This window comes from Pantherophis guttatus, chromosome 4 (assembly GCF_059756535.1).
Source record: "Pantherophis guttatus breed Tessera chromosome 4, ASM5975653v1, whole genome shotgun sequence".
NCBI lineage: Eukaryota > Metazoa > Chordata > Lepidosauria > Squamata > Colubridae > Pantherophis > Pantherophis guttatus.
The window spans coordinates 155321237-155443132 of record NC_142066.1 but is presented as its reverse complement, the minus strand read 5'-3'; the positions used below and the strand labels follow the sequence as shown (position 1 = coordinate 155443132).

At 42.2% G+C, this 121896-nt stretch overlaps 3 protein-coding genes across 21 annotated transcripts in view; 1 reads left to right on the top strand and 2 right to left on the bottom strand.

The window, feature by feature from the left end:
* Positions 1 to 3378: 3378 nt before the first annotated feature.
* Positions 3379 to 41696, bottom strand: ZBTB47 (zinc finger and BTB domain containing 47). Of its 3 annotated transcripts, none has more exons than XM_060684476.2 (7): positions 41366 to 41696; positions 34917 to 35048; positions 26299 to 27780; positions 22926 to 23073; positions 20200 to 20315; positions 7999 to 8143; positions 3379 to 6061 (listed from the first exon to the last, which is right to left on the bottom strand). In XM_060684476.2, exons 2-7 carry the CDS (start codon positions 34998 to 35000, stop codon positions 5655 to 5657), a joined length of 2382 nt encoding a protein of 793 aa, XP_060540459.1. In that variant the 5' UTR covers positions 35001 to 35048; positions 41366 to 41696; the 3' UTR covers positions 3379 to 5654. The 3 variants fall into 3 exon arrangements, with proteins under 3 accessions (XP_060540459.1, XP_087750392.1, XP_060540460.1); XM_087894266.1 differs by lacking the exon at positions 41366 to 41696 and adding an exon at positions 40075 to 40960; XM_060684477.2 differs by lacking the exon at positions 34917 to 35048 and having other exon boundaries at positions 41366 to 41683.
* Positions 41697 to 44366: 2670 nt separating this feature from the next.
* On the bottom strand, positions 44367 to 91823 carry NKTR (natural killer cell triggering receptor). 16 transcript variants are annotated; one of them, XM_087894263.1, is made up of 18 exons: positions 91565 to 91784; positions 89514 to 89607; positions 87033 to 87107; positions 84283 to 84390; positions 80431 to 80475; positions 80102 to 80129; positions 78241 to 78328; positions 68830 to 68859; positions 66707 to 66852; positions 64995 to 65205; positions 62856 to 63053; positions 59618 to 59702; positions 57313 to 57458; positions 52352 to 55201; positions 50362 to 50487; positions 48690 to 48752; positions 47646 to 47750; positions 44367 to 45839 (listed from the first exon to the last, which is right to left on the bottom strand). In XM_087894263.1, the coding sequence occupies exons 7-18, from the start codon at positions 78282 to 78284 to the stop codon at positions 45761 to 45763; spliced, it is 4083 nt and encodes a 1360-aa protein (XP_087750389.1). In that variant the 5' UTR covers positions 78285 to 78328; positions 80102 to 80129; positions 80431 to 80475; positions 84283 to 84390; positions 87033 to 87107; positions 89514 to 89607; positions 91565 to 91784; the 3' UTR covers positions 44367 to 45760. The 16 variants fall into 16 exon arrangements, with proteins under 16 accessions (XP_087750389.1, XP_087750381.1, XP_087750386.1 ...); XM_087894255.1 differs by lacking the exon at positions 80102 to 80129 and adding an exon at positions 90643 to 90783 and having other exon boundaries at positions 91617 to 91784; XM_087894260.1 differs by lacking the exon at positions 80102 to 80129 and adding an exon at positions 90643 to 90783 and having other exon boundaries at positions 47646 to 47747; positions 50362 to 50457; positions 91617 to 91784.
* A 7380-nt stretch (positions 91824 to 99203) lies between these two features.
* The window catches only part of SEC22C (SEC22 homolog C, vesicle trafficking protein), a 36153-nt gene continuing 13460 nt past the window's right edge, over positions 99204 to 121896 (top strand). The window contains exons 1-4 of one of the 2 annotated variants that reach the window (XM_087893130.1): positions 99204 to 99303; positions 102911 to 103120; positions 109180 to 109343; positions 111855 to 112034. In XM_087893130.1, the coding sequence (XP_087749256.1) occupies positions 102939 to 103120; positions 109180 to 109343; positions 111855 to 112034 (526 nt within the window). In that variant the 5' untranslated portion in view covers positions 99204 to 99303; positions 102911 to 102938. The remainder of the gene's footprint in view (positions 99304 to 102910; positions 103121 to 109179; positions 109344 to 111854; positions 112035 to 121896) is intronic. The other variant, XM_087893131.1, reaches the window with a different exon arrangement.

Sequence of the window (121896 nt, the reverse complement as noted above, 5' to 3'; positions counted from 1 at the left end):
CTTTCAAGTCCAAAATTTTTTTTCTTTAAAGTTGAGTTGCTGGGGTGGTCGCGACGTCTAGTTCTGCTTGAAGCAGAAACGTCCCAGGTCCGGAGCAATGACGGGCTTCCCGGGGAGCTCTCACCCTTTAAGCCCCAGATTTAAGAAGAAACCTGGGGCTCTTGGGGAGCTCTACCCACACCCTTCGGCTCTCTTTCCCCCCTTCTCCCAGGGGGAAAGTTTTCAAGCCGCTAAACAGCTGATTTTCGCTATTCTAGCGGCTCTAACGGAAACCTGGGGCTGGCGCTCACAAATGAGCGTCTTTCGGCGTCGGCGGAGCCACCGGAAGTCCTAAAAGCAATGCTTTTAAAAGTAAAAAAAGAGATTGCGTTCCACAGCTGATCACTGCCCCCTCGCGCTGTACTACTTACCGCATGCCTTCTCTTTGCGTGCACTGCACATGTGCACCTTGCATTTGGTGCGTGGTACGCACTGCGCATACGCAGCCAGCGAACCGGTAGTAAACTGGTTCAGATTTCACCACTGTTACGACCCCAAAATTTCTGTTGCTAAGCGAGACAGCGGTTAGGTGAATTTTGTCCCATTTTTATGACTTTTCCTGCCACAGTTGTTGAGTGAATCAGTGCAGTTGTTACCTCAGTAACACGGTTGTTAAGTGAGTCGGGCTTTCCCCACGGACTTTGCTTGTCAGGTCACTGCAAACGTCGGGGACACTGCGAACGTTGTAAATATGAACCTCTTGGCAAGCGTCTGGATTTTGATCATGTGACCATGGAGATGCTGCAACGGTCGTGTGATAGTCTTCAGTGCTGCTGTAACTTTGGGTGGTCACGAAATAATCTGTTCTAAATTGGGGACTGCCCGTACTTAAGTTAATGGGGAAGCCAGATTCAATCAATCAAAGTAGAGCTGGAAGGGACCTTGAAGGTCTTCTACCATTTTAGACAAGTGACTGTCCAGACTCTTCTTAAAAGCCTCCAGTGATAGAGCACCCACAACTTCTGGTGGCAAGGAGTTCCACTGGTTAATTTGTTCTCACTGTTAGGAAGTTTCTCCTTAATTCCAGGTTGCTTCTCTCCTTGATTAGTTTCCATCCGTTGTTTCTTGTCCTGCCTTCAGGTGCTTTGGAGAATAGCTTGACTCCCTCTTCTTTGGGGCAGCCCCTGAGATATTGGAAGACTGCTCTCATGTCTCCCCTAATTTTTCTCTTCATTAGACTATCCATACCCAAATCCTGCAGCCGTTCTTCGTATGCTTTTGTCTCCAGTTGCTCTTTTCTGCACTTGTATAAGTTGAGGACTCTCTGTATTGCTAGGATGAAAAGGTAATTATTATTTTTAACAAAAATCCTTCACCTTTTTAATGATAACCCTTCGCAAGAAAGCTGTGGAACAGAAGACAGAAAAACATTTTTGGCTGACTGTAAAACACAGCAGGAACGAGTTAAGAGAAGCAAGGAAAAAGAAAACACCCTTATTAAAATATGAAAACTTTTTTTTATTGAAAGCAATCTCAGGTTTAGTTCTGGCCAAAGAGATTTTCCCAACCTGATAATAACCCTCCAGGCATGCTGAAAGAATTCCTGAATTCCTTAAAAAAAAAAAAAATGCTTACTGTAATGTGAACATATCTGGAGGTGGGCAGTTAGGTTTCACACAATAATTTAAAAGAGGCTCCACGTGGACTTCCAACTCACAGAATTCCTCAATCGGCCTATTTGGACTATTAAGTCCCAGAATCCTCTAGCCAGAATGGCTGATTGGGGAATTCTGGGAGTTGAAGTCCATGTGTCTTAAAGTTGCCAACGTTGAGAAACACTGCAGTAAAGGCGCTCCTCAACTTATGACTGGTCACTTAATGACTGTTCGAAGTTACCACGTACCCAGAAAAAGAGAGTTACGACCGAGTTCCAAAGCTGTGACAGTCGCCCCCCCCCCCTCCGGTTCATGTGGCCGTGATTTGAGTGCTTGGCAACATGGCTGCACTTATTAGCATCCTGCAATCACGTGATCACGCTGTTGGTTTTACAACCGCTGCATTCACTTAACGGCCGCTGCAAATAAGGCCTTGCAAGACTGACTTGATTTATAGCCGTCACAACATAATGACTGTAATGGGAAGGCCCCTTTACCGTCGTTTGTTGAGAACTACCTGCCTTTTCCCAATGGGCTCACAATTACAGTCTTTGCAAAAATGAGGAATTATCATCTTATTCTAGATTTAAAAGTGGGTTTCCGAGTTACACGTAAGCTTTGGGCTACTTACAAATTAGCTTTCCAATGACCTGGGGTCCTTAATCCCATTCCCAATCAGAAATCAGGGTGGGGTGGCAGGTGCTGAACCCATTTTCAGGAAGGGAACATAGACTATGACTCTCGTGAAATCTTATCCCTAGTTAAAAAAACCTCCTCCCTTCGGCACCTGCAGAGAGGCATATACACGTGCCACAAACAGAGTCATACCGAGTCATACCGAGTGGTAACACAGATCAAAACTCGGCTAGCACGAGAGTCCTCAAGAGGACTAGCAGCTTGGCAGGAATTTCAAACACTTAATTTCATCCATTTGGAGAAGGGCATTGAGAACCATGGGCCACGGGAACGGGAAGCGGCCTGAAACATGTTTAGATAGGCAGCTTTCCTCCCCTGCCATTGAAGGGGTATTCTGGTCCGCGGAAAAGGATCACGTGCGAATCTAGCACTTTTAGAGAGAAGGATTTCTGCGGAACAGAGATTAATGATCCCACTGTGAGCATACTGATTCAGATCTATTCCTAAACATTTCTCCTGATGCTGCTTGCTTCTGAAATGAAAGCCCTCGAAAGTACAGGTAGTCCTCGGGTTATGACTAATCACTTAGTGACCATCTGAAGTTACGACCCCAAAAAAGGGGATTAAGACTCAGTTCCAACAGTTGAGACCTCTCTTAAGGTCACGTGACTGAATTTCGGGCATTCGACAATGTCCGGTGGGTACAAGACCATGTTTTAAACAACGATTTTTTAAAGCAGCACTTAAAGCTGAAAAAATGTCCTACATTGGGACAGCTCCGTTCTGGTTTTAACTTGAGGGCTAACCTGTATGTTTTCCACCTGTTTGAAAATGGACACCTGCCAGCATTGAAAGATAACCAGGACTGTGGAAAAATCTTTCCCCAGCAGCTAGAAAATATATATATATATATATATATATATATATATAAAATATTATATATATATATATAACATATATATATATATATATATGGAGATTTTATAGAAGACGTTTAAAAGGAACACTGCAATGTTTTTTTCCAACAGGAATTTTTAAGATGCATTAAAAAAAAAGGGACTCAGACTCCCTTAGATCTATACAGAATAAAGTGCTTTGTTATAAAGTATTTTTGTTTCCAATACTAAGAGTTATTGGTGAACGTTATTTTTTCCTTTTCTGGATAATTTGGCAGTAGATACCAAATGCCATAAAAATATTATTAGGTGATCAAATGGTAAGCATTCATAAAATCAGTTTGACTTCCTTCCTTTCCTAATATACTATAGATATTCCGCAGCTTACGGCCTTTCTTTACCACTGGACAATTATGTCAGTGCTAAAAAAATAGTTACAATCGGTCCTCGTACTTATGACTGTCACTGCGTCCCAGTCACGTGATCAAAATTTGTGCACTTGGCAACCGGCATGTACTTATGATGGTTGCAGGATTCCGGCATCACGTGTTCACCATATGCGACCTTCCCCGCCGGATACTGACAACAAGGCCGCCAATGGAGCAAGCCAGACTTGCTTAACGACCATGCGATTCATTTAAAGACCGGCTGCTTTGTGACAAAAAAAAAAAAATCAATTTGGACATGACTCAATGACTGCATCGCTCAGAGTTCAGGTCCCAATTGTGGCCGTAAGTTGAGGACTACCTGTAGCAAAGTTCCAAAGGATCTTAAGAGTCTCTCTCTCTTTCTAAGCTTAAACACCACTTTTTAAGAGTTTGATCAGGAAGGACTAGATGAGACAATCAACCACAATCAATGCGTGTCTTTTGTTCACCAGTTCATTGTTATTGCACATTTGCTGACTCCACAGCCTTTCCCTCATCCATTTGTGCATTGTGGTGGTTCCAAGGGGCCAGCCCTGCTCGTATGGACGTACAAACCAACAATCAAAAATCCTGGATCTTCTAGTCAAACAAGATCCACCAAACTTTGCCAAAGATGCAAATATCGATTCAAGGAACACCTTTCTCCTGTGAAACACCCTTGGTGTGCATCTCGACAACAGAATGGGTCAATCTTTGAAACATGGCCCATTTTGACTTGGGGGTCTTTGCCTTGGAAGTGAAAGACGACTCAGGCAATGACGCCCCCAAGTTCTGCTCCTCTGGAAGAATTCATAAAGGTCCTATTGCGAAAGAGCTCTTAGGATTAGATAAAGTGCAAAAAAAGTTAAAAGAACCAACGCTTCATGTTAAAAATGTCCTTAAAGGCTCAATGTCTTCCTCCAAAGAGCTTTGTGAAGAAGAGAATGTTGGTTTTAGAAGAAGTTCCTCAGGAAGTGCATTCTCCTTAGGAATAGTAGGCGTAGAGTAAAAATCAAGGACTTGTAGACTTAGTTATGGTGTCTAGGCTGCATGAGAATTCCATAATATGTAAAGATGCTGGATTTAAGCCTTGATGGTAATCAAGGAAAAGGGTCCTGCAGTTCTACTGTTTTCAAGGGACTATTAGTAAGGGGAGAGCTTCATCTCTAGCGTTATCATCTTCAGAGAAGGCCACCTGAGCTTCAAGCTACAGAAGCTGAGAAATGGACAGTTGTAATAAAGGATAGGCAAGAACGACAGAGTGAATGAATGAGAAGCTGACCTTGGAAGAAGGTGCTACAAGGTGACAAACTCAATGATCCACTTTCTCACACCAAGGACAATTTTGCCGCCCACATCTTGCCGTTTCCTTTCAGTTCCACAGAGTAAAGGGAATATACATCCTTCCATACCCCACTATCCAGTTAGAGCTGAAGAAGCTTCTTGGATGATAAGCGAAACTTTTTCAAAGGAAAAACAAGAAAAGTCCAGTCACCTCCTGAAAAAAAGCACCTTTGGGACTTCCATGGAGCAAGGTTTCCATATTTCTCCATTCCCATTCAGAGGACCATGAAAAACTGGAGTGCTCCCTTCCAACCTTCTTGCCTTGAGTGAAGGCATCTTCCATTTCAACCTCCAAGAGAAACCCATCTGCTTCGGACTCCTCCAAACCCATATCTGACCAGATAGGTTCGGAAAGTCGTTGCCTGTGTCTTTCTACCTTGCAAGCTCTATCATCTTCTCAAGATCTTCAGAGTCAATAAATAACATCTTTTGTTTCTTCTACGCCATCCATTCAGATGTAGGAGCTGAAGTCCAACACATCTAAGAAGAGCAGGTCAAGCAAAACTAGTCTGCCTCCTTCGTTGAGCAAACAGATCAACAATGTTATCTCTGTGGCTTGAGTAGCAACCATGATCTCAAGGTTCTAGATGCTCCTATTGAAGAACCAAGAACTTCAGGTCCCTCAAACTAAAACCCAAACGTGATGCCCGCTAACCACAAACCCATAACAGTCAACGGCATCGGAGATATCTTCAGAATTACGAGCCAAGTTTGACACACCAGAGGTTGAACAGGGTCTAGTTGTCCATGTTCACTCTGCTACCAGGGAAGAGAGCTGGTGTTGGGGGTAGGAGAGGAGGAGGAGGCATGGGGTGTGCATGAGGATGTCCAAGCGGCAAAGGAAGTGCCTGGGAAGGAGAGGACGAATGGAGAGGAACGCCGGTGGTCAAAAGAGTTGAGTTGGCGTTTGGAGAAACGAGGAGACCAAGAGAGTTTGTATCTCGGTTGGGAACTGCACCTGTTGGATTGCTGACCCGGAAACACTTCTCCTTGTGAGCCTTGAGCATGTTGGAGAACCGGAAGCGTTGACCGCAGATGTCACAAGGGTAGGGCTTCTCACCCGTGTGCGTCCGTCGGTGGCGTTTCATGTTGGGGCGACTGGTGAAGCTCTTCCCACAGATCTCACAAATGTATGGTTTCTCACCTGGAGAAGTAGGACACAGAAGAGAGAGAGTGAAAAGGTGTTTTCTGAAAATGGTCAGCTGAGGTCTCTTTGGGGCCAGAACCAATTTTCAAGGTGGGAAACTGAGTTAGAGATGATTTAGAATAGGACCTGGGATGAAGTTGGCATGAGAAGTCTTCCAATATCTCAGGGGCTGCCAAGAGGGAGTCAAGCTATTCTCCAAAGCACCTGAGGGCAGGACCAAAAGCAATGGATGGAAACTAATCTAGGAGAGAAGCAACCTGGAACCAATGAGAAATTTCCTGACAGTGAGGACAATTAACCAGTGGAACAACTTGCCTCCAGAAATTGTGAATGCTCCATCACTGGAGGTTTTTAAGAAGAGATCGGACAACCGGAATGGTATATGGTCTCCTCTTCGAGCAGGGGTTGGACTAGAAGACCTCCAAAGCCCCTTATTCTGTCATTCTGAGTGAATCAATGGGGTGTACAGATAGTCCTCAACTTAACGACAATTGAGCCCCAAATTTAGGTTGCTAATTATGTTTTGATTCATTTTATGACCTTTTTTTGGCCACAGTTATTAAGTGTGATCCCCTTTTGCGACCTTCTGATGAGCAAAGTCAACGGGGAAGCCAGATTCACTTAACAACTGTGTCACTGACATAAACAACTGCAGTGGTTCATTTAACAGCTGTGGCAAAATTCACTCAACAAACTGTCTTGCTTAGCAACAGAAATCTGGGGCTCAGTTGAATTGAATTGAATTGAATTGATTAAATTTTTTTACCCGCCCTTCTCCCAGAGGGACTCAGGGCGGTGAACAGCCAGGATTAAAATACATACAATATGAAAATTAAAATAATTTAAAACATAATTAAATCCATTTGGCTTCCCCAATTTAAAACCCCTTTCCCATAAAACAATTAAAAATTTTAAGCCAGCCCGGCTTGCTGAAAGAAGAAGCCCGGCGAAAGGTCCGGAGGTCCGGGATCAGTCGTATTCCTGGGGGTAGCTCATTCCAGAGGGCGGGTGCCTCCACAGAGAAGGCTCTTCCCCTGGGGGTCGCCAGCCGACATTGCCTGACCGACGGCACCCTGAGGAGACCCTCTCTGTGGGAGCGTGTTGGCCGGTGGGAGGTTATCGGTGGCAGAAGGTGGTCTCGTAGGTACCCAGGCCCTAAGCCATGGAGCGCTTTAAAGATGAGAATCAATAACTTGAATCGCACCCGGAAGACCACCGGAAGCCAGTGCAGCTCGCGCAGGAGAGGTGTTACATGGGAGCGCCATGTCGCCTCCATAATCACCCGCGCGGCCGCATTCTGGACCAGTTGGAGCCTCCGGGTGCTCCTCAAGGGGAGCCCCATGTAGAGAGCATTACAGTAGTCCAGGCGGGAAGTGACGAGGGCATGAGTGACCGTGCATAAGGAGTCCCGATCCAGAAAGGGGTGCAACTGGCGAATCAGGCGAACCTGATAAAAAGCCCCCCTGGCCACGGCCGTCATATGCTCTTCTAAAGACAGCCGTGCGTCCAGGAGGACGCCCAAGTTACGAGTCCTCTCCGTGGGGGCCAATGACTCGCCCCCAATAGCCAGCGATGGCACCAGCTGACTATATCGGGATGCCGGCAGCCACAGCCACTCGGTCTTGGAGGGGTTGAGTCGGAGCCTGTTCCTCCCCATCCAGACCCGCACGGCCTCCAGGCACCGGGACATCACTTCAAGGGCATCGTTGGGGTGGTCTGGGGTGGAGATGTACAGCTGAGTATCATTGGTTGTAAGTCAAGTACAGCCTGTTTGATTGACTGGTGTGAATTTAAACTGAGTTTGCCTGGAGGCCGACATTTGTCTTGCCTGGCTGAATGTGAGCATTCACAACGGCAACAAACGAGTTGCCAGCTCTTCAAGGTAAACAGGAAAACTGAACTAGCTTAAGAATGCGGGGAAGACCTGGTCTCACCTGTGTGCGTTTTCATGTGCTCGTCAAAATACTGCTTCATGTTGAAGTCCTTCCCACACCACTGGCACATGAACTGTTTGTGTCCAATGTGGATACTCATGTGCGAACGCAGCTGGTATTTGTACTGGAATCGCTCATTGCAATTCTGGATGGATTCACAAAATAGAAAGATTAGAGAAAAAGAAAGGAAAGGAAAGGAAAGGAAAGGAAAGGAAAGGAAAGGAAAGGAAAGGAAAGGAAAGGAAAGGAAAGGAAAGGAAAGGAAAGGAAAGGAAAGATGGTGGGAGAAAAGGAAAGGAGGGAGGAAGGAGAGGGAAGGGAAGGGAAGGAAAAAGAAGGAAAGGAAAGGAGGGAGGAAGGAGAGGGAAGGGGATGAAAAGAAAAAGTTGGAAAGGAAGGAAAGAAGGGAGTGAGGGAGGAAAGCAAGCAAGCAAGAGGAAGGAGTAAGAGAGAAAGAGAGAGAAAGAAAGTGAAAAAGAAAGAAAGAAAGAAAATAAAGAGGGGAGTAAGGAAGGAAAGAAAGAAAGAAGTGAGAAAGAGAGAGAGAAAGGAAGGAAGAAAGGAAGGAGGGGAGTGAGGGAGGAAAGCAAGCAAGCAAGCAAAAAAGAAAGAAGAAGGAGTGAGTGAGAAAGAGAGAGAGAGAGAGAAAGTAAGGAAGAAAGAAAAAGTAAAGAGGAGAGGGAGGGAGGAAAGCAAGCAAGCAAGAAAGAAAGGAGTGAGAAAGAGAGAAAGAGAAAGAAAGAGTAAAGAGGAGTGAGGGAGGAAAGCAAGCAAGCAAAAAAGAAAGAGGAAGGAGTGAGTGAGAAAGAGAGACAGAGAAAGAGAAAGTAAGGAAGAAAGAAAGAAAGAAAAAGTAAAGAGGAGAGGGAGGGAAGAAAGAAAGAAAGAAAGAAAGAGGAAGGAGTGAGTGAGAAAGAGAGAGAGAGAGAGAGAGAGAGAGAAAGAGAAAGAGAAAGAGAAAGAGAAAGAGAAAGAGAGAGAGAGAAAGAAAGAAAGAAAGAAAGAAAGAAAGAAAGAAAGAAAGAAAGAAAGAAAGAAAGAAGCTTAAGAGAAACTACATTATGGATAGAAAAAGCTCACCTTTTACATCTGAATTTCCAGGTAAGGTGCAAAGATTTTTTTTTATGTAGGCTTAAGTACTTTTGATAGGTCATTCCTGTTTAGCCCAACAATTGGCAGTTGTTAAGTGAACCCCGTTAAGTGAATCATAGGGTCACTAAGCAAAACGTGGCTTCCCCCATTAATTTTTCTTGTCTAAAACCACCTGCGAAGGCTGCAACCATCAGAAATACATATCAGTTGCCAAGGGTCCAAATTCTGACCAAGTGACCACGTAGGATGTTGCAATAGTGATAAGCATGAGAAGTCACATTTTTCCTGGATGATTATTTTGTATGTAGTGTGACAGACATTAGGATATAAAGGTAAAGGTAAAGATTCCCCTCGGACATATGTGCTAGGTGTTCCTGACTCTAGAGGGCGCTGCTCATCTCCGTTTCAAAACCAAAGAGCCAGTGCTGTCCGAAGACGTCTCCGTGGTCATGTGGCCGGCATGACTAAATACCAAAGGCGCACAGAACGCTGTTACCTTCCCACCAAAGGTGGTCCCTGTTTTTCTACTTGCATTTTTTACCTGCTTTCGAACTGCTAGGTTGGCAGAAGCTGGGACAAGTCACGGGAGCTCACCCTGTTACGCGGCACTAGGGATTCGAACCGCGGAACTGCCGACCTTTCGATCGACAAGCTCAGCGTCTTAGCCACTGAGCCACTGCATTCCTATTAGGATAATATTTTAATATAAATAGATATAAAGAGTGAAATATGGGAATTATGAATAAGAATTAAGTGTTAATTGGACAATTAGAGATTGAATGATGGTATTATTAAATATGCATAAAATATTATGACTAGCAGTGAAATGATAAAATTAAACAATGGGTGATTAGTTAATGAAATAATATGTATTAATGTGTATTATTTAGTAGAATCACACAGATTGGATGATTGGAAAGAACATGAATAGATTTACTCTATACGTTTAAATCAGTGTTTCTCAACCTTGGAAGCTTGAAGATGGGTGGACTTCAACTCCCAGAATCCCCCAGCCAGCACTGCTGGCTGGGGGATTCTGGAAGTTGAAGTCCACCCATCTTCAAGCTACTAAGGTTGAGAAACACTGGTTTAAATGATTGTGATGGGTACTAGAAGTGTACACTGAAACACTGAATAATGAAAGAATGAAGGATGAAACTTTAATTATAAATAGACATGAAGAGCTAAATAAGGGAAATATGAATAACAAAGCTGGTGAAATATGGAAAATAGAAAAGAAACGTCTTTGAATATTATGGTGGCAAGGAAAAAAAAGTTAAAGTAGAGATAGAAATAAGAGGGGAATAATAGCATATATATATATATATGCTATTATATATATGCTATTTATATATATGCTATTATATATATGCTATTTATATATATATGCTATTTAGCATATATATATATGCTATATATATGCTAAACCTGGCTAGAAGAAAAACATATATATAGTTTATTATATCTTAGTTTACGTAGGTAAAACCTGGCTAGAAAGAATATGCATATGTATATAACAAGATATATGAACAAGAGGGAGGTTTAGAAATTGAAGGGCGGTAGTATTACCCTGTTTTCCCCAAAATAAGACATCCCCCGATAATAAGCCCAATTGGGCTTTTGAGCACATGGCAATAAGGCCAAGTCCTTATTTCAGGGTTCAAAAAAAAAAACATAAGACAGGGTCTTATTTTCAGGGAAACACGGTAGATAGGTAGATAGAAAGAAGATAGATAAGATAGATAGATAGATAGATAGACAGACAGACAGACAGATATAGATAGGAGAGAGATAGAAGATAGAGATAGATAGATAGAAGATAGATAGATATAGATAGGAGAGATAGAAGATAGATAGGTAGGTAGGTAGGTAGGTAGGTAGGTAGATAGTTAGATAGATAGATAGATAGATAGATAGATAGATAGATAGATAGATAGATAGATGGATGGATAGATAGAAAGATACAGATAGGAGATAGATAGATAGATAGATAGATAGATAGATAGATAGATAGATAGACAGACAGACAGACAGACAGACAGACAGACAGACAGACACAGATAGACAGACAGATAAATGGATAGATGATAGGTAGATGGATGGTTAAATAGATTGATAAATAGATAGATGAGAGATAGATAGATACCATGTTTTCCCCAAAATAAGACATAAGCCCAATGGGGTTTATTTCAGGGTTCAAAGAAATATAAGACAGGGTCTTATTTTCGGGGAAACACGGTAAGTATGCTTAAACAATATGAAACAATGAAAATGAAATGTAACAACTATGAGTAATAATATTATATCTATTTGTATCAAAATGTATGCTACCCAGGTATCATACTATTCACACATTGATATGTATAAATAATATAAAATAAAAAACCTGGGGGGAAAAAAGAGAAGTCACATTTTTCCAAATGGTTTTAAGTCAAGGACTATTCCCCCCCTCCCTTTCCCCAGGCCATTCCTGTTCTCTCTCAACACACACAATATTTTAGAAGTGAAATTCCGAAAAGAATGGATCAGATACTATCGGAACCCGTGTATAAATGACAAAACACTTCCTACGCCTTATGCTGGGGTTTGACATACAGATGGTCCTTCAATTACGACCACAACTGAGCCCAACATTTCTGTTGCTAAGCAAGACCGTTTTCAAGTGAGTTTTGCCCCAGTTTACGACCTTTCTTGCCACAGTTGTTAAGCGAATCACCGCAGTCGTTAAGTTAGTCACACAGTTGTTAAATGAATCTGGCTTCCCCATCGACTTTGCTCGTCAGAAGGTCGCAAAAGGAGGGGGGGGGGTCACGTGACCCCGGAAACACTGCGATCGTCATAAATACGAGTCAGTTGTCAAGCGGCTGAATTTTGATCACCGGACTCTGGGAGTGCTGCCATGGTCTTAAGTGTGAAAAACGGTCCTAATTCCCTTTTTCAGTGCCATCGTTAAATGGACGGTTGTAAGTTGAGGACTATCTGTAAAGTTGGGTTTACGAATCATATCAAGGATGTTTTCCCAAATTTCAGAAAATGGGCCGGGTTTTATAGAGCCAATGCCACAAATGGTCAATGGGATCATCTTCTTTTAACAACCTCATAATCCCTTGCAGGAAGAGTCTGGGCAATTGAATGGAGCTGACTATTACTGGCCAGATGCCCTTCCTGTCTCCAATACGGAGTTTGTTTGGTTTTTTTAAATAGATTTTTTTTATTTTTAAATATACATCTATATCAATACAAGAACATTGTGGCCCCTCGGTATAATTCATTTTGATATAAACATCAATAATGATAATCATAATAATTGTTATATTAATCAAACTTATATAATCCTAGAATTGATATACACAATCTTTTAAAGATAATTATTCAATATTCCATTTTATTTATTTATTTATTATTTATTATTTAAATTTATATACCGCCCTTCTCCCGAAGGACTCAGGGCGGTGTACAGCCAAAAATAAAAACATAAAAATATAAAATTTAAAACAATTTAAAAGTATATTAAACAAATTTGGCCCACATTGATTAAAAAACCCCTTTTTTAAAAAAACGAATTAAAAACAATTAAAAGAGTTATGCCAGCCAATGTCATTGCCATTTTAATGCCAATGACATGGTAATACCACTTTCACCCTGTAGTCTTTCCCATCAAATTGTTACTTATATTCTATTATATAAAAAGGAGGAAAAAAATTACCAGTTTGTGGGGGCAATAAGCTGACTTTGTATAGACTTCCGGTTGGTGACTCATGGTGTCATGGCGTGGTGAGAGTGATCGCTCTCTCCCACTGCTACTTAACGCAATGTTTTGGGGACCGTTCGAGGCGTGGAAGCCTGGAGGGTTTCGCGGACAATAGTGGGGCTTCGGTGAGTCGAGTGGTGGAGCGCAAACCCACCCGGCGCGACCGATTTCCACTGTCAAGCTAATGGGGCGCGTCTGCCTCTTAATGGCAGACTCGAAGCCACGATAGCCAACAAGAGGGGAAGCAAAGATTCCGGGAAAGAGAGGCGAGCGCACTCGTAACCACTTTCTCCAGAGCGCACCTGAGATCGGCAAAGCTTCGCTGGCTGGGTCGGAGTGGAAGGGCTCATAAGAGGAAAAAAGCGGCGACTGAAAGAGAGGAGGAGGATTGACAACTAAAAAGATTGCAGACAGGCCGGCAAGAAAGAAGGAGGAAAGATCGACAAGCGGAACAGCGGCACTACCTTTTTGGATTTAATTTGCTGTATAGATCGAGCGCTGAGGTGGTGGGGAAGAGATTCTGCTGACTGGAGAGGAGAACGACCGGAAATTTAGGACCGGAAGTGCAACCATACTTAATACCAACGAGAAGAACAATGAAGAGCTAGAGAGGAAAGAAGGAGCACCAGGAAGAGATAAATGGAACAATCAAACTTACTTTTACAAGGTGTTGGAGATCCTGAAGAAGCGAGAAGTAGAAGGGTGATATTAAATTAATGTACCTTCCTGCATAGACTCTAACAAGTGTGGTACTTGAAGGGACTAAGGAGAACTGAATTTAAATTTATATTAATACATATTGTTATTAGTTTAAAAATAGTCTAAAATTATAATATATACATATTTATTCTTCTTTTTTTTGTTTCTCTATACATTTAAAGTATTTAAAATATTTATATAAGTATTCAAAATATTTAAAGCACCTATATATTTAAAGTATTAAAAGTAGTAATACAATATAGCTAATTAATATATTTAAATATCTGTATAGACATATTAGAATCTACTCTATTCTATTTATTTATTTATCTATATACCTACTTATTTATAATATTTACTTAACTATCTATCTAACTATTTATATATCACTTATTTATTAGATACCTTTTTGTCTTGTTTTTCTATTTCCCATTGCATAGAGTGGCTATTGACTGATTACTGTGTTTAATATTACCAAGGATTAATTTTTATAAAATAGTGATTTATTCTATAACATCAATTAATTAAGTGCTTACTGATTGGACACTGAGTATTAATTTATTGATTATATATATTTGTATTGAAAGGATTTATCATTATTATTTTTTCTGTTGAAGAATTGAGAATCTAATTAATTAATAATCAGGAGTTAAACTAAATGAGAAACACAGTTCCTAAATATTGATTAGTCAACAAAGCTAAGTAGTGGGCAGCATAGTGGAGAAAAGGTCGACTGTATTATTACTACCTGTCTTGTAAATCGGGAATACCCCCCCCCCCCAAAAAATTCTTTTCTTAGTCTTGGTAAATTAAGCAAGGGAAGTCAATTAGTGGATGACCATTTGGAGTAACATAGAAAGGATAGTCAAAGAACAGGCGAAAGTACTGAAGGAGATGACAAGTTTTGCATCCACTGTGGCAAAAACAGGAAAGAAAGTAACTCCCAGCGTATCAAGTCCCACAATTATAATGTCGTCCCCTGCAACCCAAAAATCGATAGAGGGGCTACCAAAAATCGAGAAATCATCAGTGATTCCAACAATGCAAGCGATGCAGTCATCATTAGCAATGATTCAAGAGACAATGCTCTTAATGCAAGAGAAAATGTCTAATAATCATCAGGAAATGAAAACAGACATACAAGGCATTGACCAAAAAATGAGTGACATACAACAAGCCATACAAAAGAACGAACAGAGAATACAAAAAATAGAATCCAAGGTGGAACAACAAGAGAAAGATCTAGAGACAGTAGATCAAAAATTAATGGCCCAGAACAGAGAATTGGAGGATTCGATTACGCAGTTGGAAATGGATAGGGCTTCTTTCTATCTGCGTTTCCAAAATGTTACAGAAGACAAGGACGAAAATTTAGGCCAAGTAATGGCTGAATTAATAGCAGAGGTGCTCCAACAGGATACAGACGATATAATAAAAGAATTGGACGAGGTGTACAGAGTACAGACGAACTACGCTAGACGGAATAAACTACCCAGAGAGGTACATATAAGGTTCGCAAGAAAGAAAGTGAAGGATATTTTTTATAAAATGGTAAAAGAAGAACCGATCAATTATAAGGAAAAGGAGGTGGTTGTCCTGAAGCAAGTGCCGAGGAGGGTGAGAGAACAACGAAGAGACTACAGATTCCTTGCCACACAACTGAACAAAAGGAATATACTTTTCAGATGGACCTTGCCGGAGGGCATGCTGATCACTTGGCAAGGGAGGAGAATTAAAATAAACAGTTTGGTGGAGGCTCAAGAATTCCTTGACCAACTGAGAGGGTCAGAAGATGAACAAAGTAGCAAAGAGGAATTGGAAGCTGTGATCACAGAAGAAGAACTCACCCAAAGAAGATCCCAAGAAGAGGTCCCGACGGGGAAAGAGAGCTCAGAGGAGAAAGAAAAGGAAGAGAAAGAAAGTAGAGAAGCAGGGAAGAAACAAAGACCTCAAAGAGCAGTTCGAGCAAACACCAACTTCAAATTTAAGTAAATTAATACAAGGCAAAAAGGATGGGTGATTGGAAAATCCTATCGATTAATGTAAATGGACTTAATGATCACAAAAAAAGAAAAACCTTCCTTAACAAATTAGTCATACAAAATGCAGACATAGTCTGTCTTCAGGAGGTACACATTAAACAAGAACACAAAAAATATTTGGAATATAAAAAATTGGGGAATCTTTACACCTCCTTAGCCATGAAGAAAAAGAGAGGGGTGGCATTATATATTAAAAAAGAAATGAAGACAGAACTGAAATATGCAGACCCCAAAGGTAGATTACTAATTGTTGAAATTGAGAGGGGCAATTCGGCAATATTAATAACAGCGATTTATGCACCAAATAAAAATCTGAAAGAGTTTTTTAATAAAACACGAGAAATAATAAGAGGATTAGATAACAATAATATTTGCATCATTGGGGATTTCAATGGAGTGGTCGATGCGAACAAAGATCACAAAAGACCCAGAGGTCAAAAGAAAAAAAGGAAAAATTTACCAAAAACCTTCTTCGAATTAGTGGATGAACTAAATCTTGTAGATATCTGGCGAACACTACACCCCAATAAAAGACAATACACCTTTTATTCTAACCCCAATAAATCATGGTCTAGAATAGACATGATGTGGGTAAGCAGGAACTTGGGCATGGACATTGCGTCAGCGGAAATCTTACCCAATACCTGGGCAGACCACAATCCACTGGAAATCAGATGGAAAAGTAGATATAAGAGAAAAAACACAAGATGGAGAATGAATACATAATTTTTGCGAGATAAAAAAAATATTGATAAAGTCAAGAGGGAGTTAGAAATCTTTTTTGAAGAAAATGAAAAAGAACCAATGGACCGGGGGATAATCTGGGATACGATGAAGGCCTATTTAAGAGGCCTAATGATATCATATGGAGCATATAGAAATAAAGAGAGGAGAGAAGTTCAAAGAACATTGCTAGAAGAACTGGCAAATGCAGAGAAAGAGGCGCAACAAAACCCCGACAATGAAATAACAAAAGAAAATTGGATGAATATTCGTCATAAATTAAATATAATAGATCAAGAAAAATTAGCATATAATATTAAGAGAACAAAACAATATTACTTCGAGAACGCCAATAAGCCAGGAAGGTGGTTATCCTACAGAATTAAAAAAGAGAGAGAGAGAAAGGAATTATTCTCCAATTAGAAGACACCGAAGGCCATATCACAACTAAGGAAGAAGAAAAACAGGAAATAGCACGCGAATTTTATGCGTCTTTATATAAAGAAGAAGATATACCCAAAGAGAAAGTAAAACAATATTTATTGGAGGAGGAAATGCCACAGATCGGAGAGGAGGAAAAAGAGATGTTGAACAAAGAGATCACATTAACAGAGTTAAAGACTGCAATTGCCAAATTGAAAAAGAATAAATCTCCGGGCCCGGACGGATTCCCAGGAGAATTATACAAAAATTTAGAATTAGAAGACATTTTACTCCCAAGAATGCTTCAAATTTTTAATGAGGCCTTAATGAAAAATAAAATACCAGAATCTTGGAGAGAGGCCTATATTACACTCTTACCAAAAGAAGGATTGGATACCAAATTGATACAGAATTACAGGCCAAATTCCCTTCTTAATATTGATTATAAAATATACATGAACATATTAGCGGAAAGACTAAAAAGAATCCTCAATAAGATAATACATAGCGATCAGAATGGATTCCTCCCAGGGAGGCAAATTAGGAATAACACAAGGACAATTCTGGATGTGATAGAATATTACGAGGAACACCCGGAAAAAGAGGTGGCATTAGTTTTTTTAGACGCACAGAAGGCCTTCGACAATTTGAATTGGGAGTTTATAAAGCAACAATTGAATATAATGGGATTTGGACAAAATTTTACAAATACAATAAATACGATCTATGAGAAGCAAAGGGCCAATATTTTAGTAAACGGTGAACTCACCAAAACATTTCAGATCAGCAAAGGAGTAAGACAGGGATGCCCAATGTCACCACTTTTGTACATACTGGCACTAGAAGTGCTATTGAAGAAGATTAGAGAGAGTGATCAAATCAAAGGGCTTAAAATTAGGAAGGAAACATATAAAGTTCAAGCGTTTGCGGACGATGTTGTTTTAATTATGGAAGAACCGGTGGAAACAGGTATACAAATATTGGAAACACTCGATAAATATGGAGAAGTAGCAGGACTCAAATTAAATAAATCTAAAACTAAAATGCTCACCAAAAATATGACGAAAAACCAGAAAGAAGCCCTGGAGGAATCTATGGGAATCCAAATTGTGAAAAAAGTTAAATATCTGGGAGTATGGATCTCAACAAAGTATCTGGCCCTCAAAGAGGACAACTATGTCCCCTTGGTAAAAAGCATAAAACAAGATTTAGAGAAGTGGGGGAAGTTGCAAATTTCCTTCCTTGGGAGGATAGCGACAATTAAAATGAGCATCCTACCCAAATTGTTGTACCTGTTCCAAACAGCGCCAATTAAATTAGATAAAAAATTCTTTAGCGAACTTAATGCCACTATTAGGAAGTTTATTTGGGGAGGAAAAAAACCAAGAATAGCAATTAGGAGTTTACAAGATAAAAAAAATAGAGGGGGGCTCGGATTACCTATATGGGAAACATATTATAAAGCAGCAGTTCTTGTTTGGCTAAAAGAATGGGCGACTTTAGCGAACAAAAGAATTCTAACGCTAGAAGGGCATGATCTCCAGATGGGCTGGCATGCCTATTTATGGGAAACAGGGAAAAAAACCAAAACACATTTCAACAAACATAAATTGAGGGACATATTGAAGTCAACGTGGGAAGAAATAAGACGAAAACACTACACTAAAATTCCCAGCTGGCTCTCAACCATGGAGGCGATAATTTACCCAAACGTCTTAGATCATGGTAAAACCGTAAAATATAAAGAAATCCTAGATGAGGCAGGGAACCTCAAAACAATAGAACAATTAAAAGAACAAGGCACTTTTGTTGAATGGTGGACATACGCACAGATAAAATCAAGATATAAAAAAGATAAAGAACAATATGGTATAGAAATGGGTAGCAAAGATTTTGATAAGATTTGGATGAGTACAGATAATAAATTATTAGCTAAATTGTACAACTATTTAGTAGAATATGACCTGATGGAAGAAGTGGTTAAAGACCCAATGCTAGCATGGGCCAAAAATATTGGGAAAAATATAAATCTGGAAGAATGGGATCAAATATGGAACAACAATATAAAACTTACCAAGGCAACCACTTACAAGGAGAACCAGTACAAGATGATTTATAGGTGGCACCTAGCACCAGCTAGGATTGCCAAGATTTACCCTAACTCAAACCCAAAGTGCTGGAAGTGTGGACACCAGCAAGGTACTTTTTACCACTGCTGGTGGACCTGCTCTCAAGCAAAAAAATATTGGAAGATGATTTGCAATTGGCTTTCAGAAATAATAGGTGAAACCTTTGAATTAGATCCTGAAATACTTCTCCTGGGAATTCTTAAGACGGAAATGGCAAAAAAGAAGAAATACTTGGCAGTGCATATAATAACAGCAGCAAGAATCGCTTTCGCTCAACAATGGAAAGAGAAAAAAATACCAACTAAGGAACAAGTAATTGGCAAAATAATGGAATGTGCCGAGATGAATAAATTAACATTAGAAATTAATGACAGAGAAGATTCTGATTATTACAGCGTATGGGACAAGTGGTACGGGTGGTTAGAGAAGAGGAAATTGAAATAAAAAAGTAAGAGACCAGAGCAAGTACAAGAAATAGTAAAATGAAATAGAAAGAGAAGATGTACTGTGGATGGTAGGAAATATAATAAGGCAAGGAAAGGTTACATGGGTAAGCAAAAGACATGACTTATGTATTTACTAATCTATCGTTAAAGATTATTATATATATATACACACTAAGAATGATATGAGAACACAATTTTTTATACCATGTAACTGGTTTGCAAAGATTATCTATATATGTACAATATGTAAATTGTATTTATTTCTTTTTCCATACTATGTAACCGGATGGACAAAAATTGTATTATTATAATTTCTTAATAATAAAACATTAAAAAAAAAAAAGCTGACTTTGTATAAATATAGAAAAGTATGAAGGCTATTGCTTAACGCATTGTAAGCCGCCCTGAGTCTCTGGAGAAGGGCGGCATATAAATCAAATTTAAAAATAAATTAAAAAAAAATCTGCTAATATTCTCCCTAAATCAGGTCACTATCACTAATCCTAATATATAAATGTGTATATTCTTATTTCTTCCTCTATAAATTTCTAATCAGGCGATCATTATATTAGAAAAAAAGAACAAAAAACATATAATAATTTATTTCTATCCATCATCCCTCGCCCGTTTTAATACTTCCATTCTTATTCGGTTTTTTTGGCTTGCCTCCCATATTCCTGTCTTGGATCTTTATCTCTATCAACCTCTGTATCTTCAACATTCAGTTTTGTTCAGCAGATACCTTCTCATCGTGCCCAGAGAGAGAGAAATATCTGCCTCTACCTAGGATCGAACTCACAGCCTCCTGATTGTGAGGCGAGACCTCCCCCGCTAGGCCACCGCATGCACTACTCCATGAATGGTCAATGGGATAGTGCCCCAAAATGGATTCTCACCTCACATTTGAACGGCTTCTCGCCCGAGTGCTGGAGAGAGTGGACTTTCAGAGACATGCTTCGCTTGAAGGACTTCCCACACGTCTCGCAGGTGAACGGCATATCCTTGGTGTGAGCTACAAAGCAAAGAAGAATCGGGGTTGTCTTCTAAAGCAGGGGTCCCCAACCTTGGTAACTTTAAGACTTGTGGACTTCAACTCCCAGAACTCCTCAGCCAGTTTTGCTGGCTGAGGAGTTCTGGGAGTTGAAGTCCATAAGTCTTAAAGTTCCCAAGGTTGGAGATCCCTGTTCTAAAGCCTTCAAGGTAGGGCTGAGGTCACAAAAAGATGGACATCCCAGAGATAAAACCAACAGCCAACTCTGTTTGGCAAAGTACACAACCCAGAATAACAGAGTTGGAAGGGGCTTTGAAGGTCTTCTAGTCCAACCTATTGCTCGAGTGGGAGATCTAAGTTGCATTAACAGAGGGATACAATCAAGATCAAGGGAGGTATTAATTCCACTCTGTAAAGCCTTAATAAGACCACACCTAGAATTCTGCATCCAGTTTTGGTCACCACAGTATAAAAAAGATGTTGAGACTCTAGGAAAAGTGCAGAGAAGAGCAACCAGGTTGATTAGGGGACTGGAGGCTAAAATGTATGAAGAAGGGTTACAAGAACTGGGCATCATGGCTAGTCTAGTGAAGAGAAGGACCAGGGGAGACATGACAGCAGTCTTCTAATATTTGAGGGGCTGCCATAGAGAGGAAGGGGTCAAGCTATTTTCTAAGGCACCTGTAGGCCAGACAAGGAATAGTGGATGGAAACTGACCAAGGAGACATTTAACTTGGAAATAAGGATAAATTTTCTGACAATAAGAGCAATCAACCAATGGAACAGAAGATGCCTTCAGAAGTTGTGGGAGCTTCATCACTGGAGACTTTCTAGAAGAGATTGGACTGCCATCTGTCAGAAATGGTGTAGGGTCTGCTTGGACTAGATGACCTACAAGGTCCCTTCCAACTCTGTTAATCTGTTAAATCTTATACCAGTTCAGACAAATAGCTGCATCTTTCTCTTCTTAAAATTCTCCAGTGATGGACCGCCCATGATTTCTGAAGGGAAGCCATCTTGACTTCTGATTTTTTAAAAATGGAAGTTTTCATTTCCACGTGGATAAGAGTCCTTATTCTGGAGCCTGAAAGGGAAACAACCTAGCAAGATTTAATCAGGTGGCCCAACTCAACGAAATGCAGGGTGGAGATTGGGGTTCATGTTTTCCTGACTGAATATTTGTCGCTCAGGGTTGAAATGAGGAGGAGGAAGAAGGAGGAGGACAACTGGGGTCCTTGGTGCTTTCTGAGAGTAGTTGTTTTCTTATTGATGTTTCATGACCCAACTAGGGAACATCATCAGTGATAGAAGGCAGGGAAGCATGGCAGGGCTGCGGACCATGGTCCGGTTCGGGGATGTGGCCAGCCAGCAATTGCTACTGGTACGGCGACCTAGCCCCAATCTCCACTACTGGTCCTCCTGAACCAGTAGCATTTCACCCCTGACGCAGATGTTTTCAACCTGACATCTACCGAAGTTTTGGAAGGACAACCATCACTAGACCAGTGATGATGAACCTTTGGCCCACGTGCCAGAGATGGCACTCAAAGCCGTCTCTGCGGGCATGCGGGCCATTGCCAGCTGCCCTTCTGGTTTCCAACTGGTCTTTGCGGCACCGGAAAATGGCCCGAAAACCAGGCAGTTTTTCGGGCCAAAACTGCCCTGAAACCAGCCCCCAAAGCCAAAAAATAGGCATGTGCATGCCAGCCAGCTGGTCTTTGGGTTTCCAGTGTGGCACGTGCGAAGACCAGCTGGCCAGCACACATGTACATGCCAGAAATCCAAAGACCAGCCAGCCGGAGTTGAAGTCCAACATGGCTGCTCAGGAATTCTGGGAGTTAAATTCCAACATGGCTGCTCAGGAATTCTGGGAGCTGAAGTTCAACATGGCTACTCAGGAATTCTGGGAGTTGAAGTCTAACATGGCTACTCAGGAATTCTGGGAGTTGAATTCCAACATGGCTGCTCAGGAATTCCGGGAGTTGAATTCCAACATGGCTGCTCAGGAATTCTGGGAGTTGAAGTTCAACATGGCTACTCAGGAATTCTGAGAGTTGAAGTCCAACATGGCTACTCAGGAATTCTGGGAGTTAAATTCCAACATGGCTGTTCAGAAATTCTGGGAGTTAAATTCCAACATGGCTGCTCAGGAATTCTGGGAGCTGAAGTTCAACATGGCTACTCAGGAATTCTGGGAGTTGAAGTTCAACATGGCTGGCTCAGGAATTCTGGGAGTTGAAGTCCAACATGGCTACTCAGGAATTCTGGGAGTTGAATTCCAACATGGCTGCTCAGGAATTCTGGGAGTTGAAGTCCAACATGGCTACTCAGGAATTCTGGGAGTTGAATTCCAAATGGCTGGCTCAGGAATTCTGGGAGTTGAAGTCTAACATGGCTACTCAAGAATTCCGGGAGTTGAATTCCAACATGGCTGCTCAGGAATTCCTGGAGTTGAAGTCCAACATGGCTGGCTCAGGAATTCTGGGAGTTGAAGTCCAACATGGCTACTCAGGAATTCTGGGAGTTGAAGTCCACAAGTCATGAAAGGTTCCATGGTTCCCCACCCCTGTTCTAGATGGTCCTTAGGTCTCCGTTCCTTCCCTTCTCCATGCGTTCCCCACCCTACTCACCAACCATGTGTTTCCGCACGTGTGCCATGGTGTAAAACCTCTTCTCGCAGATCTCACAGGAGAATTTCTTCTCGGCGTAACTGTGGACAATTTTGTTGTGCTCATGGAGCGACCAGAGCTTCTTAAAAACCTTCCCACAAGTAATGCACTGCAAGGAAGAAGACGACCCAGGAAGTCACCTCGGAGGCTGTAAATCTATTGACTGATTTCCAGTTTTAATGTAAGAATAACATTAAGTCTCTTTCAAACTTATGCAGGTAGTCCTTGACTTACGGCGAAAATTGAGCCCAACAACTCTGTTGCTGAGCGAGACACATGCTGTGAGTTTTGCCCCATTTTACGACCTTGTTAAGTGACTCGCTGTAGTCGTTAAGTGAGGAATATGGTTGTTAAGTGAATCTGGCTCCCCTCCTTGACTTTGCTCGTCAGACGGTCGCCAAAGGGGATCACATGACTCTGCAACTGTCGTAAGTACAAGCCAGTTGCCAAGCATCTGAATTTTGATCAGCGGCTGCAATGGTTTTAAGTGTGAACAAACTTTTGTCAACGCCGTTGTAACTTTGAGCAGCCTCTAAACAAATGGTTATAAGTCGAGGACTGCTTGTACAGGATTACACTTTCTTGTCCAATCAGACTTATTCCTATCCGTGTTGGACTATCAATTGATTGCCAATATTAGATCAATGACCCTGATTATTTTGAGCTTGTCCCCTTTAAGAAGAGATGGACTTCAACTCCCAGAATTCCCCAGCTAGCAACCTACTTGACTGGGGAATTCTGGGAGTTGAAGTCCACCTCTCTTAAAATTCTCAAGGTTGAGAATTACTGTTCTAGCTTCTCCATCTATAGGTAGTCCTCGATTTACGTCACTACTTTAGTGACTGTAGAACAACACTGAAAAAAGTGACTTGCAACCTCACACTTACGACGTTTGCAGCGTCCCCTGGGTCATGTGATCAGAATTCAGGAGCTTGGCAACGGGCAGGCATTTATAAGGGTTACAGACAGTGTCCAGGGGGGGTCATGTGATTGGCCATTTGTGACCTTCCAACAAGCAAAGTCAGTGGGAGAATCTAGATTCACTTAGTGACTGTCAGACTCACACAACAGCGATTTGCTTAAAGGCTACAGAACAATGTTTCTCAAGATGGGTGAAGTCCACCCATCTTCAAGCTTCCAAGGTTGAGAAACACTGCTATAGAAGAAAATATGGCTTTTCTTATTACTGATCCAGAGTCAATTTTATAAAAATTCTTCCCTTTTCTCCTTGCAATTTTGCTTTCGAACACTTGCTGGCGCTGCAGGCTTACAAACACACATAGACACAAAAACACACAAAAACACCACACAGGGATGGACACACAAACAATAGAAAAGCATCCCTTTCCAAGGAATTCAATCTGAAATGGAAGATTGCATAACCTGGATCACAACTCTGAATTGCACACATTGTGACCCGCAACGCACACGGATTTACTGGGAATTGACTCAGAGACTGGGAAGCCACGGCTAAACTTGATCCCAGATCCTTCATACAGATCATTCGTGGCCTAAAAGTGAAATTTTTCTAGATACCACATCTCCCGGTTGTGTATTCAGGGAAAATTAAAGCAGCTACAAGAAAGATAAGACAACAATTGTTCTGAGTGACAAAATACAGTTAGTCCTCAATTTACAACAGTTCATTCAGTGACCGTTTGAAGTTACAACATCACCGAAAAAAGTGACTTAGGACCATTGCAGCATCAAAATTCAGATGCTTCACAACTGACTCATATTTATGACGGTGCCCTGGGGTCATATGATTTCTATTTTGCGACTTTCTGGCAAGCAAAGTCGACGGGGAAGCCAGATTCATTTAACCACCGTGTGACTAACTTAACAACTGCAGTGATTCGCTTAACAGCGGTGGCAAGGAAGATTGTAAAATGGGACAGAAGTCACTTAACCAATGTCTCACTTAAGTTAACAAACAGGAATTTTGGGCTCCATTGTGGTCATATGTCAAGGACTACCTTGTTGTCTAATTTTTAATAAAATTAAAAGATAGATAAATGTATTAATAGAGAAGTAAGAAAAGTGGGGGAAATGTCATAATAAAGGAAATGATAATATTAAGATATGATAAATATTGGAGCAGTAAAAAGAAGACACAAAAGATGTATTCAGAAGATATATTGAATGATTATGTATTGTTTGTTTGTTTGTTTATAAAATAAAAAAACTTTTTAAATTAAAAAAAAAGGACTACCTATATTCTTTCCTCTTATACAAATACTGCTTGAACTTACAACCATTTGTTTAGTGAGTGCTCAAAGTTACAACGGCACTGAAAAAAATGACTTATGACCGTTTTTCACACTTACGACCATTACAGCATTCCCCCCCGTGATCATGTGATCAAAATTCAGATGCTTGGCAGCTGACTTATACTTATGACGGTTGCCGTATCCCGGGATCCCCTTTTGCAACCTTCTGACAAGCAAATCAATAGGGAAGTTACTCACTTAACGACCATGTTACTAACTTAACAATTCCACTGATTCACTTAACAACTCTGGCAAGGTCGTCAAATGGGAAAAGCTCACTTCACTGCTATCTCGCTTAGCGACGGAAATTTGGGGCTTAATGGTGGTTGAAAGTCGAAGACGCCTGCATGTCTCAGGTTGCTGAGCTGGATCTGCCTTGAGGCTGGCCTCCAACCTGCCAGGCTGAACAGGAGCGTTTGCAACTGTGCCAGTAGTCCTCGACTTACGACCGTAATAGAGCCCCAAATTTCCGTTGTTAAGTGAGACATTTGTTAAATGAGTTTTGCCTCGTTTTACGACCTTTCTGGCCACAGAAAGTGAACCTCTGCAGTTGTTACTCACCTGGTTGTTAAGCGAATCTGGCTTTCCCCATTGAATTTGCTCATTAGTAGGTCGCCACACAACCCCGGGATGCTGTGACCGTCATAAATATGAATCCGTGGCCAAGGGTCAGAATTTTAATGACATGGCCATGGGAAATGCTGCCACAGTCATAATGCTGAAACACGGTCGTAAGTCCGATTTTTCAGTGCTTCCCCATTGATTTTGCTTGTCAGAAGCAAAAGGGGAACACCTGACCCCAGGACACTGCGACCGTCATAAATATGGGAACGTTGCCAAGCAAGAGTTCAAAAATCAAGAGTTTTGATCACGTAACCACCGGAATGCTGCAACGGTTGTGTGAGAAACGGCACCTGAGGGCGACTTCTTTTACTTTGAGCGGTCATTAAATGAACTGTGGTAAGTGGAGGACTGCCTGTTCAGCCATCCTCGTCGGAGTTCCCACCACAAGACCTCGAGGGCGCCTGGCTGAAGGAGAAAGGAAGGGCTAAGGAAGTCCTCACCTGAATGTTCTTCTCACAGTCCGTCTGATGGTGCAAGAGCAGCTCACTCTCCAGCAGGAACCTCTTGCCACACTTCTCGCAAATCTGCATGCGTGTGTGCGTGACATTCATGTGCTTCTCCAGGTACCAGCGGTTGTTGAACACTCGTGGACACTTCTTACACGGGTAATGTTGCTTCTCCTCCAGCTTGACCTTCTGGCCAGGAGGATCCTGTTCCTTCTTCTGCCTCTTGGCTTTCTGATCCCCATCGTCCTCCTCAGCGACTTCGTCTTCATCTTGTCCCTCCTCCTCCTCCTCCTCCTCTTCTCCTTCTCCTTCCATCATGGTGGCAACTTCACCCGTTCTGAGGGACGTGGATGAGTTGGTGGCCTTGGCAAGCGGCCTAGTCCTCTGAAGGGCTCTGGTCTTCTCCCCTCTAATCTCGGCCACATTGCTGTCGTTGTCCCCTCTGTCCTCCTCTTCCTCATCCTCCTCTTCTTCTTCTTCATCCTCATCCTCCTCTTCTTCTTCCTCTTCTGAGGTGTCCTCCTCTTCCAGGTCCTCCTCTTCCGAGCGCTCATCCTCATCATCCATATCTGCATCGTCAACTTCATCTTGCTTACTGCCATTTTCTTGTTCTCGATCCACCCCTGAGGAATGTTGTTCTCCTTCTGTCCGTCCAGCTTCTGAAGCCACTTGGTTGGCCACGGAAGGCTGTCCCTCTGCACCTTTAGAGACGTTGAGGGTCTGGTTGTTAAGGTTGACCTCCACAATGATCTGCTCACCACGGCTGTAGGAACCTCGGTTGCCCAGAGGAGCCTCAGACGCGTCCCCTTCCATCTTGCAGACAGGTGGACCACCATGTTTATCTTCCTTGTAGAACGTCTTGTTGGCCACGGTAGGCTGGTTCTGGTTGCCATCCTCTACCTGCACAGAATATGGGATGTTCCCTTCTCGGGCGAAGATCTTAGGATGTGGAGGGTCCACCTCTTGCTTGATCTCACAGAAGAACTGAGGTGGTGGGATGGCTTTGCTAGAGTTGTCCGAAGTCAATGCCATATTGTTGGTCATGGCCAAGCTGAGAGCTCGCGTGGCGAGGAGTTCCTGACAGGAGGAAGCGATGTCGGTCATCTGCAAGACCGAGGCCGCATTCAGGACATCCTGAACGTTGTCGGCGTTGACTAAGAGCTTCGAGGTGTAGATGAAGTTCAAAATCTGTTGAAGACCAAGGGAAGTCAAGGCCTCCAGAGTTAGCTCTACCTTCTGGAGCTGCTTGTTCTGGGTGAAGAGAGAGTGGAAAAACTGGCTGTAGGCTGCCAGGACCCCCTTGTGGGCTGGGAAGACGGACTTTTGCTGCACCAGGACAATGTCCACGTCACACAGGTCGGGCTGGAAGAGGCGCTGCTCGTTCAGCCTGTCCATCAAACACGTGGAGTGGAGGGTGGCATCTTCTACCAGGGAGTATTCGGGAGCAGGCTGGTCGGCTGTCTTTTCAACTATCAGCTGGAGGGAAAGAGGGAAGGAAGGAAGAGAAGTAAGACGGATAGATGGAAGGAATGATGGAAAGGAAAAAGGAAATAAGGAGAAGGGAGGGATGATGGAAGAAGGAAATAAGGAGGGAGGGGTGATGGAAGGGAGGGAAGGAGGGACGGGAGAGAGAGAAGTAAGATGGATGGAAGGAGGGAAGGAAGGAAGGAGAAAGGGAAGGATGATGGAAAGGAAAAAGGAAATAAGGAGGGAGGGAGGGATGATGGAAGGGAAGAAGGAAATAATGAGGGAGGGGTGATGGAAAGGCGGGAAGGAGGGATGGGAGAGAGAGAAGTAAGATGGATGGAAGGAGGGAAGGAAGGAAGGAGAAAGGGAAGGATGATGGAAGGAATGATGGAAAGGAAAAAGGAAATAAGGAGGGCGGATGATGGAAGAGCGGGAAGGAGGGAAGGGAGAGAGAAGTAAGATGGATGGAAGGAGGGAAGGAAGGAGAAAGGGAAGGATGATGGAAGGGATGATGGAAAGGAAGAAGGAGATAAGGGAGGAAGGGTAAGAGGGGTGGGAGGGAGGGAGGGAGGGAAGATGAAAAGGAAGAAGGAAATAAGGGAGGGAGGGTAAGAGAGATGGGAGGGAGGAAAGATGGAAGGAAGGAAGTAGGGAGAGAGGGAAGGAAGGAAAGAAAGGAAAAGAGAGGGGGTATAAAGAATAAAGGATGTGAGGAAGGAAAGGAAAAGAGGGGAGAAAAGGAATGAAAGAGGATGGGAGAGAGGGAAGAGAGAAGGAGGATGGGGAAGGAAGGAAGGAGGGAGGCAAGGAGGGAAGGAAGGAAGGAGAAAGGGACAGAAGGGATGATGGAAAGGAAGAAGGAAATAAGGAAGAGAAGGTAAGAGAGGTGGGAGGGAGGATAGATGGAAGGAGGGAGGGAGAAAGGGAAGGAAGGAAGGAAGGAGGAAAGAAAGAAAGAAAAAGAGAGGGGGTATAAAGAATAAAGGATGTGAGGAAGGAAAGGAAAAGAGGGGAGAAAAAGAATGAAAGAGGATGGGAGAGAGGAAAAAGAGAAGGCGGATGGGGAAGGAAGGAAGGAAGGAAGGAGAGAGGGAGGGAAGAAGGAGAAAGGGAAGGAAGGGATGATGGAGAGGAAGAAGCAAATAAGGGAGGGAGGGTAAGAGGGGTGGGAGGGAGGGAAGATGGAAGGAAGGAAGGAAAAAAGGAAGGAAGAAAAGAAGGAAGGAGGGAATGAAAAAGAGAAGAGGAAGAAAGGGAGGGAGGGCAAATGGGAGGGAAGGAAGGAATAGAAACAGAGGGAAAAAAGAAAGATGGTTAGAGGGAGGGAAGGAGGAAGAAAGGAAAGGAAGAGAGAAAGAAAGCAAGTTAAAGCACAATTGGAGATCATCCCAACCCTCCTTGGAAACAGTCTGAGCCCACCCAACATCAGATGCTGCTTAGTAACCAATGCCCAAGTCTCCATGTGCAGGTAGTCCTCAATTTACAACCATTTAAAGATGCAACGGCACTGAAAAAATGTTGACTTCACTTACAACTGTTGCAGGAATCCCCATGCTCCCCTATGTTATAATTTGGGCACCCATCTTGGAACGGCCAAGACTGAGAAACATCAGCAGAGCCATTTCTAATCTTATTTCAGGTAGTTCTCGACTTATGACCCCAACTGAGCTCCAAATTTCTGTTGCTAAGCGGGGCAGTTGTTAAGTGAGTTTTGCCCCATTTTATGACATTTCTTGCCACCGTTGTTAAGTGAGCCACTGCGGTTGTTAAGTTAGTCACTTAACAACCGGTTGTTCAGTGAACCTGGCTTTGCTTATCAGTAGGTCGCAAAGGGGATCATTAGGAGCCTTGGTAGTACAGTGGTCTAAAGCACCCTGTTATTAAGACCAGCTGCCTGCAATTACTGCAGGTTCAAATCTCGCCAGGCTCAAGGTCGACTCAGCCTTCCATCCTTTCTAAGGTAGGTAAAATGAGGACCCAGTTTGTGGGGGCAATAAGCTGACTTTGTATAAATATAGAAAAGTATGAAGGTTATTGCTTAGCGCATTGTAAGCCGCCCTGAGTCTCCGGAGAAGGGCGGCATATAAATCATTTTTTTTTTTAAAAAAAATGTGACCCCAGGAAGTCGTCATAAATACGGAACCAAAAGGGATCTTTTTGCCTGTATTTACTTCTGATTTCATTTTTCTTTTTGCAAAAAAAAAAAATTATTTCTGATCTCTATTTCCAATTTCCCTTTTCTTTCTGATTTCATTTCTCTTTTGCAAACATGTATTTCTGATCGCCTTGCAAAAATATATTTCCAGTTTCTCTTTCTGAAAAATTTACTTCTGATCTCTCTCTCTCCCTCTCTCCCTTCCTCTCTCTCTTTTGCAGATATTTATTTCTGATTTCATTTCTCTTTTCGCAGAGGTGTATTATTCCTTGTTTCATTCCTGGGGTTTTTTGGGAAATATTTGTCTAGGTCTCTATCCGCCTCATCCCCCCTTCCAATTTTCTGATTTGTATTCGAAGCCGAGGCTTGTGGGTTGGCTGAAAAAAAACCAGGAAAACTTTATGGCCTTGGATTGAACAAACAGAATTGTTAAATCTTTTTGGAATTTCTGGTGGGGAAGGGAACTGCGAAAGACATCTGTTGAAAACATAAATGGCTGCCAACACACATTATGCAAGCAAATCCATTAATTGCACAAGAGAGGACAGCAGATGGCATAACATGTGAAAAAAGGACTAATGTTAAAGATATAAAAATAAAGCTAATGACAGATAGTCCTCAATTTACAACAGTCCTGAGTCAATGGGGAAGCCAGATGCCACTGAACAACTGTGTGATTATCTTAAAAACTGGAGGGATTAATTTGAGAACTATGCCAAGAAAGGTCGTAAAACAGAGCCAAATTTACTTAACAACGGTCTTGCTGAGCAACAGAAATTTGGGGAAGGAAAGAGGGAAGGAAGGAAGGAGAAAAGAATAAAGTAAGTGAGGAAGGAAAGAAAAAAGAAGGGAGAGAGGAAGAATGAGAGAGGAAGGAAGGAAGGAGAAAGGAAGATTGACAGAGAGAGGGAAGGAGAGAGGGGGGAGGAGGAGGAAGGAAGGAGAAAAAAGATTGAGAGAGAAAGAAAGGGAGAGGGAAAGAGAGGGGGAGGGAGGAAAGAAGGAGGGAGAGAAGGAGGGAAGGAGAAAGAAAGATTGACAGGGGAGGGGGAAGGAAAGAGGGAGGGAGGGAGGGAAGGAACGAGAAAGGAAGATTGACAGAGAGACAGAGAAAGGGAAAAAGGGAGAGAGGGAGGGAGGGAGGGAAGGAAGGAAGGAGAAGATTGATAGAGTGACAGAAAAAGGGAGAGAGAGGGGGGAGGGAGGGAGGGAAGGAAGAAGAAAGATTGACAGAGAGAGAGAAAGGAAGAGTGGAGGGAGGGAAGGAAGGAAGATCTCATGGCCCGTGTAGCAAAGCATGCCGTCCATCTTGGAGCAGGTTTTCAACTTTAGACAAATAACAAAACTCCCACTGTCTTGTGTGTGCAGCTATGCTAGGAATGTCAGCTTGGTAGAAGCTTGCAAGGAGATGCAAGCAGGAAGATCTGAAATGCAAAGTTTCTACAAAACTGTGTTTTGTTTTGTTTTGTTTTGTTTTGTTTTGTTTTAAATCTGGATAGAAAGCCACCAAAACAACTGTGGTTGTGGAAAAAGGCAAAAACTCTCATTTCTTCATACTAGATGGACTATGGGATTTCATCCCTCCCTTCCCTCTCTTTCTTTCTTTCTTTCTTTCTTTCTTTCTTTCTTTCTTTCTTTCTTTCTTTTCCTTCCTCCCTCCCTCCCTCTGAAAACAAAGGTGGAGGCTCACTTTTAGGATGCTCTCCCAAATAGATAAAAGCACCATTGAATCCTACGGCTGGAAAGAATCTTGGAGATCATCTAGTCCAACCCACTGATCAAAAGCTCTGGTGGCTCAGCAGACTGATAGCATTGTGATTAACACCAGCTGTCTGTAATTACTGTAAGTTCGAATCTCGCCAGGCTCAAGGTCGACTCAGCCTTCCATCCTTTCTAAGGTAGGTAAATTGAGGACCCAGATTGTGGGGGCAATAAGCTGACTTTGTATAAATATACAAAAGGATGAAGGCTATTGCTGAGCACATTGTAAGCCGCCCTGAGTCTCCGGAGAAGGGAGGCATATAAAGCAAATTAAAAAAAAAAAAGCAAGAGATGGCCTGAAAAGGTCCATTCATTGGACTGTGAGTGTGAAGGAGACACTCAGAATAAAGGCAGTTCCTGATTTACAGCCAGTTCTTTTACAACCATCTGAAGTAACCCCCGTCCTGCAGCCGAATATCAGGCAGATCCGCTTTACGACTAGACCTCACATTCCACAGTCATACGACCAGGATCTACGATGTTCATTGCCAGTTTCCAGGAAAAGATTAATATCATGTATAGATAGTCCTCGGCTTATAGATAGTCCTCAATTTACAACCAGTTGGTGTAACTACTTGGGGTGAGCCTTGGTGGCACAGCAGACTAAAGTGCTGTTAAGTAGCACCAGCTGCCTGCAATTATTGCGAGTTCGAATCTCACCAGGCTCAAGGTTGACTCAGCCTTCCATCTTTTTGAGGTAGGTAAAATGAGGACCCGGATTGTGGGGGGCAATAAGCTGACTTTGTATAAAAAAGAACACCACTTAGGAGGGGGGCCGAAAGCCCTACTAAGCAGGTATATACAAAAGTATGAAGGCTGTTGCTTAACGCATTGTAAGCCGCCCTGAGTCTCCGGAGAAGGGCGGCATATAAAGCAAACCAATAAAAATAAACCAAAATTTTGAGTTCAAAATCTTCGTTGTTAAGTAAGACAGTTGAGTTTTGCCCCATTTTGTGACCTTTCTGGCCACAGGGGTTAAGTGAATTGCTGCAATTGCTCAGCTAATCATACGGTTGTTAAGTGAATCGGGCTTCCCCCTTAACTTGGCTTGTCGGAAGGTCGCAAAAGTGGATCACATGACCCTGGGACACCGCAACCGTCGTAAATACGAGTCAGTTGCTCAGCGTCTGAATTTTGATCACGTGACCCACGGGGGGATGCTGCAATGGTTGCAAGTGTGAAAAATGGTCATAAATCACCCTTTTCAATGCCGTTGTAACTTTGAACTGCCACTAAACGAAACGTTGTAAGTCAAGGACTACCTGTGCTCATTATCCCTTATCCAAGGTTACTAAGTTGATCTCAATCATAATGTTAAGTTAAAGAGCCATAACTAAAGTATCAATTTATGCAGTCCATAAAAATGACACAGCACCTCAGCCCAGATGCGAGAAGAAACACCAGTACTATATAGTCAAGAGGAACCCTGGAGGTCATCTATCCAACCCCCGAGCCTGCAAGTGGTTCAATTACACTGTAGTACGATCAAGCAGCTAAACCTAAATTGTAGTATGGGAAAAAAAATGTACTTATCTGATTGGGCAACTATGCAATTTTTCAGCCTGGAAGAACCTTTTAGATGTGCGGACTTCAACTCCCAGATTTCTCCATCATGCCCAGGGTGGCTGTGGAATTCTGGGAACTGAAGCCAACGTATTTCCCTTTTTCTAAGCATTTCCCTTTTCTAAGTATTTCCAATCTATTTCCCTTTTCTATATAACTGAAGATGTTATATATATAGGCCAGAGGTGAAATGCTCCCGGTTCGGACCGGATTGCCCCATCCGGTAGCGATGGAGGCAGGTGGTTCGGAGAACCGGTAGCAAAAATCCCTGCCCCCCCATATGCCCAGCTGAGCCGCGCAATCATCAGAGGCTTTTTTTAAAAAAAAATTAAAAGCATTTTTTCTACAACCTCTTCAGAGGTTGTAGAAAAAATGCTTTTAAAAGCCTCTGATGATCCAAGCTGAGTTGCCTGATCGTCAGAGGCTTTTTTTCTTTTAAATGCCTCTGACGATCAGGCAACTCAGCTTGGATCGTCAGAGGCATTTAAAAGAAAAAAGTCTCTGCCGATCAGGCAACTCAGCTTGGATCGTCAGAGGCATTTAAAAGAAAAAAGTCTCTGCCGATCAGGCAACTCAGCTTGGATCGTCAGAGGCTTTTAAAAGAAAAAAAAAGATTTTTTTTCTTTTAAATGCCTCTGACGATCCAAGCTGAGTTGCCTGATCGGCAGAGGCATTTAAAAGAAAAAAAATCTCTGCCGATCAGGCAACTCAGCTTGGATCGTCAGAGGCATTTAAAAGAAAAAAGTCTCTGCCGATCAGGCAACTCAGCTTGGATCGTCAGAGGCATTTAAAAGAAAAAAGTCTCTGCCAATCAGGCAACTCAGCTTGGATCGTCAGAGACATTTAAAAGAAAAAAAAGATTTTTTTTCTTTTAAATGCCTCTGACGATCCAAGCTGAGTTGCCTGATCGTCAGAGGCATTTAAAAGAAAAAAGTCTCTGCCGATCAGGCAACTCAGCTTGGATCGTCAGAGGCTTTTAAAAGAAAAAAGTCTCTGCCGATCAGGCAACTCAGCTTGGATCGTCAGAGACATTTAAAAGAAAAAAAAGATTTTTTTTCTTTTAAATGCCTCTGATGATCCCAGCTGAGTTGCCTGATTGCCAGAGGCATTTAAAAGAAAAAAAGCCTCTGCTGATCAGGCAACTCAGCTGGGATTGTCAGAGCCTTTTGAAAGCATTTTTTAACAACCTCTTCGCCAAAGAGGTTGTAGAAAAAATGGTTTTAAAAGTAAAAAAAAAAAAAAAAAATTGGCCACGCCCACCCAGTCACATTACCCCCACCCCCACCAAGCCACGCCCACAGAACCGGTAGTAACAAATTTTAGATTTCACCACTGATATAGGCTGTCTTTGCAAAAGGTGGGTGCAAAATTTTTAATTTGTTTTCGGTGAGTTTGGGGGAGTGTTTTAAACGAGGAAACAGGAAGAGGAGATCTCAATGGGAGACCCAATGCTGCGAGCACAATATTCACATTTGAAAAACATGCTGAAACTGCATTGAAATTGGATTTAGTAACGAAGTACGGTTGGTCCTCAACATACGACCACAACGGAGCGCCCAAATTTTCCATTTCTACGTCAGACAGTTGTTAAGCGAGTGTTGCCCCATTTTACCACCTTTCCTGCCACAGTTGTTAAGTGAGTCAGTGCAGTCGTTAAGTTACTTACACGGTTGTTAAGTGAATCTGGCTTCCTACTTCTCAGAAAGTCGCAAAAGGGGATCACGTGACCCCAGGATGCTGAAACCATCATAAATATGAGTCAGTTGTGCCAGGTGTCCGAATTTTGACCACGAGGAGGCTGCAACGATTTTAAGTGCGAAAAACCGTCATGTCGCTTTTTTCAGTGCTGTTGCAACTTCGAACGGTCGCTAAACAAAATGGTTGTTAAGTCGAGGACTAACTGTAGCAAATTTCCAGCGATTTTTCACGGAGAGGGTTTAATCCTTCGGAAAGAGGACTTGGCTTCTCAATTAAGGGAAGGAATGCAGCAGGACAGAGTCACAAAATTAAATTCAGTTTATCGCTAAAAACAACTACAGGCAGTCCTTGAATTACAACCGATCACTTACCAACTGTTCCAAGTTATGACGGAAACAGAAATGGGGCCTATGGCCCAGTTTCGAAGTTCTGACCATGGCATTGCTTACCATACTTTTCGGAGTATAAGATGCACTCCCCACCCCCTCTAAAAGAGGGTGGAGATCTTGGTGTGTCTTATACACCGAATACTGAAGCCTGTTTTTTGCAAAAATAGGGTGCGCAGAGCAGTGTTGAAATGCAAAATTTATTACTTTGGGTAACAAATGTGGGGATGGCTTAGTGGGGGGGGGGTAATATGAGTGGGCGTGGCCAACTTTTTTTTTTTACTTTTAAAACCATTTTTTCTACAATCTCTTCAGCCGAAGAGGTTGTAGAAAAAATGCTTTTAAAAGCCTCTGACGATCCCAGCTGAGTTGCCTAATCGGCAGAGGCTTTTTTTTTTTTACTTTTAAAAGCATTTTTTCAGCCGAAGAGGTTGTAGAAAAATGCTTTTAAAAATAAAATAAAAAGCCTCTGGTGATTGCGCATGGGGGTGGGGGAGGGATTTTGGCATGGGGGTGGGCATGGGGGTGGGGAGGGATTTTTGCTACCGGTTCTCCGAACCACCCCCCTCCATCGCTACCGGATCGGGCGATCCGGTTCGAACCGGAAGCATTTCACCCCTGGCACAGAGGCTTTGGGAGGCCTGCAGAGTGCTCCTAGGGGCTGGGGAGGACAATTTTTTTTTTCCCTTGCTTACCGCTTCGAAATCTTGGTGCATCTTATACACTGGTGCATATTATAGTCCGAAAAATAGGGTAATGACCACTACCACTAGGTTTCTGGCGTGCATGCGTGCGTGAAGATCAGCTGTCCCTCACGCGTGCGGCAGTGCTGAAAACCGGTGTGCACATGCGCGCTGGCCAGCTGATTAATGGGTGTGCATGCATGCCAGAACCCGGAAGTTCACCTTTTCCGGAGCGCAATCCCTTTGCGTGCATGGCAGTGCCAAAAAACAGTGTGCGCATCGGACAGCTAATCATTAGGTGCACATTCGTGCTAGAACCCTGAAGTTCGGCTTTTCAGGAGCACGGCCCTGATGAGCATGTGCGTGCCATTTCTGGCACTCGGTGCCGAAAAGGTTCGCCATCCCTGGTATATGTGGTACCTTGCTCAATAGTAGTAACTGTGAGCGGGATATTGGAGTCCTAGTGGACAGCCACTTAAAAGACGAGGCAGCCGTGTGCAGCAGCTGCCAAAAAAGCCAACACAGTTCTAGGCTGCATCAAGAGAGGGAGATAATCAAGATCACGTGAAGTGTTAATACCACTTTATAAGGCCTTGGTAATAAAGCCACACTTGGAATACGGCATCCAGTTTTGGTCACCACAATGTAAAAAAAGATGTGGAGACTCTAGAAAGAGGGCAGAGAAGAGCAACAAAGAGGATTAGGGACCGGAGGCTAAAACATATGAAGAACAGTTACAGGAACTGGGTATGTCTAGTTTAATGAAAAGAAGGACCAGGGGAGACATGAGAGCAGTCTTCCGATATCTCAGGGGCTGCCCCAAAGAAGAGGGAGTCAAGCTATTCTCCAAAGCACCTGAAGGCCAGAAGAAGGAATAATGGATGGAAACTAATCAAGGAGAGAAGCAATTTAGAACTAAGGAGGAATTTCCTGACAGTGAGAACAATTAACCAGTAGAACAACTTGCCACCAGAAGTTGTGAATGCTCCAACACTGGAAGTTTTTAAGATGTTGGATAACCATTTGTCTGAAGTGATGTAGGGTTTCCTGCCTAAGCAGAGGGTTGGACTAGAAGACCTCCAAGGTCCCTTCCAACTCTGTTATTCTATTCTGTTCTGTTCATGGTGGATGGGGGATTCTGGGAACTGAAGTCCACACATTTTAAGACTGCTGAGTTTGATACACACTATTTTAGGCCAACCCAATGACTTATCTTTTTTTACTTTCACATCGATTCAACAGAAAGAAAGATTTTCTGTTCATTATTTGGTTCTGCTTTTTGCTGTTTGGGAGGTTTTGGTTTCTAAATCCACCCAACCTGGTCAAGGAAGATGGAAGTTGTAGTCCTAAACTTCCAGAAGCCAGGGGAGGGGCCACTGCCTATCATAATGGCGGGCAGGTTCTCCATGGTGCCCAAGAATGAGGTGGAATAAAGAGGGTCAAAGCAGCTGCATTTGTGAGGGAAAGTGCACCACACAGCATACCACATCTGGACCAGGGTGGATAAAAAATCAATGATTTTTTTAAAAAAATCAAAAAAATCAGATTTTTTTTAATTAAATCAGATTTTTTTGATTTTTATCGAATTTATTTTAATAAAAAACTTTTGGGGTAAAAATCTATCGTAAGATAGTTTTCTATTTAAGATACATAAATAATTTAGTTTATTCAGCATGAAACGGAGCTTAGTTCTGTAGCATGGATATTCTGCAACACTGGGACTATCGGTGAGTCAACAGCGGGTCAAAGGAGTAGCAGAGATGACAGTTGCTCTTTAAAAATTATGATTTAAATCGAGTTGATTTAAACCAAGCCTTTTTACTAGTGATTTAAATCATGATTGAAATTGTGATTTAAATCAACTTGATTGAAATCAAATCCACCCTGATCTGGACAAAGCTTTTGCAGTAACAACGGCACTGAAAACAGTGACCGAGTACCATTTTTCACACTTACAACCGTTGAAGCATCCCCATGGTTACATGATCAGAATTCAGCCACTTCGCAACTGGTTCATATTTATGACGGTTGCAAAATCCTGGGGTTACGTGATCATTTTCTGTGACCGTCTGCCAAACCAAGTCAACAGGAAAGCCAGATTCACTTAACAACCGTGTTGCTACCTGAACAGCTGCAGTGTTTCATTTAACAACCGTGGCAAGAAAAGGTCGTAAAACGGGCCAAAACTCACTTAACAACTTTCTCGCTGAACAGAAATTTTAGGCTCAATTGTGGTCGTAACTCAAGGACTACCTGTAAAATTGTCAACACAGAGGTTTCCAGGCTGTCATGCCTGCAAGCGAATTTGCTCCTTTGCTGATCTATTGTATATTTGCACAAACACACACACACACACACACACGCATTCTATTCCTCACGGCTGCTAAAAACAGAACAAACTTCTATTGTGTTTGAGGTGACACTGGGAGACACCAGCCCTCAATGAGAAGAGGAGTTGTACATTACAGGAACAACCCGACCTTCCAAAACTCAAAAGTTTGGACAGATTATTCTCCAACCACCACCAACCCAACCCACCCATTTACAAAGTTGTTAAGTGAATCACTGCAGTTGTTAGTAACACAGCTTTAAGTGAACATGGCTACCCCACTGACTTTGCTTGTTAGAAGGTCACAAAAATTGATTTTTGCATGATCCCGGGACACTGCACACGTCATAAACATGTGTTTGGTTGCCAAGCATCCTAATTTTGATCATGTGACCATGGGGACACAGCGGTCACTAAATGCAATGTCGCTAAATCAATGGTTGTTAAGTCAAGGACTACATCTGTCTGTCCATCTTCTTATTAATCTATTATCCATCTTCTGTCTTTGTTAGCTATATTGCTTTAGTGACCTGTCTTCTATCTTAATTATCTATATGGTGTTACCTATCCTTCTATCATCTATCTCCATCCATCGTCCATTATTATCTAGATTCTTATTGATCTATTATCAATCATGAATCTTTAACTATATTGTCTTATTGATCTGTCATCTATCTTTATTATCTATATTTGCTTATCTACATCTAACTATCTATCCTATCTACCTTCCTGTCTATCATCTACCGTGCCTACCAGTCTGTCACCCCTCCCTCCCTCCCTCCATATATCTATCTATCTGTCTGTCTGTCCATCTTATTAATCTATTATCAATCATCTCTTTGTTAACTATATTGCTTTAGTGACCTGTCGTCTATCTTAATTATCTATATTGTGTTATCTATTCTTCTATCATCTATCTCCATCCATTGTCCATTATTATCTAGATTCTTATTGATCTATTATCAATCATGAATCTTTGTTAACTATATTCTTATTGATCTGTCATCTACCTACCTTCATTAATTATCTATATTCACATCTATCTACATCTAATTATCTATCCTATCTACCTACCTGTCTATCATCTATCTACCATACCTACCGGTCTGTCATCCCTCCCTCCCTCCCTCCATGTCTGTCCGTCCATCTGTCTGTCCGTCCATCTTCTTATTAATCTATTATCAATCATCTATCTTTGTTAACTATATTACTTTAGTGACCTGTCATCCATCTTAATTATCTATATTGTGTTATCCTTCTATCATTTATCTCCATCCATCATCCATTATTAGATTCCTATTGATCTATTATAAATCATGAATCTTTGTTAACGTTATTGTCTTATTGATCTGTCATCTATCTACCTTTATTAATTATCTATATTTGCTAATCTATCGACATCTAACTCTCTATCCTATCTACCTATCTGTCCATCATCTATCTACCGTACCTACCGGTCTGTCATCCCTCCCTCCCATCTATCTATCTATCTATCTATCTATCTATCTATCTATCTATCTATCTGCCATCTGCCTGCCTGCCTGTCTATCTATCTATCACTTGAACTAGACTCCTACCTGGTCATACCTGCATATCAGCTCCGATAATGAATCAATGAAGAATTTTGTAAATAAATCTCTGACAAAGCCCAGAAGACAGGGGTCCTTCTAACCTCTCTCTTGGGGGCATTTGCAATCGCCAGCCCCTGACTCCCCATAAAACACATACCAATACTCTGCATTCTGGATGATAGGAGTTGAAGTCCAGCACCTCTCTAAAAAAAATTTCGCCGCTAGGATTGCGTTAAGACTCCTTGGGCATTTGCAGGTAGGAGCTGACCTATTTGCCCAGCTGCTGCATAAGCACTGTAAAAAAACAAAAACAAAAAGAACCCGAAAACAATAGAGGGAGGGGGGGTTTGTCCTGTGGTCTTTCAAAGGAGAGGGTCATCCTACTTTCCCAAACCCCCCAATATTTTTTTTAAAAATCCAACACATGCAAACTTAAGCAGACCACGTGACTTCACCCCTGTCCCCCCCCCTTCAAAAAAAGAAGTGACAGAATTGAGTGGTGGGGGGGAAGAGGGTTGCAAAGCTGCCACCGGTTCTTTTTCCAACTCCCACTCCCCATTCCCCCCGTTTGTGTAGCTCAACACACACACATACAGAAAGTCAGGTTGTCAAGCTGCTTGGAAGGACCTTAAATGCACCGAATTGCAACTGTCACTCAGGCGCGCAAGGAAGCGGATTAAGTCCTTAAAGCCCGGAGGGTTTGCGGCGGGGAGGGAGAAGAGAGGCGAAAGAAAAGGGAAGAAATTACAGCGCGAGCCAACTTGTCTGGGTGAGCTCATTTGTCGCAACGGGATCGGGTCTGGCTAGGGGAAGGAGGAAGGGAGGTTAACTCCTTGCAAGCCATGATCTGGGCAAGAGGGAGGGAGGGGGGAATGGTGGGCATCTCCTGGGCCGTCCCCCTCCTTTGCAAAAAAAGAAAGAAAGAAAGAAAAAGAAAAAAAAGGCAAGGGAACAGGACTGAAACCCCAGCAGGCGTGCAAATTCAGGATCCTCTTCTCCTCCTACCAGCTCCTGTCTTATTTTCCTCCCCCCTCTCCACCCCCGCCTCTGATTGCAACGTGTGCATGGTGCAGGACAAAACCCGGACGTCGGAAGGATCGGAAGGAAGGAAGAAGGGAGAAGGAAATGGGACGAAGGGAGGAAGGAAAGAAGGAAGAAAAGGAAATTAGGAAGGAAGGAAAAAAAGGCAGCAGGAGAGAGGGCGTAAGGCATTGCAAAATTGCAAATTTGACACCGTAAAACTGCACCGCAGCGTAAATTGCATTGCAAAGCGGCATTGCGCTGCAAAGCAACTTCCGACCCTCCCTTCCTCTCTGCCCCCCCCTCCCCATATATTCCCATTGGCCTTAGCCTACCAGCCTCCACCCCCCCCCAAAGTCCTGGAGGTTTATAAAAAAAAAAAAAAAAAGAGGAAACAAGATTTTTTGGGGGGGTGGGGGGCGCTCTACCATTTTGCTGCCGGGCTGCCCGATCCAGGGAGCCCCGCTGCTCCTCTGCTCGCGGTGGGGTTGCGCTCTCCATCAAAAGATCCAGGGGTGGAGCGAGGGAGGTGGATTCGGGGTGGGGGGTGGGTGGGTGGGTGGGAGAGGAGGGAATCTTCTGGCTTCTTCCGTCTAAAGAGGGGTGTATATATATTGCTTCTCTGGCTGACAAGCCCCCCCCCCCCTCCTCCCTCTTCTTCTTCCTCCTCCTCCTCCTCCTCTGCAGCGGCCGATGCTCGGCGCTTTGCAAAGCTTCCCCGGCCGATGCTCCGCCTCCTCCTCCTCTGTCCCCGCCCCTTTCTGTCCTTCTCCTACCCTCCTCCTCCTCCTCCCGAGTTCCAGGCGGGTGACGGAGGCGTTTGGCTTCGCTTGGCCTTAATGCGCCTGCGCGACAGGGTTTGCACGCTTTGCTAGCGCTGCAGATAGAGATTGGATTTATTTACCGTCTAATACAGAGGTTTCCAACCTTGGCCGCTTTAAGCCTGGAGGACTTCAACTCCCAGAATTCCCCAGCCAGCTTTGCTGGCTGGGGAATTCTGGGAGTTGAAGTCCTCCAGGCTTAAAGCGGCCAAGGTTGGAGACCCCTGGTCTAATAAGCAGAACTGGGATGGTTTGTTTTTTTTGTTTTTATTATTTATTATTCTACCTTAATTGCTTTATAAGCAATGAGCCACTTCCTTCCTTCTATTCTATTCCTTCTATTTCACTCCCCACCCCCAAACAATGATCCTGATAGGTGGAGTGGGCTAAGAGAGGGATTGGCCCAAAGCCACCCAGAAAACTGTCCTTACCTACGGTGGGACTAGAACTCACAGCCTCCCAGTGATTGGCCCAGAGTCAACCACTCGGCTTTCGTGCCTGGTGCCGCACTAGAACTCACAACTCCTGGTGATCGGCCCAAAGTCACCCAGCTGGCTTTCGTGCCAAAGGCAGGATTAGAACTCGTCGTCTCCTGTGATTGGCCAAGTCATCCAGCCTCGCCTTTGTGCCTATGGTGGAACTATAACTCCCCGTCTCCCGGTTTCTGGGTCAGCACCTTAACCACCGACACCAAACAAGGTCTCCTGCTTCCCTTTGCAGAAAGTGAGAATTGAAGTTCTTAAAAGGAACTTCAGCAGCAGTCCTTGAGTTTTGGACCTTCAGATAAACGTGCATCTAGGCCAGCTTAGCTAACATCCATCAAGTCGGTCTGAATCTGCTGCAATGGGTTAGGCTGGGGAACCAGGTTATTTGAAGAACTACCTATCCCTTGTTACATTCATCCACTCCACCAGGATGGGAAAGCTAGGCATGTTACGGATCCCATCTATCAGGGTTGCCTATCCCACACAAAAGGGCCCTCTTGGTGGCGGCCAATTTTCTATGGACCATCATTGCCCACAAGGAAGAGGGGGGGGGTCAACCTATTCCCCGAAGCACCTGAAGACAGGACAAGGAATAATGGATGGAAACTAATCAAGGAGAGAAGCAACCTTGGACGAAGGAGGAATTTCCTGACAGCGAGGACAATTAACCAGCGGAATGGATTCCCTCCAAAAATTGTGGGTGCTCCATCAGTGGAGGTTTTTAAAGAAGAGACTGGACAGCCATCTGTCTGGAATGCGTAGGCTCTCCTTCTCGAGCAGCGGGTTGGGGTAGATGACCTCCCAAGGTCCCTTCCAACTCTGTTGTTCTGTTATTCTGATTGTCCCTCCCAACCCCACCCTGTGGCTTTTTGTGAAAGGCCCTAAAAAGGTGGTTTCTATCAGTAGGCCTGGGTAACCCAAATTGCTATTTATTTATTTATTTATTTCTATACCACCCTTCTCCAAATAGGACTCAGGGCGGTGCACAGCCAAGGTAAAAGCATACAAAATTTAAAAAAGTATTAAAATAATTAAATATTTGGCCGTAAATTAAAACAACCCAATTTAAAATCAATTTAAAATTTAACTCAAGCCAGCCCAGCTAGTTGAAATAAATAGGTTTTCAGGGCCCGACGAAAAATCCGGAGGTCTGTTATTGTATGTATCTCTGGGGGGAGGTTGTTCCAGAGGGTGGACGCCGTCACAGAGAAGGCTCTCCCCCTGGGGGTCGCCAGCCGGCATTGTCTGGCGGACGGCACCCTGAGGAGGCCCACTCTGTGCGAGCGTACTGGCCGGTGGGAGGCTATTGGTGGCAGAAGGCGGTCTCGTAAGCTATGGACCTGATCCAGTGGCTGGTTTGATTGTATAGTTGCTGCCATGGGATGAGGACTTTCTGTGCTGTGTAAGAAGTTAACCATCTTGAATAAAATAAAATAAAAATGTGCAAAGTCCCTTAAGATGGGCTCCTGGGGCATGCCCCCCTCCCTTTTTTTTGGCCTTTTTTCCATGTCGTTTTTCAGATAGACCTGTGGGACTCTGATTTCTTGAAGGCTCGCCATTCAAGCATTGAAATCAAAACCCTGATTAGGCATTCATTATAAAAAAAATGTTGCTTTTCTCTACAGCTACAGGATTTGTAAAACGTGTGTTTTAGGAACATAGGTAGCCCTTGACTTACGACCACAATTGAGGCCAACATTTCCACTGCTAAGTGAGACAGTTGTCAAGTGCATTTTGCCCCATTTTACGACCTTTTTTGCCACAGATGCTAAGTGAATTGCTATGGTTGTTAAGTGAGTAACACGGTTGTTGAGTGACTCTGCTTGTCAGAAGGCCACAATAATGGGATCACGTCACTCTGAGGATACTGTAACCACTCCTAACTATGAGCCAGTTGCTAAGTATACAAATTTTGAACATGTGATCACGGGGATACCACAACAGTCATTAAGTGTGAGAAACAGTCGCAAGTCACTTTTTTTCAGTGTCGTCGTTAACATTGAGCTGACAGTAAACAAATGGTTGCAAGTCGAGCACTACACCTGTTAAAAATTCTTACCTACAAGACAATTGCTTTTTAAATGAAGATCAGGCAATTCGTATCTAAAAATCAACAACTGATACTTAAATATTCCTATTTTTAATTGCATTTAAGGAGGGAGGAAAAATCATTTCAACATATTTTGTTTCCTAACAAAAAAATTATTTAAACTGATAAAACGAGGAGTGTAGGAAATCCTTCAAACTCTTTTGACAATAAAATGGGCTGCTTTGAAAATCTGCGAGGGGAAAGTCTTGAATTCAAAATGGCAACCTCATATTCGAGTCACAAATTTGGGGGCTGAAGCAGTTCCCAAAGAAAATGCTCTGCAGCACCCCGTTATGAAATATGCAGCATATCGGCGTCGTAGAAATTTTAACAAATTCAGGACCGGCATTAACAGATAAAGCGTCGACGTTTGCCTGGACCACTAAATAATAAAGAGTGTTATTTCGGCCGTTTTTTAAAAAAGAAAAGTTAACTATCCGATACAAAAACTTGTGTATATCCCGACATTTCAATTTCAAAATGGATTTTTGTCTGCTGAATTCAAACCGAAGAACAGAATTCCATTGCTCCAGAAAGTTAGTTTTCTGAAATAAATTTACAGCTTGCTATCTTTGCTGATGCTCATCCACAGACTTGCAAATCTGACAAGAGATAGTAAAAAATTAGAATGCTAGCACATTCAGACATGATGAAAATCAGAAGACCATGGGAGGACGCAACAGAGGCAAGGAGAACATGGTTCTTGCTTCTTCACTCGAAAGAGAACGGAGACTCAAGTGTGGTCTAAGCATCATTTGGAGTTCAAACTTCAAAGTTAGCTTTGAAGTTAGCTGGATAACTTCTGCAAGGGAGCATTAGGCAAAACTGATCAAGAAACAGGATAGTAACTAGCTTTTAACTCATGGGATCCAAATATATGCGACATTTTCCAGGCAAGTGATGAATCTAACTCCCAGAATTCATAACTCTGGTGGTGAATGACTGTTTAGCCAGGATCTTCTGGGATTCTTCCTGAACACTACAGATCTAAGATCTACCTGGATCTGTAGTGTCAACGTTATTGGTGTGTCAAGGTATCAGTGAACCATTAGTTCAGCACTTAAAGGCAATGTGTGAAGCAGGTAGACCGCAGGTGAGATTCCTATAATAAGATTCTTCACAGTTTCATGGTTATCAAGCGAATTTCCTTCGGAGAAACAACTTAAGAGGCTTAATTGAAAATTCGATTGCACGTCAACTGTATCATCTAGTTTGAAACGAAACTCTGGGCAACACAAAATGATTGCCATAGCAGAGTGTACAAAAAATAAGGTTGTGCTGAGTTTAAATAAGGCTCCACTTCTGTTGGCAGCAGTTACTTTCACCTAGACACTGAGAAGAAAAAGAAAAACGAAACAAAACGTTGATCCAAGCTACAGACATAAAAACTTTCTGTTATGCATAATTGCTATGGTCAACCGTAGGATCTCAGCTGTATCTGCTGCTTTCACTGGGACTTCGGCAATTGGAATAGCTGCGGTCACTTTCACTGTCGGACCCGTAAGATCTACAAGGAAAGACAAAATATACATCAATATAGCACACCAGGCGCTCACTTCCACTTTAAATAAAGTTAGTTCTCGACTTACAACAGTTTATTTAGTGACCAAAGTTACAAGGGCACTGAAAAAAATGGCTTAGGACCATTTTTCACACTTACAACCGTTGCACCATCCCCTTGGTCACATGATCAAGGCTTGACAGCTAGGCAATTGACCCATATTTATAACATTTGCAATGTCCTGGAGTCACGTGATCCCCTTTGGCAACCTTCAGACAAGCAAAGTCAATAGGGAAGCTGGATTCACTTCAACCGTGTTACTAACTGAACAACTGCAGTGATTCACTTAACAACTGTGGCAAAAAAGGTTGCAAAATGGGGCAAAATTCATTTAAGAAGTGTTTCACTTAAGAATAGAAATTTTGGGCTCAATTGGGGTCGTAAATCGAGGACTATTTGTGGAGACTTTTCCACAACCTGAAGAGAAAAACTAAGGAAATTTTTCTGGGGTGTCTTCTATCATTTGTCTCTTCAGAACCCACTCTTCAAATATGGCTTGTCATGAAACAAGTTCGCGCAATTATCCCTCCTTCAGCTCACAAATTTGCAGGATTTGTAGCCAAGACTTCTGTCTGAGATAGTGATGTTCTAATATTTCTTCCATTTTGTGGCTAGTTATTCCTTGAACCACATCGGCATTGACAAGATCCCCATCGGTCAATTGCAGAAGGCAGCTTGACTTGAAACAGCTGACATGCGAAGAGACCTTTAACCCCATCAAACACCCACATCTGTCTATTCCAGATCCTGAGGGAAAAACTCCAGAGGTAAACAAAAGTGCTAAATCCAGTCTGAACATCTGGCTGATTGTGTGATTAACCATAATATACAAAGCGACAGAAAACAAAAAAGCTAAAGTGTTTGGCGATTTTCGAATTCAAACATAGGCAACTGTCACATAACTCTGCAGATTTAACAAGGGTTGATTACAAAAGGCAAAAAAAGTCTGGATAGCGGATGTGGCAATGCCTGGAGACAGCAGAAGAGAAGAAAAAGAACTAGAGAAGATAACAAAATACAAAGACCTGCAAATAGAAGTAGAACGACTGTAGCAAAGGAAAACAAATATAGTCTCAATAGTGACAGTCTCCTTGGGTGCAACTCCAAAAGAACTGGGGCACCCCTTCAACCCCATCGGCATTGACACAATCCCCATCAGTCAGTTTCAAAATAGTTTTAGTTGGAACAGCTAACATCCTTTGACGAGATCTTTAATACCTTCAAACAACAACCTGTTGTACATCCTTGAAAAGGACTTGAGAGGGTACAAAACTGCCAATTCGGGTCTAAACATGTGGATGCCTGTGCGACCTAGCATAATAATAACCGGAGCATTCCTTGAATCCCATTGGCACTGATAAAATCCCCATCTGTCAATTGCAAAAGGGAGCTTGTCTTGGGCACAGCTTACAATCTTATGAAGGTTGACAAAAATGCCAGTTTCAGTCTAAATATCTGGCAGGTGGTGTGACTCAGTGTCAGGCAGAAAATAAAGGTGGGATTCAAATTTTAAAAATGTTAATTTTTAACATGGCAAGTGATAGCTCCTTTGGGGACCTCCATGATATTTAAAGGAGAGCGGGAATCCTGAGAACAAAGTTTAAGAAACACTGGTCTAGAAGCTCTCTAAACTTTCCCCGCTTTTGCATAATGCTGGCAAATACACAACAGATCTGAAAATGGAATATAAAAGTTTGTATGCAATGTTTCCCAGCTGCTCCAATAACAGTCAAGCTACTAGGAAAAATTTACCTGGAACGTCGGTCGTAGCTACGAGACCGGTGGTAACTGTCACTTCTTTTACTTCTGCTACGGCTGCGACTCCGGCTATAGTAACTGTCGTAGGTATAGGATCTGCTTTTGTGAAGAAATCAGAAACAACGGATTATTTGATTTAAAATGACTTCCATTGTTTGTAATTAAAACAAAAATTGTGTGAAAGTAACTGCTTTTAGATTGCCAATCTTTCGTGCTGACAAATCTTGGAAGAAAAACACCTAGAAAATTGCAACAGCTGTGAGCTTTATATCTTGTGTTCTATCTATTCTTTATAACCATAATTGTATTTACAACTAGAAATAACAGGTAGTCCTCGACCTACAACCATCACTCAGCATAAAATTCCTGTTGATAAGCGAGAGCTTTGCCCCATTTTATAACCTTTCTTGCCACAGTTGTTAAGTGACCCACTGCAGTTGTTAAGTTAGTATCACGGTTAAGTGAACCTGGCTTCCCCATTGACTTCCCCATTTATTTTTCCTCAATTTTTCCATTCTTGCCTGGAAAAAAAAAATCCTTCAATACAGATAATGATTTGCAACCGTTCGTTTAATGTCACTGTTGGCAGGCCTGAAGGAGGAAAACTGACAACTGTTTGAAGTGACAATGGCACTGAAAAAAAGGTGACTTATGACCATTGCAGCATCCCCATGGTCAGGAGAACAAAATTCGGACGCTTGGCAACTGGCATGGATATACTACAGTGGCACTGCTCCAGGGTCACCTGATCCCCTCTTGCAAACTTCTGACAAGCAAAGTTGTATTCACTTAAGAATTGTGTTCCTTACTTAACGACTGCAGTGATTCGCTGAACAACTGCAGTGGAAAGGAACGTGGTAAAACAAGCCAAAACTCACTTCACAACCATCTCGCTTAGCAACAAGAAATTTTGGACTCAATTGTGGTAGTTAAGTCAAAAGCTACCTGTAATTGTTTATAAAACAATGGTCAGAGTAACCGGTTTATAGATCATTTTACGAAGGTGTTTATGAAAATGGCCTCCTGCGTATTACATACCTTGACCGACTCCGGTGAGTGTAAGAGTTGCTTCTGGATAGGCTTCGACTATAAGTGCGTCTACTAAAACAAAGGGGAAGAAAGGTTAGCATAGAATTTTTAAAAATTATTTGCATGGGCAACTTTCCTAGCATTTAAATATAGGTATTTAAATCCGAGAATTTAAACTCTTCCCTTGTTAACAGGAAACTGGTCACTAAATAGAGAGGCTCTGCAATTGAACTAAGCTAGGCTGCAAGTAAAAAGACCGTATCTCTTTCAAGGTGAGCTGAGCTTCAGAGACACAGTCGTGAAGGTTTGGGGCCAATACAGGTAGCCCTCCACTTATGACTGGTCACTTACTGACCATTTGAAGTTATGACAGACCTCCCCGAGGATGCTTATGACTTGCTTCTGAAGTTCTAATCTACTACCCCACGCGATCACGTGGCAACCGGTCTGCAGTGTTCCATGGTCATGTGACCACGCTTTACAATAGCTTTTTTGCCAAAAAATGACACTTACTTGGGGTTTCCAACAAAAGAGCCGTGGTGGCACAGTGGTTAGAGTGCAATACTGCAGGCTACTTCTGCTGATCACCAGCTGCCAACAGTTTGGCAGATCGAATCTCACCAGGCTCAAGGTTGACTCAGCCTTCCATCCTTCCGAGGTGGGTAAAATGAGGACCCAGATTGTTTGGGGCAAATATGCTGACTCTGTAAACTGCTTAGAGAGGGCTGTAAAAGCACTATGAAGTGGTATGTAAGTCTAAGTGCTAGTGCTAAAAGCAACCCATAATGAATTATCGGTTCACTGAACAACCACATTTTGTTCACTTTTTGACTGTGGCATTTGCTTAACAACCGCCATCAAAAAAGATAATAAAAAAAAACTCCATTATAGTTATAAGTCATGGACTATCTGTAATTTGGAAGTTGTTTGCCACTGCTATTTTTTTTTCCCTTTTTTAAAATTCCCACTTCAGTCTTAAAAAATGTAGATTCTTCCCCAGCTCAGCTCAATCCCTGTTGACTGCACATACATTGTCCACAAAATGCAAGCATTTCACTACGGCATCGTTCAGTGCTGCTTTCTCAACTTTCCCATACAGCACTTAACAATAGCACTTGGATTTATATTGTCAGAGTGCGTACAGGTCTACCACGTGTATCAGTCCAGGAGCTAGTACAGCCAACGGTGGTTTGTATCGAATAGTTGTTTTTATCTACAATAGGAATATAGGAATACTATACATACACATGCTATAAGCAGTATCTAAATGAATTTAGCAATTACAGCAGGGAAGAAACTCAACAAACCAACCAACACGCCAGAAGGGCCTCCTCTTATTACACAGGCTCTTAAAGGGATAACAGCCAAAGGCCCTGCTGACTCATTCCCCTCATTGCATTAGCTGGTCAGCAAGGTAAATTATTACCTTGACATATATACTGCTTTACAGTGCTTTAGAGCTCTCTCTAAGCAGTTTACAAATGTCAGCATCTTGCTCCCAAACAATCCAGGTCCTCATTTTACCAACCTCAGAAGGATGAAAGGCTGAATCAACCTTGAGCTGGTCAGGATCGAACTCCTGACTGTGGGCAGAGTTTGCCTGCAATACTGCAATCAACCACTTGAGCCATCAGGGCTCCTATAAATTTCTCCAACCCTTTTCCTTTGAAAGACAACTTACCTATAACTTCTGCAACTGTTGTAAGATCTGCTTCGACTTCTTGAGCAGCAACCACTGTGCCACCCTCTGCTTGGGCTTCTCGAGTAAGTGCGGGATCTGTGTAACAAATTGGGGGGAAAAACATATCTGAAAAAAAAGACATCACCTTTAAAAAATACAGTATTTTTCAGAGTATAAGACACACCTATTTACCCCCAAAAAGGGAGTGAAAATCTGGGTGCGTCTTATACTCCGAATGTAGCTCTACCCACCCGCTGGCCCCCACCCTTGGGAGGTTGTCGGCCTCCGTGCCTTGCATTTTCTGGTGGTTTCAGGTGGTGGGGATCCTCACATGGCCAAAAATGAGCACTGCATTTTCGGTCTCCCCACGCTGGGAGATAGGTGGCGGAAAGAGTTAGGGTGCTGCTTCAAACCAGCTGAAAACTGCCGCCGCTGCATTTTTATGAGGGTGCGCAGCTGTGCGAATTGGATCGGAGAATCGGGGAGGAAAATGTCGGAAAACGCAATGCATGGAGGAAATGCTCCTCCCCAATTCCCAGAAGCAATTCACAAAGCCGCCCACCCTCCTCCTCCTTTTCTGCAGTCTCACTTTCTCTTCCCTCCTGGCCAGATCCATCTCCCAGGCCAGGAGCAGAAGTTGACCACCTGGGTAGTCTGGAGAAAGGGCAGACAGACTTCTTGGTGGCTAAAGGGGAAGAAGAAAACTCTGGGCACATTGAGAAAGCACACTCTCCTGTTGCTGGAAGAAGGTCAAAGTTGGTTTCCCCCCCCACACACACACCTTGCTTTCTTAAACTGAACTGCACTGCTTTTCTGACTTGTTGATAAATGATCCTGGGAGAAAGCAGCAGCCAGCGCCGATCCATTTCGGGTGGTCAAAATGCCAACCTCGACTGCGGATGGAGTCCCTCTGGGCATGAAGACCGTTTGGGAGGAGAAGGTGGCTGAGGAGGGAGGAGTGTAGGCGCAAGGAAGTGGGGGTGGGGGAGACTGCAGGAGAAGCAGCCCTTCTCCCCTTCTTCCAGCAACAGGAATGTTATGTTCTCAACGTGCCCAGAGTTTTCTTCTTCCCCTTTAGCCACCGAGAAATCCGAGTTCCCCCATGGTCTGCCTGGAGGCAGCTCCAGCAGTTCTAACGGCTGCCTTCACAACTTGTGCGAGGCCTGGAGATCCCCACTCCCTATAGCAGCAGACTTCTCCTTAACCTCCTGAGATTTCTGCCCCCATGAAAATCATCGCCCACCCCACCCCACCCCACCCAGTCCAGTTAAATAGACAGGATTTGTTTTAAACTGATAAAAATATCTGTGCTACTCATTATCAAAATCCAAATGGAAGTGAGGATGCCGGTGATCCTGATGCTGGTAGGCAGAGGCAGAATTCTTTTTTTCTTGTTTTCCTTCCCCAAAATTAAGGTGCGTCTTATACTCTGGTGCGCCTTATACTCCGAAAAATACGGTACATTATAATAGACCGTGAATTTGAGTCCTGCCTTAGCCATGAAAGCCAACTAGGTGACTTTAAGCCAAGTACCAAGAGAGTGTGAGTTCTAGTCCTGACTTAAGCACCAAGGTTGGCTGGAAGGCCTGTCACTGGGAAATGGTGAATTGCAGTCTCGCTTTAGCCATGAAAGCCAGATGGATAACTTTGGGCCAATCACCAAGAGATGTTCTAGCCCCACCTTAGATACAAAAGCTGGCTGGGTAACTATGGGCCAATCACGAAGAGACAGTGAATTCGAGTCTTGTCTTAGGCATGAAAGCCATGTGGGTGACTTTGGGCCAATCACCAGGAGACGGTGAGTTCTACTCCTAGTAAGTCCTAGTCTTAGACCTACCACATTCTCTCAGGCAAATACACCTCACAGAGATGTTGCTGTGGAGAAAACTGGAGGAGGAAGCTGTGCTAGATATGTTCACTGTCTTGAGTTATTTATAAAAATAATCAAGGCAGGAATTACATGAATGAATGAATGAATGAACTAACTCACCTATATGAGTACTTGGAGCTTCTCGACTGACTTCGCGAGTGACTGTAAGACAGCGATCTTGTCCGATGCCTGGATTTAATATCCGACTTGCTGCACGAGCGACTCCGACTTCTGGACTCACTGTCCTCTCGTGTCGGAGAATCTTCTTCACTCGAGCTCTCGTGGTTCCGGGGTCTCCGATTCAGGCGCGCTGTCTTTCTGACTTCATCAAACAGGGAGCCTGGCCTAATCTTGTTTTTACTTTTAATCTCGATCCTTAAACCTGGCGGTTTGGGATCGGAAGAGCCGGAAGCCATGTTTTTCATTTCAAAGGGATTGCTGGCGGGCCCTGCGAGCTGCAGGTTCCCAGCGCCCTGTAATGGTTTCCACTTGTTGTCCCCAAGACTGTTCGATGCATTTTCAGAAACGTCCACTTTCGGCACAGTTTCAACGCTGGTGGCAGCTTTCGGTTTTTCCCTGTCTCGTTCCTGTCTGCTTTCTTGGAGGCTAGTCAGTCCTTTAACATCAGCGGCTTGTCTTACATTCTGGGTTACAGTGCTAATTGACGCCTGGGAACTTGTGCTGGCTTTAATGTCTTGGAAATTTAATTTTAGGCTTACTGGAGAAAGTTGCAGATCCAGTTTTAGAGGCGAATCATGGTCCGGGGTACAAATCTCCATATCGTCTATCAGTATGGCAACCTGCTTGTTTTTATTAATCTCCTGAGCTACAGTAGGACTTTTGGAAACAAATATATTTTTAGTTGGATAGGGTACATGAGTTGAAGAAACAGCTTTTTCCTCACTGCGTTTATTCAGTTGGCTAGTGGACGCAGCCTGATCTGTTCCTCTCTTTGAGACGATGGGCTCTTTGTGGGACATCCGATCATCCTTCGCATGTTCTTTGATCGTTTTATCACTTTTCGAATCCGGCTCTTTATTTTTGTCTTTGGCTTCCTTTTTGGCATGTTTCTCTTGCACTTCTTTTATTCCAGATTTTCTGACTTCCTCCTCCTCCTCCTCCTCTTCTCCAAATTCTAAGGGAGGCTGCCAGTGGAATGTCTCTTTTCGTTTTTCAGCCTTGTGTTTCTTCTCCTTTTTACTTTTGGATTTTTCTTTCGCCTTTTTGACATGGACTTTTCGGAAGGATTTTTTGGAAGTTCGCTTCGGCGTCCAGGATTTGTCCCTGGAGTCTGTATCGGAATCGGAGGTCTCGGTTTCTGAAGAGGAAGGATGTTTGTTCCCTTTTGATGTACCTGGGGCAGGGTCAGATTTGCACTTGCGTTTGGCGGGTGGGCAGGGATCCGTATCGGAGTCCGATGAGGCCTCACCTTCCTCTTTTGCAGACAAGAGTCTCGAGTTTTCTTTGTCGTTTTGAGTTACTTCTATTTCAGAATTTACTTCGGAAAACCACTCATCGCTCGCATAGTTTTTCATTTTGGCTTTCTGGCCACTTCTAGTCTCAGATTTGTCTTTCAAAACTTTTTGTTTGGAACGGTTGCTGTCCTGCCCAGACCGAGATTTCTCTTCACGCTGATTGCAACCCGAATTTCTTTTATTTTGCTTCACTTTTTCAGATCTTAATTGTCCTTTTTCTTCAATGGCCTGGGACTGAGTCAATTTTTCACTATCGCTCGAGGAATCGATGGAGGATCTGCTTGCATTTCTAGGCTTTGAGCTCACACCTTTCACGTAGGGCAGTGTGCTTTCCGAACTGCTCTGCCTTTTCTTGGACAGCTCAGAATTTCTCTCGCGGGATCCCAACTTCGTCCGGCTTTTTTGTCGGTCATCCTCACTGAGGGAAAAGTAAGAGGAGGATCCACTGTAGCATGACTGGTCGCTGGGGAACGGATTCCCCGAACGGGATCTCACAGTATATCGGGATCTCAAAGTGGATGGGCTTCTTGATCTGGAGGAGGACTTGGAGGAGGACCGACTTCGTGAAGTCCTGCTTCTAGATTTCCACCAGCTGCCTGAGCTTCTGTTGCTCTGGATTCTGGAGTAACGGCTCCGATCGCTCTCTGAGCTCTTTTGCTGCTTAGGATAGGAAGAGGAGGATCCGGGGTCTTGGATGCCGATTAAGCTGTAATTCGCCTGAGCAGGTGGTAGGTGAGTGGTCTTGGCTTTCATTTCCTGAAGACGCTCGTAAGATGGTTTCCATGGTTTTTGCCCTGGTTTCCATCTGGAAGGTGGAGGACTATCACTCAGCGGGATAACTGGGAGGCTTTCGGCAACCACAGGCTGAATAGCGAGTTTATCATTTTGGGGTAACGCGGTTTGTGCCGGTTCAATGGAGACCAGTTTACACTCCTTTAAACGAGCCACTGCATTTTTGGGCGAGTTGGGGACCGTTTTTACCAGCTTCGATGCGGAACTGGATCTTGACCTGCTCCTTGAACGCGAAGACATGCGAGTGTTTCTCGATCGAGAACTTCTGGAATAAGACCTCGACCTGGACCGAGATCGGGATCGAGACTTATAGTATGAGCGAGAATCTCTGCTGGAGAAAGAGGTCGAGTTCTGCTTGTCTCGCTCGGATTTGGACCAGCCTCTTCTAGAAGAATCGTCTTTAGATGTCAGGGAGGAAGAACGCGACGCTCTTTCCCGGTCACACAACGATTTTGTCCTTCTGGCAGAAGAAGGGGAGGATTCGACCTCGGTGGAAGGAGACCGTTTCTTTTTCGTCTGCTTGTGCTTCTTTAAGTGTTTCTGCTTCTTGGCCTTCTTTTTGTGCTTTGCTTTTTTCTCTTTCCGGTGTTTTTTACGGTGGCTGACATGTTGAGCAGTACTGAGGTCTGAAAAGCCATTGTGGGACCAAGAACGAGACCGAGGGGACAGACTTCTTTCATCCCACCGTCCTGGATCGCTCAGCCTAAAGGAGGTGGGGGTGGGTGGGGGGGAAGAAATCAAAATATCTTCATTTTGGTTTTTAGCCACCTGATGTGCGAGTTTGGGATTAGCATTCTTAAAAAAAAAAAAGAGCATAAAATTGATGAGCGTGGCCTGGCCATTTGGCAACAACTGGGACTATCAGACCCTGTCTTGAGTCTGGAGATATGAGGACATGATTAAAATTTTCTATTGCCCTTGATTAACAAGGAGAAAAGTCTCTGCAAATAAGGAGTCCTGTGAAATCTCCCTCCCGGCAGAGCCGATGGGAGGGAGCACCAATAGGTTCTGGAAAAGGCTCACCTATGTCTGCTTTATGATTAAATTGTACAGATACCCTGCAGTAGAGGACTTGCAGCTGTAACATTTGACAATAGAATTCAGGGACACCGATGATATTATTTTGGCAATCTATGTCCCCGATCGAACAAAGCAATCCAAAGAGCAAGCGGCCTCTTTTAACTACGGTGCTTAGCTCCCCGTGGGGATTAAACTCTGCAAGTGCTCTGAGCAGCACCGGAAAGGAAGCCTGAATGATAAAGCCTAACTTAACCTAAGCCTAAGCCTAAACCTAACTTTGATAAAGCTGAAAAAACAAGAGGCCTGTTGGTTGTCTCTTCCTATAGAACAGTGTTTCCCAAACTTGGCTATTTTAAGATGCATGGACTTCAATTCCCAGAATTCCCCAACCAGTATGCCTGGTTGAGGAATTCTGGGAGTTGAAGTCCATACATCTTCAAAGGGTCAAGTTTGGGAAACACTGCTATAGAAGAAGAACCAGCAGTCACAGTATACCATAGAATACTACAGTATACTCTCTAGTTCAGAGTTGAACTGTGGGGTCCTTGGTGCTCTCTGATCTTTGCTTTTTTTCTTGAGATGTTTCATGACCCAACTATGTAACATCATCAATACTAGAAAGGATTAAGGTTTGTGGGGAGGAAGAGGAGGAGGACAATGGCGACTGGATACCTAGGTGCTCTCTGAGCTTGGTTGTTTCCTTACAGACATTTCATGGTGAGGTTCTAGCTTCCAGTACTGACGATATTACCTAGTTGGGTAACAAAACATCTGCAAGAACAGTCAAGTTCAGAGAGTACCAAGGACCACAGTCTTCCTCCTTCTCTTCTTCTCTGCAAGTCCACTCCCTTCTAGCACCGATGATGTTATTTAGTCGAATCATGAAATGTCTGCAAAAAACCCAACCAAACTCAGAGAGTACCAAAGAGAACACAAGGTTTATATCTGGGTGGTAAACAAGGAGTGTTTACATGCTTTCAGTTAGGGTTCTCTGCACTTAGGAAGATCACTAGTGAAATAATCAGTACTATTCACACAGCCTCCAACGTACCAATTTAAACTGGGCTCAGACCCAATTCTATGTGACAGTCAGATGGGCTAATCCCACACAAAATGATTTGAGCAATGCTCAAAAATAAGTCTGTTATCTAATTTCAGTCACTGATTTATTCTTGAAACAACATAAATGGATGATCTTTCGGAGGAAAGAATTTCTGCATGTGTCCGCACCCACAATAATCCAGAAATGAGTCCACTGGCATCTCAGAGTACCAGTGTTGTATTTTTTAGTAGGTTTAGGCCTGTACATTTAGTAACTCTGCTTTATGGAGTGCGATGGCTCAGTGGTTAAAGACGCTGAAACTTCGTCAGCTGGAAAGATGACAGCCCGGGTTCAAGACCCAAGTGCCGTGTGACAGACTGGCCTCCCAACCTTTGTTTGCCCCAGTTCCTACCCACCTAACAGTTTAAAAGCATGCAAATGTGAGTAGATAAATAGGTACCACTTTAGTTGGGAGCTAACAATATTATTTGCACCTTGGCATATAATCGTGCTGGCCACATGAACTCAGAAATATCTTCAGAATACACTGGTTCCCTCAGTTAAGAAATGGAGAGTCAGACGTTATTTTACCTTTAACTCTGCTTTACAAGTTAGTCCCCAGATTCTTGTCTTGCACAAGCCAAAAGTTGCAAACTTTTGTGTGTTTTCCCTTCCAAACTCTCACATCTAATACACATTGTTCTCCCAAAACATGACATTTCAGGAAGACAAAATTGTTGGCAAATTCTTACTTATCTCCTTTACTCCACTTTTCTCCACTGGGGGCCCTATAAGCTCTCAATCTCTGCATTTCCTCTTTCCAGTGGGGCGGTGTTTCACTACTTCCATTGTTATCCGATTCTGTGCACGAGCGAGAGTGAGGAGGTGTATGATATCTCTAGGGGAAAAAATGCAATAGGATAACAAATCTCATCAAGTCTACAGACTAGATGAAACCTAACTCGATAGCACTAACTGTGGAAGCCTAGTAGACAATCACTTCAACATGAGCCAGCAGTGTGCGGCAGCAGCACCTCCCCCCCGCCCCCCCAAAAAACCCCAACGCAATCCTAGGCTGCATTAACAGGATAGAAACAAGATCATATGAAGTGTTAATAGCATTTTATAAGGCCTTAGCAAGACCATACTTGGAATATTGCATCCAGTTTTGATTGCTACAATTTAAAAAAGTGTGCAGAAAAGAGCGACAAAGACGATTAGAGATCTGGAGGCTAAAACATATCAAGAACTGTTGCAGGAATTTGGAGCATGTCTAGTTTAATGAAAAAAAGGACTAGGGAGTAATATGATAGCAGTCTTCCAATATTTAAGGTGCTGTCACAAAGAAGGGGTGGCGGGGTTTCAACCTATTCTCCAAAGCACCAGAAGGCAAAACAAGAAACAATGGACAGAAAGTAATCAAGAAAAGAACCAATCTCTGATCATTGCATGATTCACCTTGTACCTACTTACAATCATGAAACCAACAATTGAATCAGTGAGGACTTGGACTGAGGAGGCAAAACTAAAGCTATAGGCTTGCCTTAACTGCACTGTTGGAATATTTTTAATGCCTCTGCAGACTTGGATGAACTCACAGTAACATCATATGTCAGTTTTTGTGAAGACCTATGTGTGCCGACCAGAAACCTGAGAATATACAGTAACAATAAACCTTGGTTCACAGCTAAACTTAAGCAGCTATATTCCAAAGAGAAAGGCAATAGAATGCTGTACAATCAGGCCAGAAACTTATTAACAAGGGAGATCAGAGCAGCAAAAAGAAGCTACTTTGAAAAATCAGTTCTCAACAAATGAACCAGCAAACACGTGGAAAACTCTTAAAAATATCACTTGTTACAGCAAATCTCCTTCCCATGCTGAAGGAAATCAACAACTGGCAGATAACCTGAATGTGTTTTACTGCAGGTTTGAGAGAAAACTACTGTCACCCATTTCCACAATCCCCATCTCAGACACACCTACAACAGCCAAGCCTCCTACAACTGACCCCATCCCATGAGGCCCACCACCTCTGGTGATTACAGAAAATGAAGTGCAACGTCTATTTCACAGACAAAAGCCATGAAAAGCACCAGGCCCAGACAAGATAACTCCTTCTTGCTTAAAAGCTTGTGCTGACCAACTGGTCCCCATCTTCACCAGCATCTTTAATAAATCACTAGAGAAGTGCTATGTTCCTTCTTGCTTCAAACACTCTACTATCATCCCAGTGCCGAAGAAGCCCTCCATCAAGGAACTAAACGACTTCAGACCGGTTGCTCTAACATCTGTAGTTATGAAAACCTTTGAAAGGCTAGTGCTGTCTCACTTGAAAACCATCATGGATCTGCTGTTAGACCCCTTACAATTTGCCTACTGAGCAAATAGATCGACAGATGATGCTGTTAATATGACTCTGCACTACATCCTACAACATCTTGAATCTCCGAAGACCTATGCAAGGGTCCTCTTTGTAGACTTCAGCTCAGCATTCAGTACCATCATTCCAGATATTCTCCTAACTAAACTAAACCAGCTAGCTGTACCTGACCACACTTGTAAATGGATCATAAGCTTTCTAACAGACAAGAAGCAGCAGGTGAAGCTAGGCAAAATCACATCAGATACCTGCACAATTAGCACAGGAGCCCCCCAGGGCTGTGACCACAGAGATGTTGCAATGGTTATAAGTGTGAAAAATAAGTCAGTTTTTTCAGTGCTGTTATAACTTTGAACGGTCACTAAACAAACTGTTGAAAGTCAAGGGCTACCTGTAAAAATGTAGTCTTCCACTGCTGCCTGTTTTTCTTCCTACTTTTTTTTTTTACTTACTATTTTTTTACTTACTATTTCTTTAAGGGTCAGAATACTGTCATTTGTCACCTTTTTATAATTAAATGAGTCCCTAAATGAACAGAAGCTGACATCATTGCTACTCAGCCCATATTTATATGCCATGACTTAATCAAGCAAGAAAAACCTTTTAGTGCTTGTAAAAATAAAACTCTCAAGATGTAAATTTGAATTTTTTTTAAAAAAACAACAACAACATACTATTGTGCCTCTCCCTCTGATTTTTCTTCCAGATTTTGACACCGAAGGCTTCTGGTCACTCGAAACGGGTCCTGGGTCAATATTCCTTAAATATTCAGAAGAAAATAAGTATTAGGAAAAATGAACTGGAGAGTTGTTAGCCCAATCCCATGTGGGACTCTTCTGCAGGCAACCTCATTTTTTAAAAATTAATTTATTTATTTATTTATTTATTTATTTATTTATTTATTTATTTATTTATTTATTTATTTATTTATCATCTATCTATCTATCTACCTATCTACCTATTATTTTTTTATTTATTTATTTATGATGCTGCTCATCTTGCCACAAGGTGATTCCATGTGGCACACAACCGAATAAAGACAAACTAAACCATTAAATGTTAAAATCCCTATCTCTCTCTCTCTCTCATTTCTATTTTTTATCATCTATCTATCTATCTATCTATCTATCTATCTATCTATCTAATCTGCCTATTATCTATTATCTATCTATCCATCCTAACCATCCATCTATTCTATCTTCCCATCCTATCATCTATTTATCTGTCTGTCTATCTATTCTATCTTCCTATCTACCTACCTATTGTCTATCTGTCTATCTGTCTTTCTCACACAGCACACCTCTTCTGCTGGAACAAATCAGGTGGGCAAATTCCATCACGGTGAGACAATTTCTGGGGTAACTTGGACCCAATGCTATAAACAGCTTTATACCAACATAGCTTGTACAAGAGCAGTGTAACATGATGACAATGGGGTCCTTGGTTATCTCTGAGGATTTCTTTTTTGGCAGACATTCCATGACCCAACTAGATAACATCATCAGTGCTAGAAGTTCAAATCCCACTTCCATCTAGCACTGATAATGTTACCTAGTCAGGTCAGGAAACGCTTGGTGGTTTTTTTTGCAAAAAAAAAAAAAAAACCCACCAAGCTCAGAGAACATCATGGATCCCACAAGAACTGATATTATGAGAGAATTAATCCAAGAACTGAGAAGAGACTATGACATTTCTTTCTCATTGTTTTATATATTTCAACCAGTCAGTTCTTGAGAGCATTAGAGTTCATTTCAAACAGGCCATTGTTTAGACAGAACTGGAAATAAAAGACGGTCTTGTCTTCACCAATTTAGTGGAAACTACTGCAGTATATTACAGGTAGTCCTCGACTTACAACCAAGGGTAAAATGTAAAATTTGTTACTACCGGTTCTGTGGGCGTGGCTTGGGGGGGGGTAATGTGACTGGGTAGGCGTGGCCAACTTTTTTTTTTTTTTTTTAACTTTTCAAAGCATTTTTTCTAATGCTTTGAAAAGCCTCTGCCGATCAGACAACTCAGCTGGGATCGTCAGAGAGGCTTTTTAAAAAATACCCCTCTGCCTATCAGGCAACTGAGCTGGGATCGTCAGAGACTTTTCAAAGCATTTTTTTTACCACCGCTTCAGCCAAGAGGTTGCAGAAAAAAGTGCTTTGAAAAGCCTCTGACTATCCCAGCTGAGTCGCGCAATCGTCAGAGGCTTTTTTTAAAAACTTTTAAAAGCATTTTTTTGTCGGAAGAGGTTGTAGAAAAAATGTTTTTTAAAGTAAAAAAAAAAAGGGGGGGGCAGGGATTTTTGCTACCGGTTCTCCGAACCACCACCACCACCCCACCATCGCTACCGGACTGGGTGATCTAGTCCGAACCAGGAGCATTTCACCCCTACTTACAACCATTCATTTAGTGACTGTTCAAAATTACAAAGGCATTGAAAAAAGTGACTTATGTCTGTTTTTCACACGTACGACCACTGCAGCATCCCCACAGTCATGTGGTCAAAATTTGGAGCTTGGCAACTGTCATGTATTTATGATGGTTGCAATATCCCAGGGTCATGTGATCCCTTTTGGGACCTCTTGACAAAGTCAATGGGGAACCTTAATTCACTTAATAACTGTGTTACTATAACTTAACAGCTGCGGTGATTCAATTAAAAATAAAGGGAGGTCATAAAATAGGGCAAAATTTACTTAACAACTATCTTGCTTCGTAACAGAAATTTTGGGTTCAATTGTGGTTGTAAGTTGGGGACTACCTGTACTAAAGATAAGAGGCATAGGTAGATACAACTTTCCTCCCAGTAAGAAATATTTCAGTTCCTAAAATATATAATATTTTCGGTTAATATCTGAAATACAGGTAATCCTTGGGTTACGACAGTTCACTTAGCGAATGTTCCAAGATACGACATAACCCCAAGTATTTACAGCATATTTGCCCTGCCAATCTCTGGGCCTGTGGAGACTGACTTTCCTTGCTACGATCTAGCGAGCAGTCGGTTCCTTTGCCTGCTTCAGTTCATTCACAGAGAACAGAGACCTAAAGTAGTACAAGATCATGCGAGATCAGAAGCATGAGATCTTGCACTACTGATCTCGCACTACAGTACAGTACTTTAGGTCTCTATTCTCTGCGAACTGAGGCCTGTACCAGATCAGTGGCAAAGGCTTTGCAAACAGAGAGGTCTTGGGTGGTTTGAAGTAGGTGGCCTGTTCCATCGCTAGGTGCCCCCCACCTCCATAGCTTTCCCCACCCTGAGACACCTCATATGCACTTACCGTATTTTTCAGAATATAAGACACACTTTTTTCCCTCCTAAAAGAGGCTGAAATTTGGGTGCGTCTTATACTCCAAATGTAGCTTTTTCGAAGTGCTAGCAAATGAAGCGATCTCCGTGCTAAGCTTTTTTTCAGTGAAACGATCTTCTGAGCTTTGCCTGCTCCCTCCGACTCTCAGCTGTGAAGCTTTATTTCAGCCCTAAGGAGGCGCTAGCGAATGAAGCAATCTCCATGGTTTGCCTGTTTTTCTCATTGCTTCTCTCGCCAAAGATCAGTTGTGCTTTAGAAGCTTTTTTTTATCCCCAAGCAGGAGATAAAAACCAGCAAACTAATGTGCTGAAGCTGACCAGACTAAGGACGCTAGCCAGATGAATATCTGGTAGGCAGATTTCCTCCCCCCATTTTCCTCCCCAAAAACTAAGCTGCGTCTTATACTCCAAAAAATACAGTAATTAGATTAGCGAATGCGTGGGTGAAAGCGGGAAGTGTTCACGTTCACTTCAACGAATCCTCAGGTTACGAATGTAATTGGCAGGCTCTATTAACTGGAGGCCTACCTGTATAAATAGGTACATTTCGTTCTGTCACTTAGGTTCAAATCAAGACACAAAGAATTAAAAATAAGTGCAATGCATACAAATCTGGCTCTGTATTTATAATGGGCGCATCTCTTCTAAGCAGAAATCTGTTTTCCGGCACAGGAGGAATTTCTTCTGGACGGACGACAGGTTTACCCCTTTTCACGTTCAGGTCTGCTGATTTTTCGTTTGTTTCGCTTTGGTCCGAGTGGCTGGAGGAAAGAGAGCGATTCACGGCCACTGAGGCTACTTCGTACCTGTTTCATAAGACAAGAAAAATGATCAGCAGGGAATAAGCATATCTCCTGGTTAAATGCCTAAATTAAACTATTTTGGCCTTCTCCAGGTTTGATATCAATGTAAGTAACCAAGTCACACCTTGCATTGTTAAAAGTCCATCTAATTCACTTCTTTTTCAGTACTGTGTTCCCCTGAAAATAAGACAGGATCTTATTTTCTTTTGACCCCCCCCCCATAGGGGCTTGGCCTTATTATGGGGGGGGTGTCTTATTATTTCGGGGGTGCAGGAGGCAGTGAGCGTGGGACTGGATGTCCCGTTGCTGCCATCGCCTCCCCTCCCCATTCTTCGCGTTGGCCGCTACCCTGGCGTGTCCCACCGCTGCTGCTTCCTCGTGGAGCAGGACTCTGCAAGGCTTGTGCCGTTGCATGCACGAACTGCAGCAGCGCCACAGCTTCATCATACCGGCACAGCTGGCGTCCTGCCGCTCGCGGTTGTGCCAGTATGTCGAACCTCGTGGCTGTGCTGCAGTTCCTGCATGCAACAGCACAAGCCTTGCAGAGTCCTTCTCTACGAGGCAGCGACAGTGGTGCAACAAGTCTCACAAAGACTCGTTTCTGGCAGGTGGGGCGGGGGAGAAGCGTCTCCCCCGCCCCACTTGCCACCCCTCTCAATAGAGACAGTGGGGAAGGGAAGCAGCCAGGCTGCTGTTGCCATCGGGGTGGGACGTGTTGGGCCGCGAGATGCGCATCTTACCTTTCCAGCACCATCACGTTCCTCGCCTTTCTGTCCAAGGAGACACGTTGTAGAAAAAACTTTCTCATGAGTTCAAGGAGTTTGGCTGAATTTGCGAGAAAGTTTTTTCTACAACGTGTCTCCCTGGACAGAAAGGCGAGGAACGTGATGGTGCTGGAAAGGTAAGACGCACATCCCGCTTCTTGCCCACCCTACGTGCCACCCCCAAATTGCACCCCAGAGGCTGCGGGTATACAGGTCGAGCCTAGAAAAGTCTTGAATAATGACAGCAAAACTTAAGATCTTTTTTTTTTTTTAAGTTTTAAAAAAATAAGCCTTTTAGAGCCCAGCAGTCTCCAACTCTGCATCCATCATAGTGATGACAAACCTTTTCGGCACCAAGTGCCCAAACTGGAAAGTGCACACGCCGGAGCGCCAGAAACCAGAAGACAAGTTGGCCAGTGCACATGTGTGTGCCGGAAACCAGAAGAGCAGCTGGTACACTTTAATGTATCCAGTAAAGACACACACACACACACACACACAAACAAACACACAATTTATACCCAAGAATAAATAAAGGCAAAAGCTTGTTCACCCCAAGGATAAAACACCCAGGACACAAACTGAGCAGCGTGCTATATGCAGTACAATGCAATGAGATGTGCAGATCTGGACATTGGGCAAACAAAACAACCACTTCACAAACACATGGCACAACATAAAAGAATAAACCCATCGGGGCCAGATTCTGCAGTCCATCTGCATTTCAAAGACAAAAAGGCCACCCTTTTGAAGATAGCAAAGTCCACATTTTGAATAGAGAGGACCGCTAGGTTGAAAGAGGGGTCAAAGAGGCCATCTGTGTCAAAAATTGAACAGCCCTCTCTCAACAGAAGTGGGGTGGATACTACACCACTTATCTCCCGTTTACAACCAGTCCTTTCAGCAGTTCCAAGAAGGTTCCACACTCATTTGCACTATTCAGGTGACCTTGGGGGCACAGATATTCTCCAAGTGGCCTCAACGACTCTTGAGAGAGAATACTGACCAGATGATTGCGAGGAATATAAATCCTTCCATCCTCCACCATCAGTCAGAACTGAAGAAGCTTCTTGGATGAGAAGCGAAATGTTTTCAAAGAAAAACAAAGCTCAATTGCCTTTTGAGGAAGCACCTTTGGGACAACTGTGACCTAAATGATAGAGAATCTCCATGCACTGACCTGTGTTTGTTTTTTGTTTCCTCTTTCTTCCTCTCTTCCCGTCTTCGTTTCCTAGATTGTTTAGCTTTGTTCCGCCTCTTCCTCTTCCTTCTCCTGCTTCGTTCGTTTTCATATTCGCTGTCGGAAGTTGACTCCGAAGATGTGGATGTACTGCTAGAGGAGCTGTCGGAAACTTCTGAAGGACTCCATGCTTTCCGCTTCTTCTCCAACACTTAAGAAGGATAAAGTCACATGCTTTTAATAACCTCTAGAAAGCACATAGATTGACAATCAACAAGAATAGAGTTAACAATTACAGGTCATTATTTTGGGATCACAATTACATATAGTACATAGCAATACCCTGTTTCCCTCAAAATAAGACATCCCCTGATAATAAGCCCAATCGGGCTTTTGAGTGCATGGCAATAAGGCCAAGGGCTTATTTCAGGGTCCAAAAAAATATAAGATAGGATCTTATTTTCGGGGAAACACGGTAGCAATAGCACTTAAGAGTTATATACCGCTTCATAGCGCTTTACAGTCCTCTCTAAGCGGTTTAGAGTCAGCATATTACCCCCCAACAATCTGGGTCCTCATTTTACCGACCTCGGAAGGATGGAAGGCTGAGTCAACCTTGAGCCTGGTGAGATTCGATCTGCCAAACTGCTGGCAGCCGGTGACCAACAGAAGTAGCCTGTAGTACTGCACTCTAACCACTGTGCCACCGCGGCTCATCTGTTACCAATAAAGGAGAATATTTATAGCTCTGGGTTGAAATACGGGATCCTTGGTGCTTTTTGAGTTTGGTGGCTTTTCTTGCAGACATTTCAACTAGGTAACATCATCAATGCTAAAGATAGTGGGGTCGTTGAAGAGGAGGAGAAGGATAACTGTGGAGTCCTTGGTGCTCTCTGAGCTTGGTGGTTTTCTTGCAGATGTTTCATGACCTAACTAAGGAGCACCATCAGTGCTAGAAGGGAGGAAAGGTTGCAGAGGAGGAGGAGGAGGGCTGCGGGATCCTTGGTGCTCTCTGAGCTTGGTGGCTTTTCTTACAGATGTTTCGTTTCCCAATTGGGTAACATCATTACTAGGAAGGAGTGTGCTTTGTGGAGGAGGAGGAGGGGGATTACAGAGTCCTTGGTCTCCTTTGAGCTTGGTTCTTTCCTTGGAGACATCTCATTACCAAACTAGATAAAACAATCAGTGGTAGAAGAGAGTGTGGTTTGTGAAGAAGGAGGAAGCCTGAGAGCTCCTTGGTGCTCTTTGACCTTGGCTATTTTCCTACAGAAACTTCATGAACCAACTAGGTAACATAATCAATCTTAAAAGAGGGGGATGACTGATGATGCTCCCTAGTTGGGTCATGAAAAGTCTGCAAGAAAACCACCAAGCTCAGAAAGCACCAAGGATCCCACAGTTCAACTCTGCGCTACAAATATTCTCTCCAATCAATACTTTCATATAATAAGTATTGAACAGATCTACATGGCCCTTTATTTTACAAGTAAATATTCTGCTCTACATTTTCTTGATTCAGAATTCAGCATCCAATAAAGCCTTCCCTAGGATCACAGCAGGATCTGTCCAGAGCAAAGGTGAAATGTTATCCAATGTACACATCCTCCAAGAGTTTCAGAAAATGATTTCCAGAATCCTAATTCAAATCCAATATTGCAGATTCTAGGATCCTTTTTGCCATGAAGCATGTCTATCATGAAAGAAAGGCTTACCATCTTTTGCCGGTTTGGTAACCAGCACCCCACAGTCAATGACACGCACATCGGCATATGGCCTACTGGCAGAATCAGTTTTCAGATTTTCGATTTGTTCTATGACTTCAAAACCAGAAATAACAAGTCCAAAGACGACATGGACGCTACAAAAACAGAAAATGCCAAAGGTATACTAGACTGTACAAAAAGAGGGAACTTTTGCCAGCTGTGTTCACACTAAATTCTTCGCTGAGTGTGCTGTGTGCTGTATGAGTTTAACTACAACCACCTATCCGTTAGTCCTCAACTTATAACTGCAAATGAGCCCATCCTTTCTGTTGCTAAATAAGACGGTTTGAGCCTGTTTCAAAGACCCAAAATTTCAGATCACCATTGAGCCCCAAATTTCCATTGCTACACCAGTTAAGTGAGTTTTGCCCCATTTTACAACCTGTCTTGCCATAGTTGTTAAGTGAATCACAGAAGTTAAGTTAGTAATACTTCCCCATTAACTTTGCTTGTCAGAATGTTAGCCAAAGGGGATCATGTGACCCCGAGACAATGTGACCATCATAAATATGAGTCAGTTGCCAAATGTCTGAATTTTGAACATGTGACCATGGGGATGCAATGGTCATAAGTATGAAAAATAGTCATGTTACTTTTTTTAGAGCTGTTGTAACCGAAATGAATGGCTGTAAATTGAGAACTACCTTTAATTGTCTAAATGACCAAGTCATTTAGAAAACTACATTTAGCCCCAACGTAACCTATTTTTGCTGTGGATGAAATTAATTCCCTCAGGTTGATTTTCCTTATTTGTGGCACTTAAAATGAAGACTTGCAAAAAAGCGGCTTTCTCTGTTGTTTTCAGCACACCCAACTGGCTCTCGGGGGGGAGTGACAGAAAAAATAACGGTGGTAAAGACCCCTCTCTCAATCTAGCAATAGTGATTCACCCAGGTTTTGCTTTTTCTTTAATTTTTTTTCTTTTTTTTTCTCTTTTAAAGAGAAAATGAATAAGCAAAGCAGACAGCAGGAAGGAAGGGAAATCTTTCCACCACCCTTGCTGGACTGGGATGACTAAAAAAACGACTGCTACCCTGTGGATAATTGATGGAAAGGGTGGGTTAAATAATTGTATTCGTACAAACTGAGAAACTAAGGACCCAAAATTATACTAAATGAAGAATTTTATTTGCACACAGGGCCACGGATGTCATACTCTGAAATGGAGACTTCATAGTGAGACAGTTTATATATCTAATCAATCCCAAACAAAGAACCCAATAATTATCAATATTAGTTTATTAATTTAGACCCTACCTTTATTATTCTTACAAAGAACACATAACTCTCAAGGGAGGTTTTAGATCCACACTAGGTGCTTATGAATCTTGTTCCTCCACCTTTCTCATTATCATTTATTTATTTCTGATTTCCCATCTTTATTATTTAATAACTAACTCAAGCCAGCCAACATCCCTAATACTGCAAACTCCTCCTATTTTCCTAGTAAAAACAATCCTGTGAGGTGGGTTGAGCTGAGAGAGGGACTGGCCTTCTTATCTAAGGCGGGACTAGAACTCACCATCTCCTTGTGATTGGTCCAAAGTCACCCAACTGGGTTTATTATCTAAGGCGGGATTAGAACTCACTGTCTCCTCGTGATTGGCCCCAAATCACCCAACCTAAGGTGGAATTAGAATTTATCAGCTCCTAGTGATTGGTCCCAAATCATCCAGTGGGCTTTCATGCCTAAGGCAGGACTAGAACTCATGGTGATTGGTCCAAAATCACCAAGCAGCTTTGATGACTAAGGCGGCACGAGAACTCTCTGCCTCCTGGTGATTGGCCCAAAGCCACCCAGCCAGCTTTCATGCCTAAGGAGGGACTATCTCTCACAGTCTCTTGGCTCCTAGCAAGGTGCCTTAACCACTAGAGCAGCCTGCCTCTTTTTGGACAAAAGAGTTTTTCTCAACTTGTTTTTCTCTCCAGCTATTCCCGCCTCTCCCTTCTCCCCTAGGACAATACTTGCCATAAATTTGTAATAGGATGACAAAAAGCTCAGGTTGAATACAGTCCCAGTTTTGTTAAGACTGATGTGAAACTCCTAATGGGAAAGAATAGGAGGGCCTTACCTATCAAGATGAGGAGCAGGCTTCGTAGTTCTGTTCAACATCAACATAAACAAGTCGTTTATTGTTGGAGGGAAAATCAGATTTTCAGTTGAAGAAGTAAAAAAGGTAGAATGGCAGGTAAAATAAAAAAAAAAGTAAAGGAAGAAAAAAACATAGCTGTTAATTTAATATATAAAACTTATTGGTACTAAATTCAGGAAATGTATCACTTTTTGTCATACACTACAATATAACACTACACTTGAATTTCAGTTTTGATTAAAATTAAATGCTTATAGTGTAGGTAGTGTCTCTATTTTACCAACTGAACAAATCGCCATGGATTCACTCACATTTGAAATACTCACAATTACAATCTGGATCTTGGCAACAGTACAGAATAAATTAGAGGCTGCTAATATGCATAAAATGTGTACAAAACCACATTCTTTAAAGTAAAAATATATTAGGCACACAAATACACAATAATTTCAAACCAACTTGTCCTCCAATTGTTTTTCTAAGTCAGCAAAGCCACACAGAAATCATTCATAGCTTTGGAAAATTATTGTTACAACTGATGACCTGTCAAACTTTAGAGTAAAGAGGTTTTTATGCCTTTTTTGCAGCCTGTGTTTCAAGAATATAAAGCCACTGCTCATCCTTTGAGTGAGTGGGTGGCTGGGGGATGATAATGTTAAATTGCAATCCCAAACAAGGTCAAAACATTAAGCTTATGGCGTGGCAAAGCCCACAATCGTATACTTATCTGCTGATAAATAAATTCCATCTAACTGATTTAAGATTTATTTGAAATATCATGCATGGTAGCTGTGGCTTTAAGAATCTTGCATCTCTGTGATTTTACCGTCTGAGCTAAAATACAAGAAACCTTTGAAACAAAAGACAATAGTCCAATATCTATTGACAATCTGCAGAGGAATTAGTGGGCCTTGAAACTAATCTGCCAATTTATTTTAGAGGAATGAATTGTTTTTCAAAGACAACATTGTGGCTACCAACTAAACTATCAGGAAGTGTCTGTTGAAGTTACCAAAGAAAATGCCTATTAATTAGCTATAAAGCCTCTCTATTAATTAGCTATAAAGCGATATACTGTCCTGGTGTACTTTTGCAAATGTTTGTTGAAACAGTCTTTTTTTTTTTAATCTTTGGAGAAGAGGGAATGGATAAAGAAGCAATCCAAATTACACATTATTGAATTTTCCATTTTTCAAGCAAGGTTATCGATCATTTTATAGTCTTTTTTTTTTAAACTCTAAGAACTCAGCAGCTATTCCCTGGATCATTTTAAGTAAAGGGCAATCTAATGGAAATGAGGCTGCACATTATATCCCAAGCACAGGTAGTCCTTGACTTACAGTCACAATTGAGCCCAAAATTTCGGTTGCTAAGTGAGACAGTTGTTTTGCCTCATTTTATGGCCACTGCAACCATCATAAATATGAGTCAGTTGCCAAGAGTCTGAATTTTGATCACATGACCATGGGGATGCTATTTTCCTAAGTGTGAAAAATGGTCCCGAGTCACTTTTTTCAGTACCGTTGCAACATTGGTCACTAAATGAGCTGTTGTAAGGCGAGAATTATCTGTACAGATAGTCCTCGAGTTACACCACAATTGTACCTGGAATTAGGGTCATAAATTGTGACAGTCATTAATCAGGTTATCAACAACTGACCCAATTTTACTCTTTTTTTAAAAAGTGCTTGTTTAGCATTTAAAAACCATAAACAAAACCATAAAAATGCAAGTTAGAATATTTTGGACATGTGACACCCAGAAAAATATGGCATATTTCACTTAATCCTCCAGGAAAAGATTGAAGGCAAAGAAGAGCCAAGCAGAAGAACATCATGGCTTCAAAATCTAAATGACTGGTTTGGACAAAACTCAACAGCACTTTTTCGTGCAGCTGTTGATAAAAATAGGATCGCCAACATAATCGCCAACATCTAATGATGGATATGGCACAAGAAAAAGAAACTTGTTTAGCGATCCTATTGTCTGAAATGGCCAATTTTTGCCTGAAACCGGACGAAAACACCAGTTTCTGCCAAAAAACCTAAATCATGGTCATGTGAGCGTGGGACTCAGTAAGCTAAATGGGAGCTGGTTTCCAGGCACCCAAAATATGATGCAATTGGAGGGAGGAGCAGCTGTCAGAATTTTCAGTCTGGGCCGTAAGTGTTTTTTTGAGATCTGTCGTAACTTTGAAGAGTGGCTAAGCAACCAGTGGTAAGTCGAGGACTACCTGTTGCTGCATTGATATGCACTTGCTGAAAATGCCACACAGAATGTGTCTTACTAGCAGATACCCTCCATACAATACATTTACAATGTGAGTCTCGTCAGCCACAAACACTGACCTTGTTGTTTCAAAATTTTACAAATATTGTTGCTCAGATCTCATTTTTTCAATTGGGCTCTCAAAAGCAGGGCTGGTTTGGAGGCCTACCACCCCCACACAGGGGATGATATTTCAGGGCCTGCCGTCAGTAAGGCAACTTACCTACTATTCCTTTCTGCAAAGCTAGAAAAATTAACAGAATTATTTGCTGATCAGGTCAACACGGGCAGGGCAGTCTCTACAGCCATTTGTCTCAAGTGCTATAGGGTTTCCTGCTTGAGCAGGGGGTTGGACTAGAAGACCTCCAAGGTCATTTTCTAACTCTGTTATTCGGTTTAAACCATCTGCGCTCAAGCCTTGAGTCACAAAAACGGGCAAGGATCAGCATGCAGCTGCCTGGCTCTTTAGCTCTAAAATGAATAAAGAACAGTGGGAGGGGCCATTAGGGCATTTGATTCAGGAAGCAGAAATATGAATTCTTATTACTATCGTTCCTTTTTGCAAAGTGAGGACAGCAAAATCTGTCGGGAATGAAGTGAAGCCTTGGAGGCAAGCCTCCTCTTTCTTCCTTAACTGGTCTAAAATATTAAGCACCGTTATTCTGTTGGAATAGCCTTATGTTTGCAGAGAAACGAGCATACAGAAGAGGGATCATTAGCACACATTTATGTGTTCCAAATACTAAAGAATATTAAAAAATGTGGAGCAGAAGTATTAAGCCTTACCTTGCTGGCAAGTGGCTGTTAAATATGTTATTGCTATGGCTGGACCTAATTGCATAGACTGTATGTGCAGTGAATTTCATATGTATGAACAAAATAGGGGAAATAAATATATGGATACATATTAAATATTTGTAATTGAGCTCCATAAGTTGAAATGTTAGTTCTGACCCAAGTATAGTGGGGCAATCTCAGTAGGTTCACTCAGATTCAGTTCTCCTTTCTATAAAACAATCTGAAACTAGTGAGGACATAAACAGAATTGTGTAGTTTAAACTACAACCAACTGAACTGAAATCCTGAATTAGAAAAAATTACAAAGAGGTTAATTAGATTGAGAATCAGTGTATCACCCCCAATTCTAAGTGAAAGTACCCATCAACAATTTTGAAATATTTTTACTAGTTTTCATCATAAAGATACTTTGGATCATTGCTTTTATTCAAACACACAAAGCGTTTTCAGAAAAACAGGGAGGGAGAAAAAAAAATGTTTGAACAGCATTAATAGCAAGAATTCTTAACTATGCCTTACCTATTGTCTTCCTCCAAAATGGAAGTGTGTTATAAGCTCAAAAACTTAGCATTTTAGCATTATTGAAATACTGATTTCAAAATATGGATGTTATTTAAACTGGTGATTATAAAACAACTTACTCAAACCTTTGCATTTAATATTACTGAAATACCGATTTCAAAGTATGAATATTATTTAAGCTGGCGGATATAAACCAACTACGATCATTTTAAGTGACTATTTCTTCCCTTAATAATAGTTTGCAAGAACACATCAACTACTGATCTAGGCATTCTTTGTTTTTCAAAGCCATTTTTTCCCCGCTTAGAGAAAAATGACTGAAAAAATTGTATTTCAAAAATTTGGGATGAAACTGAGAAAAAATTACTCCTACAATTAGTAAGAATTTTTGCATGGTTTATCCTGAAATAGGGCTTTAAAAGAACAGCATTGCTATAAAGAAGTCTCTCTCTCTCTTTCTCAACCCCAGGGAGAACACCACAAGATTCAATTCACATATGATCAGAAAAAAGACAAGAAAGACAGAAAGGAGAAAATGAAAAAGGAGGGGAAAGGAGAGGGAGAAAGAAGAAGGAAAGCGAGAAAGTAAGAACACAGCCTTAGAGGAATGAGACATTACCTTTGGAGCGCACGATGTAACACTGTTTCTGTAAATTTTACACAAAAATGGCAAGAAATAAATTGTAGTACAATTCCAAACAAACTTGAGACTATGTTTAATACAGCTTTTAAGTACTTTTTTTTTTTTGCGTTTCAGGTGAATGCAATTTTCTATGTGTATGCAAAACCAAGGTCACTTAAAAAAAAATAGAGCTCTAAATTTTCTTTATGTTCACCTTTGTTTAGGGTTCAGGGTTTATACCAGTAGAAATAGGATTTGTTTATGCACTGAAGAGTCACTACAAAAAATAAAATTCTCTGTCCAGCAAATCATTTGTCGTTTGCCTAAACTTGTTCCATGCAAGTTATGACGACATGTGTAAAGTTATTTGAGCAATTTGTTTGTGTTACAAAAAGATTACAGGTAGCCCGCGACCTAGGACTACAACTGAGCCCAACATTTCTGTAGCTAAGCAAGACAGTTGTTAAGTGAATTTTGCCCCATTTTACAACTTTCTTGCCAGAGCTGTTAAATTAGTCACGAGATTGTTAAGAGAACCTGGCTTTCCCATCGATTTCGCTTGTCAGAAGGTCACAAAAGGGGATTACATGACGCCAGGGACATTGCAACCGTCATAAATATGAGTCAGTTGCCAAGTGTCTGAATTCTGATCACGCGATCATGGCGATGCTGCAACTGTTGTAAGTGTGGAAAAGGATCATAAGTCACTTTTTTTCAGTACCGTTGTAACTTCGAACGGTCACTAAATGATCAGTTGTTAAGTCGAGAGCTACCTGTATCAAAAGAATTTATAAAGACTATAAAAACGCAGCAGCCGGGGAGGGAGAGGAGGAAGAGAAACACATTTTAAAATGCCCTTCCACAAATCAAAGCAGTACATAAATATCATTAAAGGCAGGAATTTTCTGGGTTTTCCAGCACTCAGGAATAAGCCCTGCGTGGCAGGCAGGATTAATCTTGGTGATGTTTTGGCTTGTTAACAGGCCAGAAAAAATCAGTAACGTAAAGCTTTTGACCCACATATAAATGCTAGTGAGATCAGAAATCATATGGTTATAATAAATGTGGGTGTGTTACCATTCCTTTCACAAATCAGGATAATCGCTGGGATTAGTAAGTGAAAGCTCTCATTTTACACAGGCCTAGAGTGGTTTGAATGTAGAATGCTTCAACAGCTTGATTCATTTCGTTTGTACCTATCAGCAGACTCCCACAGGGCTTATATATTTATTAAGAAACAATTTATGACACAAAAAAATTCAGGTTAAAGGTGTAAGAAAATTATGAAAAGAGCCACATATTTTTTTTTGCAGCAACTTTTTCAAGAATTGAAATAATCCCAAGCATGTGCAGTTCAATAACCTTTGAATTCCATCAATAATCAGAATAATCAGAAACCTCATCTCTGTCACTTTCTCCTCACCCCATCCTTCCTAGTCACATTAGAGAAAGATGAAAAACTGTTCCAAAATATTTACAACTGAAAAAGAAAATGTCAACCACATATTCAACCAACTGCAGTACAAATCAGTACAACTGCAGTACGTCTGCAGTACAGATGTTAATATTTGGGTGTGCCTGAGGGTGGGGGCAGAGAAGAGATATGTCAGCAGCACAAAAAAATCACTGTCTTCTAAGCCTTTATCATCACCTATTTTATCACCAGTAACTGAGTTTCGACATGCTTGGGATAAACATGTGTCCATCATCCGATAAAAATTAAATAAAAATAATAATAAAATTTTAAAAAAATTAAAAGTAAAGACATAAATGTAATTAAAAATACAACAAAAACACACAAAAAACTCTCAAATGGATCACTGGGTCTTTTTTCTGCCATTGGTTTTCTATGAGCTACTTTCCTGCCTCCAGAAAAGCTGTTCTGAGTGCTGCATTGTATCATAACTTATTCCTTACATTGTACTTTATTTCAAACTCTATTACTTCTCAATTTGTTTCGTAGATTGGCAGGGGCATCCTAAGAATTCAATCCACAAGCGGAAATACTGATTTTTCTTTGCAATATTGTTTAAGCCCTTCTCTATGTAATGTCTTGGTGCACCTCAAGACGTTGCTAAGTAGGGACGTTGCTAAGTAGGGTAGACACCTAGTTGGCTCTTTAAATTTCAGCCACTAATAAACACTTATGATCACAACAGGGCCCACTTTTTTTTTTTTTTTTGCTAAGCAAGGCAGTCATTAAGTGAGTTGTGCCACATTTTACAACCTTTCTTGCCACAGTTGTTAAGCGAATATTGCAATTGTTAAGTTACTATCATAGTTGCTAAGTGAACCTGGTTTTCCCCATTGACTTCGCTTGTTAGGTCGTAAAAGGGGATCACCTGACCCTGGGACATTGCAACCGTCATTAAGTACATGCCAGATGCCAAAAGTCCAAATTATGATCATATGACCAGGGAAATGCTGCACCGGTTGTTAAGTTTAAAAATGGTCACTTTTTACAGTGCCACTGTAACTTTGAAAGGTCGCTAAATGAATAAGTCAAGGACTACCTATACTTTGCAAGGGATAGAAGCTGTATCTATCTTTTATGCAAAAAGAACCCAAAAACCACCCTGTCTGTAAACTTATTGAACCTGTAATATTGCACTTGAGTTTGAATACAACTTAAAAGTTTGTCATGGCAGAACATGATTATCTTATATCAGCTACATTTTCACTTATTTAGTCTTTCTTCCACCAAATAACTGTTAATTGCAACAATTATATTATAATAATTATTAAAGAGGGCATATCTACCTCCCCTGAATTCAGAGTACTGTACAATGAATGTTAAACTTATGTTAAGCAGGACTGTACAGGATTTAAAGTTATACCATAGGATAAGTTGCTGGCACCACCTTTTATTGCTAAAAGTGAGTCTGTAAGATGTAAGTTTTAATGTGTTTTTTAAATTGTAAGCAGTTTAGAGTCACCTTGTAAGGAAGATGGGAGCCATAAAAACTTAATAAATAAATAATCAGCTGTATTAATCAAGTGCTCTTGTAAATATTGCCACGTTATATTAAATAAACTTTAGAGCCCATTAGCAGCTTCATGATCCATGTGTTAGCAGTTGTACTTTTGCTAGTTCAGATAAGCTTTGAAACTGGAAAAAAGTATGGAAGAGCGAACAAATTATTTATTTTCCACTATATGTCTAAATCATGCCAATCTCAAGCATAAGGGAAGCCATCTGTCTGCCAAACTAGACCACAGAAATCTCTGAAAAACCTGCATTACCTTCCTAATGAGGTCAAAGTTGTTTTCAATTTTATATTGATTTTCCATTTTGGGGACATTCCTTAGGAAGCAAGCTAAATATACCTCTTATCTGAACATTATTCAATAATGGCAGAGACCTCTTTTCAGTTTAATCTTCTAGAGAAGTGATCCCTTTAAGAAAATAACGAAGTACCATTCATTCTTATCAAGAAAGATGGCAAACTTGAGGGGAAAAACATCATATATATAGCAACCAGGACAGTAATTCTATTAAACATGCTTGAAATCAGTAACAAACGAAATTCATCAAATACCAAACACCCAAGTTGTCTTGTCTCAAACACAAGATAAAATGAATACGTCTTGTGTTTTTGTAAATGCTAATACTGGAATATAGGTGGAGGAATAGAAAAAGAGAAAATGTTGAACCACAGATTCTAGTAAAATCCAGCAAAATTACTTGGAGGACAGCAGGTTAAATTCACTTCAGCAGGTGCCGCTTGCTAACAAAATTAAAAATCTGGAATGGGTTTTGTAACCAAATTCTTCAAATATATAACTCTACCACTTCAGATTCTCAAAGGGATAGAAAATGCGAGCAAAAATTAATATGGAGTTTTTACAACAAATGTTAAAATTACATTGTACCTGGCTATCTGTAAACTAATACTGCTCAAAATCAATTTTTATTATACAGGAAGTCCTCGATTTACGACCGTATGAAACTGGAATTACGGTTGTAATTCTACAGTTGTTAAGTGAATCCATTTTCACCCAAGGGGTGATTTTTGCCAGAAAAGATGTTAGAAACTGGCAAAAATGTGTAGAAAAGTAGTCACATGACCTTGCAAAGAGCCATAAATAAGTAAGCTGATTGTCAAGCATCCAAAATACATTCATGTGACATGGTGCGTGTTGTATATGTTTGCGTGTGTCATAAATCCAAAAATGGATTTTAAGTAGCTCTAGGAGGCTCCATCATTAAGTGACTAGCTGTATGATGAAGGCTGCGTGTAGATGACTATACAGGTACGTTCTCAATTTATGACCACAATTGAGCCCAACATTTCCGTTACTAACCAAGACAGTTACGTGAAATTTTGCCCATTTTATGACCTTTATTGCCAGAGCTGTTAAATGAATCACTGCAGCTGTTAAGTTAGTAACACAGATGTTAAGTGAATCTGGCTTCCCCATTGACTTTGCTGGTCATAAAAGGGGATCACATGATCCTGGAACACTACGACCATCATAAATATGAATCAGTTGTCAAGCATCCAAATTTTGACCATGTGACTATGGAAATATTGCAATGGCTGTAAGTGTGAAAAACAGTCATAAGTCACTCTTTTCAGTGCCGTTGTAACTTTGAACTGTCACTAAACGAATGGTTGTTAAATCAAGGACCATCTGTATTTTCTATTAGACCAACTTCAAGCATATTCAAGAGGTTTTCTCCCCTGGAACTAGGGCAGGTCTAAAAGATGGCTGTGTCCCATCGCAAAATTAAGAGGGCTACCATCTGCCCCTTTTCATGTGTTAAAAGAAAATGTGTGTGATCTCTCTACCCAAACCATCTCTATGCACCTTTGGGGTCTGGGAATTGATGGGAGATAAAAGCTATGAATTCACTGCTTTCGCAAAAGAAAATGCCTGAAATCAGCTTTTCAGAATCTGAGATACGATATTTGCCTCGAGAGATTTTTTTTGTAAGAGAACATGAATAATAAATAATTCAAGATAATGCCTTTATATTCTGGCAGGGACCATGCAAAGCTAATGAATTTAAAATCAGCACTGTATCTAGAAAACCAAATAATTGCCTTTTATTGGTGAAAAGCAGAAATCTGCCTTTCAGTTCCTGTCCTTGTATAAATATTATGGCAATACTATCTATCTTATGAACAGTGTTTGTGCTTTTAAGAAAACGCAACTCTCAAATGAAGTTTACTTACATGAAAAACTGGGAACCATTCGTATGTTTCCCTCTGTTTGCCATTGACAAAAGAAAGGCTCGGTCGTGTTTCAAAATAAAGTTTTCATCTGTGTCGAAAGAGGAGACAAAGCAGAGACAAGTCAGCCTCCCCCTGGCATTTAGACTCTTTCCAAATATCAATCATGAAGAATTATCCCATTATGCAGTAAAAACTCAAAAACAATCTATGCCATTAGAAAGATGGTTTGCACGCAAGCAATCATTGAGCAGCCTTTAATTGAGAATATTCGGAAGTTTCGGTATTACAAGCCACTTTACCATTTCGTCAACCGCTTTTGTGGGGTCTCTGGCTGTTCTTCAACATTGCAGAGATTTCTTCAGCCCTGCTATTGAAACACGTTTCCTCTAGTTGCAGAATGAGCAGATCACAAGCAGTTCCACGGAACTATGGTACTATATATTCCTTTGGTACAACCATTGACTAGCCAAAGTTAAGAGAGAACTTGCATCTCAGTGAACGTTCCATGAAATAAAAGCACTAAGGAAGTTCAAATTTCCTTTGTGAAAAGACAATATGCCCTGCGTTGTTTTTTTTTTAAAAAAACAACAACTGTGTAGATCAGTGTTTCTCAATCCTGGCATCTTTTAAGATGTGTGGGCTTCAAATCCCAGAATTCTTCAGTCAGCCATGGTGGATTCTGGCAGCTGAAGCCCACATATCTTAGCTTTGCCAAAGTTGAGAAACAATAGTGTAGATACTTCCTTAATGTTAATCAACTGGCAATAAGGTTAGAACAATTCCAAAGCATTTTCTCCAGGAATCCATAGGCTAAGAATCACCAGCATGCAGTAAAGTTGGATTTGATCAGAAAACACAAAATCCTCTACACCAAAAAGCCTTTTTCTTTGATCTGGACAGAGAAACCACTTTGACGCCTTCACAAAAGTAATTAAAACTAATTATGTGGCGTTGTGGTGCTCTTTTGAGATTGGTAGTTTTCTGGTAGACATTTCATGATCCAACTCAGCAACATCATGAATGCTAGAAGCTAGAAGCCCACTCCCTTCTAGCACTGATGTTACCTAGTTGGGTCACAAAACGTCTCCACCAAGCTCAGAGAGCACCAGGGACCCCCGCAGTTCAAACCTGAGTTACAAATGTTCTATCAATAATTAAATTATGATCTGTTTCTTAAGCTAATTATCAACTACAAACAACAGACATCCACAAAACGAGAATATCACATAGGTTTCTTTCACTTTCATTGCAGAAAAATCTCATTTTACAACATGCTGTTCTGACTGATGATTACAGAATCTATTGGCAGCTTTAACCAAATTTTATTAGAAGCCATAACTGTACAGTACCAGGACAGTTGTACTTACCCAATTCAAAATCTTAGAAGAAAAGAACCAAAAACCTTTACAATACAGATTGGCAGAAGAACAGAAGAATAATTGCTGTTGTATTCTATGATTAAGCATTTTTATTTAGAATGTAATTTTGTACAAAGCAACTCATTTAGAAAAGGTTATTCTCTTCTAGGACATATTTGGAACCAACCTAACAAGAAAAACTGTTTGGTATCTGATTTATAATCCAATACTTTTAAAACATGCCCCAAATAATTGAGAAGACACATACAAACCTCAAAAAGGGCAGGGAAAGGGAAGGAGCACCTGAGTTGAAAGACAAGTAGGTGACATCCCAAGGACGTCTTGTTCCAAACCGAAGGCCATCTTGGGCCTCTCAAACTATTTTGGGGTTCCTCTCCAAAGCTACATGGACCCAGCCACAAATTCATTAACAGCTGACCAGAGATTTATTAGGAAGGGTGCAGGGGAACAGTTTGAATTTGTGTTGAGCTTTTGTGTCTTACCTTTTCATTTTGCAAAAGATCACATTCTCTATAAACAAAAGAATATGTTGACAGTTTTAGGCAGGAAGACAGGAGTTGGCATGAATCAAGTTGGCTAGCCTCCATGCTGAAGTCAAGTTTTAACCACTACAATTGCCGCCATAAACGTTGACTGTTAACGCTAACATTTACAGTCTTAAGAATTTTAAAACTCTCATGCACACAGAGAATATCCATGCAATATTATACTTTCATGCAAGAGGAGCTATATAAACCTGGTTATGAAAAACTGAAATTGGAATTCGCAAAGCTGAAGCCACCGAGGTTTAAAATAACTGCTTGAAGCTTACCTTTAAAATATCCTCCATAAATAGATTCACCCCCTTTTCCGTTACCTAGCATTAAGAAGGTAGAATGTTAAATCTTGGAAAATGCCTCTAAATAATTTAATAAGTCATACAGCAGGTTTACCAGTATGAAATCGGCAGAGAGGTCTGCGAGATTCCTAATTTTAAAATACAGGTAAATTGCAATTACAGGTAGCCCTTGACTTACGACCACAATTGAGCCCGAAGTTTTTGTCACTACCGTGTTTCTCCGAAAACATGACCCACCCCAATAATGGGGGTGGGCCTAATATTACCCCTACCCCGAAAATAAGCTGCGGGGGGGGGGGGATGAGTGGCAGCACGGATGCGGGGGGGGGGACTGTTCGGCTGCAGCGGCAGCCCACTGGTATTTGGGGCAGCGCAAATATCACTTTTGCCCTTCTCTTTCTGAGTACAGCGTTTCTGCTTATTGGGATGCTTCCCTGAAGCTGGCAGCTCCACAGCCCGCTGCTTTGCTTTTTCCCTCTTTTTGGAAGGCTCGCAGCAGGCTTTTTTGCAATCGGGAGAAAAATGGGGAGGGGGATTTTCCTGCCTGTCATCCTTCCCTCAGTCTGTGCTGAGGAATGGATGGCAGGCAAGAAAATCCCCCTCCCCATTTTCCTCCCGTTCACAAAAAAGCCTCCATTTCGAATGCTTAAGTTTCGGAATGGAGGCGACGGTGCATCCAGCTCACCGAGTCTGGCCTGCTGCACCTCAAAAAAAGTAAGACCGCCTCGATAAAATAAGACTCAGTCTTATTTTCTGAGAAACATAAGTAAGTAAGACAGTTAAGTGAGTTTTGCCCATTTTACGACTTTTCTTGCCACAGTTGTTAAATGAGTCACTGCAGTTGATGAGTTACCATCATGGTTGTTAAATGAATCTGGCTTCCGCAGACTGCTTTTCAGAAGGTTGCAAAAGGTGATCACATGACCCCGGGACACTGCAACCGTCATAAATATGAGTCAGTTGCCAGGCATCCAAATTCTGATCACGTGACCACCAGGATGCTCCAACGGTCATGTGAAATATGATCATAAGTCATTTTTACAGTGCTGTTGTAACTTTGAATGGTCACTAAACAAGTCGAGGATTACCTGTAGCACTAAATAATTTAACTAGTCACATAGCATGGTTACCAGAGAGGAATTGGCAGTAGGCTCTGTGAGATGCCTAATTTTAAATTACAGGTAGTTCACAATTAAGATAGTTGAGTGCAGGTGCTAACAGGTACGCTTTAGATATGGGCAGCAGGTACAGATAATCCTCCATGAACAACCATAACAGAGACTGTCCATTAGCAGAATGGGACAACTTGCCACAGCCAATTCACCACGGTCAACTTGCCGCTTCGGGACAATTCTGTTCAATTATTTTAAATAAATAAGTAAATAATTTAATTTTTGCCATCTACATTTCGTTCTGTCTTTCCTTTTGTATCCTTTCTTTAATTATTCTAGTCCACCATTTCTTTGATATTAATGTAACTCTTGTTCCGCAGTGAGTTGTCTTTTGGTAAGTTGGCTGTGGCCATTAAGTAAATGTGGCAGTCATAAGCATGAGCTCGCTGTTTGCAGAGTCTGCTGACAAGTGAAAACGCTGGTTTTCAACAAAACTGTCCTAAAATGCTTTGACTGTGGGACGCTGCCTTAAACAGGGTTTAAGCGAGGACCCAGATTGTTGGGGGGTAATATGCTGACATTTATAAACCACTTAGAATAAAGCGGTTTAAAACACTGTGAAGCAGTATATAAGCTATTGCCACATGGGATTTTGTTGTGATCACGTGACTGTGGGAAGGCTGACCCCTGGAAATTAGGATATGAGTCGTAAATTCCCTTTTTCAGGTAGGTTGTAACTTCAAAAGTTCGCTAAGTGACCAGTGGTAAACCAAGGACCACATGTATACTTTAAAATTTAAGCTCTATTATTGTTCTTCACTATTTCATAAATATTTTATATAATTTATGTTTAAAATACTCAATTGCCAATTTTCATCAAGATGGAATAATTACATATATTTTCCATAGAAATGTCACTTTAAACACAGGTAGTCCTCGACTTATAATCACAGTTGAGTCCAACATTTCTATTGCTAAGCAAGACAGTTATTAGGTTTTACCCCATTTTATGACCTTTCTTGCCACAGTTGTTAAGTGAATCGCTGCAGTTGTTAAGTTAGTAGCACAGGGGTTAAATGAATCCGGCTTCCCTATTGACTTTGCTTGTCAGGTGGTTCCAAAAGGGAATTACATGATACTGCAACCGTCATAAATATGAACCAGCTGCCAAGCATTGGAATTTTAGTCATGTGACCATGGGGATGCTGCAACAGTTCTGTGAAAAATGGTCATAAGTTACTTTATTCAGTGCCATTGTAACTTCAAATGGCCACTAAATGAATGATTGTAATTAGAGGACTATCTGTAGTCCAAATAATGCGACCATTTTGTGGGATTGATTAACTGCACCAATTAAGACCCATCTGTTACTTATGAAAGGGATTTCCTCCAGTGCATCTCCAGTGCTGTTTGTTGAAATTCCACTGTTCCCTGTTTACTTTGAGATAGGCCTAATTGAATCCTCCCTACAAATAACACTAACATTGGCACGTGTGCAAACAGCACAGGGAAACCACAACTCCTCCTCATCTTATCTTTAAGAGATTACACAAATAGGGAGAGACAAAACAGCGTCTGTGAAGATGCCAAATTTGGTCTGACAGAAAAAATTAAGCTGTTATTTTTTGGAACAGATCGGGAAAGCAATGCTTGCGTTTCTCTTCTCAAAATCTTTTTTTCTCCCTCTTCACAGCTTATAGCTGCTTCCTATTTGATCTCATATCGACTCTTAGCATTGGGGACGTTCTCTTTACATTTAGGTAAGGCCTGCACAGGGGATGTGTACATTTTGTAGCAGTGACTAAACTAAGCATTCACAATTATTCACACATGCCAGCTAACAATAGCAATAGCACTTAGACACCGCTTCACAGTGCCTTTACAGCCCTCTCTAAGCAGTTTACAGAGTCAGCATCTTGCCCCCAAAAATCTGGGCCCGCATTTGGAAAGACAGAAGGCTGAGTAAGCCTTGAATCTGGCTTCCCCATTGACTTTGCCTGTCAGAAGGTCACAAAAAGGAATCACGTGACCTCACAATGGGAGATGCAGGGTAAGGGTATGGGACTCAGCGGGGTGGGAAGGGACCCCAAGGAGAGGAACCAGGGCATGGGGAGCCTCAGGGGTTGGTGGAAGTCAGGGGCAGGGTCTGTGCTGCATTTAATGACCCACATGTTTAATGGCTGGATTGGGAAAGCAGGGATGTAGGAGTCACAAGCGAGGCGATCACGTGGGATGCTCCACTTAATGGCCATCATGACTTGCAACTGTAAAGAGCAGGCTCTGTTACAGTAGGTCGAGGATTAATTGTAACAATATGGATGTGCAAGTCACTTAATGTACACGCAACAATTTATAACCAAAGAGAAACAGCTACATATAACAACAACAATAATAATAATAATATTCAGGATAAATTTTAGAGAGTCAGACGAGGATAGGATTTTATATAAAACTCTAATTAGAATGTCTTTTTAAAAGAGCTAATGTTTTAATTCCAGATATAATATAATCTATTCTTAAAGTTACCATTCTTATAATGTAATATGAGAACTAACAGCGTATCTAAGCTATTTATTTTTCCTGAAAGAAAATAAGGATCATTTACTGTAGATATTTAAATATATTCAAATGCCTCATAATTTTTTTACAGTCAACTGTTAAATTTTGGCAACCCTTTAATTACAACGGATTAAGGTAAGGTCATTTCATCTACCTTCGCTAAAGTCTCCGCCTTGAATTATGAAGCTTTTAACCACGCGATGGAAAGTTGAACCTTTGTAGCAAAGCTTTTTTCCAGTTGTTTTCCCAATTCCCTTTTCACCTATAAGGAGGAAATATATGTAAGCTCTCAGCAGTGTTACAAGCCATGATGTCAAAGAGAGGAGAACGAGTCAAGATATTGCAACTTGGTCTCACGTCACTTAAAGCCATAGGTCATAGGTCACAATGCCACATATGTATCCAATTGTTTGTACTGCACATAGCTGGACAACATGACTTCTAAATAACCACCTACATTCAGCAGAGCTTCTATTCCAAATGGAAGACACCACTGCCAGGAGCTAAACACAGAGGGAAGTCATTTTTGACTGCCAATTAAGACTTCTTTAAAGTAGCAGGATGAAGGTCCATGGAGATTCTCAGTCATCCAGGTCATGGTTGTCTCAAAGGTGCTTTTTCAAGAGGCAACTGGACTTTATTTTTCCTTGAAGACATTTCACTTCCCATCCAAGAAGCTTTTTCAGTTCTGACTGAATGGGGGAGAATGGATGGATTTATATTCCTTGTAGTCATCTCATCCTTACAAAGTAATTGAGGCTGCAGTCCTTTCAGCAGTTCCAAGAAGGTTCCACGCCCATTTGCACTATTCAGGTGACACCAAGGGCACAGATAAATCCCCAAGTAGCCTCAACAGCTTTCTAATGACCAGATGACTGTGAGGAATACAAATCCTTCCATTCTCCACCATCCGGTCTGAACTGAAGAAGCTTCTTGGATGAGAAGTGAAATATCTTCAAGGAACAACAAAGTCCAATCATCTTTTGAAAAAGCACCTTTGAGATAGCAGGATGAAGTATTGTCCAGAAATAAGACTACATGTTTCACTGTTATCAAGTCATAATTGGAATCTTAGGCAATGTTTTTTTTTTCCTGGCATGGGGATTTCACAATATAGAAACATTCAGTATGGAGAAATGTGCTTGGAGTTGCCTTGAATGGTGAAATATATTTGATACCATCGGCATTGACAAAATCACCATCAGTCAATTGCAAAAGGCAGCTTTACTTGGAACAGCTGACATCCTGCGACAATACCTTTAACACCATCAAACATCCACATCTGCCTATCCTGGGTCCTTGGAAAGGACTCGATAGGTGGACAAAAAGGCCCAATCCAGTCTGAACGTCTGGCTGACTATGCGACGAACAACAACAACAACAATGGTTAAAAAGGATACAGGTAGTCCTTGACTCATGACCACAACTGGGACCGGAAATTCTGTTGCTAAGCAAGGCTTAGTGTTAAGTGAGCTGCATCCATGTTTTTGCCAAAGTTATTAAGCAAATCACTGCAGTTGTTAAGAAAATCACAAATCGTTAAGCAAAGTCTGGCTTCTCCATGGACTTTGCTTGTCAAAAGCTGGCTGGCAAGATTGCAAATGGTGATCACGTGACCTCGAGGTGCTGCAACAGTTATAAATATATGCTGGTTGCCAAGTGCCCAAATTTTGATCAAGTGACAGTGGTCAACTTTGTACTGGTTATTAGGTGCGAGAACCAGTTGTTAAGTCCAGTTTTTTCAATACCGTTGTAACTTTGAATAGCCACTAAATGTATGGCTGCAAGTCAAGGACTACTTGTATGGAATGAGGACCCCACAAACAACTTAAATTTTTTCTACTCGCCCTCCCACCTCTTCAAAGTTTAATGTCACTGATAAGATGTTGGTCAACCTGATTTAGCTGTTATTAATCATACTTTCCCACTGGCTGGCTCCTTTTCTCTAGGACTGGCCTGGAAAAAAAAGATTGATCCAATATAGATGGGATGTTGAAATTCCTGGGAGCAGATGAAATTCCAAGTTCCCTTGAGCATTGGTAGGGAAAAGGCTACTAACACCCAATACTGCAGTACAGCTCAACTCTGTAATTTTCAGAGATACCCTGTATCAAATAAAACTCTGCAAAAGTAACATTTAGGTATAACGAAGTAACATTTAGACATTCCATTTTTATCCCTTTGTTCTAGCTCAATGAAAGAGTACAGGCAGTCCTCGACTTACAACTACAATTGAGCCCAACATTTCTGTTGCTAAGCGAGACAGCTGTTAAGTGGGTTTTGCCCCCTTTTACCATCTTTTTTACCAACTGTTATTAAGTGAATCATTGCAGTTGTTCAGTTCATAACACAGTTGTTAAGTGAATCTGGCCTCCCCGTTGACTTTGCTTGTTCGAAGGTAGCAAAAGGGGATCACATGACCCTGGAACATTGCAACCGTCACAAATATAAATCAGTTGCCAAGCATTTCAATTTTGATCATGTGATCATGGGGATGCTGCAAAATGATCATAAGTCACATTTTTCAGTGAAGTTGTAATTTTGAATGGTCACTAAACGCACTGTTGTAAGTCAAGGACTATCTGTATACGGTCCACTTTTGTAGCAGGCTTTAGTTCGTTCCTAACAGACATTCCCCAAAACAGAGATCCTGCAATAAGCATCTTACGCCCTAAGAGAAATTCATATTTGTTACTCTATAGGAACAGACTAATAATTTGAAAAAAGGATTCTATGCATTACAGATTTTTTAAAATCTGCTAAACACAATTTCTGGCATCCAAGAAAGAAACAGGCAGCCATTTATGCCTGACCTGTGTTTCTTTTCCTAGTGGCTCCAAAGATAAGTCATGGTACATAATTGCAATAAAATTATAATTATTCACAACTTTTAACAAGACGTACCTGTGCATAGACAAAGGAAGTTTTTGCAAGTCCTTGGACATACATCAGAGAAAAGCTGAAATATGATACGACCAACTGGAATACAAATTAAAGTTTAATTACATTCCAATTTTACAACAGCCAACCAAAGCCTATTGCAGCTTTTTTACAGATTACCTTATCACGGATTTAAACTGTGCTGTGGAAATTAAACTGTTTTCTCATTTTTCAATTTAAATGAACCTTCAATCAACTTTATCTGCTTGCCCTTTCTCAAACCGAGAAAGTAATGTATCTTACAGAAACTGCAACTATCTCACATCCTGTTTTACAGTAGAGAGGAAAAACAAGTGAAACCCACAGCCAGAGTACTTAGAAATGCTTAGTGATCACTTTCATTTTCCACAAATGACCAGGTTAAGAATTCTTATGTGCTCTAATTATAATCCTAGTCCAAAAATAACAATTTTATAACACGTCAGAGCAAGTAAGTTGCAGTGAGCATTTCTAGAACAACAACAAAAAAGGAATCTTGGTTAGTACCTATTTTCCAATCCCACATATGGTTAAGTATGTATGTGACTTATACACATATACCCAAACACAAAATATCTACAAAAACTTGTCATAATTCACTTTTTTCAGTGCCATTATAATTTGAAGGATAATTAAATGTTAAGTCGAGCATTACTTGTAAAGTGACAAGCTTGGTATTTCGACAGCAGGCATGCAGTACAATACAGTATCTATCTTCCTTATTATTTTTATAAATAACTCAAGGTAGCAAATATACCTAATACTCTTTCCTCCTCTTATTTTCCCTCCAACAGCAATCCTGTGAGGTGGGTTTGACTGAGAGAGAGGCCCAAAGTAAAAATAGAATTCACTGTCTCCGGGTGATTGGCCCAAAGTCACCGTCTGTTGTTATGGTTGGGACTACAACTCTCAGTCTCCCAGTTTCTAGCCTGTGCCTTAAGCACCAGATCAAATATTACTTCTATTGTGTATTGTTTTGTTTCTGTTTTTTTTTTAAATTTTGTATAAGATACAAAATAGTTACTAGTTACTGTATGGGATGAGAAGCTATGCTTATTTAAGTTATTCCCATACTTTCAGCTAAAAGGAGTAAGGTTTACACTGTTATACAAAGCATATTTTCATGTCAGTTATCTAAACTCAAGTGATACATTTCTGTTTTGTAAATGTGCTTTATATATTTATTTATTTTATATATGAAACACATTTATCAAATAGAAAAAGTATCATTTATGTTTGGATAACTGAGAATATGCTTCTTTGTATAACAATGTAATTAATTTACATCTTTTAGCTGAAAGTATAGGAACCAGAATGTTTAGAATACAAAAAAACATCTGGACTCATTTTAATTGTTTCTAAACGATTTTCCTCCACTTAAATATTCAAAGCAGATTGATATATGAAAATAAAAAGCACTTTTATTCCTAAAAACTGACTATAAACCTGAAAGCAACATATCAAGAAATTATCCAGTGACTGCAGAATGGAAATAGTAAAAGTAGGACAAGGTTTTTTTTGACAGCAGTTTCCAAATTTAGAAACACTTAGACACATCCTATGTTCTATGTATTAAAGTGTCTGGAACTGGAATAAAGACAGAGAAATGGTTTCATCCTTCCACCCACTTCTAAATTTTTAAGAAAGATTTATTATCAGAAAATGTATTTAATGTCGCTTTTTTCCTAGTTATTGGATATGAGGCTGATCTGGCTGCAACAACTGTCACCCCATTCATTTCCAGGCTTCATCTGGCTGATGTCACTCATTTGTACAATAATAATAATAATAATCAGGAATTAAATCAAAATTTTGCTGTGCCATTGCTGTATTGTATGCAATCAATTCCGGTTTATTTGTCGATACAACAAAAAGCTATAAGAGACCATACAAGCACATATGTCATCATGATGAAAGAGAGAATAATAGAGCTGGAAGGGAATTTGGAGATCTTCTATTCCAATTCTCTTCTCAAGCAGGACACTCCACCATTCTAGACAAGTGTCCAGTGTCTTTTTAAAAGCCTCCAGTGATGGAGCACCTACAACTTCGGAGGCAAGCTATTCTACTAATTAATTGTTCTGTTAGGAAATGTCTCCTTAGTTCTAGGTTGCTTCTCCCTTTAATTAGTTTCCACCCATTGCTTCTTGTCCTGCCTTCAGGTGCTTTGGAGAATAGCTTCGCTCCCTCTTCTTTGTGGCAGCCCTTCAAATATTAAACACTGCTAACATGTCACCCCAGTCCTTCTTTTCACTTTGCATTGCTATTCTGAAATACTATTTGACCATGTATAAAAACAGCACATAAACCATTAAAATTCAAGTGCTGACAGGGACACAAAAGAGGGCTGTAAATAAAATTTAATTAATGAGAAGCATTCATCTCCACAAGCATGAGCTCTAAGGTATCGCAATACCAATATTCTTTCCAGAAAAAAAGAAGACTAATACAGCCCTCAGACCTTACCTGGTTCTCGATTAATTTCGATATCAAAGAAGCACTGGGGACGATCCTGTGCCCCCATGGTAGCAAGATGTCCTAATGCCCACTTCTTTACTACCTTCAGGGAAACAGAAGCATATCAAAATTTAAATATTGGATGAATCTTACAGGCATACAGAGGACTATTTATATGATAAAAAAAATGCCCCACCCAGATCATAAAGCAACCAATAAAATCAAGGACCAAGAATTTCACGTGATTCAAAAGGAACTGTAATTGCTATTGACACTGAGGATTTACTAGAGGTAGTCCTTGACGTACATGACGTAGACCTAGACTAACTTAATTCTCACTTTGAATGTACAGTAATAGGCATACATTAAAATGAAATTTCGTTGCATGCAGCTCTCAAAGGGACTCCACCTCTAATATACACTACATAAACATGACAAAATAAATAAATACAAAATTATGCATATACCGATATATATTATATGACAGAGAAACAATACAGTCTAGTTTGGATGTATACATGTACATGGCAAGAGTATAAATCTTGCTGAGTTTAGCAGACGGATGGCATAGGGAACAAAGCTGTTACAGAATCTGGCAGTCCTGCTAGAAATACTTTGAAACCTCCTCCTAGAGGGGAGCAACAGAAACAGAGACTGTGAAGTGGGTGTGTGGGGTCTCTATCAATGCTCTGAGCTCTAAGCACATAACACTTGTAAGCAGAATCCTGAATGACAGGAAGCAAGCTTCCTTTAATCTTCTCGGCTGTCCTCACCACTCTCTGTATGGACCTTCTAGCTGAGGCTCTGCTGTCCCCAAACCAAACAGGGAGGCAGTTTGTTAAAAACGCTCTTAACTGTGCCTCAGTAAAAAGTGGCCAGGACCGAAGGAGAAAGATGCACAATCGAGTCCAAAATTTCTGCTGCTAAGTGAGACTATTGATAACTTTTGCCCCATTTTATGACTTTTCTTGCCGCAGTTGTTAATGACTCACTGCAGTTGTTAAAGTTAGTAACACACAGTTGTTAAGTGAATATGGCTTCCATATGGCAGAAGATTGCAAAAGGGGATAACAGGATCACGGCAGACTGCAAGCGTCATGAATAGGAGTCCGTTGCCAAGGGTATGAATTTTGATCACCTGACCATGTGGACGCTGCAATGGTCATCAAGTGTGGAAAAAACGGTCACAAGTCCCTTTTTTTCAGTGCCCTTGTTAACTTGGAACAGTCAGTTAATGAACTGTTGTAAGTTCAAGGATTTCCCGTACGGTGTCTCTGCGCTGCTTACAATATAACACAAAGCATTAAAAGTGCCAGAAAACAATTACAATTAAACAAAAACGAATAGAAAATTACATTTCACAGGAACTGAATAGGAAATAATGCATTTATAAAACATATATATATATATATGAATTTGTGTGTGTTTGTGTCTGTCTCTGTCTGTCTATCTATACACGCACACGTTTTATAAATGCAGTATATATTTATTGCAGATATCATAATGCCTATGTTTTGTATGCATCGTTTGTAATCATAATCAGCAGCTGCCCATTCATTATGACCGCAGCTAAAGTTAAGCATTCGAATAGGTTGCAAGAAAAAGGGTCGGTTGCATGTTGAAATATTGTGCATCTCTGCCCTGTTTATTTCTTCTTTCTTTTTTTTTTTTTAAGTCAAAGGCGATAATTTAAATATTCATTCAAAGGTACGAAAATAATTGTTTCCTTTGGATCTTATTTAAAGGAAAAAGTAAGAGATTTTCGGCAAGCGAAGGGAGGTGATTTTTGGCAGGGCAAGGGAGGTGTAAAGCCGTCCCTCTCTCCCTCTTTCTCCGGGACAAGCAGGGCTGGGGATGATGGGTATTGGAACTCTTTTTATCCTTACGAGGAGATGGAAGAGGGAAGCCGAGTCTCCTGAAAAGGAGCTTTCTCTCTCTCTCTTTTTTTTTTTCCCGGTAAGAAGGAGAGAGAAATGCCATTGAGGAATAAATGAAGAAAAACAAAACAAAACACTCGGGTACCACAAGCATTGGCCCCGCTCCTTCAAGAGGACTAGCACCTTTTCGGTGAAGCAGCTCTCTCGGAGAAGCCCGGCCGGGGGAGATCGTTACCTGGCCGCGCCGGAGCTACTCAGTCCGTTCTCCGCCCCCGCCCGCTTCAAGTGAGTCTGGCTCGCGGCCAAAACCCTCAGCGCGAAGAAGCTGCAAGAGCCCCCTCAGCGGTACCGCCATTAACGGAAATCTTCTGAGGGGACGACGACGGGCGGGGGCGAGACGCGCGAGTACGCACGCGCACTCCCTTTCTTAAAGGCTACGCCCTCGGGATTTCCTTACCATCCAATTGGCCTTTTTCGAACAGCCACGCCCTCGGCGCGCGAGCACCGCCGCCTCCTCGCATTGGGTCCCCTCCCGCCGAGCCACGCCCACCCGCGTGGTTTTTTTTTTTCTCGACCCCCACCTCCCTTTTCTTTAAATCGCCGAAAGAGGGCGGGGCGCCCTACTCGCGCGCCTCGCTCTCTCTTTCTCTTCTCGTGAGCGAGCGCGGCCCCGCCCAAAGCTTCGAGGGGTGGAGTCCAAACCGAACCAGCAACAACAACGGGGGTGGGTGGGGAGCGATTTGAAGTCTCGCGAGATCGCCTCGCTTTCCCCGCCCCTCGCGGCAGCCCTACTGATTTGAAGATGTGGCAGTTGGCCTCTGGCTGTGAGGGAAGGAGGGTGGTGGCGTTGCTCAGGCTCGCCTTTAAAATAGTTAAAAAGTATTTAACTTTTAAAATATCCTTCGCCTAGATCAAAACCGCAATAAAATAAGATGTCTACCCTGCAGGCTGTTATTTGTTGCTGCTTGTTTCATTTTTGCCTTCAATAGGGTATTCTTAGTGATGTATTTCTTCAGAGTCAGCTGCTTCGTCCCAGAATTAAATGCGAATTATGCAAAAAGTCATAAAATCAGAGCAAAAACAAACCAAGAATAGGTTCTGTAGCTGCTTTACAGAATTTACTTTTATTTTCGGTTTATTTTGGACCTATTTCTGAACTTCCCTTTTCAACAGTCCTTGACTTAGAACAGCTGATTCATTTAGTGTCCATTCAAAGTTACAAAAAAGTGACTTGTACACATGACGGTTGAAGCATCCCCGTGGTCACGTGATGAAAATTCAAGACATCTGGCAATTGATTCATATTTATGACGGCTGTAATGTCCTGAGGTCACGTGATCCTTTTTGGGACCTTCTGACAAGCAAAATCCATGGAGAAGCCAGATTCACTAAACAACCCTGTTACTTACTTAGCAACTGCAGTTGTGGGAAAGAAACCCAGCCTATTGTTTTTACAGAAACTACAGAAGACATTCCAGCCTGAAGAAACTACATTGTATATATTTCTAATCTCATGAGCTGGGCTAGGCTGAAACTTGGAAACTATATGTAGAAGCTAGGATCAGAGGCCCCTGCTATGCTAGAAACCTGTCTTAACCAGAATTTGCTGATATGATAGTTACTGTAGGGCAGTGACAGCCAACCTTTTCGGCACCGAGTGCTGAAACTGGAGCGCGCAAGCCGGAACACGGGAACCCGGAAGAGAGCAGCTGGCTGATCCTCATGGCGCTCCCATGTGGCTCCCCTCCTGCGCGAGCTGCACTGGCTCCCTGTGGTCTTCCGGGTGCGCTTCAAGGTCTTAGTTACCACCTTTAGAGCGCTCCATGGCTTAGGACCGGGGTACTTACGAGACCGCCTTCTGCCACCAATAGCCTCTCACCGCCCAGTACGCTCCCATAGAGAGGGGCTTCTCAGGGTGCCGTCAGCCAAACAATGTCGACTGGCGGCCCCCAGGGGGAGAGCCTTTTCTGTGGGGGCACCCACCATCTGGAACGAGCTCCCCCCAGAGATACAGAAGATTCCGGATCTGCGCACTTTCCGCCGTGCCCTCAAAACATTCCTGTTTCAGCAGGCCGGCCTGGCCTAACTTTCCCTTTATATTGCTTTTTGATTTTATTTTAAACTGGGATGTCTTGAATTATCTAGGACCAGAATGTTTAGTATATTTTAATTGGTTTTTTATTATTAACATTTGTATTACATGTATTTTTATCGTTCGCTGTTCACCGCCCTGAGTCCCTTAGGAATAGGGCGGTATATAAATTTAATAAATAAATAAATAAATGTGTGCGGCAGCCAGCTGCTCTTCCGGGTTCCATCGCATGCGTGTGCGCTGGACAGGTGTCCAGCACACGTGTGCCGCAGAACTTGGAAGAGCAGCTAGTGACGGCATGTGTGTCCACAGAGAGGGCTGTGTGCCACTTCTGTCACGCATGCCATAGGTTCGCCATCACGGCTCTAGAGAACCCCTAGGAAGTAGGACCATAAAAGGTAATTTGTAAATAAGGGCAGGGAGCGATAGAATTTGAGTAATGGGGGATGTAATCAGGGGCAGAGATAATGTAGTCACTTTAGATGCTTCAGATCGGGGTGAAATGCTCCCAGATCGGACCGGATTGTCCGGTTTGGTAGCGATCTTGGTCGGTGGTTTGGCGATCCGGTAGCAATGTCGGAGCGAAGCTGCGCCCACCTGCCTGGGTGTCATTACTCCCTGGTTTTAACCAGGAAGTAATGTGTTTTTTATTTTCTGCACATGCACAGGTTTTGTTCATGGGCAGAAGGTCTTTTGCGCATGTGCGCTTCCGAACCGGTAAGGAAGGTAAGTAGATTTCACCCTTGCTTCGGATAGGTTGCAACAGCCAGAGTAGTAAGCTAATGAGGAAAAGGTGGGAGGTAAATTTGTAAGGCAATAGGGCCATGATGGTGAACCTATGGCATGCATGCCAGAGGTGGCACACAGAGTCATCTTTCCGGGCACATGAGCTGTCGCACAACTCACCTCCAGCTGTGCATGTGCGCGCGCCCCAGCTGGTGTTTGGGCCTCTGGTGGGCATACATGCAATTCAGGGGACCCAGCTGGTCTTCGGAGCTCTCCCGCAAGTGTGTGTGCGCACCGCATAGACAGCACGCGGCCCCGTTGTGAACCAGTAGTAATGGTAAGTTGGTCCCTGGTCATCATAGGTGATCTGCGCATATGCAGGAGAGCGCGGACGGGCGCAATGCAAACCGGTAGTAAAGGTAAGTAGAACCCACCCCTGAGTCATAGCTCTCTTTTTTCACTGCTGTTATAACTTCTAATGGCCAGTAAACAAATGGTTGTAAGTCAAAGACTACCTGTACAGTGACTGTGTTTTTTTGAGGGGAAAATAAAGGGCAAAGCTGAAAGAGGTTTCTTAAGGATAACAAAACATTCATTGTTTATGTTGATAACTTTACTTGACAAAGGAAGATTCAAAAGCAAAGCCAAAACAATCAATCCATGAATTGAAAGGTCCCCTTTCTGAAATAACAAATGGTCCTTTATAATATAAAGGATATATGATCACTGTATTTATGGTAGAGATTTACGTTGGCTGAAATCCAGTCATCATAATGCTATCCGCTGCGGAGATAATATGTGCATACAGCTTTTTAAATTTCATTTTTAATGCATTAAGAGTCTAGAAAGTTAGTACCCATCTTTCTCCTAGAAGAATGAAATATTCTAAGAAATATTAAAAAGGCAGAATATTATACTTCCCTGGATGAGAAAAAGAGATACATACTCTTGGAAAGCAGCCCCCACCTTTGTTAATAGCCCCAGGAAGACTGGGCCATCCTATCTACAAGACAAAAGGCTGGCCCAGCTTATCTACAACACAAAAGACCTTCACCCTCAGGACATAATAGGATTAGCCCTCTACCCATCTCACCCCATGGCACCTGGGAAGATTACATCACCGAGCAAGATTCAACTAAGCTTGGGAGTCAAGACAACTTACAAAGTTACCCCTGCATGGCCCATGGGAGTCTGACAACCAATTAGAATACATTTCTTTCACAGGAACAGGAAGCAAGTTCAAAGCCCAAGAGAGGGTATAAATATATCTCACTCTCCCAGGGCCGGATTTAGATGAAAAGAGGCCCTAGGCTATTCCACTTATGAGGCCTTTTCACCTATAGTGAAAGTGTAATTTTAATTTTGCTAACAATTTGAATGTAGGCCCCTCTTGATCTTGAAGCCCTAGGCTGAAGCCTAGTTAGCCTATAGGAAAATCCGGCCCTGCACTCTCCACTCCATGTGGTCAGCTACCCATGTGGTCCTGTCCACCATTAAACCATCTTTCCAATCAGCCTCCATGTTTCCAGTGTCTTTCTTCCCACTTGGAACTGAACCCAGATGGACATTTCTTCCAACACCAGAATAACAGAATACTAGAGTTGGAAGGGACTTTGAAGGCCTTCTAGTCCAACCCACTGCTCAGGCAGGAAGCCCCATACCATTTCAGACAACTGGCTATCCCCTCGTCCAAATCATTAATGAAAATGTTGAAGAGCACTGGGTCTAAAACAGAGCCTTGGAGTTTCCCACTGCATACTTTCCTCCATGTAGATGCAGTTCCATTGAGGACATTTTTTCTATTTTATCAAGTATTAGCAGGGATGAAATGCTCCCGGTTCAGACTAGATCGCCCGATCCGGTAGCGATGGAGGCGGGTGGTTTGGAGAACCAGTAGCAAAAATCCCTGCCCCCCCCCATGCCCAGCTGAGCCACGCGATCATCAGAGGCTTTTTTTCTTTTAAATGGTGCTGACGATGCAAGCTGAATTGCCTGATCATCAGAGGATTTTTTAAAAACCCTCTGCCAATCAAGGCAACTCAGCTTGGTTTGTCAGAGGCATTTAAAAGAAAAACACTTTTTTTCTTTTAAATGCCTCTCTCGATCCCAGCTCTGATGATCCCAGCTGAGTTGCCTGATCGGCAATCAGGCAACTCAACTGGGATCGTCAGAGCTATTTAAAAGAAAAAAAGTTTTTTTTTCTTTTAAATGCCTCTGACGATCCAAGCTCTGATGATCCCAGCTGAGTTGCCTGATCAGCAGAGGGTTTTTAAAAAACTCTCTGTCGATCAGGCAACTCAGCCGGGATCGTCAGACCTTTTGAAAGCATTTTTTTACAACCTCTACACCGAAGAGGTTGTAGAAAAAATGGTTTTAAAAGTAAAAAAAAAAATGGCCACGCCCACCCAGTCACATTACCCACCCACCCCACCAAGCCATGGCCACAGAACCGGTAGTAACAAATTTTAGATTTCACCACTGAGTAGTAGGTTATGGTCTACTTTATCAAATGCCTTACTGAAGTCCAAGTAAATTATATAATTGGGTCAAAGAAACGTCTACAAGAAAACCACTCAGCTCAGAGAGCACCAAGGACACCTCGGTTATGTAAATGTTCTACAAATGTTCATTATTTCTGCCTTGAATTCAGATAGAAGATTCCTGTCTTCTGAAGTGGTCCTGGATAGCAGTACAAAGTTTGATTTATTTAAGAAGGAAAACAATTTATTTCCAATGAATGCTTTCACGTATGTTATTCAACTGCCCGGCTCGAGAACCAGCAACAGTGATGGAAAAAAAGCACTGTTTGACAGAGATTAGAAATGCTAAATTTAGGTGTATTATCAGATCTGCTCTTCAAGTTCTTGCTTGCCTAACCTGGAACAAAGGCCTCTTTTTAACATGATCAAATGCCAAAAAAATTGTACTGCGACGACACACTGATTAATGAAAGACGAAATGTTTGTTGTAAAGGGAAAAAATAAAAACTTTTACAAAAAAAAAAACCCATGCTCAAATGCCAAATAAAGGTCTTTATCCATTGTGTAGAATATCATAGCATTGCAGAAATCTGCTCCAAGTATTTTTTTAATATAAAGGCCACATTGCAAACAAATTTCTGTTGTCAAGAGAGACAGTTGTTCTGTGAATTTTGACCCTATTTTATGTCCTTTCTTGCCAAAGTTAAGGGAATTACTGCTGTTGCTAAGTTAGTAACATGTTTGTAAGTGAAACCGGCTTCCCTATTGACATTGCTTGTCAAAAGATCGCAAAAACATGACTCCGGGACAGCGCAATGGTCATAAATGTGTGTCAATTGCCAAGCGTCTCAATTTTGATCACCTGACCACGGGACACTGCAATGGTTGTAAATGTGAAAAACAGTCGTAAGTCGCTTTTTCAGTGCTGTTGTAGGTTGGAATGATCACTAATGTTTGAGGAGTTCCTGTATTAATTTCAAACTTATGATGATTCGGTTTACATATCTCTCCCAGCTTGGCCCTTTCAAAGAAACTCCATTGAACAAAAGTTTTAATTGCTTTGAGAATCTGAGAAAAATTGACCACTCAGAAGAATCAAATGAAGGATCGGATAATTCTGTTAAAACGGTTCTTGGTGTAAATGCAAGTATTTACAATATTTCAGTTGAATCCCTGATTTATAATGGTAGTGTGATATAAAGAAAGTAGCTCCATGAAACCATAAGCTCCTAAGAACATCTAACCCAGTCCTCAATATATAGGAAAAATCTTTCACATATAGCTATCCAGTCTCTTCAGAATCTTCAGAACTCCCTGTAAGTATGACCATGATTACCCCCCCCCCCTTTATATTTAAGTGAAACCTAAATAGCCAAGAACTTTTGTTATTGCTATTATTTTTAAGATTTCAAAACATGAAATGTCTCCAAGGCGCACAGACTTCTGAATGGTTTGGGGTTTAAAAGAAAAGAGGGAGGGAGGGAAGCAGGGAGGGAGGGAGGAAGGAAAGAAAAAATTACAGGAAGGAAAGAAAAACATAAAATTAGAGGATGGAGGGAAGGAGGGGAAGGAAAGAAGGAGAACAAGGGGAGAAGGAAATGAGAGGGAGGGAGGAAGCCGAGAGGGAGGAAAGAAAAAGAAAAAGGAACAGGAAGGAAGGAAGGAAGGAAAACAAAATTAGAGGATGGATGGAAGGATGGAAGGAAGGAAGGAGAAGGAGGGGAGAAGGAAATGAGAGGGAGGAAGGGAGGAAGCCAAGAGGGAGGGAGGAAAGTAAAAGGAACAGGAAGGAAGGAAAACAATTAGAGGATGGATGGAAGGATAGAAGGAAGGAAGGAAGGAGAAGGAGTGGAGAGGGAAATGAGAGGGAGGGAGGAAGCCGGGAGGGAGGGAGGAAAGTAAAAGGAACAGGAAGGAAGGAAAACAATTAGAGGATGGATGGATGGATGGATGGGTGTTACGTGAATTTCGTTGTATGGGTATATACTGTGTATACTGTGTACAATGACAATAAACAGTAAACTTTGATTAGGGAGGAAGAAAGAAAAAATATAACAGAGGAAGGAAGGAGAAGAAGGTCTACATCACTATTTTCTAATCCTGACAAGCTAGGGAATTCTGGGAGTTGAAGTCCACCCTTCTTGAAGCAGCCAAGGTTGAGAAACACTGGTGTAAATATATAGCACAGAGGTCTTCAAACTTGGCAGCTTTAAGACTTGTGGACTTCAACTCCCAGAATTCTCCAGCCAGCTATGCTGGTGTTGAAGTCCACAAGTCTTAAAGCTGCCAAGTTTGAAGACTTCTGATATAACAATTAACAAGAGGGAAACGTGCCTGCGAGCTTTAAATTTCCTGGCCAAAAAAAAAAGCAATTTTCATCTCTCGAGTAAATATCCTTCCCAATCTTTGGCACTTCGGTAGGTATCTATGTGGGTATCTATCTATGGTGCTCTCCCTTAAGATTTATCAAGGCTTGCGACTCTCTCTCTCGCCTCTCTATGGTACCCTCAGCCTCTCCGGCCGCAGACGTATCTCTGTGACCGGAAGTGGGCGGGGCGGAGGCGTTTGTTGTGATAGCAGCCTCTTCCGACGCGGCGGCGAGGCCAGAAGCGAGAGAGGGCGAGGTGGGAGCGGCGTTGCGGGAAGGGCTGACGCCTTTTTTTTTTCCTCCCTTCTCCTGGCTGGAACCGGGAGTCTCGCCCCCCCCCCCGGGTTCAAGCGGGTGGGGAGTCGGAGGGGCTCGCAGAACGCCCGTGTTGTAGCCTTGCCTCGCCCGGTTGCAGGGAGGGCAGTTTGGGACCTCCGCCACCCTGTACCTGGCTGCAGCCCAGTGCGCATGCGCGGCTGAGCTTGTGCCTAGGTGCAAGTGAGCCCCAACAGCAAAACGTGGGAGAAAGTGCGCATGCGCGGCCTAGCTTGGCCCTGGGACAAGGGTGGGCAAATGTGGCTCTTTTTACAACCTGTGGACTTCAACTCCCAGAATTCCTGAGACAGCTTGGCTGTCTCAGGAATTCTGGGAATTGAAGTCCACAGGTTGTAAAAGAGCCACATTTGGCCTGGGTGCAAGTAAGAGCCCCCCGCCCCCCCCCCGTAGCAAAACTTGGCAGAAAGTGCCCCTCCCCCCTCCAGAAGGGCTGGTCTGCCAATCAGAGAAGTCCTCAGAGTGCGACTACAAAAGTAGTTTGTTCCAAGATTATTAATAATAAAAAAATTGTGTTAATGGTATTCATAAAAAAAAAAAAACATTGGAATTGGCTTGTATTGTTGATGCGGGGTGGTGGTGGGGGTGTTTTTTTTAAAAAATAGGTGTTTATTATATGGTGGGGCTTTTAAAAATGATGTCAAAAAGGAGCCTGGATAGCTCAACAGACTAATGCATTGTAATTTAACTCCAGCTGTCTGCAATTAGTAAGTTCGAATCTCTCCAAGGCTCAAGGTTGACTCAGCCTTCCATCCTTTCTAAGGTAGGTAAATTGAGGACCCAGTTTGTGGGGGCAATAAGCTGACTTTGTATAAAATATACAAAAGGATGAAGGCTATTGCTTAACGCATTGTAAGCCGCCCTGAGTCTCCGGAGAAGGGCGGCATATAAATCAAATTTAAAAAAACAAAAAAATGCCTCCCCTCAGTCACCAAATAATGTATTTATATATTTAAATAAATAATAAATAATTAAAATAAAATAAATAAAATAAAATAAAATAAATAAATAAAATAATAAAATAAAATAAATATATATATGGATTGGAATATTCCAACCCAAATTATTTATTTATTAAACAAATGAGGTAGTCCTTAACAATAGTTGATTGACCCTTCGAAGTTATAGCAGCACTGGAAAAAAAATTAATTACGTTGGTTTTCTTCCACTTAACAACTGTCATCTGATCAAACTCTCCAAGGTTGCTTTAACTGTAAAGTGACTCATGTTTATGACGGTCGCAATGTCCCCAGGGTCACTTGATCCCTCTCTGGCAACCTTCTAACCAGCAAAAGTCAAGTGGGAAGCCAGATTCGCTTAATGACCATCTGACTAACTTTTAATAACAGCTTAAGGCGAGAAAGGCCGTAAAATGGGGCAGATCTCAAATCATTGGTTGGTTTAGAAACAGAAGTTTTGGGGGTTTTCTTTTTGATCATAAGTTGAGGACTTACCTGTAAATAAGAAGAAGAAATAATAAATAATTTTGAGACATTTCAGGATCCTAGGAGGAGGCTGAATAGGAGTTGATGCAACCGTCTGAATGGAGGTCATTGCAGGTCAGGGAGAGAAGACAACATTTGTAGTGATAGGGCTGGAACTTTGGACAACCTGGTGTACTCATCATTATTTTTTTAACTTGTAAGATTAGATAAAAGGCAGCTATTCTGCTTGATATGCTTTGAGGCTTGAAATCAAAATGGTATGTTTTCTTTATGGGTCTTTAATTCCTTTTTAAAAAAAATTACGGCGATGTTACAATTACTTAACTGTATATGCTTATTTAGTCGTTTAATTTATTCACCAACTTTATTATTTTTATAAACAATTCAAAGCAGCCAACATACCCCTTACTTCTCCCTCCTTTGATTTTCCCCACAACAACAACCCTGTGAAGAGTGCTGGGCTGAGAATGACCTGCGGATACCCCAAGAAAGTTTAGCTTCCAAAATACAGATGGACCTCAACTTACAACAATTCATTTAGTGACTGTTCAAATGGCACTGGAAAAAGATAATCTATGACCGTTTTTCACACGGCCGTGGGGAAGCCAGATTCACTTAACAACTGTGGCAAGAAAGGTCGTAAAATGGGGCAAAATTCACTTAACAAATTTCTCACTTAGCTAAATAAATTTTGGGCCCACTTACGGTCGGTCGTAAGCCGAGGACAACTTGTACACCCACAGTATGAGGTTCAACTTATCTGTGGATAGGCTTATCTGCAGATATACGGGTAGTCCTCGATTTAACAACCCATTCATTTAGTGACCAAAGTTAGAACAGCACTGAAAAAGTTGACGTTATGATAATTTTTCACACTTAATGACCCTTGCAGCATCTCTGCAGTCACAGGATCAAAATTTGGATGCTTGGCCTCTGGCTGATATTTATGATGGTTGCAGTATCCCGGGGTCATGTGACCACATTCTGGTCCCAATTTTGGGTGTAAGTCAAGGACTATATTGAGCAGAGAGTTAAACCTGGTCACTATATGACTGCCTACTTCCTCTACAATTCAACAACTTCTGAGTTGTGACTCTCTCCAGAGAGCCTGGCTTAGGAACGCATCGCTCCAGCACCAAACAAAGGGTTTTTTTTCCCCCTTAATGTCAATTTTTAAAATCGTCGTGTTCCATCTTCGTTTCAAGGTGTTTTTCTGCATTTATATTGGTGGCTTCTCTTTGTAAGCCTTCACAATAATCCTTGGCAGTCGAGGCTCAATATTTCTACGGCTAAGCAAGACCGTTGTTCAGCAAGTTTTCGCTCATTTTACGGTCTTTTTCTGCCACCGTCGTTAAATTGAATCGCTGCAGTTGTTAAGTTACCAACACGGTTGTTAAGCGAATCTGGCTTCCCCATTGGCTTTGCTCGTCAGAAGGTCGCAAAGGTCCCACGACCCCTGGGGCACTGCCACCGTTACAAATACGAGTCAGTTGCCACGACTCCGTATTTCGATCACGTACCCGCAGGGATGCCGCAACGGTCTTAAGTGTGAAAACCGGTTGTAAGTCAATTTTTCAGTATAACTTTGAATCGTCAGTAAATGAACAGCTGTAACTCTCTAAAACACGGGGGTCAAAATCAATTTCATTGAGTGCCGCATCAGGGTTGTGTTTGACTTTGGGGGGGGGATGACGGTGGTATGGCTGGGGTGGTGGTGGCCTGCTCGACGTCGCTCGTGTCGGGGGCGCCTGTGGAGGCCCAAGTCCTTTGCCCGCGAAAACAGGCTCCTGAACTCCGTTTTCGGCTGCGACCGCCTCCTGCAACCCTCTGCCAGCGAAAACTGAGCTTGGGAGGGCCCTCCTGAGCTCCGTTTCCACTGGCAGAGGCACTGAGGGCCAGTTCTTTCCAGGTCGGCCCCGCTAGCCAGATCTAAGTTCCCCGCGGGCCAGATCCCTGGCCTTGAGTTTGACACTCCTGCTCTAAACCAATCATCGTAAATGGAGGACCACCTGTATTTATTTTGATCTGTATCAACGGGTTGAAGAGCAACACGGACCCGGATTGTCTCAAATTCCTTTTTTCCAGGATGTCCCCATGAGTTCTCCCGCGGAGGATGTCCATGATCCTTTTCACATGCGTGGTGCGGATAAAGGACGGACTTCACCTCTCGGCCTCCAGTGACTTCCACCTAGACCCTCATTTTTTGGAATGCAGGAAGAGACTCAACATCCTGTCCTCCGTCCTGACACAATATCCAGAACGGGGCACGGCCAAAGAACGTGATCTCAGTATACAGTAAGCCATGCTTTATTATACAGTCCGGTTTTATTCATTCGTTATATTGTTTTGTGTGTCGCTTCGGTCATTCATTCTGATTGACTTAACGAAAGAGTGAATAAATACAGGTAGTCCTCAGCTTACGGCCACAACTGAGATGGATTTTTTTATATATATAATTTTTTAAAATTAATTTTAGAATAACACAACACAACATTCAAAACACAAACACACAATATGTGTTTCTTTTCACATATCAGTTTCGTTCCTCTTACTTTCTATTTTCTACATTTTCCCATTTTTCTCATCCTTTATTATCTTTATCGTCCCTTTGTTCCCAGTTTTATTCATTTACAGTATTTTACACATTTGTCACTTCATTTATTCACTTTTACTTTCCCTAATCTTGAGCCAATCGTACCACTTAGTCCATACTTGATAATAATCTGTGTGAGACAAAAATTAATGTGGCTGTGAAACGCTTGCTAATTGGCTTGAGCCTTGATAGTACAGTGGTTTAAGGCACCCTGTTATTAAGCTGGTTATTAAGACCAGATGCCTGCAATTACTGCAGGTTCGAATTTCGCCAAGGCTCAAGGTTGACTCAGCCTTCCATCCTTTCTAAGGTAGGTAAATTGAGGACCCAGTTTGTGGGGGCAATAAGCTGACTTTGTATAAATATACAAAAAGATGAAGGCTATTGCTGAGCACATTGTAAGCCGCCCTGAGTCTCTGGAGAAGGGCGGCATATAAATCAAATTTAAAAAAAAAATAAAAAATAAAAATAAAAAAAAATTGAGCTTCGCCCCCATTTTACAACCTTTTTCTTTTTTTGGCCACAGTTTGTTAAGTGAATCGTTGCAGTTGTTAAATTAGTAAGACAGTTGTTAAGTGAATCTGGGCATAGCCTGTTGTCTTTGCTTGTCTTTGCAAAGGGGATCATGTGACCTTGGGACATTGCGACCATCATAAATAGGAAGCACTTGTCAAGCGTGTGAATTTTGATTGCGTGACCATGGGGAGGCTGCAACGGTCGTAAGTGTGAAAAATGGTCCTAAGTCACTTTTTTCAGTGCTGTTGTAACTTTGAATGGTCACTAAATGAACTGTTGTAAGTCGAGGACTACCTGTACACACAATCCAGTGCCGTGGTGGCTCAGTGGTTAGAATGCAGCACTCCAGGGCTAACTCACTGCCCACCGCCAGCAGTTCGATCCTGACCGGCTCAAGGTTGACTCAGCCTTCCATCCTTCCAAGGTGGGTAAAATGAGGAGCCAGATTGTTGGGGGCAAGAGATTGACTCTGTAAACCTCTTAGAAGTGGGCTGTAAAAGCACTATGAAGCGGTATGTAAGTCTTAAGTGCTATTGTCCTCCCAGTGGTTAGAATGCAGTATTGCAGGCTGACTCGCCAATTTTCTGGAGTTCGATCCTGACCAGCTCAAGGTTGACTCAGCCTTCCATCCTTCCGAGGTGGGTAAAATGAGGAGCCAGATTGTTGGGGGCAGGAGATTGACTCTGTAAACCTCTTAGAAGTGGGCTGTAAAAGCACTATGAAGCGGTATATAAGTCTAAGGGCTAGTGCTATTGCTCAGAAAGTTACCAATTCATCAAGCAATAAAAATTCATCTCCTTCAACTCGCTCCTATCTTTGATGTATTCAACTGCGGAGCTCCTTGCACTGCGAGATTCCCCCCTCTCGCATGTCTGGCCCTCTCAGTTATCAAGGGCCGCCCTTGAGGACGGGTTTTGGAACCCTGAGAGGTGGTTTGCAAAAAAACGACGGCTTTGGGGGTTTTTAGATAACTCTTTTAAGTTCTATTTGAAGGGGTTCTGGGAGGGATTGTGGGAATGGATCTGGGGGGATCCATAAATCCACTGAAAGGGGAAATGGGTCTGATAATCATGGTGGGAGGATGGGGACAGAAATCTGACAAGGATGCAGGGGGATGAAGCGATGGCCATTAGTATAGTAAGTGGGAGGGGCAGATATGACAGCTGCAGGGGGCCATATTATGTTTCGGGAGTGCGCACTCGTTGTTTACGAGCGATTGCCCACTCCGACCCCCAAAGCACTGCTCGTTTCCCGGGTTGTTCAGAGTCTCAGACCCTGGGTCTACGGCTGAAGTTATGTAATGCCAGGTCAGTGGTAAATAAAGCCCCCCTCATTCATGATCTTATTTCAGAGGGGGGTGCTGACCTGGCAGGGATTACGGAGACCTGGTTAGGCCAGGAGGGAGGAGTTCCCCTTGTGGAAATGTGCCCGCCAGGTTTCCGTGCATTCCATCAGCCAAGGACTCAGGGAAGGGGTGGGGGAGTGGCAGCAATCATTAGAGAAAGTCTTTGCCCGAGGGAGGCCACTGTTCCTCAGATAGCCGGATGTGAGTCCCTCCTTGTGAAGTGGGGTCAGGGGATTCAGATGGGCCTACTGATTGCGTACCTGGCTCCCTGCCACGTAACAGCGGTCCTGCCTGAGCTGCTCAACATTATAGCCGGGGTGGCGGTGGAAACCCCCAGACTTATTGTTATGGGGGATTTTAACCTGCCATCCGCTGGTGAGATGTCAGAGATAGCTCAGGAGTTCATGGCTTCCATGACGGCCATGGACCTGACCCAGGTAGTTCAAGGCCCCACCCACTTGGGGAATCACACTCTGGACTTGATTTTTGTCTCTGATCAGTGGCTGAATGATCTAAGAATAGGGGATATAGACATCAAGCCCTTGTCATGGTCTGATCATTCTCTCCTTCACATGGACTTTCAAGTCACTTCCACCCACTGCAGGGAGACGGAACCAACCAAATGGTTCCGTCCCAGGCGCCTGATGGACCCCGAAAGGTTCTTGATGGAGCTTGGGCCATTTCCTGAGACTCTGGCTCACAACTCGACTGAGGACCTGGTGGTCGCCTGGGACAGGGCGGCTACTGGGGCCTTGGACCGCGTTGTGCCTTTGCGGCCTCTGACCCGATGCCGATCTCGTCTAGCTCCTTGGTTTTCCGAGGAGCTGAGAGAGATGAAGCATCGGAAAAGACGCCTGAAGAGCGATTGGAGGACAAGCCGATCTGAATCTGACCGAACACAGGTGAGATCTTATATTAAGATCTACCTAGTGGCGATAAGAGCGGCGAAGTCTAGCTACTTCTCCGCTCTTATTGCATCTGCAGAGAACTGCCCAGCTGCGCTGTTTAGGGTGATCCACTCCCTACTTCAGTTGGAGGTACGGGAAGATCCCTTAAAGGGTCGAGCTGAGGATTTTGTACAATTCCTGCATGATAAAGTCGCTCAGATTCGGGAAGGCCTGGACTCCGATTGGATAGATCCAGGGGAGGAGACGGGGGCAGGTCTTGAGAGCGTTATCTGGGAAGAGTTTGACTCTGTGGCTCCTGAGGATGTGGACAGGATTATGGGCAAGCTTAACGCTGCCACATGTTTATTGGACCCGTGTCCCTCCTGGTTGGTACTGGCCTCCCGGGAGGTTACACGAGGCTGGCTCCAGGGGATTATAAATGCTTCTCTGAGTGAGGGTGTCTTTCCCGCCGCCTTGAAAGAGGCGGTTGTGAAGCCCCTCCTCAAGAAGCCTTCCCTGGACCCGGCTATATTATCAAATTATCGTCCAGTCTCCAATCTTTGCTTTGTTGCGAAGGTTGTTGAGAGTGTGGTGGCGTGACAACTACCCCGATACCTGGATGAAGTTGTCTATCTGGATCCGTTCCAGTCGGGCTTCAGGTCACGATACAGCACGGAAACGGCATTGGTCGCATTGGTGGATGATCTCTGGAGGGCTTGGGACAGAGGTTGCTCGTCTATCCTGGTCCTATTAGATCTCTCAGTGGCTTTTGATACCATCGACCATGGTATCTTACTGCACCGGCTGGAGGGGTTAGGAATAGGGGGCACCATGCTTCGGTGGTTCTCCTCCTTCCTCTCTGACCGTTCGCAGTTTGTGTTGGCAGGGGAGCAGAGGTCGACCTCGAGGCACCTTATTTGTGGGGTGCCGCAAGGGTCAGTGGGGTGCCGCAATGGGGCTCCCCTTGAAAAGCACCCGGAGGCTCCAACTGGTCCAGAACGTAGCCGTGCGGGGTGATTATGGGCGCAGCTCGTTACGCCCATGTAACACCTCTCCTACGCGAGCTGCACTGGCTCCCGGTGGTCTTCCGGGTGCGATTCAAGGTGTTATTTATCACCTTTAAAGCGCTCCATGGCTTAGGACCTGGGTACCTACGAGACCGTCTTTTGCCACCAATAGCCTCCCACCGACCAGTTCGTTCTCACAGGGAGGGACTACTCAGGGTACCGTCAGTCAAATTATGTCGACTGGCGACTCCCAGGGGGAGGGCCTTCTCTGTGGGGGCTCCAACCCTTTGGAATGAACTGCCCCCGGAAATACGGAATATCCCTGATCTCCGTGCTTTCCACCGTGCCCTCAAGACCCTGATGTTCCAACAGGCGGGGCTAAACATACAAACATGTGAATGATTTTTTAAATGTTATCTAATTCTGGGTTTTATTTGATCGACCAAACTAAGTAATAATTTTAATTAGCAATTTTATGATGTTTGTGTGTCTATATTTTTCTTGACTGTACACCGCCTTGAGTCCTACGGGAGAAAGGCGGTATAGAAATATAATAAATAAATAAATAAATAAATAAATAAATAAATAAATAAATAAATAAATAAATACACATTCTGCAGATATAATCATAAAACCATTGCACCATCTAGCATCGGAAAATAGAAATTCATCTATTACAAGGAGTTCTTGACTTAACAGACACAACTGAGCCCAACATTTATTTATGTCGTTAAATGAGACATTGGTTTAGGTTTAGGTTTAGGTTTATTTGATTTGTATACCGCCCTACTCCCGAAGGACTCAGGGCGGTGAACAGCCAACAATAAAATACATAAATACACAAAATTTAAAAACCCGATAAAATCAAATTAAATTATTTGGCCCAGACAAATTAAAATGCCCCAATAATTTAAAAACAGATTAAAATTTACGTATTTAAAAAGGGAAGAGATCAGGCCAAGCCCGCTTGATGGAATAAAAAGGTTTTCACAGCACGGCGGAAGGAACGCAGATCCGGGATCCTCCGTATCTCCGGGGGGAGCTCGTTCCAGATAGTAGGTGCCCCCACAGAGAAGGCTCTCCCCCTGGGGGCCGCCAGTCGACACTGTTTGGCTGACGGCACCCGGAGGAGTCCCTCTCTATGAGAGCGTACTGGCCGGTGGGAGGCTATTGGTGGTAGTAGGCGGTCCCGTAAATAACCAGGCCCTAAGCCATGGAGCGCTTTAAAGGTGGTAACCAAAACCTTGAAGCGCACCCGGAAGACCACCGGGAGCCAGTGCAGCTCGCGCAGGAGAGGTGTTACATGGGAGCGCCATGACGCTCCCATTACCACCCGCGCGGCCGCACTCTGCGCCAGTTGGAGCCTCCGGGTGCTCCTCAAGGGGAGCCCCATGTAGAGAGCATTACAATAGTCCAGGCGGGAGGTGACGAGGCTATGAGTGACCATGCGTTAAGTGAGTTTGTCCCATTTCACGACTTCTCTTGCCACTTTCGTTAAGCGAATCGCTGAAGTTGTTAAAGTTAGTAACACAGTTTATTAAGTCAATCCGGCTTCGCCATTGACCTTCCTTGTTCGTCAGAAGGTCGCAAAAAAGATGATCGCGTGACTTCTGGACACTGCCACTGTTCATAAATAGGAACCAAATGTCAAAAGAGCCCGAATTTTGGTCATGTGACCCTGGGGGGATGTTGCGACGGTCATTAGTGTGGAAAACGGTCATAAGTCACTTTTTTCAGTGCCATTGTAAGTCTGAACAGTCACTAAACAAACTGTTGTTAGTTGAGGATTTCCTGTACATTGGAGTCCCCAAATTATAGCCACAATTGAACCCCAAATTTATGTTGCTGTATCAGCCTCTTACCTGTAGACAGGTGAGGATTTTCCATAGGATCTCCCCTGCTATGAAACATCTTCCTTTATTTACACACACACAGAAAAATCCGTCCTTTCCTTGTGGTCCCCCATTGTACTCCCTGAGGTTAATCCTAGCTCTTTTCTTTCTCAGCTTCCACACCTCTGGAGGTGTCTCCTGTACCTGCATTGCCGTCAGCAGTTATCCAGCAGTGATGGCTTTTTGTTTTCTGGAAGAGATCCGGTCTAAATTTGCCATGTCCTACAATGCCACCTGTGTCAGCCTGGCTTCCAGGCCGTACGCTTTCCTTGAATTCGGTACGTTGTTGATTTGCCTTTGTGTCTTTCTCTTCTGGGGATGTGGGGCGGAGGGAATTTAGCGTGTCATTGCCGTGAGGTGCTTGGTGCTCCCTTACCTTGGTTGTTTTCTTGCAGACGTTTCATAGAATCACGTCTGGCCCTGATGATGTTAGCTAGTTGGGTCGTGAAATGTCTGTAAGAAGGCAACCAGGCTCAGAGAGCACCAAAGATCCTACAGTTGTCATTGTCCTCCTCTTCCTCCTCCCCCCCCTCCTCCTCCTCCTCCTCCTCCTCCTCTGACCCCCTCCTCCTCTAGCACCGATGATATTACCTACTTGGCTCATCAAATGTCTGCAAGAAGGCAACCAAACTCCACACTAAGGACTAAACACAGATAAGCATGGATTAATACCAGACAAACAATCAAGCACAAAACAATACTTTCATTTATTATTTATTTTTATTATTTTATTGGTTCGATTTATATGCCGCCCTTCTCCAGAGACTCAGGGTGGCTTACAATGCGTTAAGCAACAGCCTTCATACTTTTGTATATACCTGCTTAGTAGGGCTTTTGGGCCCCCACCAAGCGGTGTCCTTTTTTATACAAAGTCAGCTTATTGCCCCCCACAATCCGGGTCCTCATTTTACCTACCTCGGAAGGATGGAAGGCTGAGTCAACCTTGAGCCTGGTGAGATTTGAACTCGCAGTAATTGCAGGCAGCTGGCAGCTAAGTGCTACTTAACAGCACTTTAGTCCGCTGCACCACCAAGGCTCCTTCATCAAGGGATTACCAAGGAGGAAACCACACCTACGCCAACATTGGCAGGGAAAGTTACTGTATATAAACGGAGAAAAGTCCAAACTGCCTCACACCGATGATGTTACCTAGCTGGGTCATGAAACATCTGCAAGAAAACAATCAAATTCAGAGAGCACCGAGGATCCCCCAGTCCTTTCCTCCTCCTCCCCCAGTTGTTGTCCTCCTCCTCCTCCTGTCTTCAATCTCCCCTTCCTTCTAGCACTGATGATGTTACCTAGTTTGGTCATGAAACACCTGCAAGAAAATCACCAAGCTCAGGGAGCACCCAAGACTCCACAGTTCTCCTCCTCCTCCCCCCCCCACTCTTTTCCTCCACTCTGCAAACCCCACCCCTTTCTAACACTGATGATGTTACCTAGTTGGGTCATTGAAATGTCTGCAAGAAAACCCACCCAGCCCGGAGAGACCCAAAGACCACAGAGTTCCTCTCTGAGCTACAGATACTTTTAGTTTTAGCAATTAGTCACTGCTAATATATAAGAGCCTTGGTGGCGCAGCAGACTAAAGCACTGTTAAGTAGCACCAGCTGTCTGCAATTACTGTAAGTTCAAATCTCACCAGGCTCAAGATTGACTTAGTCTTCCATCCTTCCGAGGTAAGTAAAATGAGGACCTGAATTGTGGGGGCAATAAGCTGACTTTGTATAAAAAAGAACACCGCTTAGGGGGGGGGCGAAAGCCCTACTAAGAAGGTATATACAAAAGTATGAAGGCTATTGCTTAACGCATTGTAAACCGCCCTGAGTCTCCGGAGAAGGGCGGCATATAATGCGAACCAATAAATGAATGAATGAATCAATGAATGAATCAATCAATGAATGAATGAACGAAGAACCATCAATACTCATATTGCAATAGTCATATGGGAACAACAGTTACGATGGTTGCAGAATGCTGGGATTACGCGACCTCCATTTGCGACCTTCCCAGCCAGCTTCTCGGAAGCAAAGTCAGTGGGGGAGGCTGAATTCACTTAACAACCACGTGATCCACCTCTAACAGCTGCAGTGTTTTGCTTAGGTCAAAGGTCAAAAAGGTTAAAAGAATTGTGTGCAGCTGACCTAATCACCTCCTTGCTTCGCAGTGAAATTTCTGATTTCCAATTTTGGTCCTAAGCCATCAAGTGATGGTCGAGCCTTAAAAGTCGCTTAGATTTTCTCTATGAGGATCTGTCCCTAACCTGATCTTTCAGGTTTTCAGATAGTCCTTGACTTACAACAGTTCGTTTAGTGGCTGTCCGAAATTACGACAGCACTGAAAAATTGACTTGGGACCGTTTTTCACACTTAACGACCGTTGCAGCATCCCACCATGCTCAGGTGATCAAAATTCGGATGCTAGGCCGCTGACTCTAATTTATGACCGTTGCAGTGTCCCCGGAGTCATGCGATCCACTTTTGCGACCTTCTGATAAGCAAAGCCAGATTCACTTAACTATGTTACTAGTTTAACAACTGCAGTGATTGACTCAACAACTGTAGCAAGGACGGTCGTAAACTTGGTCAAAAAAAAACCTCGCTAAACAAATGTCTCCCTTAGCAACGGAAGCATCGGGGCTCCGTTATGGTCGCAAGTCGAGGACTACCTCCAGTCTCCAGATGTGGTTCGACCCTGTAAGATACCAAACTCCTTCGGTGCGCCTTCGCGAAGCACACACCGATATTTTCTTCTTTTTAGAGGAAGCTCTTGTTGTCTCTTTGCCGCAGACCGTGTCATCCAGAAAACCCAAAACCAGTTTAATCACACCAACTGCGCTCAGCCAAAGTGCGACGTGGCCAAGATGCAGGAGGACCTTCGCTTGCGACCCCCGGCCCTCGTCAGCTGGGAAGACATGGAATTGGTCAACGGGATGGTGAACGGCCGGGCGGAAGCCCACCTCGAGACAGGTGAGTTACCTTACATTGCGGGTTGAGTTTTTTCCTTCTCATCCCATCACCGGTTGAGAGCCACAGAGATGGGCATCTTGAAGAAAGTATGCAGAGGCAAAAACCCTGCCTTAATCCCTGATTTAATCTAATTTAACAACTTTGGAACAAAGCTCAGATTAACTCTTTCCTTAACTCACTGGGTTATAATGAAGGGAAATAAAACAGATAGGCTTCCGAAATTCTGTTACTGTAGTCCTCGAATTACAGCTGGTCATTTAGTGACCGAAGTTACAAGAGTACTGAAAAAAAGGGATTTAGAGCTGTTTTTCACAGTTATGACCACTACTGCGTCCCTGAAGTCACATGATTTATATTCGGATGCTTGGCAACTCACTCGTTGCAATGTCCCGGCGTCATCTGGTTCCCTTTTGTGATCTTCTGGCAAGCAGAGTGAATGAGAAAGCAGCTTCACTTAACAACTTTGTTACTAAGAGCCTGAGTAGTGTAGGAGGCTAATGCCTCCTACTAAGGCAGCATTTAACATCCAGATGTCTGCAATTACTGCAAGTTCAATTCTCACCAGGCTCAAGGTTGACTCAGCCTTCCATCCTTTCTAAGGTAGGTAAAATGAGGACCCAGTTTGTGGGGGCAATAAGCTGACTTTGTATAAATATACAAAAGTATGAAGGCTATTGCTTAACGCAGTGTAAGCCACCCTGAGTCTCTGGAGAAGGGCGGCATATAAAAATAAATTTAAAAAAAACAAAAACTAATAGAACAACTGCAGGGATTAACAATTGCAGGAATTAACAACTGCAGGGTTAGCCAAATCAGGAGGAGTATGTTGAGATTAATAGTTAAAATGAAATGAATAAGTTTTTTTAAAATTTGATTTATATGCCGCCCTTCTCCGGAGACTCAGGGCGGCTTACAATGCGTTAAGCAATAGCCTTCATTCTTTTGTATATTTATATTAACAGTTGATGTTAATAACAGTGCTTTAGTCTGCTGCACCACCAGGGTGCAGTTAGGTTTAATAAACCTAACCAAGTTAGGTTTAATAACAGAAATGAAGACTATAAATGTTGAGTTCATTAGTAAAACTAAAATGATTATGTTGGAATTAATTACTTTATGAATGTTTATAATGATTGTGATGATTTATATTGTTAAAATATATCCATCTAAGCAAATGAAAGAGAAAAATGGAATTATAATTGGTTAGGATTTAAGATTTAAGCAATGGGTTTTTGGGGATAATGGCATAGTTAAATAGATAAGGGAAATAACTGAGTAAAATATTAAGTTGTGTTAATTGAAAATTAAGATTTGTTAGTGATTTGTATTAATTTGTGACCGGATCAAAAGCTTTGTTTTGAAAAAATGTGGTTTATGTTTATGTTTTGAAAAAATAATAAAAAACTTAAAAAAAAAAAACAACTGCAGGGATTAATAACTGCGGGAATGATCAGTTTAGGAGCTGCAGTGATTGACTTAACTGGCAAGAAAAGTCGTCACCTTGAGCAAAATTCACTTAATTGTTTTGCTTAGCAATGGAAATTTTGGGTTCAGTTGTGGTCTTAAGTCAAAGATTATCTATCAAAGATAGATAAGATAAACTTTACTGTCATTTTTTTTACTGTGGGCACTCTGGCACACGTTAAAAATGAAATTCTCAAACGTGTACACATACATAACACACATGTAGATATGCTACATACATACATATGTATATACCTACACCCTAACACCGTGATGGTTGTCTGTGGGAACGCCTGCCGTCACCAGCTGGTTATTGAAAAACGGCCCAAAAAATGCCCTGAAAATGGCTCAAAAAACGGCTGGAAAACAGCCCGAAAAATGACCTGAAAACGCCCCCCAAAACAGCCTGAAAATGGCCAAAAAAATAGCCAGAAAAACTGGTATGTGCATGCCAGCCAGCTGGTGTTTGGGTTTCCGGCACTCCGGCATGTGCACACACAAAAACGTTCAAGTTTGGGCACTCTGTGCCGAAAAGGTTTGCCATCACTGCCCTAACATATAAATCAGTGGTGGGTTTCACATTTTTTTACTACCGGTCCTGTGGGTGTGGCTTGGTGGGCATGGCAGGGGAAGGTTACTGCAAAATCCCCATTTCCTCCCAATCAGCTGGGACTCGGGAGGCAGAGAATAGATGGGGGTGGGGCCAGTCAGAATTTTTACTACCGGTTCTCCGAACTATTCAAAATTTCCGCTACCGGTTCTCCAGAACTGGTCAGAACCTGCTGAAATCCACCTCTGATATAAATTCATATAAATGTTAATCCCTGTCCATCTCGAATACATAGCAGAAAGAAGAAGCTTGTGAGTTCACAAGGTTGATACTGCATGGAAGAAAACTGTGGCTGAATCTGGATGTTCTGCTTCGGATACCACGGAGCCTCTCCTCCCCGGAAGGTAGCAAAAAAAAAAACAGGTGGTGGAGAGGACATGTAGCATCCCAGTTAATCCTGGGGTCATCGCTCATAGGCCTCGTCCTGGATAAGAAGCAAGGAAGAAATCTTTTCTGCCATCCTCACCACTCTGCAACACCTTCCTGCCCGAAGCGGTCTATACCAGAGGTCTCCAACCTTGGCCACTTTAAGACTTGTGGACTTCAGCTCCCAGAATTCCTCAGCCAGCTGGCTGAGGAATTCTGGGAGCTGAAGTCCACAAGTCTTAAAGTGGCCAAGGTTGGAGACCCCTGGTCTGTAGTATTTCTGTTACTCTAACCCAGTGGTTCTCAGTCTCAGTGACTTTTAAGATCTGTGGACTTTTAATTCCCAAAAATTCCCAGCCACTTGCTTTGCTAATTCTGGAAATTTGACATCTCCAGGTTGCATAGGCAGTCCTCAACTTACGGTGGGTTGCTTAGCAACCAATCAGAATTCCACTGCACTTACCACCCAACATGTTACCCTCATGATCACGTAATCAAAATTCAGGTGCTTGATGTTTGACAGTGTTAAATGGGAGTTCATCTTGAACCAGCTAAATTACATGGAGTGTGGTGAGAATTTTATAAACACGTTTAAAGCAATTTATTCGAAACAGGAAGCCAAAATAGTAATTAATGGGGAAACAACTAAAAATTTCCAAATTCAAAAAGGCACAAGACAAGTTTGTCCACTATCGCCGCTATTGTTTATACTATCATTAGAAATTTTGACTAGAATAATTCAGGAAGACGACCAAATTAAAGGTTTAGAAATTAAGAAAGACATTTTTAAAGTACAGGCCTTCGCAGACGCCCTTGTGTTTATCATAGAAGATCCCCTACAGTCTGGTGTAAGGCTAATAGAAGTACTGGGAGAATCTGGGGAAGTAGCTGGATTGAAGATAAATAAGGAGAAAGCGATAATGCTAGTAAAAAAAAAATATATGACTAAATTGCAAGAAAAGGAATTGGCTGGGCAACTAAGCATTCAGACAACAAAAAAAGTGAGGTATTTAGGAATTCAAATGACAGCGAGCTGTATAACACTCAAAGGGGACAACTACGATAAGTTAATTGAAGAAATTAAATCTCCTTTATGGGAAGAATTGCAATCATAAAGATGAATGTTTTACCCAAAATACTCTTTTCTATTTCAATGCATACCAGTCAGATTAAAAAAGGAATTTTTTTTTTACAAATTTGAACAAAATTATATCGAAATTCATTTGGCAAGGTAGAAAACCGAGAATCAAACTAAAACTATTACAGGATGCTAAGGAAAGAGGAGGATTTGGCCTTCTAGACTGGGAAAAATATCATCAAGCAGCAACCATTATACGGGTGAGTGACTGGATACATCTAAAAAATAGGAAGTTGTTAACGCTGGAAGGTCATGGCACGCAGATAGGATGGCATGCTATCCTTTGGGAAGAGAAATACAAGGTTCACCGGTACTTCCAGAAGCACTGCTTCAGACGGGCACTTTTAGACGTGTGGGATAAAACTAAGCAATGTTTGTTTGTTTCTTTGTTTGTTTGTTTGTTTATTTATTTATTTATTTATTTATTATTAAATTTATAGACCGCCCTTCTCCCGAAGGACTCAGGACGGTGTACAGCCAAAGTAAAACACATGAATACAAACATTAAAAACAGTTTAAAGAGAAATATATAAATTTGGCCCCAAAGTTAAAAAACAATAACAAAACATATTAAAAACATTTAAAAAGCATTAAGCCAGCCCGGCTTGCTGAAAAAGGAAGGTCTTCAGGGCACGGCGGAAGGTACCGAGGTCTTGAATTCTTCGTATCTCTGAGGGCAGCTGATTCCAGAGGGCAGGTGCCCCCACAGAGAAGGCCCTCCCCCTGGGGGTCACCAGTCTACATTGCTTGGCTGATGGCACCCCGAGGAGGCCCTCTCTGTGGGAGCGCACGGGTCGATGGGAGGTCGTTGGTGGCAGCAGATGGTCTCGAAGGTATCCAGGTCCTATGCCATAGAGCGCTTTAAAGGTGATGACCAACACCTTGAAGCGCACCTGGAAGACCACCGGGAGCCAGTGCAGCTCGCGCAGGAGAGGGGTCACATGTGAGTGCCACGCCGCTCCCATAACCACCTGCGCGGCCGCATTCTGGACCAGTTGGAGCCTCCGGGTGCTCTTCAAGGGGAGCCCCATGTAGAGGGCGTTGCCGTAGTCCAGGAGAGAGATGACAAGGGCATGAGTGACTGTGCACAAGGAATCCCGATCTAGGAAGGGCCGCAACTGGCGGATCAGGCAAACCTGATAAAACGTCCCCCTGGCCACAGCTGTCAGATATTCCTCCAAGGACTGCTGCGTATCCAGGAGGATGCCCAAATTGCGCGCCCTCTCCGTGGGGACCAAGGACTCGCCTCCAATAGTCAGTGATGGAGTCAACTGACTATATCGGGATGCCGGGAACCACAGCCACTCAGTCTTGGATGGGTTGAGCCTGAGCCTGTTCCTCCCCATCCAGATCCGCACGGCCTCCAGGCACCGGGACATCACTTCATATCACTTTGAAGAAATATAGAAGTTCTGAATTGAATATCGACATTGGAGATGCTCACACCCCCAAATTTTATTAAGTCAGGAAGAGTAGTTACATAAAAAGATTTGTTAAATGAAAGAGGAGAATTGAAATCCAGGAATAAATTGAATGAGGAAGGAATCGAACTCGAATGGTGGGCATATCTCCAAGTACAATCAAAATACATGAAGGACAAGACAGAATGGGGCATAAAAATAGAGCTAACAGAATTAGATAAAATTTTATTAAGAACAGAGGAGAAGGCAATAAGTAAAAGAAACTATGTTAATTTGGAGTAAACATTTTGGCTATAGCATTGATCTAGACAATTGGCACGATCTATGGGAAAGAAATATTAAACTTACTCTAGCTACTATGTACAAAGAAAATTTAAACAAAATGTTCTATAGGTGGCATCTCCCACCCACAAGATTAGCAAAATTAAGTAAAAAATATTCATCAATGTGTTGGAAGTGTGAGGCAGTGGCAGGGACTTTTTACCACATGTGGTGGGAATGCCCAAAAGCTATAAAATTTGTCATCAGATAAAACAATGGCTAGAAGAGATATTAACGCAAAATATAGAATCAAAACCAGATTCTTTTTTTTACTGGGCATCATAGAAGGCAACTACAACAAGGGTACAATTTATCTAATGTTACATATTTTAACAGCAACAAGTTTGGCCTTTGCACAAAAATTGAAAAATAAAGGGACACCCCCCCCCCCAGAAGAAGAAGTGTTAGCTAAAATATTAACTTGTGCGAAAATGGACAGACTATTTCTGGAACTTAAAGATAAGAACGAAACAGAGTATTACTGGCTTGACAGGAGGACTGCTGGGATGAATGATTACTGACGAGTAGAATGTTTAGAAGTTTTCACGCTAGTTTTCTGTGTTAGATAAGATCGAATTTGGTATTGATGTAACTTTCGCAGATGTAAGGATCTATATGTTTGAAATGTGATAAATAGTATAAATTTGTATAGAGATAAGGAATTGTATTAATTATAAGGCAAAGCCTGACGAAAATGTTTAAACTGGAGACGTCACATCATGTCCAATGTTTTTAATTTATATTACTAATAAAAAAACCTCAAAAATAAAAATAAAAATTTGGGTGCTTGGGAATTGGCAAGTATTTAGAAAGATTGCAGGATCCGAGGGTCACGTGATCTGCGACCTTTCCGGTCAGCTTCCATCAAGCAAAGTCAAACCCAATTGCCTTAATGACCATGTGATTCGTTTAACAACTGTAGTAATTAGCTTACGAACCATGGCACGAAAGGTAAAACTGGGCACGAGACACTTAAATGGTTGCCATTTAAGTGGACAATGATCTTGACAACGATCTTGCTTGGCCATAGAATTTGTGGTCCCCATCCTAGTCATAAGTCGAGGACTACCCACACAGGACTTAACAACCATAATTGAGTCCCAATTTTTTTGCTGCTAAGTGAAACGTTAAGCGAATCTTACCCCGTTTTACAACCTTTCGTGCCACAGTTGTTTAGTGAATCACTGCAGCTTTTAAGTTAGTTAACACAGTTGTTAAGTGAATCCAGTTTGGTAAAAGGGGATCTCATAACCCCAGGGCAATGTGATAGTCGTAAATATGAATCAATTGCCAAGTGTCCAAATTCTGAATACGTGAACCATGGGGATGCTGCAACGGTCATAAGTGTGAAAAACGGTCATAAGTCACCTTTTTTTTTAAAGTGCTGTTGTAACTTTGAACGGTCACTAAACGAGCTGTTGCAAGTCGAGGACTACCTGTACTTCAAGCTTAGGGAAGAGAAGGTTTACAAAAGATGTTTTGCAAAAGGTAATTAAACTCTGATCTTTTTGGCCACAGTTGTTAAATGAAACAGCGCAGTTGTTAAGTTAATAAGACGGTTGTTAAATGAATCTGGTTTCCCCATTGACTTTGCTGGTGTTGTGATCCAGGCTCAAGTAGTTACTATTAAACGCAAAAAGTTCAAAAACAGACTTAATTACAACAGCTGAGAATTAACTCATTCTCAGCGTAGTCCAAACTAATTCAAAACAAATTCTTCATAACACAATTCTTCAGCCTTATCACCAACCTTGGTCTAATTAGGCAACCTGCCAAAGGCTTTTCCTGGCAAAAGTTCAGAAGCAGAAGACGCCAACAAGAAATAAACACAGCAAGACAAGAAATAAATCTATCAACGTTGTTTTCTGACAAAGAGCCCAAAAGCAATTGTTGGTCTTTTAAGCTTTATGGGAGTGGGCAATCATCTCCTGGCCTTACTCCCTAGTCGTCCTTTTTGCTTTAGTTGCTCTTGCCTTCTGGCAGCTCTTCTCATGCGTGCACTCGGAACAGGCTCCTCCTGTTCCTCTGCCTCTCTGCTGTCAGCCTCTGGAGGCTCCGGAGTCCACGCATCACTCCCCGATGGCCCTATCTCTGCCCCCGACACAGAGCCCTCCTCCTGGCCTTCCCCAGCCTCCAGGACTGGCCCATGTTCTTCCTCAGCCTCATTGCTGTCTGACTCCGCTGCCAGCTCCGCACCAACTGGCAGTCAGAAGCAGGGTGGATAAAAATCAATGATTTTTTTTAAAAAATAAAAAAAATCAGATTTTTTTAATTTAAATCGGATTTTTTTTGATTTTTATCGAATTTATTTTAATAAAAAACTTTTGGGGTAAAAATCTATCGTAAGATAGTTTTCTATTTAAGCTACATAAATAATTTAGTTTATTGAGGATGAAATGGAGCTTAGTTATGTAGCATGAGGCTGTATATTCTGCAACACTGGGACTATCGGTGAGTCAACGGTGGGTCAAAGTTTTAGCAGAGATGACAGTTGCTCTTTAAAAATTATGATTTAAATCGAGTTGATTTAAATCAAGCCTTTTTACTAGTGGTTTAAATCATGATTTAAATTGTGATTTAAATCAACTCGATTTAAATCAAATCCACCCTGGTCAGAAGGCATGATAAAAAATTTTTTAATTTCACCATAGTTTCAACTGGGAAAATGTGACCGTCCTTAGACCAAGCCAAATCCAAAAATGCCAGGGAATTTCTAGAAGCCTGGCCCTCTGACAAATCAGCCATCAATAGACACACAGACATGAACAATTAATCTATAGACTATGCAAAAGAGACCTCAACCAGCCCAAAAAAGGAACAGAAGGACCCAAGCACCCTCTCCACCAGCAGTCGGCACCCAGATCAGCATAGATGAACTCTCAAGTGTCTACGGAGATCCTCCGTCACCCAGGTCACGGTTCTCCCACAGGTGTTTTTTCAAGAGGCAACTGGACTTCCTTTGTTTTTCTTTTGAAGACGTTTCACTTCTCATCCAAGAAGCTTCTTCAGCTCTGACTGGATGGTGGGGAACGGAAGGATTCATATTCCTTGCAGACAAAGCTGGCCATTTGGGTTCTTTGAGAGAGTCGTTGAAGCCACTTGGAGGTTTATATTGTGTCCTTAGGGTCAACTGAATGGTGCAAATGGGTGTGGAGGCCTTCTTGGAGCTGCTGAAAGGACTTGTGTTGTAGACTGGAGATAGATGATGTCTCATCTCCTCCCACTTGTCACTGTATGACTGTAACCTTGTTGCTGGTATCCTTACGATTTATATTGATATTGTTTCCTGATTGCTTATTTGTATCCTATGGCTATCATTAAGTGTTGTACCTTATGATTCTTTTTTTTTTTATTGAAAAAGTTTTACAAATACAAATTTTCCCATTTCCCCCCCCCCTTTCCCTCCCTAGCCCTCCCTAACCCTCCCCTCCTCCCATGACTTCCCCAAGGTGAAATCCAAATCCAAATCATATTATATCATAATTTACCGCCCTTCTATTCCCTCCCCTGTGTACTATACATTTCTACATGACATTAAACTATTCTACCCCCTATATACTATACATTTCTGCACAACATTCAACTAAAAGCTATCTGGTACTTCCTAGTTTGGTATTTATTCTGCACATAATCTATCCATTTCTTCCACTCCCATGCATAAGTCTCTTGAGTCCGGTCTTTTAAGTATGCTGATATCTTCGCCATTTCTGCAAAACTGGCCACCTTCAAAGTCCATTCTTCAATAGTAGGCAAAACATCCCTTTTCCAATATTGACCAATCAGTAACCTAGCTGCTGTCACCATATACAATATCAATTTTGTTTCACCCATTGAAAAACCCTTAACTATGCCCAATAAAAACAATTGAGGAGAAAATTGGAGTTTTTTCTTCAGAACATTTTGCATAACCCATCAAATTTTTATCCAGAAAGCCTTCACTTTCTTGCAAGTCCACCATATATGATAATATGTAGCATCCAAACAATCACATCTCCAACATTTTGGTTGAACATTAGGATACATGCATGACAATTTCTTAGGATCTAAATGCCACCTATAAAACATTTTATAAAAATTTTCCCTCAAATTCTGTGACTGCGTGAATTTAACATTCTGAACCCATATTTTTTCCCACGTTTCCATCATAACTGGTTCTGCAAAATTTTGTGCCCATTTTATCATACAATCTTTAACCAATTCGTTTTCTGAGTCTCTTTCTAACAAAACATTATAAACTCTCTTGATATGCATTGGGCCTCTATCTTTTATCTGTCTAACCAATTCTTCTTCATGCAACATTAAACCAGTTTTTTGATCTTCTCTCCATCTCAGTTGAAGTTGATTATACTGTAACCAAGTTAGATTAATCCCTTCTTCCAACAATGTGTTTAATGTCTTTAATTGCCATCTGCCTCCATCATTAAAAAGTACTTCTTTGTATAAACCCCCCCCCGAGTGACTTTATATTTATATTCCGTATGATATGACCAAGATCCAACCACAACAATATTTTATAATCCCATTTGAACCGGTGCTTCTTCC

What these genes read in the sequence shown, in the direction of transcription:
- ZBTB47 (XM_060684476.2), bottom strand. Translation starts at nt 35,000, where the DNA reads ATGATGGTTTCAGCATCCTGGGGTCACGTGATCCCCTTTTGCGACTTT. An exon ending in CGTGCGGAAACACATGGTTG is followed by an intron (nt 20,316 to 22,925) that starts GTGAGTAGGGTG and finishes TTTGCTTTGTAG; the next exon opens with CTCACACCAAGGATATGCCG. An exon ending in AGAAGCCGTTCAAATGTGAG is followed by an intron (nt 8,144 to 20,199) that starts GTGAGAATCCAT and finishes GAATCCATCCAG; the next exon opens with AATTGCAATGAGCGATTCCA.
- NKTR (XM_087894254.1), bottom strand. Translation starts at nt 89,571, where the DNA reads ATGGGGGCACAGGATCGTCCCCAGTGCTTCTTTGATATCGAAATTAAT. An exon ending in CGAAATTAATCGAGAACCAG is followed by an intron (nt 87,108 to 89,513) that starts GTAAGGTCTGAG and finishes TTTGTATTCCAG; the next exon opens with TTGGTCGTATCATATTTCAG. An exon ending in ACTCACCGGAGTCGGTCAAG is followed by an intron (nt 47,751 to 48,689) that starts GTATGTAATACG and finishes TCTTCACAAAAG; the next exon opens with CAGATCCTATACCTACGACA.